Source organism: Onychostoma macrolepis, chromosome 09, assembly GCF_012432095.1.
Source record: "Onychostoma macrolepis isolate SWU-2019 chromosome 09, ASM1243209v1, whole genome shotgun sequence".
Lineage (NCBI taxonomy): Eukaryota > Metazoa > Chordata > Actinopteri > Cypriniformes > Cyprinidae > Onychostoma > Onychostoma macrolepis.
This window is the reverse complement of record NC_081163.1, coordinates 21,283,995-21,428,173: the sequence shown is the minus strand read 5'-3', so window position 1 is coordinate 21,428,173 and position 144,179 is coordinate 21,283,995. Positions and strand designations below refer to the sequence as shown.

The window sequence follows — 144,179 nt, the reverse complement described above, 5'->3', positions numbered from 1 at the left end:
GTATCATCAGCCTTAAACATATTAAAAATCAATACAATAGGCCCACATACAGAAATAGGCTACAATAATGTACACTTATCGATTTGTTTATTCTTGATGTGAGTTTTTAATGGTTTATTGCTTGTAATTATTATGAACACAAATACTTTAACCATTCTTATTTCTTCTGCGAATTCACACACACAATTTTGTTCTGGAAGGGTTTCTCTGTCTTTGTACGAGCATTTTCATCACAGAGTAGAGTACAACGGGGCTAAAGGCCCACCTTAAGAAAAAAATGTGCTATTCACTGCGCGTAAAATTTATAATTGCAGAAAGAATGTATACGTTGTATTGAACATTAATGGAGCAACAGATTTTGTGTGAAAATAAATCATTCCAGTTGTTTATTTTGTTTAAAAATCTTATAAATGTATGAGGTGGCAACAGGGGTAAAAGGCACACGGTATTGATACAAATACTTCAGCTGAAATGTTTTGTTTAATAATGTCTAAGTTAATACTTGTTCAAAACAATCACTTCAGCAAAGTTTGTACTGTTTTCTGCTTAATTTAAAAAAAAAAAATGTGTTCAATAAATACATTGTCATTAAAATATGTTCATATAAAAAATATATTTTAATATACAGAAACAAAATCATTTTAATAAGTAAATATTCTGAAAGTATTGAAGGAGATCAAATAATAATTGAAAATATATTTACAGCAGTAACAACAAAATATATTTTATTATATATGATATGATTAATATCATGTTTTTAAATATGATGGTTTCATTCTAAACATGGTGATTATCTCTAATATGGACACATACATAATATATATTATATTTATAACAACATAATAAATGATATTTACCATCTGAATCTAACCATGTCATGTCAACAAATGGAGAAGTCGGCGATCTATTAATTATCACGTTGTGCGCCTTTAGCCCCAACAGCAGAGCAGGGACGCTTTTTACTCAAAATACCATATTTTTACATATTCTTTCGTTATTTAAAAACTGTTGCTTTAATTATCTTAAACAAAACTGAGAATTGTTAAGAAGACCTTTGTCTCAAAATATATGCATTAATTTTAGCGATTCTCATTTGCTGCTTAAATCTACAACATTTTAAATAACATAAAATATTAGATCAGGTAAGCACAGAATCAACTTTGCAGTGCTGCGCGCGATCGCGTCAAAGATCAGACAAATAAACACCTGCACGTTGAAATGCGAATGTTTTGCAAAGTGCTAAGCCATGTTTTGTGCCATCCATAATAAAAAAAGACACAAAAGAAACTCCATACATCTAGTGGTTTAGATATAAGGTATAAAGGTGTTTTATTTGGTCATCGCAACTTTGATAAAGATGTTAAGGACCAATATTTTTTGACCCTTTTTTTTTTTTTTTTTTCAATCAAATCAATCCTGTCTGGACTCTCTCCACAGAAACTCCAAAGCCCTTCACAATGTCATTCTTAGGTTTTCCTGATTTTGTAACCTGTAATTTAATTTTCAATTACAGGAATTAGTTTTGTATATTCTTTGTTAATAATAATTACTACAAAGCTGGCACGGAGGTATAATTACAAATGTGACTATCTATGACTGTTATTTATTTCTGAAGTAAGCTAGGTGTAGCTACTAGGATAAAAGTATGTGGCAGTTGTTTCTGCAACAGCTCCAGGTCTGTGACGCACCGTGTGTGTAATATGTCAGTGAATTCTTCGCTATATTTTGTTCACTCCTTGTTGATATATTGCACTCAATTTCCATGCACTATGGAAATTAGAGAATCAGTGAACAAGTGAGCGATTTCTGGCACAGCAACAGAGTCGACGAGTGCTGGAGTCAACCCCGACTTCAGGGCTATTTAAAGCATGACATTTCGGTTTGTGGGTGTGAAGAGACTACAGGTTTTGTGCCAGCTTCACAAACTGAATAAAGCCTACATTAAAATGACTATATTTCAAATAATATTGCGAAATAATATCGCTACAATAAACTGAAAAAGGGTGAGAGCTGCAACTATAAGGGTTGTAATGTAGCCTATGAATGGTGTAAAAATACTGGTTTAATTTTATTATGTGCAGAAAAACAATTTCGTCACGCATGCTTTAGTGCTGGGATATTTTTATTGTGTGCTGTAAACAGATCAGAGGAGACACTGTGTGGCCGCAATCAAATATGAAAAATGAAGTGAAATAAAACTCAGATGTCATTAACTGTGAAAGAAGGATTACCTAGACCAACTCTAATCATTTGTCATACATTTCTCATAAAAAAAATTTTAATTGTCAAAACTCCATACACTAATACAATATTAAGTATTACATATAAAGAAATAGAGATGACTACATCAGAAGACTAAACAATGTTTCGAAAGGTCAGTGACAGTAAATCATCTTTCTGAATGGAACACCAACAGATCATTTCATTGACACTTTATGAGACATATTGCAGACATCAATGAAAGTGCATGCTTTGATAAATACAAACCCTGCTTACCATTAATAATAATAAAAAAGATTGTTTTCAGACTATAAATGCAATTGTGTATGCCTTATCAAATTATGATATTTTAAGCTGTGATTGCTCTTGCCATCTTTTCTTTTTGATCTACTCTTTTCAAGGCACTTTCAATTGGCCTATGTATGTTTTATATTGTTGTTGTTTTGCCTTTGCCAAATCTTTAATATCAACTGAATATCAAACTGATTTGAGTGTTCCTCTGTTTTGATATCTCATTATAGGTTCACTACTGTAACAAATAAGTTGTGCGTTAATAATTCACACATATCTGCATCAATGGTAGGTTGATCAAAATATAAAGTATATCATAGGATACCTCATAGAATTCTGTTATTTATTTTACATGTATTTTAGTAAATTTGTAGCATAATAAGATAAATTCTGTAGTCATTTATTGCTAATAAAATTCATAAACCTTAATAAAATCATCACACTTTTTTTTTTCTTTTCATTTATTACTTACTTTTTTTTAAATGATCTTTACTAAGATATGTTTAAGTGCTTTATTGCTTTTTGGCTCAAAAAAAGTGTTTGTTTGGAGTGTTTTGAATTGCAAAAAACAAAAAATTAAATAAATAAAACAATTCTTACAATATGAACCTTATCAGTGTGCAAAACTACCCAGTACTGTCTTGTAAATGTTGCAAAGTTATTTCAGTAGTCCTTCCATCTTCCATTCATCCATCCATCCATCCATTCATCTAAATATATCAACACCCTTTTATTCAGGATTATTTGATCCACCTTATAAAAATCTACATACACTTACAACAACAGTTTCAATGAAACCATATTAAATGCTCTGATACAGATTCTCTCTCTGACTTACACATTCCCATTATCTTCTGATTCATGCTGTTATTTAAGCCTTTCATATCCCAAATAAATGAAATATCCCATATAGTACCAACACACAAGAATACTCATAAACACACAAGCTTGCATACCCCTCGCATCCATATCTCTCATCTTAAGGCTAGTACACACTCCCAGCTTCTTATCCTCCGGGACGGTCCTTTAACCCAAACTACACGGCTAGATCACCTGGTCTGACTCGGTTACTACTAGTACCACTAGTCTTGCTAAGCCGGCGCTTGTCTCTGAAGCAGCCTGGTTGGGAGGATGGTGTGGAGGGGGTGCTGGGTGTCATCTCACCCGGTACTCGAGCCTCAGGGCTCTCGTAGCTCATCTGCAGGAAGTCCACGGTTGGCTCCAGATCATCGTGGCTGTGATGATGCCGCTCGGTGGCCATGTTGACGGAGTTCTGCTGGTGGGCCAGGCGGTTGGTGAAGGGTTGGCAGGTTTGGTGGATGTGATGTAGATGGTGGTGATGAAGATGCGGGGGTGATGTTGGACCTTGGCTTGATGCTAGGCACTGGTTGAAATCTGGGGGTGGGGTGCAGGTTTGGGAGGGATGCGGCTGAGCCATCTCAGGCAGATCCATTGGAATACTTGTCTTGCTGTGTTGGACTACAGAACCAACCTTGGTGTTTTTGCTTTTGACATCATTGGCTTGTTTATCAGCGTATTTTCGAAGGCATTGCTTGCAATGTTTCCATCCAAGGTAGTACAGTTCTAGGACACTTAGTAGCAATGAAACAGCCGCCACCACCAGCATAAACACAATAAAGATGTTCTTCTCAGTTGGACGGGACATGTAACAATTCACACGGTTGGGACAAGGTGACATGTTACAAGGATACAGAGCATGCAGGAAGATTCCATACAACATGTACTGGATAACAATGAAGGTCACTTCCATGACCAAGCGGAGTACAATACTCAGGACGTACGTCTGCAGCAGCGCCCCCTTTAGGTGGATCTTTGTCTTTGCATCTTCGGCTTTCTCTTTCTGTTCCAAATATTGCTTCTCTCCTTTGCCCTCCTCACCTTTCTCCTCCTGCTCCTTCCGTTTCCGCTTCTCCTCCATGCGGACGGTGTGCATGGCATGGCCCATGTAGATGAGGGACGGTGTTGATACGAAGACGATCTGCAGCACCCAGTAGCGGATATGGGCAATGGGGAAAGCTCGGTCATAACAGACGTTGGTGCAACCGGGTTGTAGTGTGTCACACATGAAGTCAGACCGCTCGTCGCCCCATGATGACTCTGCCGCTGTGCCCAGCACCAGGATACGGAAGATGAACAGCACGGTCAACCACACCTTCCCCACTGATGTGGAGTGCTCCTGCACCTCCTCCAGAAAATTACCCAAGAGACTCCAGTCCCCCATCACTCCACGCCAATACTAAGAGAGAGCATAAAAGGAAAAAGGATTATTGGTATTATTGACCCATGAAATGGTGTCAAGGTATGAACATTTGAAGCTGTTTTAAGTGTAAGGATAATTTATGGATAAGTATAAAATATATGACGACAAGGGAGGCTGAGTCAGGGGGGTATTTTAATGACAAATGTCGAGAGCGCATTATTGTAGCGCGAAAGCACTTTAATATAATGCGCGAATCTCTTCCCTCTTACTCGGATTTTCTTTCGCGCAAAACCTGACGCGCGCTCTCAGAAACACGCTGCTCTCGCAGAGAGAAAATAATCACTTCATCCGATGTTTAAGTGAATAAAATAGCCAATTGACAGCCTTACTTACTGGAGTTCCAAAACTATTGAGACTTTGTTCTCTCTCACCGGACTTGTGTGATATAAAAGAGGAAAGCATTTGGACCAAAGCAGAGCTGTGATACGCAGGTATACGCCGTATACCCACTAGGAAAGGTCAAGAATTTGCGTATACTCACTTAAAAAAGCGCGCCGATACGTAACAACATCGTTTTGTGACAGACCTTTCACATGTTCATTCATAAATTCACCCAGTCTGTGTTGCGAAGCACCGTCTTTTTGATAATCACGCCTTGTTTCTATTGAGGACTATTGCTATTGTGCAACTCTGGCGCAGCACTGAGCGCGCAAACTTGAAATGAACTAATGTGAATCACCAAAGGAGATATTAATCGAACTACACCCTTTCAGTGTTTTCGTAAGTCTGCCCCTGAAGCTGCTGCTGCTTCGGGTCACGGGTGACGCTGCAAACACATGCCAGGAACGTTAACATTATAGAAACTACAAAAAATGAGCCATCCTACGCGGTACAGAAAACGAAGCCGATGCTATCGTAACGTTACCTGGTACGTAGTATACGTTATCATTAACGTAACTGTAACAGCAGGGATTGTTGGCATATAAGAACAATGAGTGATTGAACAAAAAGTTAATATTAAGTGACTTACATTGTCTGACTATAACAGTATTGCCTGATTTCGTCAACTAAAATAGTTTCAAACAAACTCACAACTGAGGCGTTGTTTCGTTAGGAATGAATCTGCGTTTTAAACGAATCTAGTGAGTCAATTCAATTACTCGTTCATAAAGACAGTCACTAGTGCCTGAGTCCAAATGTGCACTATCCATTCTAAATTCTATGTGATATTAGTCATTTTCAATACTATTTAGGGCAGACAAGGTGGATAGTATGCACATTGGGACCACTGATCTATATAGATCAGGACGCAGGGAATTGCTTTGTTCCTGAATGAATCAGCCGTTCGAACGAATCAATTGAAGGAATGATTCAGTGATAAAATCAGTAACTTGCCGCCACCTAAAGGCAGTTTTAGTTTCATTTAATGTTTCTATAGGCTATAAAATTTTATATTTAAAACATTAATCTCAACATGAATTTATGATGTTAATTGCACTCATGCCACCTCTGAGCCTCATTAAGGGCCTCATTTACGAAACGAACGTACGACCGAAAATTTATCAATATGGACGTGAGCGGTGGCTACGATCAAATCTCACGTCAGGTCTGAGCTCCTGTATGCAAGTTTTTGAGTTAGCCTGAACTTGCCTGCAGGTGCAGCATAGAGAATTTCGGAGAATTGTATAATGACGGCATTTTGTTCATTTAGATTATTTTCCTAAACCGACAAACAAAGGTTTTTTTTTTTTTTTTTTTTAGCTTTAAAGCTTTAGCTTTATATGCGCAAATAGCAGCATAAACAACAGACCATGAGGAATCACACATGGTAGTAGGCTATCACGCACCTGCAGCGCTTCTGTGAATGTAGAAAAACTGAAATTATAAAAGGAATAAAATAAATAGGGCTACACGAAATATATTTCTCTTAATTAACAGATTAACAAAAGAAGAAGAAAAAAACAGTGCGACAAGTAGGCCACTTTCGTTTTTGTGACACTAATGCATTTTATTTGTTTTCTTTAGGCTATATCTTTATTTTTAAAAATGTAACTGATGGGTGATCACACAGGTGCCTCACACGCACACACATCAGCGTTACTAACTTGACATTTCAGCCATTAATCAAACTAAAATGCAGTCACCCAAACATAAAAGTTGCACTGCACAATTTGGACCAAAAAAGTTCCACTGTAAAATCAGCGTGCAGCGCCGAAACAAACATTTATGTTTGCGCATGTGAAGGATTATGTTTTACGTGGATATTGGAACGCAAGTGAAGTACAAAGCCTTGTTTACATCATAGATAATAGTTTAGCAACCAATTTCGTTCCAAACAGAACGAAATAATAATAATAATTATTATTATTATTATTATTAGCCTATTAGAAAATTTCTTTATTTCTTTTTGTTCATATTTCGATTTGTTGTTAAATCAAACTTCAGTCATTAAAATAAAGAAATATTCCAAGCCCAGAGTGGATATTCAAAAATAGCTGTTTTGATCTGATCGCCTAAATGAGTCATGGGTCTGAGTGCAGTTAATAGCACTATATTGTAGACAGATTGGAGATTAATCCTAATAAACATGCCGCTACAAATTAAAACCATTACATTAAAATACATTTAAAACAGTGTATTTCATAACTTCAGCAGCGTGCAGATTATGTCAGGACAGCACGGACAATCAGCTTGCTCACATATGTAGGCTACCATCTATTATAACGGGAAAATATTTATGACATAATATGTCGTTATTATGAGAAAAAAAGATGTCGTTTTAACGAGAAAAGATGTTTTAACGAGAAAAGATGTCGTTTTAACGAGAAAACATCTCGTTATTACGAGAAAAGATGTTTTAACGAGATAATGTCGTTTTAACGACATAACATCTCGTTTTTACGAGAAAAGATGTCGTTTTAACGAGAAAACATCTCGTTATTACGAGAAAAGATGTCGTTTTAACGAGATAATTATGTCGTTTTAACGAGATAATGTCGTTTTAACGACATAACATCTCGTTTTTACGAGAAAAGATGTCGTTTTAACGAGAAAACATCTCGTTATTACGAGAAAAGATGTCGTTTTAACGAGATAATTATGTCGTTTTAACGAGATAATTATGTCGTTTTAACCAGATAATGTCGTTTTAACGACATAACATCTCGTTTTTAGGAGAAAAGATGTCGTTTTAACGAGAAAACATCTCGTTATTACGAGAAAAGATGTCGTTAAAACGAGAAAAGATGTCGTTAAAACGACATAAGATCTCGTTATTACGACATAATTGAGTGGAAAAAATTATATGTGTGCGGCAGCAATGCGTCACCGTAATATAGTGTTTATAATGTTTGTAAATGTTTCGTTATATTTACTGGTATTTAATATACATATAAATGAATGCCATTATTTGCAATTATTAGGTTAAAAGGTGTTTTTGGAGTAAGAGTTTCTGTTTCATGAGATTACTTACTCTTTTTGGCCGGGTTACGTTTCTCCGTGTTGTAAACTCTAGGGGTGAGGCTTCTAAACCGGGGTGTTTTTAGGGGCGTGATATTCAAACGTCGATTGTTTTCTTCCGCCACATTTATCAACGTACGATCTTTCGTAGGATGGGATTGGCGGCATACGAATGTTTCATAAATCACACGTACGTGCAATATTATCAGTCTGCAATACCGGAGGCTGCACTTTCAGGACCGCAGTTGTAGGACCGCACTTCTAGGACCCTAGTTTTTTTGTGACAGCGCCACCTACCGAGCCGGAGAACCGCCGTCCCAGGAACGCATTTCCAGGACCCTAGTTTTGGAGGACCGAAAAAAGTGCAACTAAGGCAGTATTTCCACCCAGTTTTAACTACATTAGAATTTTAGAGTTTTTTAAAAGTTTTATTACACCCAAATACTACTTTCTTTATTGCAATTAAACCTGGTTCCTAGGAATGTTGAGTAATCATTGGGTCTAAGTAGCATAATATTATAACTCAAATAAAATAAACAAGGAATCATGGTATAGTCAAGGATGACTCTGGGGGTAGATTTAAGATTGTGTATATTTTATAAAATAATATATTACAACAGTTGAACTTGAACACACACAAAAACAAATTTGTTCATGACGTGAACCACATAGAAAGAACTTCATGGACGACGTCTTCACTGACTCCTAAGAGAGAGAAGAGAGAAAAGTGAATGAAATGAGGAACATTTAGTTGAACATGTTCTACTCTCTAATTTTAAATTTCATATTTAAAAGATCTTAGTTACCACAGAGCGCACACACATATACGATACAAAAATAATTAATTAATGTTCATAAGTATTACTGCATACTGTTCAAAGATTTGGAAAAAATTATTTTGATGTTGTGGGAACAAAGGTTCTTGAAACATTCATGTCAATAAAGCCCATCTGAACTGAGAAAAAATAATAGAGAGAGATGCAAGAAATCTGAATAGAAATAACATATTATTGACATGACTTTAAATATTTAAAGCACACGTTGTGATGTATGCAGCAGCACTACCTACCACCTGGATGCTCTCACCTCTTTTCTCAGTTGTTTCTCTAGCACCCTATTCAATTCTTCCACTTCACTGAAACAGTAAATGGAGAACATAATCAGAAATACTGTTAACGCTTAAAAGGGTTTACACATTGTGTAAAACAATTCCAATACTTGACCAATTTTGCAGTGTATTGTGTTGAATACACCCAGACTAAACTCAGGAATAAGCACTGTTGGCCATTCTGGGTTTGTTGGCCACTCTGGGTTAGATTTTGGTTGTCCAGTTAATTATCAAAGAAAGAAAGAGAGACACCTGTGTTAATGGAGTTCGTGATTCAGTTATTGCACAGTATAGAATTAAAGAAAGAAGAACTGCCCACCATTGTCCCGACTTTTATTTGTGTTCTTGAACAAACAACAAATTTATTTATTAATCTTTTGTCATACTATTGCCTGCCCTGATCTGTGTCCTTGAAAGCACTTCATATAGAGTACAGTACACAGTAAATGACAATCTAACACGTGGTATTTTAACAGTCAATTATTATGATGGCCTCTCTGTTATGTCTGACTATTAAAATGTCATATGTCTCAAACAACATTATAAAACCATGTCAAAATGAAGAGACGTACTCATAACATGTATATTGGGGTAACGTTAAACAGGCTGACTGTGAGCATGTGACAGTTAAAACATTAAGATTATTTTAACTTAATTAAAATGGAAAAACAATGAGTAATTAACAAGCTTTCACAACGAACGTGCTACAGTTTATTGTGCTGTCAATAAGTCAACACAGGCTTATCATGCAACAGTTTCGTTAAATTAATGTGCTAACAATTCATTTTACAGCATTAGAGGCTAATATATGACGGCTATGAATTCAAGACTATTTAGCAAATCACGATATCTTCGGCTATGTTAACTTTCCAATGAAATGCATCACAATTGTTTTTAATGTTAAACAAATAAAAATGTATTCACATTTGATACTCACACTCTGACTGTCATCCATCTTCGCTCGCTGGTCCTCTAATTCGGTAGGTGGCGCTGTCACTAAAAACCTAGGGTCCTAGAAATGCGGTCCTGAAAATGCAGCCTCCGGTTTTGCAGGCAGATGCTACTCCGTACGTGTGCCAAAAAACTCTCGCGACGGCAAGGCGGCTGTGTCGGATTGAGCAGTCGCGCGCAGTTGCTCTCCACCGACTGCGCTGATCAAAAGCATGATGGGAAACGCCTGACTGACGACACAGCTTAATGCTCATTGGTTCAGACAACCATGATGCTGCATTCTCTTCTAAAATGTTTTATTTTTTTAATCTGATTTCATGCTATTATGTACGGTATTTAAATTGTGCATGAATATTCCCAAACACTGAATATGTGTACTGCATGTGATCTCTGTGTGAGATAGTGATTGTTGTCATAGTTTCTATAAAAATCTAAAATACATGTTTTAATTAAAATAAAAAATGTATGATAAATACGCCTTTCGTATGGAATTAAATAGCAAGCACTTTGAGAATCTTGTTCATCACATTTATATTCATATAAAAGCAACAGAACTGAAATTATATCATGTTTATCAGCAGCACAGCATATGAGTGAGAATAACGCGATATCTGCCTTTGATCTCGTAGGTATCTGTTCCACTTCGAGAGGTCAGAACTGTCTGTCTTGACTGCGCTTATTTCACTCCTCCCCTCACTGCAGCCGCCTACTCTCGCCTTCATTTCAGGCGAGGCGCATCTCAAACAAGCCTATTGATAAATGAGGCCCTAAATGTCTGTAAATACCTACAAGCCACTTTTGTGTTCTTCTGTGCCACCTCTGTAGTGCAAATTAATTTAGTTAATACTGATTTTATTTGATTGGTAACTTATTCTTCTTATTACATTGTTTTAATTAGACATTTTGAAAAAAGCTTATAAAAATACACTTTTGAATTTGACATAAAAGATAACACTTCGAATAAAGTTAGAAAAAAATGCTCTTGTAAATCACTTTAAAGGAGTCCAATATTACTTTGTAATGGGAAGGCTAACTTTTGTTATTGATCAGAAAGTGCTCTTGATTTTTTTTTTACTGTGCTCCTAATTTCTTTTTTTTTTTTAATAAATGTAAGCGTTGAGTCCTGTTTAGTGAGTGTGGTGGTGTTTATGAGGGGCTGCTCTGGGACGGGTGAGTAGGAGGCTGGAAAGGAAAAATCACAGTATAGGCTACTCACTACAAAAAACTAGACTAGTTAGGGTTAGGGACTTGCACTGTGAGGCAAGGGAGGTGGAGACTCAAAATGTTTCTAAACTTAAAATGCTTTTTTGCCTCGTTTGTGTATAAGCAGTTGAAAAAAACAGTAAGTATAATCTTACCAATCAGAATGGATATTCAAATGACACAATGTCGTTTGCTTCCATCCAAAATGCTACCGAGAAAAGCAGAGGATATAGTGAAATTTGTCTTTTTCCAGGAAATCATGCTTTCTAGTGTTTACAAGTAACGCTATTTTAAATCCTGCCCTCAAAAAAGTTTTTGTATTGTTTGTTTTCCCTGTAGGAAATATATTTATTTATTTTTCTTTTGTTAAAACGGTTTAGACATGGTTAGGCCTATAGCCTATTGCTCGTATATTTGTAATTCACTAAATAAAAAATAATAATTAGTTTCTCTCCACAGCCTAATTAATCAAAGTTAGCGGTAATCATACAGGCCAATCAGCTTTTAGGATAATTGTATTGCGTCATCAAGCCTACTGTGCGTATCAGGTGGAGAGAGATTGTAGTCCGATTTAGTCAAAATGGATGAAGTCCAAATTAATGAGGAATCTGAAACCTTAAGCAAGTGAGACTGAACGACAGGGATGCACATTACCCGCAGTGACTGAGTGGAGAATGGAGTTCTTCAACGCATATGTGAGTAGATGTTTGATGGAATGGGGCTCTCCATTCATGATGTCTAAATATTTAGTCTGTAGATGGCGCTGCTCTGTTGGTTTACGATATTGATAAGTCGTGTTGTTACAGTTTTTAATTGGCTTTGGGCCTATTTTCTGAAGTAAGGTGTAATTTTTCAAAACTCTTAATACAAAAATCCAAACAGATCACACTCGTAACATCGCTATCATTCTTTCAAAATCTGATCTCATAATTTAATTACAATTATAAATATTTTCATCCACTCAATCATTGTTTCAAAACATAAGATTATCGTAATATATATTGAGAACATTTGATTTCATCACCAAAACACAACAGTATGTTCTTCTTTCAATTTAGTACTTTTAACAATCAGTTCATTCAAGAGCAAACAATGCAAGATACATCTTTTAAATCACCTTTGTTGCTGAAATAATTACAGTAATACAGGCAATAATTGCCATGTTAGAAAATATACTTACATTACTTAGCTTGCATAACTTGCATAAAATCCATAATGTTTGTAAAAGTATTCATACATTGTGTTACTGTATCAAAAGGTGTGATGAAGGTATGACATGGCCATAAGGTTTTGTGCTAGAACAGAGTTTACTGTCAATGCAGTATGACATATGAGTGAATCTATACAGTAACTGCACTTTTCAGATGAGTTATAGTAATGTGGCATAATGGCATAATGTAATGTAAAATGCTGTATTTGATGCCATCTCTCTCCCTTCGGTAACACTTTAGAATAATGGTCCGTTGTTAACAAGTAACTATGCAGGAAGTAATAGGTAGTACTACATTAACACTCAACTTAATACTATTAACTAATAGAGAAGTAAGATTAACTAAGCAGTAAGTAACAATTTTAGGACAAAGGTAGTTCCTTATTAGATATGTGATAATTATTAAATAAAAATCTCCTCACTGAGAACTACTTGCGAACTATGACCAATTAATAAAGAATAACCAATTAATTACTAATCACAACAGTAACGTCTTAAAAGTGAGCAATTGGGTTCTTTGTGGAAACTAATTTATGAATATGATATCCCCCAAATAAGTCGGCTACAGTTTGAAATTATGACTTCTACTCTTACCAAAGGATGGATGTTCTCCGTTTATTTCAATCAAAAACAGAATAATAATAAAACGATAATTCACTTAAAAATTTTAATAATTAGGAAGTGATGCTGACAAGCTCATGATTGAATTAGTTCACAATTATGAACTCTGTTTTATGTCATTTCAATATGTATCCCACTCCACATGATCTACTGGTAAAATATCACTAGTGCTTCACACAAATGTATGACTCAGGTGTCAGATATAAAACATTACATAACTTATTAATTTATGTGTGAGTAATTACTGAGGGTTAACGTGTTTTCACTTTAAAATAATGGTCCAGATCACTAGTAGTTCCTTAGTAGCACCTTAGCTTTAAAGTGAAAAATACATTAGCCCCTCTCAAACGTTACCTTGTCAGCCAGCAGGAACTACTAGTGATCTGGACCATTATTTTAAAGTGAAAAACACCTTAACCACTCAGTAATTACTAAGTAATTTAATAAGTTATTTAACACTTTATTTTGATGGTCCCTTTTGAACATTCTGTTGACACTAAGTAATGTTGCAACTACATGTTAACAAACTCTCATAAGAGTATTAGTAGACTGTCTGCATATCTACCAACTCCTTATTGTGTTGGTCTCCCAACAGATAATAACTTTGCAAGAATGTGTCAACTTAATCTAACCCTAACCCTACTAGTCAACTAATACACTACTAACACTCTAATGAGAGTCAGTAGAAATGTAGGTGCAACATTACTTATAGTCAATAGAATGTGTTAAAGGGACCATCAAAATAAAGTGAAACCAAAATATTTAAATCTGACACATAGTGTACATTCATACATTTGTGTGATGCACTAGTAATATTTAAGCAGGCACTGTAATCTGGAATATGCTGTTTTGTGCTTAACACAATATAAATGCAGTCGATGCCTTCATTAAGGATGTAAATTGCTTTTATCAAGAGAACATCATTATTTATATTCAAGAAAAGTCCTCCCCAGCCTACTGTCACTAAAGGTAGGTCTTTTGGAGTCGGAGGCATACTGAACTGACACAAACTAGAGCTCATAATTGTTAACTAATTCAGTCACTTCCTAATTATTAACATTTTTAAATTAATTATTTTTATTATTATTCTGTTTTTGATTGAAATAAACGGAGAACATCCATCCTTTGGTAAGAGTAGAAGTCACAATTTCAAACTGTAGCCAAATTATTTGGGGGATATCATATTCATAAATTAGTTTCCACAAATAACCCAATTGTTCACTTTTAAGACGTTACTGTTGTGATTAGGAATTAATTGGTAATTCTTTATTAATTGGTCATAGTTCACAAGTAGTTCTCAATGAGGAGATTTTTATTTAATAAGTATCAAATATCTAATAAGGAACTACCTTTCTCCTAAATTTGCTATTACTTACTGCTTAGTTAATATTGCTTCTCTATTAGTTAATAGTATTAAGTTGAGTGTTAATGTAGTACTACCTATTACTTCCTGCATAGTTACTTGTTAACAACGGACCATTATTCTAAAGTGTTACCCTCCCTTCTTCTGAAACATCTCTGATGAGTTCATCTCCCTTGTATCCTGCATGTTCATAAATTGCAAAACACAGTTTTACAAATTAGGACGTTCTCAAAGGTTTTGTGTATGTGTGTGTGTGTGTGTGTGTGTGTTTGTGTGTGTGTGTGTGTTACCTGGCAAAATCTCTCTCACACACACACACAGACCGGTATTCCTATCATTATGGTGACATTCCATAGGAGTAATGGGTTTTATCGCATACTGTACAAACCATATATTCTATGCCCCTACACTAACCCTCGTCCTAAACCTACTCTTACAAAAATAGTTTTTTCTCATAGAAAAAAAGTCTCCCACAAGGACAAGGATTTCAGATATTGCCATCTTTGTGGGGACATTTTGTCCCCATAACTTAAGGTTTACCTAAACCACACACACACACACACACACACACACACGTACAAAATAGTGGTTATCATCTAAGGTAAATCACTTATAGTGCAAAAAAAAAAAATTTATTACATTTGATTGTCCCTAAATTGCAAATATGTTCTTTAGAAACTATCTATTGAATCTATATCTATAGATTTCTATAGCTGCACCAAATGATTCACTGATTAACCAAGATGAGTTAGATTAAATAATACACAAATGTATGAAACTGAATGAGAAGACATGCAAATTAAAAGTTTGATAGTAAGAGCGTTATGAAAAACGGTTACTGTGAATGAAACATTTATGTAGATGAAGCAATTATTTTGTCTAGTGAAAAGGATACTTTGTGATTGTGTGTATTGTACTAAAACAATTGAAAATATGCTGAAATGTTTGAAAAAAGTGCACTTTTGACGATCTGTTGTGATATTAGTACTAAGAGTTTTGAAAATTTAACAGTTGCTTGTGAAAATAGTACCAAAGCGAATAAAAAAAAAACTGTAACTGGAGAGATTATAATGCGGCATTCATTAATCAATGCTTTTTTTAATATATCAAAGGGATATCATTTGTGTACATGTGCATCAAAAATAATGCAGTAATGCAATGCAGTCTTCCCTCACAGGTCTACAAGTGTCCCCACAAATTGCTAAACCCAAAACTTACACATTCCATTTCCTTTCTTCAAATGGTAACTGAACTGAAGGCATCTACAAAAGTAGTATTGTTATTATAGCCTACACTCTTAAGAAAAATAGTTCTTAACAGTACCAGAAAAGGGTTCTTCGGCTTGTAACAAAAGCAGAATCCTTTTTAGTGCTAAATGGAATTTTTTTTATTGGGTTCCATATAGAACCATGCATTGAAAATGCTATATAGGACCATATTGGTGTCATAAATAATCTTTTAAAGATAGTTTTTCATTAATATTAGTATGTTAATATCATTAATATTAGTATTATTTGTATACATTCTCCCAACTATGGGTCAAATAGTAGATGTCAACTCGGCAGCAGGAGCATTGGAACGTTTCCTGGTTGGTCTACTACAGCTTCCTCGGTGGGCGGATGATGCTTAGCGGGACAACGGTCAGCGAGTATTAAGCCAAGTTAGTAGGCTACTGCGGGGCGATCCTGCGTTGCTCTTGACTCTCGTGCTTTGCACTCAGTCGGATTTAGTGGTGCAGGACCCAGAGGAAGGCGGTTGTCCTGGGCAAACATCCGTCTTCTGCACTCTGCCCCGGCACTCGGTGCTATACAGCATGCATGGAAAGTCATATACATATTCAGCGACTAGCAAATCAGGAGCCCTTGCACTCAAAGGCTGTCGTTGCTTGGCAGGACACGCGTGCAAGGCAGGCGCGGTCAGGTCGACATTCTGCGACTGCCTCTTCTTCTTCTTCTTTTTTGAAATTGGCGGGCTGGAACATCAGAAGTCTTGGAGTGCACTCCGACCTCAACAGTGCTCCTCGGAAATCAGGCGTCATTGACTGCGAACTATCTCGCCTCAGAGTGGATATTGCTGCTATAAGCGAGACTTGGCTTATAGCAAGGTAGTGGGTAGTGGTTCGGTACGCGAGAGGAACTACACCATTTTCTGGTGTGGTTATCCAGACGACCATCATCCAATGCATGGAGTCGGCTTTGCTGTGCGAAACACCCTGCTGTCCACCGTCTCTCAACCAACTGCTTGCTCTCCACGTCTAATGTCCCTGCGGATGTCACACTCAGCTGGCTTTCTCACTCTCCTCTCTGCCTATGCACCCACTCTTGACGCGACTCCTGAGGACAAGGACGCCTTCTATGCCCACGTTAGCGAGGCCATTCATTCCGTCCCGGCCGGGGACGATCTAGTTCTGCTTGGGGACTTCAACGCCAGAGTTGGAGGGGATGTCACTGCCTGGAGGCCGGTCTTGGGTCATTTTGGGATTGGTAGCATCAATGACAACGGCCAACGTCTCCTCGAGTTGTGCGCTGTTCATGGCCAATGCTTACCGGGTTCCTTTTCATCTGGACCTATCAGATCCAAGGTTACCTGGATGCACCCCCGGTCCAAACATTGGCACCAACTCGATCACATTATTGTCAGGAGGCGCTAACTCAACGCTGTCAAGAGGTACAGGAGCATGCACTCTGCAGACTGTGACAACGACCACGCCCTTGTCCGCTGCACTCTAAAACTCACCCCACAGAAGATTCACAGTGCCACTCCAAAGCTAAACACTAAGCTGATGCGTAAACATAAATACGTGGCAAGATTCTGTGCGGGTATGGAGGGCCTTCACTTCAGAGTTGATGACACTCCTGAAAACACCTGGGCCAAGCTAAGCGGTTCCATGACGGAGGCTGCATCTGAGGTCTTCGGCATTTATAGAAGGAAACAGCCGGATTGGTTCCTTGCAAGCTCTGCTACTCTGCTCCCGGCCCTTGCTGACAAGCGTGCTGCCCGTCTCAGTGTTCTCCAAGATATAAACGATTCCACCATCGCTCACTATCGTAAGGCCAGGAATGATGTCAGGCCTACGAGCAGTACTGGCAGGACCTTAGTGAGAAGGTAGAATGGTGTGCAAATACTGGGGACATACGTGGCATGTACAGCGGCATCAATGAGGCACTGGGTCCTACAGTGAAAAAAACAGCACCTTTGCGAGCCATTGATGGCACCATCGTCAATGACCTCCCAGGCCAGCTTGGTAGATGGGTTGAGCATTACAGCTTGCTGTATGGCACTCCTGTGGACGCCAATTTGAACGCTGTTTCTGCTGCTGTACCACAACTACCTTTCTTTAACGAGCTGGATGCGGAGATCTCAACAATGGAAATCGAGTGTGCGATTGCAGCTATGAAGAATAACAAGTCACTGGGCAGCGATGGAATTCCAGCGGAGCTGCTGAAGTGTGGTGGGACAGTGTTGGTCAGGCGGCTTCACTGCTTGTTTCGATGCTGTTGGCAGAACAAATGCATCCCTAGCGAACTCAAGAATGCCAACATCATCACTCTTTATAAAAACAAGGGTGACAGGCAGGATTGCAACAACTATTGAGGCATCTTGCTCCTTAGCCTTCCGAGAAAACGCCTTGCCCGTGCAATCCTACCAAGACTGCAGCGCGTTGCTGACCAGGTGCTGCCGGAGAGTCAGTGCAGCTTCCGTGCTGGTCGCTCGACCTTGGACATGATTTTCTCGGTATGCCAGCTTCAGGAAAAGTGTGTGGAACAGCAACGCCCATTGTACATGGTGTTTGTCGATCTGACTAAGGCTTTCGATTATGTGAGTCACTCTGGTCTCTTCCACGTTCTGGTTCGGTTGTCCGGCAACTCTTTTGGCAATACTCCAAGGCTTCCATGACAGGATGCGGGCAACCATACAGTTCAACGGTGCCCGCTCAAACGAGTTTGATGCCTGCTGCGGAGTAAAGCAGGGGTGTGTCCTCACTCCCACCTTGTTTGGCATCTATTTCTCGGCTGTGCTGCGACGGGCTTTTCAGGATCCGGGTGGGGTTCTGCTGCACACCAGGTATGATGGCAACAACTTCAGCCTGGCTTGTCTGAGGGCCAGAACCAGGGTGAAGCGTGTCCTTGTGCGTGAGTTGCTCTACGCAGACGATGCTGCCTTCGTGGCTCACACTGAACAAGAAATTCAGGAGATGTGCAATTCTTTTGCCGCTGCCTGCACAGAGTTTGGACTCAGCTTAAGCCTCAGTAAGACAGTGGTGATGGCTCAGAACGTTCCTGCTCCCCCTCACATCACCATCAACGGTACAGTGCTGTCGGTTGTCAAGAAATTGGTCTATCTCGGCTCAACCCTGACAGCAAACAACAGCCAAGATGCTGAATTGAATACAGGGATCGGTCGTGCCTCAACAACCTTTGGGCGACTTCAGTCTCGCATCTGGAACAACAGCCACCTTTCTCTCAAAGTAAAGGTGCGCGTATATGAATCCTGTGTGCTCTCCGTTCTGCTATATGGAAGCGAAATGTGGCCTACATACCGGCGGGAGGAGCACAAGCTTAATGCTTTTCACTTCCGTTGTCTACGACAGATCCTTGGCCTGTCATGGCAGGATCGGGTCCCGAACACCACTGTGCTGAAGCTCACTAACAGCAGTGACATGTACACCGCGGAGAAGGATGTCCGGAGGAGACGTCTCAGATGGATCGACCATGTATGCCGGATGAACGTCTCCCAAAGTCCATCTTCCATGGGGAGTTAGCTGTTGGACACCGCCCTCGTGTCCAACCCAAGCTCTGCTTTAAGGATGTCATCAAGCGGGACATGAATGTCTTTAACATCAACCCTGACAGAAAGACGGCATGTTAGACATCGTTTAGATCAGCGCTTGCGCTGCGAAAGGACTTGATGATGATGATGTATACATCATTTATTAATATTGTTTTTTTTCCCCTTCTATCTGCCTGGTCTTATAATATCTTGAAGTGTCTATTAAGGTTTTGCATAAAATCAACAACGACAACGTGTCAATTAGGTACTGTTTTTTTAATAACATGAAACTGTAGCAAAAATGACAGCGGTCTAACAACAGTTAATAGCAGAATACATTAATGAAGAAATACTTAAAGAAATAAAACAAAATAGAGCATAAAATAGTGTATTGAAGACCAAGCTGCAGTGAAATATCTTCACAATCCTCTTTGATGCCTTTAAGTTAATCATTATCTGTATTTTGGTGTGAATGAATGGCAGTTTCTCTCTGCAGATGATGAGGTTGTAGGATGTGACAGCATCTGAAATGCACAATTGAATTTATATATACAATGTGCCTCCTTTCATTTGTTTATGTGAAAACAATTGTTTATGAAGGCCAAAAGTAGCATGTGAGCACTTCACAATGTTAAAAAGAAAAAGTAATATAAAGTCAAGGGATAGCTGGGTATGTTTATGCATAAACCCTAGTAATAAAAAATATCTAACAAAATGGACCAAAAATTCAATATCTTTGTTACTTACTTAGTGAAGAAGAGGAGAGTATCCTTAACTGAATAGAGCTGGTCACACTTACATGTTCTCTTAAACTAAAAAGAGAAAAGACATAGGAAACCAATTAGCATTTGAAAGTTATCATTTAAAGACATTTTAAGAAAGAAATTATTTACCTGTTGAGAGTGTGTTGACAGTCTGTGTAGTTGGATGGCTGAGCTCCAGAAAATCAGTAATGAGGCATCTTAAGAGTGTAGCCTCGGTTAGGGTTTTACAGTAAAACAACAACAACAGCAGCATGTTGTGTGAATTATGTTTTTATTGACATGCAAAATTGTCAGTGCTCTTAACAACAGTTATTAGTTGAATACATTAATGAATGACAATTGACATTGAACATGAATAAATACATAAAGAAGTAAAACACAACACAAGAACAAAAAATAGATGTGATGAAGACCAAGTTTCAGTGAAACAATCACACTCCAATCCATGATGCCTTTAAGTCCATCATTTTGGTGTGATTAAGTGCCGATTTTTCTCTGCAGATGATGAGGTTGTAGGATGTGATACATTTGAAAAACACAATTGATTTTAGAGTTACAATGTGTCCATGTGTTTATGTAAACACAATTATGTTTATGAAGGCCAAAAGCAAAAATGGACAGTATGTGAGCCCTTCACAATCTTAAAAGAAAAAAACACTTATATGACCAAAAACGAAAAAAAAGATAAGAACATGTTTTGTTTGGAAACCAGTTACAATTTTAAAGTTAAATTTGTATTTACATTTTAAGAATGAAATCATTTACCTGTTGAGAGTGTGTTGACAGTCTGTATAGTTGGATCACTGAACTCCAGAAAATCAGTAATGAGGTGCTTTGATAGTTACAGGTTTGAAAAACAAAAGGGCGGGAATAAAGAACCCTAAACTCTGACACAAAGAACCATTTCAGCATGAAAGGGTTCTTCAGAATGCTATGGTTCTAAATAAAACCATTACTGCATGTAAAGAACCTTTAAAAGAACCATCTTTTTTTAGAGTGTACCTAAAAAAAAAAAGTAAAGAAAGAAAAGAAAATAACTTACTTATAATTATGTATTATTGTTATTCAATATTAGATATTAGCCTATATATATTATAAGTCTTAATTTCAGTTTAAAGGTCTGCAAACGTTGAAAATTATTTTCAAAAGAGTTTGAATCATTTGTAAAAGAGTATTGTGCATGTATGGCTGACCACCTTAATTTTATTTTAATTAAACCTAATAAATTACATCTTATTCCTAATTTATCTGATTTTTTTTTTTTTTTTAAACCATTTGAAAAATGTCTAAATTGTCAGTTCAGATGAAACTATGCTGAACCTTTTCTCATTTTGTAAGCCATTTTTCTAAGTACTTCTAATAATTTGATGTCAATGTGATCTGGTGCTTTATAGCAGAGTAACCCCAGGTGTGGTTTAGTTTAGTTTAGTTTCTTATATAGTACATTTATACTGCCTCAAGAGCAGCCCACAGTGCTGTGCAATCCATTCAAGAAAACCAAACAAAGACAATAACAAACACAACATTTTAAAAAAGGAAACCTAAACACATTTAGCCTACTACGAACATGATCCACAGTCCAAGTTTGACAAAAAGTGTCAAAATGCTTTTTTTGTCTTTCTTTTGAATGATATTATCTATTGGTTTATTATTAAAAACTTAACAAACTTCTTTTTGTGAAAAGTGTGCTTGCTGTCAAATGCAATGACACTGCATCTAGAAAGACTGTTCTTGTGATCCACTTAAACATTTTCAGAGTTTTCACATGCTGTGCGTCATGTATTGTATATTTACAAGGGCCTGAGAGGGGACCACTGTTCTAATTTTAGTCTGGCCTGCCCCATTTTTTTGGGGTAGGATGGGAACAGTGGTCTTGGCAGGGTAGATCAGGGCAAGGTGATGCCAAGGGCCCTGAGAACTGCCACTCTGAATGACCCTGTCCAGGCCTAGATAGGGTGATTATTTTACCACAATACAGATGTCTGCCAACTATATCATGTGTGCCAGCCTTTGTGCTTCTGTTTTTGTTCCTGTGTGAGTGATGAAGCTATTAGGATGCTGCTTGGACTAACTGAACTTCTCAACACAGAGACAAATCAAACGACATGACGGGGTCAGTGTTCCAAATTCAGACAAATGTGGCAGGCTGAGAAACCAGACCAGTTTTTTTTTTTTATGTAAAATTTATTTTTAATATTTAAAATCTGTGTATATATATATATATATATATATATATATACACATATATACTGTATATATCTGTAAATATCTATCTATCTATGCACTATATAATGGGGATAAAAATACTTACATTGTAAGAAAAATACTTCCATTTTATGAAGTTTAATGAATAACAGGGTAGTAACAAGGATAACAATTAGCATTTGGGATGAAAAGCTTAGGCTAAAAGGTATCGAAATCAAAACATCTTCTTTTACCATTTAATTTTTCTTAAGCTATTTTGCACCATTAATTTTTTATAAAAAAAATATTTTTTTGATATTTTGGGAGCACAAAAATAAATACTTTCCTAAAGAGATGCGTTTTATAGTACTGTATATTCTATATTACATAAATGAAGTAAATACTCAGAATAAACTCTGAATAAAAAAAGTTTCCTCTCTGTTTCTCTAAAAGGTGTCAAACATGAGCTCAGGTGTATTAATCTTAGACACTAACATTAACACTGTTCAGTGTTGCTCTGCTTCCCAAAATAACATCTGTGAGCACTGCCTCATTTCTGTAAATGCCAGTCCAGCCACGTCAGTCTCCCTTTAAATAAATCACTCTAAATTCCAGTCATTCCATAAAGCATCTTGTTCATCTCTTAAATGGTTAGTTAATTCTAAATGAAATTGATACAATTGATCTAACAGCTTAAAAGGTGTAAAAACAATGAGAAAGTGTGTTGTGTGTCTTTTGCTCTGACACACACATTGATCTTTTCTTAGGGTGTGCATATGCCTGTTTTAGTTGTTTAATTTAGCACCAGTTAAAGGGATAGTTCACCCAAAAATGAAAATTCTGTCATCATTTACTCACCCTCAAGTAGTTCCAAACCTGTGTGAATGTCTTTGTTCTGCTGAACACAAAGGAAGATATTCTGAAGAATGTGGGAAACCGAGCAGTTCTGGGGCACCATTGACTTCCATAGTATTTTTTTTTCCTACTATGGAAGTCAGTGGTGCCCCAAAACAGCCTGGTTACAAACTTTCTTCAAAATATCTTCCTTTGTGTTCGGCAGAACAAAGAAATTCATACAGGTTTGGAACTACTTGAGGGTGAGTAAATGATGACAGAATTTTCATTTTTGGGTGAACTATCCCTTTAAGGTTACCTTGGAAAGGGCTTTCGATTTAATGCTATTTACAAGATGTTGTCACTCAAATACCCATTAAACCTCAAATGTTTTATGAAGCACAACTGTGGCCACACTAGAGAGTTACCTTTTAAAGTGTATGTGTGTGTATGGGTCTGTGCCTGCCTGTGCTCTCACACCCATCCTGTACCAAACCCTGTTTTGCTAGTACCGGTCTTGCTGATCTCCTGTAGAATGGCCAAATATGGACAGACCGGTTTGAACAGAGGCCCTCCTACTTTCTGAGCAGATGTAAAATAGTCAAAATGTCTAATTAGTATTTAGTGAGACAATTAAAGAAGTGGGCACTAATGAAACAACTTAAGTTTATAGTATAAAGAAGCCTATTTTGTTGCTCTCACTTTAATGTATATGCTGGTTTACTGATTTCTTTTTTTTTTTTTTTACTATCTTTTGGGAAATATATACATAGAAGTTTATATTCCTCAGTAATTTTTTTGTTAAATTGTCCCAAATGTACTTGAGACATGAATTTTAACCTGATAAATGTCCTGTGCATGTCAGGTTCTGGTCTTTAAATGAGCTACTAAAGAAAAGGGCAGTGAGCAGCTGACTGAACCATGAAATCTTACTATGTGTCAAATCTAATTTCGAAAATTTATCGAAAGAGGAAATTCAATTAGCTGTCTTAAAGGGATAGTTCACCCAAAAATGAAAATTATGTCACTAATTACTCACCCTCATGTCGACCTTCATTCATCTTCATAACACAAATTAAGGTATTTTTGATTAAATCTGAGAGCTTTCTAATCCTCCATAGACAGCAAGGGAACTACCACGTTCAAGGCCCAGAAAGGTAGTAAGGACATCTTTAAAATAGTCCATGTGACAGTGGTTCAACCTTAATTTTATGAGGATACGAGAACCGTTTTTGTGTGCAAAGAAAACAAAAATAACAACTTTATTCAACAATTTCTTCTCTTCTCTGTCAGAATTCGACACAAGTTCACGTCAGTATCACACCGCATGCGTGTGCATTCCTCCGCTTGCAAACAAGCCACAGTGCATCTGGGTTCTACGTCAGCAGCACCACACGCATGCATTTGTGTTACTCTTGTGAATGCACAGAGGAAACGGACATGGAAGAAAAGAAATTGTTGAATAAACTAGTATTTTTGTTTTCTTTGCACACAAAAAGTATTCTCGTAGCTTCATAAAATTTCGGTTGAACCACTGATGCCACATGGACTATTTTAACGATGTCTTTCCTTACTGTCTTCAGAGGTGGGTAGTAACGAGTTACATTTACTTCGTTACATTTACTTGAGTAAATTTTTTGGGTAACTAATACTTTTAGAGTATAATTAAAAATGGGTACTTTTACTTTTACTCAAGTACATTTTTAGTGAAAAAACGGTACTTTTACTTCGTTACTGTGGGCGACGCTCCTCTCGTTACTTTATCTTAATGCATACAATTTAAAAATCCTTCAGTTTATTCCAAGCGCGCCATCTACTTTTTTTTCTGGGCAATGAGCGATGCCCGTTCGCGAATGATTCATTCTTTTGAGTCAATTCTGTTCGAAGGCTTGATCAAACCAGTTGGCAGACCAATGAATCGGTTCGCGAATCAGTTTGAATGATTCGTTCAGTTCCCTGCCGCACGCGCTGAGTCGTCTGAAGCGGTTCTCACTCAGAGTTGTAACATCAAGAGCGCTGAAGACGTGGCTCTGGATCAACAGTCAGTTGAAAGCAAATCTGCAAAGGCTATGGTTTGCTAGCTATGAAGATCTTTATTAGATGAACGCGTGTGCTGTCGGTTCCACAGGTATAGATTCGATTACAATACACGATACCACTATGACATTACCAGTTTGTTGTACATGTACCTTACACATTAAATACAATGTATAATTGATTCATTAAATAAGCTGTCACAGAGTATGAAATAAACACCCGCCAAACCCGCGTTAGTTCCAGGAGGAATGCCTTGCCTAGACACAATTAATATGGAAATTTTCACAATATTTACGCTTGCAGAAATAAAGGCTACATTTGTTTACATTTTGCAGAACAGACGGAAGAAGATCCGTCAATGTGCATTTGTTTCGTTATGTTCAGATGTTCTGTAGCGGTCGTGTGAGGAGATTTCACTCTTCTCCGTGTCAGAGGTTAAATACATTTATAATACATAATTAAACTTTAAAATATAATTTAATTTAACTCAGTGATGCAAATCAGAATTTGTATCAGCTGTTACTCCAGTTTTCGGTGTAATATGATCCTTCAGAAATCATTCAAATATATTGTTTTATTACCAGTGTTGTTGAAAAAAAAAAAAAACAGCATATGCTGGTTAGGTATGTTTTGAAGCTGGGATGCTGGTTTGTGCTGGTCATGTGCTGGTCTTGAGCTGGTCGGACCAGCTTAGGACAAGCAAAGGACCAGCTTAAATCAGCTCAAACCAGCATCCCATGCTTCAAAACATACCATACCAGCATATGCTGTTTTTTTCAACAGGGAACAGTTTTGCTGCTTAATATTTTTTGGAACCTGTGACAGTTTGTTCAGGATTCTTTTATGAATAGAAAGCTAAAAAAGAGCAGCATTGATAATAAATCAGGCTGATAAAAATTCTGATTTGCATCACTGAAATAAATTACATTAAAAAAAATTAAAGGTATTTTGAATGGCAGTGTGTGTGTGTATAAAAATGTATCTAAATATCTATATATCTAAATAAAAATAGACTATATTCAGTATATGATCCAAAGTAACTAGTAACTAACTACTTGAGTAGTTTTTTTATCCGACACTTTTTTACTCTTACTCAAGTAACTATTCAGACTATTACTTTTACTTTTACTTGAGTAAATATTTCTTCAAGTACTTTTACTTCTACTTGAGTACAGTTTTTGGGTACTCTACCCACCTCTGACTGTCTTTGTGGGCCTTGTACGTGATAGTTGCGTTGCTGTCTATGGATGGTCAGAAAGCTCTCAGATTTCATCAAAAATATATTAATTTGTGTTCCGAAGATGAACAAAGGTTTGGAACGACATGAGGGTGAGTAATTACAGAATTTTCATTTTTGGGTGTACTATCCCTTTGACTCTATGTGCAGCAAAGCACAGGCTTTATGAATAATACTTTCTTCTGGCAGATAAAGTTCTAGTTTGTCTTACATAATTAGTTTCTTTTATACTAGAACATGCACATTTGTCAAATATGCAGTCTGGTTCCTAAGAAATTCAGCATTTTCTTGTTAATTTATGATGTTGCTAATGCATGCCGTCTCAAAGGTGTTTTTTATGTGGCAGTGGTACAGTCTCACACCAGATGCTTTGGAAGTAACTGTCATTCAGTGGCGGGAACTCAGTAAACTCGTGTGCGTATGTTATGTTGGCAAAGGCTGTTTGGAATGGCATCGGTGGGAACGGAATCTTAGACATTCAAAAAAGAAAAAAAAAAAACAGAATAAGGACGGAAATATCCGTCTGATTCACACTGACTGAGCGATCTCTGTCGCCAATGTGCTCTCTCTTTTTCATTCTGTCTCTCCATTTTCCTTTTTTTTCATCTTCCTTTTCTTCTTCTCTTAGGAAGCAATTTCAAACAATATGATTTCCTCCAGACTTGCTACTTTAAAGGAAACGAGTCTCTTAGGGTCTACAAGTGCAACGGTGTTTTCTTTCCCAAAGACAGCAAAAGAATGACATGAGATAAGAGTTCATTTGTGCTGATTATTTTGCATCTGATTAATGCACAAAATCATAAAACCCCAAAACTCTTATCATGAGGTATTATTTGAGGTCAAAGACCGCTGTATTTCTTGAAGATAGCAAACAATGGGACTTCAGAGCACATACACGGGTTGGTGAGATGAATGACAGACAGGAAGAACTTTCACCTGCTCTCATATGATTTTCTGTTTGTGCAAGGAAAGAGTTGACATTAGTTACTGACCTTGAAGGGCCTTTAATGTATATACTCATACACTATTGTTAGCATGTTAAATTAAGATACATTTACCCCTCAATACACAAAACCAATGTATCTTTAATTTATTATTAATATTTAATATTTAGTTGTTTTTTTTGCTTCTGCTAATTACTTAATTTAATATTTTAATAATACACACATATATATATATATATATATATATATATATATATATATATATATATATATATATATATATATAGAATAAACATACCTATTAAGCTCACGTACCCATTAAGCACACTTCCATTTTTGAGATCAGATTATAAAAAGAAAAAATAATTTATTATCCTACTTGATGTCTTAACCAATTGATGTGTTTGTTACTATATACCTCCTGTAATTTCAAGTCGATCAGATCATTGCACACTGAGATATGAGTGTCCATGTGTTCACACTGTCTGGTGGCCATTTTGAAAGCGGTCTAAAAACTTTCACCAAAAGAGGAGCCCCTTAAATGTGCATTTTTTAGATGTTTAAGCCTTTATTGTGAGTAAGTTTCACTACTTATTTTAAATTAAGAGATTAATGTTCAGACTTTTGCATATTATATCCTGGAACTTGGATGTGGGAAATAATTACAGTTCGATCCAAAAGATAGTTTTAGCAACATAGCGCAGATGCTACAGAACACAGTTAGCTGACTAGCTTTATATTATTGTGTGCTACGCTAACATATTACTTAACAGGCATTACTGGCTTGTACTTTTACATCCATAATATTATAAATTGACAGTTTATTGCTGGTCTGACGTTTTACAGTGCTGTAATTTAAAAAATTCACATTATCTTAAGGTAAGCTTAAAGGGTGCACTACTATGAAAATCACACAGCTTCAGTGTGACATCAATAAGAAAAAGTATTATTTCATATATATTGTTAATAATAGTTGTTCATATTAAAATATGTATGAACTTAATACATGACCTAGAATATTTATTTAGCAAAAATCCTGTCATTTTAATAAATATTACATTAAATTTATTAAAAATTGTTGCTGCTCCAATTAAGCTCAGTATGCTCTCTTTAAGCTCTTCCGCATTGAACGTCTATGTAAATACTTCATAAATAAACTTTAAATATTAACTGATGGTTGTCACTTTAAGTTAATTTAATCGATTTTCTATAGATTCTGTCAACTCAAATCTGCAGACTGGCTCTGATCTTTGGCAACTAGCATCAACTTCTCCAGACTGTAAATCTGTGGAAAATCGGGGCAAAAATCATGTAGTGTATTCCAGCCTTAAGAGAATATAGATAAGATGACATCCGTTTAAAAAGAGGTTTCATAATGAGGCTAGTTTCTGTGTTCATCCCCATGAATGAAATGTTTTACTGGTTTGTTTTATGTGATTTTTGAATGTGTTACTTAGCTGAACATGGACTAGCCTAGATGGTGCAATGTGCTTAAATGACACTTCACTATGAATATATAACTGATCAAATTGAATGCCTTGTTGCTTGATTTTAGTGTTCTGCTTTTTATGTGATTGACTTTGTACCTTAAAAAATATATATTTTTACAATTATTCTTTAAAAACTTCCCTTAAAATAAACAAGAATTTTTAATAAAACATGATGTGAGCTTAATGGGAACTGGGGTATGCTTAAAGGGTACAAAAATTTACCCATTAAGCACAGCCAGACTTTTTTAATTTAATGATGTTTATCTAATTGAAATGCTTTTGTCATTTAAAATAAAATAAAATATTTTTGTGTGAGAGATTGATATTTTATTTTAACATAACTTTTTGTACTGGAACCAATATCTTGTGCACTAAAAATGTCTCAATGTAGATTTTGGTGAGCTTAATAGGTACGTTTACCCTATGTGTGTGTGTATGTATATGTATATATATGTATATATGTATATATATATATATATATATATATATATAAACTGTATGTATGATAGATAGATAGATAGATAGATAGATAGATATTTAATTTATGGATTTAAATGTAAAGCAAGAAAATAGAGACATGATTTAAATCAGTAAATCAGTAGTGACTTGTGTAAAACATTGATTTTCAGGCCCTTTAATAATTTGATTTAGTTCCAGTGAAAAGGTGCTTATCAGGATCTGAGAAACTTTTCAGAACTCTTCTTAAGCTTCTTTTAAATTGTTTGTTAGGAAACATCAGAGCTTCCTTTAGCACTCAAGGATTCTTCGTCTGTTCTTTATTACTGTAAGCCACTGTCAAACATTCAATAACAAAAATAAACTTAGAATAACATGCAGCCTCGCACTCCCATTTGCATCAGTTTAACAACCTGGGAACATTGCCACAACACCTTTGAAACATTCTAGTAGCACTTCACAAAGGTGGCGGTGCCAGGCACTGTTGGCAAGTGATGGCATACTGGTTTTTCTCACAGTGATCATGTTGCTGCGGGCACACTGATACTCACACCATAAGAGGCTCTGCAATGCCCACGCATGAGACTGACCCCTTAACTCTGAATAAATATTTATTTAAGCCCTTTCCCCTCAACCTGATGTCAGGGACTACCAGAATCAGCATGACACCACAGACTGCAGTCACATCTTTGTCCCGATATACCAGAAGTGTAAACTAGGCAAGACACAAAGACAAACACTGTGGTTTATATAGTTATAAGTTTATCCTATGCAGAATCTGCATGATGTTTATCTTTTTTTCTTCTTTTTTTTTTCAAATAAGAGGGATCATAAAAAATTGCACATATGAATGAATGATGAAGCTATTGTCACATAAATTTACAGTTTAAAAGTTTGGGGTCAACAACATTTTTTTGAAAAAATAATACTTTTATTCAGGGACACATGAAATTGCTCAAAAAGGCCAGTAAAACATTCATAAAGTTAAAAAAAGATTTATATTTCAAATAAATGCTGTTCTTTTAAACTTACTATTCATCAAAGAAGCCTGAAAAATCAGCACAACTGTTTTCAACATTAATAATAAGAAATATTTCTTGAGCTCAAACTCAGCATATTGGAATAAGAATTAGAAATAATGATTTCTGAAGGATCATGTGACACTGAAGACTAGAGTAATGGCTCAGCTTTCCATCACAGAAATAAATTACATTTTAAAATATATTAAAACAGAAAACAGTTACTTTTAAATTGTAATAATATTTCATGATATTACTGTTTTTACTATATTTTTGATTAATTAAATGCAAAAACATGAACAATTCTATTGTAACCCTAAACTTTTTAATGGTTTAGCCTAGTCCACAAGACAAAGTATTAAGTAAATTTACACAAAGTAGCATGTATACCCCTGGATATTAATATGCTGTGTTACTTCCTTAAGCATTTTGTCTTAAAGGATCATGTTAATTGTAAATTAATAGAAAATTTTGTCCTGTGAAATATATGTAAACATTCTGTTATGCTGTTTTTTAGCATGGTATTTAATATATATATATATATATATATATATATATAAAATACTTTGTACAGGCCATTATTAATTTGCCTGCATAATACCGACATAATTTGCATTGTAAAATACAGTGTGAATCAATGCAGCGCTTGAATATTACAACCAATGATAACCTGCCTCTGCATTTACCTCATTAAATATTCATGTACACTGTGAAGTCACAATTACTGGACAAAGCAAACTATCATCATTTCCAGTTGAAGTCTAAATATGTATATGCACTTGTGTTACTGGACTTGAACTTGCATACCAACAAAGGACAGAACAACTGTTTAAGCCAGGCATTCCAGGACTAACACAGGCCACTTTAATGGATGGAGAGGTCAAGGATGAGACGCTGAGTTTAGCCATATGAAGTGAGAATACCCCATGCCTGACTCGGCCCAATGCAGAACCACATTATACAAAGACACCCGCACATATTAACACCTGCCATCCAGTAGGATCCCTCATATGGGTCATGAAGGCAATCCTTTCTCTGCTTGTCAGGCTGCTAACAGGGTGATGTCTTTCCTTACATGGTGGTTCCGTTTCTCTCTTTACTATCAAAGCAACTGTACTGGTCTTATTAATCAAGACAGACACCACTTGACATCACATACAGGGCTTTTGCACTTTGCTTTTGGGATATGAAAGATATAGAATATATTTAAAATACAGTGACCCTTAAAATGTATTTGGACACTCAAGCAACACTTGTAGGAATATATGAATGCCACTGCATTAAGAAACAAAACAGCAAACCAATAAGACCAATAGAATTTTCATTTTTAAAGCAAAATATTTCACAAAATAAAAAGAGGTCAAGTTATAAACAAAGATTAGGGAATTAGGTCTGAAAAAAAAAAATCTAGCATCATTTGTTTGTAGTTGCAACTTGTTTTGATATTCAATTTAATCAAACATTAATACATTTGTAGGTGTAGGTTAAGTGGGGCCACTGTATGTAGTTATAAAAGTAAAATTAATACATCAATCACAGCATAGGTGATCTAATTCACTTTTCTACTTAAAATGGTCTAGACAGTCAGTAAGTCACTGAAATAGTCTTTGGCCAAAGAAAAACCATACCATAAAATCATAATCCTTTAGAATGACAAAAGTGATGTCATAATGTGCTAATGTATTAAGATTTGATTCAAAATGATTGTTTGTGACTTTGTAAAAAAATAAAATAAATAAACATAGAAAGTCTGTACATAAAAAAGGAAATATTAAAATGTAAAAAAATATTTATTTCATTAATAAATATTTTGAATATATTTGAAATATTATAAATATATTTAAAAATATTTAAATATTATATAAATAATTAAACTACCAAATCAACTGATTTTATTATTTGAAATGCAGTATTGTACAATGTGCCTCAAAATTATTTATAATAAATAATTTAATATTTGCATATTATATATAAGTATAATTTAATTAATTAATTAAATAAATAATAAAAGTACTAAATCATCTCGTTTATTTTTTAATTACAAAATTCTGCACTAAACCTTGAAAATATGGCAATAAATGAAAGTCTTATTTGACCCACAGATCTCTTAAAAAATTAAACTGATGCATAAAAGTTAATTACCTGTCTGACTTCTGATTTATGAGACTGTCTTTGGTTGAGTCTTCTGTAGTCTTGTCCTCTTCAGATGAATGAGTGGGCTGTTATTCTGTGGCCCGGGGGTCCTGTAGATGTAGCCCAGTTCTGGTGTCTGTATGGCAGTGGGGATATACTGAGAAATGGAGAAAAATGGCAGTGAATCTCTATAGAAAACACTCCAGCAATTTCTGGAGTTCATATACAGCACAGGCCCCCTCGTGCCCGTCCCACTGTGGGAATAGAGCACAAGTGTGGGACACTCTGAGAAGTACTGGGCCATCTCAGGGAGTGTTTCAAACCCCCCTCCACTCTTCCTTTTCCTCCTCCCCCTCTCTTCCTCCTTCCCTCCCTCCCTCCCTCTCTCTCTCTGGTTGCCCCCCCCCCCCCCATCCCAATCTACACCACCCCACCCGCTCCCCCATCAGAATGCACTTGGTGGCACTCTATTTTGGTGAGAAGAATACCACTGTGTAAAGAGAGGAAGTCAGATTGTAATAGAACACAATGGCTGTTCTTCTCAGGCTGTTTGTTGGTGATGTGATGCGTTGTGCTCGTGTCACTATATGTGTTTGTTGAAGTTTGAAGTTTTACCCCCTGCCCTGATCAATAAACCTTTTCATGCGACAACCACACAAACATATCTGCACCATACATGCACTTCCACACATAAACTATGACCTCCATTTTAACAAGTAGTTCTATCTCTCTCTCTCTCTCTCTCTCTCTTTCTCTGTTTCTCTATGTATATATTTATAATTCCATGATGTAATAGCTTTGCAGTGCAGTTTTTATTTAGAATGCAAAGGCACACTAGTTCAAATCAAATTAAATTACAATTATTTTTAATATATAAGGGACATTTCAACTGAACCAGATATCACTGTGTGATATTTTGAACATTTTAAATTTCATATTAAAAAGAGGGGAAAAAACGGTCTTGAGGGTGGGTAAATGGCAACGGGGTTTTTTTTAGATAAAAGCAAATGATCAATTGAATGCTTTATTCTACAAATAACCATGCGAATGGGTGATTTCAATCACAGCGTTGTAAATACAAATACTTTTTTTTTTTTTAACTAAAATCAACTGAAACAGATTATAATTTTATTTTGTTTTGTTGTTGTACGTATTGTGGCAATTCGGCCATTAAATGTTCAGCGAATGGCGCTAAAAGGTTAATACTCTATTGCGTTTGCAAAACAATATACCGTTACCACCTACACTAAGCCCTCCAATAAATCAACCAAAAGTGTCTTTTATCAAGGCGCGTGTTTCACAGGATTCATTCACAAGCACTCCACCGTACCATGTGGGTTACTGAGCAAGTTTACTACATGAGAAAAGTTATACATACGGAGTTGGGTACGTGATGTAAATGTCAAAACATATTGATTTTCAAATCACACAAAAAGTGTTTTGAGGTCATATTATTGTGCAAGGAGCCTCACGAAAAATAAGAGTTTATCAATTGATAATCTGCCCAGTAATCATAATATGTGTGGGAAAGAATAAAATTTGTTGATGTTTTACTGCCACTAGTTGACATTTCAGCTGAAAGTCTGCAGTGAATTGTGTGAACTTTTTGGAGTTGTAGATGTTTTTGGAGGTGTAAAATGTAGGTAGATACCTAGGTTAGCAAATAGTTTTGACAATTAAAGCTGAAGTTTATTGGCACCTAACTCACAAAATGGGCATTGAGTTACATAGCAACACTCTGGCAATTACCACAACATCCTAACATCCTGCTTGTGAGTTTAACACTCACATTATCTGCAGAAAATGTACAAGTGTAGTAGTTTTTTCTTCATGAGCTGAACAATTTGATGCATCAGAATTCAATGTAGCAACAATGTAGGATAATATCAGATATCAGTATATATAGGATAATAAAACCTTGTACCTGATTACATGATCCCTTTCTCTTCTTCATCCAGGTGTCCTTCTCTCTCTTCTTCACACAGTCTTGTTAGGCTACTGTATCCAAGTGAGAATGAAATTTATCCAACTTCACAGAGACTAATTTAAACAGAAGCCTGAGCTATAACCCCTCTCTCTCTTCACTTCTCTTTCATTGCTTCTGCTGCTCATTGGCTGAGAGCCGGAAGATGTATGTCAGCTTTATATAATGCCAATCTTTTAGGTTTCATTCCTCCTTGCTCAAGGGTCTGCGTGTGTTTGTGTGTGTGCGTGCACGTGTCTGTGTGTGTGTGTGGTATTTGAGTACTCCTTGCTGCTGGGTCCATGTGTGTTTGTGTGTGTATATAATATATATATATATATATAGCATAATGTGCACAATGATGCTAATTTGGTGTAAGGGACACCAAAGGTTACTAAGGGCTGATGATGTATTTGTGTCATTAACAGATCACTCACTTGTTAAGAGCCATAGAAAACTAGAAAGCAAGGAAAAACAAGCAAATGGAAAGCTTTCTTGTGAAATCTCTTAACCTATTTTAAGAACTGCTTACTTTAATTAATACCATAGTAACCATCGTTTCCATCAAAATGGAAAATGGATGAAAATTCCCATCAGGCATCTGGTTTACTATCAAATGTACATGTCATTTCTTATTTGGGCTCATCTAACTCTCTCAGTCAATTTGAATATATAATACATTTAAAGTAAATGAACAATAAAAATAATTGCATGTTATGTTTAACATTGTTTTTAATATTATGTTATGCTCTATATTACTTGGAACTTAAAGGAATAATGAAAAAATGAAAACTTGTTCAAAAATTACCTTCTTCTTTGTTGTTCCCAAGAATTTTAGGAACCAGACAAAAATGTATGGGAAATAAACCTTGAGACATTTCTCAAAATATCTTCTTCATAGAACAAGATAAATCATACAGATTTAGAACAACATAACGGTTAGTAAATTATGACAGAATTAAAAAAAATTCACAGTCTCAAATTGCAGACAACCCCAAAAAAGGAAGAGGGACAGTTAACAAAGGACATTAATATAAGGGGGGTACAGAAATTGTCAATAAATTAAAGGGACTGACATATAAAACAGATGCATTAGATGTTGTGTTCTTCATAAAAAGAAAAAATCAGCACGTTTGTGAAATATAACAAATCTATACCATTTTAATGATGCTCACAGAAACTCTCTAGACAACAGTACGACATGCAACAGTTATCATCAGTCTGGTGATGGCAATGAGGATTTGGTTAGTGACACGCCATAGCAATAGGTTCCAAATAGACCATAACATCTTTATTAGGACTCTCATTTCTGACCTTCAACATTGTGAATTTTGTATTTAGTTTATACTATAAAGAATAATAATGTATTTCAGACTATGTCAGCATCCATGTTACAGAATAAACCACATTAGTTATCAATTAAAATAACTTGGAATTTCCTCCCTCATTATTCCAGTCTTCAGTGTCACGTGATCCTCCAGAAATCATTCTAATTTGCTGATTTCGTGCTCAAGAAAAATGTCTCATTATTATCAATGTTGAAAACAGTTTAATAGTATTAACTGTTTAATAGTATAGTGGAAACTGTAATGCATTTTTTTTTTTATGAATAGAAAGTTAAAAAGAACAACATTTATTTGAAATAGAAATAGTTAATAGTTCATAAAAACAGATATTTGACCATATTTTTCACTGATGTCCTCACAGTTTATACTTAAGCTTTGGAAAACTTTTTTATACTGAAATAACTTTGGGGAAAATGCCTGCTTTACAATCTTAAACAAACATTAAACATGCACAGACAGTATTATGAAGAAAAGAGAGTGCCACGGATGCCTTCAATGCCCTGTTTAAATCCCAGAGCCACCTGTCATCTCTTGACTTTTATCTTTTTGCCTAAGCTAGAAAAATTAATCCTGGTTTTACAGTATGTGTGTGAAGAGAGAGGAACAGCCAAAATCAACAACAAAACAACTTAAACATGCATATTATTTGTCTCATAACTGAAAATTGTACAACTGCTGTGAAATTACATAGATTTACACTATTTCCAAATCAAAACAATCATGGATCACATAATTAGAGAACAATTTCCAAAGCATATCTCAGATCTTCTATACCTATTCAGATTTTTTTCATCACCCTTTATTCTGAATATGCTGATTATATGATATGCTGAAACATATAGCTAAGGCAAAGCAAGCATAGATGTACAAAGTACTTTTAAAAGCACATTCCACCCCAACAGAAACACCGCAATCAACACTTTCAAAACCGGCCCAAGAAAGGAGGAGACTGACAGACGTTATTCTAAGAGAAAGGAGGAAGTTGGACGTGTAGATGCTCTGTTTTTCTGCACTGGAGCTGAAACATGGATTTCTGTGGACAGACACGACCATTCAGACAAACACAGGAAAGGAGCCACCCTGAGACAGCGACCCCAGACATGTCTAAAAAATGTGTGTCTGTGTAGACTTTGGCTAATTTCATTGTCAGTTCAGCTAATTTAATCAGAGAGTACTCTACAACTATTCAAGAATGGCACAAACAATGCCAAGGTCACGGGTTCGATGCCTAAGGAGCAAACAGACAGACACAATATATACCCTGAATGCACTGTAAGTCACTTTGCATAAAAGCATCTGCCAAATGCACAAGTGTAAATGTCAAATGAACAGACCCTGCAGTCTAGTTTATCCTGATGATAAACTTTCATTTATAGTCCAATAAAGGTTTTACCTTTTTTAAATTTCTGTTTGTATTTTATTTCTGTAAAACTTAAGCAAAACCATTTAAAGTTGCAACAACTATAAAGACATTTTATGAAAGACAGAGACAGAATGACAGAGCAAGAACAGAAAGGAAGAGTGAGAAAATAAGACAAGAAGTGGAGAGAGAGAGAGAGTGTGTGGGAAATTGAGAGAAAGATGGAGAGTGTTTTTCATGGCATTAGTTTGTCACATCCTCTGATAACATTGTTTTCTGCAGTGGTCCAATGGTGGGATGAAATCATATTTTGAAGCTGAGCATCTAAATGGCAATCAGCCTCTTTTCCTTGTATATCCTCTACTACTCCTTTGACCCTTCTCCATCCGTTCTTTATATTCTCTTTATTAATGGTGCTTGCTAAGACAAACATCACTGTTACTAAAACTCATGTTTAGTATTTGGGGTTTGTTCAAAAAAGCAATAATGACTCCATTCACAATCGCTTCCACACTGGTCTCAGTGGTCACACTGCAACTTCCAGTCCAGCACAGTGAATGAAAGTGTGAGAAAGTTGAGCACAAAATGAAATCTTGAGAAAGTCTCACACATCGGCACAAAGCAAGATTGATGTGATCCACCTTCACACCAAAGCTTCTGGAATAAATCATCACGTTGTGTTTTAATGTGCTTAAATGTTATGATTAAGTTACGTTTAAGTTATGTTTAAATTATGTTTATGTAGGCCTATATATACTTTATCATAATATAATATAATTAGTTGTGATAGACTGTTATTAGAAATATGACAGAAAAAGTTTGTCATTGCTATGAGAAAATACGATGCCAGAAGCTTATGTGCATTGACTTGCATCATATTTACCCACATTCTTTAGAGTATCTTTTGTGCTCAGAAGAAAGAAACTCGGGTTTGTAAGAAGTGGAAGGTGAATAAGTTGACAGAAATTTCATTTTTGGGTGAACAATACCACTAAACCCCCACTAAAAGCCACTTAAACCACAAATGTAAAACTTTCTACAGCTTTTTATGATCTTATGCAGTCAGTGTCTCTATAGTGACTGACAGGTCCACAGTTTTCCCACAGACCCCAACTCCATTATTGATGCCATTCACTACTTTCTCCTGTTTATTCTGTTCCTCATTCACTCCCCTTCTCTACATTTTGTCCCCTCATCTTTTGCTTCATCCATTGTTTTAACAGAATCTCTGCATTGGCTCCCTAGAGTGACCAGTGCTGCGCTTACAGGATGTCCAGCGTCTGCTTCCTGTCAGGTTGAAGAGAACAATCAATCATTTCCTCCTTTGACCTTTACAAATACATTTTGCCAGTTTATATGCTTGCGTGTTTATAGTAGTTTGTACATAACAGGGCTACAGAACATTTACACATGTGAACCAGATTTCTTGACCGACTACAAGTGGCTCTTATTGTACTTGGTGACCACTGTTTCCTTTTTTCCACTGAACAGCAGTCAACACAGATATATAAGTGCACCTCGATAATAAGCAGGGTGATATGTCACGGACTGACTGATAAAGTGTCTTAATTTGGGTAAAAGATAATCATTCGATTTGCCCAAAATCTTTTTTATTAAAATATTAATGTCACGAATCCTGCCCGTGGTCTTACATCTGCTCACCTTTTGATTATATTGACTCTCACACTACATAGACGTCCACGTCACCACGGACTACATTTCCCATGCTGCATTTCACCAATCACACACTCACCTGTAGCCAGTTACACACACTATATAACACCCACTCAGATCCTTCTCAAATCGCTGAGTATTGTTTAGTGTTTATCGCTCTTCTAGTGATAGCTACATTATGGAGCCAGTCTAGTTTCTCCAGTCTTAGTTACCAGTCGTATTTAGTCTTGTTCTTTGCCTAATTTCCCGTGTTTAGATCCTAGCCTGTGTATCTCGAATCTGTGTTTCCCTGCCTACTCTGGATTTCGCTTGTTCTGGGTTACCCCTGTCGTCGCGCCCAGTTTGGATACAGATTACCCCTCGTCTGGACTATAGCCTGTCTGTTGGATTTCCCGTTTGCCTCGCCCTCTGGATTACATTTGCCGTCGACTGACCCACGCCTGTCTCTGGATTACTCTTTGTCTTGCCTGTGCCATGTCTGTTTGCTGGTGTTTGACCCCTGCCTGTCTTGACTATGTCTTTGAATAAAGTTTTGCACTTGGATCCGCACGTCTCTCTCAGTCGCCTCATTACAATTAAATATTATCATTTGTATTATCAATTATCAATTTATTTATATTATTTAATATATAATATATTTGCATTAAGAAATATATTATTTATTATGCCTGTAAAAATTTTTTACTTCTGTAGCACCACAGAAACCATACAAATTGAATCTGAAGTTTTCAGAATATCAGACTAAATTAACAAAAATATGAGAGCCGTAAGACCCACCAAGTACTTTCAAGGTTCTTACACACATATAATCTCTAACAATAAATAATTCAAAAGACATTCAGATATATTATTAAAAAATAAATAAAACAATACTTTTATTGTTTCTCAGTTATTTTGGTAAAACAAAATTAATATGAAAATTAAATTTATTGGTTAAACTAGCAGTTTTAATAGGGTTAAACTCGTGACTGGAAAGACTAAATACCATAACTTAATAAGGAAAAATATTTTAATGGCTATTATGTGTCTCGTTAATGATTGGTTTACCAAACCATATTCACTAAAACAATAGGAGTAAATACTTGGTGTTGTGAGTCATAACTTTCTCAAGAGAACTTTCAGAGAATGGTTTCTCTTGCCTTGATTTGAAAACTGACTCATTTTAACTGACCAATATTAATTTAGCGATATTAATGCAATGTGAATGACTCAAACAACAGAATGCTGAAGCACTGATTTAAATAGTTGGCTCCCACACTTTTCGGCAGTTCGTGCTTTTGAACCCTTTGTGTCACTAACTTCCATAGGAAATCACTTGTTCATTAGAAGTTTCGAATTTCAATTTGAGGAAAGGGAAGCTTGTATCTGCTTGTACGTATGCCTGCCGCAGCTCTGGTTCCCTGCCTTTCATTCTTTCTCATGCGTGGAGTCTGTTTTCCCAATGGAGGTTTCTCACATCGTTCTGGTATTTGTCTCTAGTACATTACTCTAGTAATGAAATAATCAGGGATGGAAAGCTTGTTTACATTTTTTATTTTTTTTTTGCTCTTATTTTATGTTTTGTATTTTATTACAATATTACAGAATGCTGTTGTTCCGCATATCAGCAAGCTGTGAACAACACCAACAGCACAATTGTTAGTGTAATATTGCTTTTAATCAACAGTTAAAATAGAAGTTAAGACAGTATTGAGCAACTTACATTTTTAAACACAATATTGCCATTTATTTTGTCTGTTTTTACTTTGCAAAAAAAAAAAGAAAGAAAATTCCAAAGGAAGTCAAATCGACAGTCCCCTTCTCCAAACAGCAGACAGTAGTGGTGCTTCACTCTTGAATGAATCAATAGCTCCTTTCACACATACAGATTTGACTAGTAAATTACTGGACCATGTGTGCACAGGACCTTTTAAAAAATACCTGTAAATTTGTTCCGGCAATTGAAGTCTTTTGAAGTCAATTGAAGTCGTATGAGAAGTCTTAACATTATCAGTAAATTACCAGTGACCTCTTCTGTGTAAATGCAGAACGAGATTACCAGAATGAGCATGTTCAGAATGCACTGATGTAAGACATCTACTCTGAGCCAATTTAACGGGCTCTGGGCCAATCATAACATTCAGATGCAGAGGACGCATTTACTCTATGCTGTTTAGTTCATTTTGAAGTTGTCTGATACAATATCTCTGGGTCAAAAGCAGCTGCATGACACAAACTGAAAATATCAACAAAAACGCTGACCACGTATACCCCTCCATGTTTTAGAGATCATTTCTGGTTAATGATTTCATAGAATTTACTGGTAATTTGAAAAAGATGTGTGAATAGTTCTTTACCGGGGCTAATGGTGCTTTTTAACGAGGCTAATGTTTTTTGGTGGTTGAGTGAATGATTCACTAACTCACTTATGAAGACAGTGGCTGCATTTGAAATCATATACTCTCATACTATATTTCAGTGGAAGAACAGTAGGACTGTGTGAAATGAGAATGTCCAAATTCTTAATACTCATAAAAGAGTAAGTGAAAAGGTCCCAAATGACCTACTACTTCTGGAGAGATTCTGAAGTACGTGAGAGTGTTTGTGAATAGGTGTGCTTGACTTTAGCTGGGTTTAACCGATCACCGAGAACGTTCACTTGCAGTCAGGGAGGAGTTGAAAAGGGAAGTCATCAAGTCGGACATTTTCTGCTTCCTGTAGTGATGCTCACACGTTTGCTTATTTTATCATAGGTGAACTGGGTTAGATGCAATCAGGGCCGTTTCTAGATTTTTATCAGTACCCATAATAAAAGTGTCCACGTTTTTTAAAATTCTGTTCATATACATATAAATTGTCTTTACCTGCAGCACAGAGTCATAGACAAGCCACAGACAAAGATCTGCTGAAAAACATTAGAATAAATTTCCAAGTTTTGCTTTTTAAAATGGATTGTAGGTAAATATTGACCTCATCAGACACGCATTTTATTTTCTGTCTTAGAAAGTATGTGAGAAAACAAATTAGTGCATGAGTCAACTGTTCAAATGAATCAAACTGAACTACACAAAATTTCAGACCTTTTTGCAAAGGTCTATTTTTTTTTCAAATTAAAGGGTTAGTTCACCCAAAAATGAAAATTAGCCCATGTTTTACTCACCCTCAAAGCATCCTAGGTGTATATGACTTTCTTCTTTCAGACAAATCCAATCGTAGTTATATTAAAAAGTATTCTGGCTCTTCCAAGCATTATATTGGGAGTAGGCGGGTGTTTTTGTTCAACAGTCCAAAAGTAGTCAAATAAAGCGTGCGCATCTGTAATAAAACGTGCCTCACACGGCTCTGGTCGGTGAATAAAGGCCTCCTGTAGCAAACTGATGTGTTTTTGTAAGAAAAATATAAATATTTAAAATGTTATAAACACTTTTTTCTCACTTCTGCTGACTGTCATACATGCAAGCCGTTCTGGCGGATGGCGTAGGACGTACAGAACTGTTCATTTGATCAGTTGACTCGTGCACTGATTTGTTTTCTCACATAATTTATAAGACAGAAAATAAAATGCTTGTCTGATGAGGTCGATATTTACCTACAATCCATTTTAGAAAACAAAACTTGGACATTTATTTGAATGTTTTTCATTTAATTTTTAACCCTTTAACAGCTGATAGAAAACATATGAAATGATTGCTGAAATATTGGGTTTATTTAGGATTCATCAGTGATAAACAGTGATGGGAATAACGGCGTTATAAATAAACGGCGTTACTAACGGCGTTATTTTTTTCAGTAACGAGTAATCAAACGAATTACTGTTTCCCCCGTTACAACGCCGTTACCGTTACTGACAATAAAATGTGGCGTTACTGTATTATATTATTAGAATTAAATTTTTCAGTTCATCTGAATGGATGCGCAGTGTAGCTGTATTTGACATACCATAAACTCGCCGTCGCTTTCTCTCACATACACGCACGCAAAGAAAGATACAGAGCAAGAGAGTCTTTCATAACATGCAGAATTGACGCGCTACATGTAAACGATATTCTTTGTTGTATTTTCCTGTTAAAATAGTTCCTTTGGAATTCTTCAGCTTTTAAGAACTGCTGGGTTCTCTGGTAGTGGGCGGAACTAATGCGCAAATCTCATTGGCTGGCGCTCACCTATTATCGTCCCTGTTTTGACTTCAGCAAATCAATTCAAGCGAACGCGGACAACATGATTAATATTCATGAACCCAGAAGCTCATTAATCCTTAGTGCGTTTTATATTGATGACAAATATGCATTCATACTTGGTTATTCTAATTACTAAAGTTCTATCATCATATAATATTAAATTATCATAATATTATATTATAATGCTTGACTGACTGATACTAAGTGTCAGTAGATAAATAGTGTAGATTAATGTACAATGTTTTATAATAATAATTTATTATTTTTAGCGTCCATTTCATTAATTTAACATAGGCTATTTAATATTGGGGGCATCCAAAGTTATTTGACATTTGAAATTTTTTTAAAAAGTAACGCAATAGTTACTTTCCCTGGTAATTAATTACTTTTATAATGATGTAACTCAGTTACTAACTTAGTTACTATTTGTGAGAAGTAACTAGTAACTATAACTAATTACTTTTTTAAAGTAACGTGCCCAACACTGGTGATAAAATACTGGGGCACAGTAGTATTTCACTGGGGCTCATGCCTGAGTAAAAAGAGTCGCATGAATACCCCCAGATGAAATATTTGTCAAATACACAAATGTTTCAGAAGTTTTCATTAAACAACAGAAACATTTTTCCTTCAATACAAGGCCGTAAATTGCAGGGAGGGTTGAGGGTTGTCTATAGGGTTTTATACTTAAAATAATTGTACAAAACGCAAAAAAAAAAAAGCATTTTAAGTTTAGAAATGTTTTGAGTTGGATTTTTCTATGAGTGATTATAAGGTTAGCTTGTTGGATAGTAAGTCACCCACTACAACTAAAGCCTGGAATACTCTACACAACTTTTAAAGGGGTCATCGGATGCAAAATTCAATTTACAAGTCGTTTGAACATAAATGTGTGTTGGAAGTGTGTGTACACATCCATCCTATAATGATAAAAATCCACCCAGTGTTTTTTTTGTAAATCCCTATTTTAAAATCTTTCTCAAGTCAAGCTGTTCTGAGGCCCTGTTTACACTAGTGCATTTTTGTTTTAAAACGCATAATTTTTGCTACGGTTACACCTATCGTTTACACTACTCCGGCGTTTTCGAGGTTGAAAACGGAGACTTTTGAAAACACTGCAGACCCCGTTTTAGTTTGAAAACTCCGGGGTTGTGTTTCAGTGTAAACAAACCAAAACAGAGACTTTTGAAAAAGATGGCGTGGCTGCCCACATACGCTCTGCGTATCCTTGACGAACGTGTACACAATAACATCATGCTCATTATTGTACCCATAGGTATAGGTAGATTCCCCATTCGACCGCTCCAAGCACGCAGACGTATCCGCCATCTAAATAATAGGGAATCTACCTATACATATCTATGGTTGTACCTGCATGAATGGTCGCGTTCTCGGTTGTGTAGTGTAAACAGAGATCGTTTCTGAAACGCCAGTGTAAACAGGGATCGTTTTCATTCTAAAACGCCGTTTTAAAGCAAAAACGCACTAGTGTAAACGGGGCTGAGATTCCTGTCAGAATTACGTAGTTCTCTACAGGCCGCTCCCATGATAGTTGATTGACAAGGCCGTCTTACCTTAGACCTGCCCTGCAGGGTACTCCGGTGCAGGGGTTCCAATTCCGGTTAAGCAATTGAGGTGTTTTGTTGTTGGATGTAATAATGAACATAGCAGTCTTCATTTACTCCCAACATCTGAGCCGCTGAAGACGCAGAGGATTAACGTTACTTTAGTTTTGAAGGGAATGCGCTGATCTCGATCTGCCTAAATGCATCTGTGTTCGTGCAAATCATTCGTGATCCAGTTTCGTCTACAGAAGTTTTTTATGAATGCAAATTGCCTTTCCTAATAACGTGCTAGTTAGCCAGTTTTGCGGCTAAAGTAAACCGTACTGCTCATCACCCCATGGAAGAGAGGGGAGGGGTCAGCAGAGCTCATTAGCATTTAAAGCAACATGGACTAAAAAATGCTTGCTGAAAACAGAGCTGATTTTGACATGGTAAAAAAGGTGTTTTTTACACTACCATTTTAACCAAAGTATGTTATAGACTTTTCATTAAGACCCTAAAGAATTATATCAACTTGTGGAAAATGGGCATCCGATGACCCCTTTAAAATCTGAACAGATTTTTTAAACACTGGGCATTATACACTTACCGACTTTGTAAATAGTGACAGAGGAAAACTGGCCATCATACACTACACAACTGAGGATGACACACTGGCAGACTTTGAAGTCATTCCGATCACAATAAACTCACTCATAAACCTGCATATTGTTGCTAGGAGACACTTGACAAATGAAAACAATATGTGTTCTAAAATCGGCTGAAAATATTTATGTTTGATATCCTCCGACTGGGTGTAAGGAAAGTCTGAAGCTAAAATGACCAACATACACTACGCAATCTGGGAATCTGTCAACTCTAATTTGCAGACTGGCTCTGACTTTCAGCAACAAGCGTCAACTTCTCCAGACTGTAAATCAGCGGAAAATCAGGGCAAAAATCGTGTATTGTATTCCAGCCTTTACACAGCGATAAGCCTGTGTGTGAACTGATATTAAGCTAATATTGCAGATCTACCGATGTGTTGGGTTTTGCTCAATATGATGTTAAGTGGCAAATCAGTGGGCTTGCTGCGCTTGAATATCTAAATAAGAGACGTCCTTAGTCCCAGACAAAACCTAAAATACTATGTGGAGGACGCAAAATAATTTAATAATTATAATATGACCGCATGGTGAACCTATGAACCAAGCTATTTAAACACGGTCTCCATGCTGTGTACACATATCTATCCTTACAAGTAAAATTTTGGCTGTATTATTTGTGTCCCCTTCAAAAATTGCTCTTGAGAAATATTATGTTTATTGTCCCCCCCTACTGTTAGATGACATTTATGCCCTTGAAGCATTATGTACTGCTTACAGTGCCTTAAAAGTGGTTTGATGGCATAGATCACAGTAATGTAGTGCTGGTGCCTTTTTAAGTCATACAAAATGTCTAATGCATATTGTTGTTGCACGTTTCATATCAGTAGGGTCAGTTAAGCACATTGGTCCGAGAGTCCGGCATATCAGCAGGTCAGCAGAGGTGAGGGTGTGTCAAATCTGCCTAGAGGAAGAACAGAGAAGGCCAGGTCTTTCACCTCCGTCCAAAATCAACATTTGTTCCTGTCGCATACACAATTGCGACTGGGCACCGCCGGCCGTCACACCCATCGAGGTGTTCTTTATGACCACAACCGGTCGACTAGCACAATGACCTCAGTGCAGTTACCTGCTCCATACACCCATAAACACACCACACGTAATCATGTGAACGCACACACTAATCAGGAGTTTAGGTTGGCTCGGACTGATGTCCGCTTGGGTGAGTGAAAAACTCAGTGTGTATAAACTGTGATTGCTGAGAACAGTTTGTGTGTACATGGAGGGAAGTGAAGAGAATGCTTTGTGTATTCAGATAAATTAATTAAACAATCAGTGGAAAGGGTCGAAAATATAATTCCCAGAGGAAGTGAGGCTCAGATCAGGAATAATGAGGAGAAATGAAGAGATGTGCTGGAGGTGTGAACAGGGCTGAGAGTTCATAGGAATGAACGCCCATTATGTTTCAAAACTTTAAGTTTAAAGGTTTAAAAAAATATGTATGATAGGTGCCCTTTTTCCTTAATGTCCAGAAGCATAACAAATATGACCATGGCTATTTGAAGCCTTTCATTTCTGTGGAGAGTTTTAAACAAAATCTTTACTATTTCATTGTGACTTCATCCTCCAGTGTCTTTTTAAATGATAATTCTATTTAAATCATCCTTCCTTAGCACCCACATCCTCTTTAGCAATGAAGAGCTGCTGAAGTCTGCATTCATTGAGCTGTAGGAGATTTGTCATGTTAGACGGAGTAAAAAAATTGCTTTGACTTAAATTCAAATGGTTGTATCTCTGTATGACACATGAATGTTGTTAGGGAAATATAATTTTCAGACTTCATTTAGTAATCTTCAAGCATACTCATTTTTCTCTCTAGGCTGGATTGTGTGTGTGTTATTAGGTACTGTACTGTATCTAAAATGCATTGGTTTCGAATGCATAATTCAACTTTACAGTGCCCCAAAAAAGCATTTGGCACTCAAGTCTCGCTTGTCAAAGATGTATTAATGTAATTAAATACATTCAATAAAACATCCAACAAAGTGTCATTTGCAAACAAATGGTGCCAGACTGCAAAGACTTTTATGACTTTCTGAAGAGTTTATAACTGTTTATTTATTTATTTTAGAAAAGTAAATACATCAAATTGCATTACATCTAAGCATAAATTGGTATTTTAAGGGAGAGCAGGAAATGTATTGTGAGCCGATTAGCATTTGATAGTTGTGTTTTAGCTTCATGAGTGTCTGCTGCATTGGCACAATGTGAGCTCAGGCCTGACTGCACATGCTCCATAGGCTCAATGCTCTAGAATGACATCATGTCTTTCTGTGTCATCCTATCACTATTCATGTGGCTTATCCTGCCAGTGTCCACTATATCAACACACAAACCCCTCTAGGGCACAATTACCAGGGTCCGAAATGCAGGGTATACCATGAAGTCAATGAAATATTATGTAGCATCAGTCTTTTCCAGTTTGACATTAAGACTTTTTGTTTTTAATGAATTAAAAAGATGGGTTAATGTATGTAAAATTAGAATATTATTTTCTTCCTAACGTAAATTACATTATTAATATTGTATTGATATAATTCTAGTTTATTTTTCCTCTATATGCACATCTTTATGAGAGAAACATACCCTTATTTTAGGGCATCTGGGGGTCTGTTAGTTAATGTGTAATACTGCTCATGTTGTGTTTGCTAATACTTTCTCATTAAAAACCTAATTAATTTTTAAGGTACAGTTTTCTTTCCTGTGCTGACATGAAATAATGAATTAAACAGAAAATATATTTCGTTTTAACTGAAGACACTTTTTTGACATGCAACATACTATAATCAACAGCAGATTATGTTTAATAGTGAGAGGGTAACATAGAACAAAACTTGTTAGAAAAGTTACAATTTTGATGACACATTTGGCATCATAATCTCATTAAATGATGACACATTTAAAAGATTTATTTTTATATAGCCTTTCGCACACACACACAACATAAGTGACACAGATTCAGTCTTCTATTAAGCGGTTAGTTAATTATGCTCTTCTCTTTATCTTGATGTTTAGTCCTAATGTACACAGCAACCAGTCAAATGTTTATGAGAGATACTGTGCAGAATGGGGAAATGAATTGTGTAACTTGGAATAAACTCTCCGTCTATGTGGCATAAAACATTGCCCATTGACTGTCAGTCATATTGTTTTCCCTTCGGAAATCGTAGCACAAACTGTTTCCCCTGACAACAATAATTCAACAGTTTAGATAAGTGCTAAACAATCCCAAACTTTAAATAAACCATTCCTGAATCTGATAGGGTTTTGCCAACTGTTGCATGTGCTCTCTTAGGACTGCTACAGCATGGAAAACAGTGATTTAGGGGTCTCTGAGACACATTTTCTGTCTTTTAACTATTGGGTTTTGTGTTATGTTCAAAATCTTGGTGTGAACCAACACTGACAAGAATGTGTCGGCCAATGATTCAGCTGCGCAGGAAATTTTTTAACAGGGTATTGTTGAAGTTTATCCATGTGTGTATGTGTGTTTGAGCTTCCTGGCCGATATCATAAATATGCCACTGCACTGTTGCCCCCTTATCACAAAACCATTAAACCTTATACCTCCAACACCCAGCTTTCCTGCATGTGTGTTTTTGCCCAAATGCTTTATTATCACCATTTCCTAAGGTTGTCTCCCTTGTGAAATATCTCTGTTGTTGTAAGGTCCTTTGGCTCCAATACACCAACAACATTTTGTTGAAGATTTGTGGGTGGATAATTTACTGTGTGTATCCCACTACAGTGAAATGAAAACACTGAAATACCAAATATGCTCCACCTAATATGAGAAGCCATGTCATGAAGTCTATGTCACAGTTTCCCAATTCCCACTGATGTACAACAAATGAATCTTAAAACAGTACCTATTTTATACTGTTTGGGTCAACATTCATTTCACTATATGAAATATATATAGGCCTACTGTACACTTGTAAGAAGTGTCTTATGCTCACTAATGCTACATTTCTTTGATACAATAAAAACCATTCTTGGATATATTCTGGTTGTCAAACTTTGTGGAATGTATCTATTTTAATATTTAAATGATGAAATCAATATATAATATAAAAATTTATTCTATATGTATTTATGTTATCAAAAGAACAGTATGTTTCACAATCACAAATTGGTTTTCATCATCTTATGTATCCTTACAGCATGTCATGATCAAGTAGGCCATTGCTGTGGACCTCATGCCCCAATTTTATTTCACTTTTTTTAAATGTGTACTTTTAGTTCGGGCCTGTGGATGGTGTCCTGTCCCTCTGGCCCCTCTGGCTGCGGGTCTGTTGATCCTATTGTCTTCTGCATCAACACTCGTGGTCTGGTGCATAAAGGGCATCTGGTTAGCAGCTTAGACTCTACAGCAGGCATGAAAAGCAGCCATCATAGCCCATTCGCTCACATCTGCTCAGTGGTGCGACAAGGACGAGGACTGAGTCTGGGCGACTGGGGGACAGGAGTTCAATTCACCCCACAGGCCCCAGGAGCAACGGACTGAACTGGACTGCACTGGACTCGCCACTGTGCAAAGGTGATCATTTAGGCTCAGTTCACTTTGGCTTTCCTTTTAATGCAATAGTTTTTTTTTGTCCAGTTTTGTCTAAGATGGCTTAAATTGTTGAATGTGAGTCTGTTGGTGATATGTTTTTGGCAATGGCATATCTGAGTCTTACAGTTGTTTCCTGGTGCTGTTTGTAAATGGTCAGTTCAGTCTAGTTTTGTTTATCAAGAAGTTTACTGATTAATGAGAAGGTTCATTTGGAAAATATTTTTCTTAATATCTTAGAGATTTCATAATAAAGTTATTGTGTATAAAAAAAACACAACCATAAGGGTATATGATATATCACGTTTATTTAGTAAGTAAAATACTCTTGGATCATCTTGTTTCTTCCTAATTTCCATTTGTCTTTCTTGTACACAGCTAATACACAACCATGGGAGACTGGAGCTTCTTGGGTAATATTTTGGAGGAAGTAAATGAACACTCCACTGTGATTGGCCGTGTTTGGCTCACAGTTCTGTTCATTTTCCGCATTTTAATTCTGGGCACGGCAGCAGAGTTTGTCTGGGGAGATGAGCAGTCTGATTACGTATGTAACACTCAGCAGCCAGGTTGCGAGAATGTGTGTTACGACGAGGCCTTTCCAATCTCACATATCCGTCTATGGGTGTTACAAATCATTTTTGTATCCACACCTTCACTTGTATACGTCGGCCATGCTGTCCATTACATCCACATGGAGGAAAAGCGAAAGGAGCGTGAAGAAGCCGAGGTTAGTCACCAACAGGAAATGGGCGAGGAGCGTCTTTCACATCCAGATCAGGGAAGTGTTCGCACCACCAAGGAAGCCGGCTCAAAAGGTAGCAAAAAGTTCAGACTCGAAGGCACTCTGCTTTTCACCTACATATGCCATATCATCTTCAAAGCTCTTTTTGAAGTAGGCTTCGTAGTTGGACAGTACTTCCTCTATGGCTTCCGCATCCTGCCACTGTACAAGTGCAGTCGTTGGCCGTGCCCCAACACGGTGGACTGCTACGTCTCCCGACCCACCGAAAAGACCATCTTTATCATTTTTATGCTTGCAGTTGCTTGTGTTTCACTGTTCCTTAATTTTGTGGAGATCAGCCACCTCGCCTTGAAGAAGATCCGATTTGTATTCCACCGACCAGCTCCAGCGCAGTTGGAGCCTCTTGGACCACCTGAGAGGAGCTTACCATTTCTTCTGACCACCCCTGTCCAAAAAGCCAAGGGTTACAGGCGCCTTGAAGAGGAGAAGAAAGACGAGGTGGCGCACATATATCCACTAGCTGAGGTCGGTATGGAAGAGGGCCAGTTCTTCTCACCTCAGCTGGAGAAGGAGCAGAAAAGGAGTCAGGAGGCGGTTATGCCAACAGCGCCACCTGTAGAGACAATCATATGCGATGAGACTCAATCCTCCTTCATTCAGGTCACAGAGACACTACCAGAGCTTCCACCAGAAGAACCACTTCAGGAAGGAGATGAGGTAGACAGTATAAAGACTCCGACAGCTTTACCAGAAGTACTGGAGGAGCGTTCAGAAGGGGAAAGTGTGGAGGAAACATATTTAATATCACTTGAAGAGAGTTTGGATATAGATCTAGGAGAACTGGCCTGTAGAGAGGTGACTGAGGAAAAGTCAATGAAGGAGAGTTTAATAGATGCTGAGCAAACACAAGAAGAAAAACTTTCAGGAGCTGAAGAAGAGAAGGAAACCTTACAGGAAATTGGGGAAAAAGAGCATAACACCTTTAAGGTCCAGGAGTTGAGGGAAGAAGGGAGTTTACCTGATGTGGTTGAGGAAGCGACAGCAGTTGAGGTGTCTGATGAAGAGAGGGGACTTTGTGAAATTGAGCCTTTTGTAAATGAGGACATTTTGGAAAAGGTGAAAACTTTAGATGATGGTAAGATTACTGGAGATCTGGACGTGTCTAAAATATCTGAGGGGGAGCAAGACTCTGAGGCTTTAGGGGATGTAGCAGGGTCAAATTTATCTGACATAGAGCCCATTGGGGATGAAGTGGATATGGGAAAGAGCAAAGCTAAGGGGGGTGTAGAAGATATGGAAGGGGATGGAGTTCAACGGGATGTAGTAGACTCAGAAGTGGGCAAAGCTTCAGAGGAAGTAGTAGATAGAGGAAAGGGTGAATCTATAGAGGGTCTAGTGGATGCAGGAAGAAGTTGTGCTTTAGAAGATGTATTACAAACAGGTAAGAATGAAGCTTTAGAAAATCTAAATGAAGTTACACCTTTTGATACTGCAGTCAGTAAAGGTGAGGAGGTTCTAGATAAAGATGTAGGACTTGCTGTTGACACTGAACAGGTGGAAACTTTGGGAAAGGAGGAGGTATCCTTGAAAATAGAGGATCCAGAGGAGGTCCAAGTCTCTAGGGAGTGTGATGGGTCAGGGAAAAAAGAGGATTCTGTAGAAACTGGAGGCCCAGAGGAGGAGGAGTGTTCTGAAGAAATGAAGGCCATGGAGGCCACAGGGGAGATGATGGATGTTTCACTTGTAGCTCTGGAACTAGAGAAAACAGAGGAAACAAGATCATTAAGTCGTCTCAGCAAAGGTAGCAGCAGAGCCAGGTCAGATGATCTTACAATATGACTGAACAACAAGCAGAAACTTGACATAGAAAAATCCGCAAATTTTATTCAGGTGAATCATTGGACAAGCATGTGTTCTTGATCAGGGGTTTTCAAAATGTCATGAAATGCCCAAAGTATGATCATCCCCTTGCAGGAAACCCCCTTACTGAATGTTTATACTTCATGTATAAAGGCCCATTAATACTGTATGAGAAAAAATATTATGAATTTCTTTGTAACCACTTAGGAGTTCTAGACACAAGTTTGAAAACCCCTATTCTAGATGATTTTTTTATTTTATTCTTCTTTTTTTTTTTTACACACAAGTTTATCTAAAAAGAAAGCAAAGGTACAAGAGCAATAAATGATTTGTATAGATAATGAAAATAAAAAATTACAAACAATCTTCTATAAAAAGTAGTAGCTTATTTCTCACAGTGAACATTACTAAGGACATACTTTCAAACATCATTTTAATATCCTTTTTAGTCTTGCTTTTCAAAAAGACCCTTTCTTTATTTATTCAATTTATTATACTGTAAATCCCATGCAAGATAATCACCTCATTCTGAATTTCTATCTGTCTATTGCTTTGACTATTTATGTTAATCTATACATTTGCCTATTATTGTTTTATGATTATCCTGGGCCATAATAATTGTGTTATTGTTTATAAATCTACAATCAATTTGTTTACAACATTTACATTCCTTTTCAGTAACATCTGGACTTCTGATACAAAGTTAATTAAAAAGACAGAATAATGTAAATGAGAAGTGGTAGGGTTTGAATGCAGGTAGCAAGACTAATATTTATATGGACTGTATCACTAAAAAAAAAAAAAAAAAAAAAAGAATTTAATGATGTGTGTAATACCTCTGTTTTTTTTTTTGAAGACCCTAAATAAAGATACCACACTGACTGATGACCAATTGTGCCGTTTGTATTCATATAAATTTTCACCTACCCATAAACAACAACAATATCTGACATCAACATTAAACTGACATTTTTTTAAAGTGTAATAAAATAGTATTTGTGAAAAAGGTATAAAAATACGTTGCGTAGTGAATTTGGACAAATATTACACATGAATGACCTCTAGTGGTCATACACTGAAAGAACAACAACCAAACAGAAAATTAAAGTATAAGGTCAGGGACAGATGTGTGAAGACTCAAAACAACCCTTCTTCAAACCAACATGAAAAAGCATGAAATGTGTCAAAATATTTTTGTTTAGTATCAGTGTGACATTGTGGGTGTTTGCAACTTCTTCAGACACATATTTTGCAACCTTGACACAAACAGGACCATAGTCATACATTTACAAAAACAGTGTCTACAGAGTGTCTGTTCATCTTTGTTTCTGTTCACAAGATATGTTCTGTTCATGCCTCCATGGCCAACATAAAAATGAAAACCACACGGTGTATTTATTTACATAAAACACCCACATACATAATTATTTAAATGTGTGATGGCAGAAGTGCAGTCACAAAAAAGACCAGTGTATTATTCATATCATCATATTTGCATAAATGGATCAAAGTGCTTTTGATACTGTCCAGTACAGTGGCTACATATTGTCATTTTTCTTTCTCTTCTGAGCCTAACACACGGCAAAGACTATTTTCAATTCACTTAATTTTTTCATTCAAACTAATTTTGTCATGTGCCTATATTCTGTGCAGATTTCGCTCTTCACAGACATTCAAAGAAAAGTAAGAATGATAATAATGAGTCTGCCTTGATTTAAAGGTGTTTATTATAATATAAATATTCTTCATAGATAAAAAATAAATAATTTACATCCACTCTGAAATCATCAGTCACACGTCTTTAACACTTTAAATGTTTTCTTTTCTGCCTACAGGTAACGATGTCCAGTGTGAATGTCAAGGATGTCAAGTTTTACGACAGGCAAGTGAATGTCCTGTGTTCTTACCCTTAGCTATAGCAGCTATATTGATTCACTTTGTTATCCGTTGTCTGTGAAGGGTATTTGGTGGCTCATTCATGCTCCTATTCTATGACTGAGAGCTGTCATATTGGTGGTATGGTGATGCCAAGGTGAGGATTTGATAATTAAGTCTTTCAAAAGATGCAGTTCAAATGATGATTGTCAACCTAGAAATGGAAAGAAAATACACTGTCACTGAAAATAACCTTCTACTGCAAATAACTTTTCCTCCTCTATGCTTTCTTTGTTTCTCTTTCCAGATGATGAAATGAATGTGTTTCATGAAAGAATTTCATCTCACACTTTCTTGTAAATGCACAGATTCTTGTGCTTACAAGGCAAGGCAAGGCAAGTTTATTTATATAGCACATTTCATACACAGTGGTAATTCAAAGTGCTTTACAAAAAAGGAAGTGAAATAGTCATTAAAAAAATAATCACAACAATAAAAACAAGGAATTAAAAAAAAATTGTAAAAACAAGGAAATTATATCAAAATTGATTTAAAATTCATTTAAAACAGTTAAGAATAGAAAATGATTATACATAAAATTCAACAAATGCACAGATAAACAGATGAGTTTTGAGTCTGGATTTAAATATGGCTAATGTTTTAGCACATCTGATCTCTTCTGGAAGCTGCGGGCAGCATAATAGGTATTTCTAACTGACTCGATCCTAATGATCTGAGTGGTCTGTTTGGTTTATATTCAGTGAGCATATCTCCAATGTATTTAGGTCCTAGGCCATTGAGTGATTTATAAACGAGTAAAACTACTTTAAAATCAATCCTAAATGTAACTGGAAGCCAGTGTAAGGATCTGAGGACTGGTGTGATATGCTCAGATCTTCTGGTTCTAGTCAGAATCCTGGCAGCAGCGTTCTGGATGAGCTGCAGCTGTCTAATGGTCTTCTTTGGAAGGCCGGTGAGGAGACCATTACAATAATCCACCCTGCTGGTGATAAAGGCATGAGCAAGTTTCTCCAAGTCTTGACTGGAAACAAAACATCTAATCCTTGCAATGTTTTTGAGATGATAGTATGCTGATTTAGTTACTGCTTTAACATGACTACTGAAACTAAGGTCTGTCTCCAGAATCACCCCAAGATTTTTGACTTGATTTTTAGTTGTTTGACCCCTAGAGGCAAGGTATGCATTCACCTTGAGAACTTCATCTTTGTTTCCAAATGCAATGATTTCAGTTTTTCTCCTTGTTTAACTGAAGAAAGTTCTGGCACATCCAACTGTTAATTTCATCAATGCATTGGCAGAGGGAGTCAATGGGGCTGTAGTCATGGAGATAAGGCTAGGTAAATCTGGGTATCATCAGCATAGCTGTGATAGGCAATTTGGTTTCTCCCAAGGTTTTTTTCTCCATTCTGTCACCGATGGAGTTTTGGTTCCTTGCCGCTGTCGCCTCTGGCTTGCTTAGTTGGGGACACTTAATTTCCAGCGATATCGTCAACATGATTACACAGATACTATTTAAACTGAACTGAGCTGGACGATGACATCACTGAATTCAATAATGAAATGCCTTTAACTGAAAATTGAGACATTATTGACACTATTTTCCTATTCTGATATTGGAAAGTAGCTAGCTTTGACACAATCTGTATTGTTAAAAGCGCTATATAAATAAAGGTGACTTGACTTGACTAGTATTATTTCCTGGAATATATTTTTACTTTCACTATATTTTTATAATTAATTGTTTAATTATTGATGGCTGATTACATTTGACAGTGACCATCTTTATGGGTAGCCTATACAGCAGGCTACGCTAACGTCTCTCTCTCTCTCGGTTCGGTGCACGCGCCAGCTTGTGTGTGAGACGCGCAACTCTTCCTACAAAGATATTATTATAATCTATTATTTTACGTAACATTAACATGACAGTAATATGACTGTAGCTATCTCTGTAATAATCTTTAGGCGAATGTATATTGTTTGCGAAGTTGTCGTGTAACAGTTACGTTAACCTGACAGAGCAGAGTTTACCGATGTCTACAGCCATACATTAATGCTTTATGAAACGAGATTTAATAAGGGTGTGTAGCCGAGGTGTTGTATTATGCTATATATATTAACTAAGAAAATTAAAAATCATACCTGATTGAGCAGAGCTGGGCAGTATCAGCACAGTTGCCAACTCTCGCGAGACAAATAAGCAACCGCAGCTTCAAAAACAAGCCCAATTTATTTATTTATTTTTTTTGATGATTTATTATCATCAATATTATTTATTATCAATTATTTATTACCAATAAATGAGCCTGCAACATATTAAACTGAAACCACTCTTTTATCTGAAAAGCAAAAACAGAAGCTATTTTACAAAAAATAGCAAACTGCAACAAAAGTTGGAACAAAACTCATCTCCAATCACCTGTGAGCAGAATAGTATTGGAGAGATGGAAAAGGAGAAAAGCACAAGAGCTTCAAAGGGGAGCTGTAACATAGCCACATATTTATAGCCTAAAATATATAGGGGTCATTCTATGGAAATGTCAATTTTTCTGTCCCTAGCCTTAGAAATAGCCTATTACACTTGAAAACAATGCGACATAAATATTATAGAAAATATATTAAATATTATATTAAATTATAATATATATTATATTAAAAAAGAAAATATTATATAATATTATTAAAAAGATTATAAAAAAGATTTTTAAAAATCATTAAGCTGTCATTTATGTGTAGTCATGAAGTCAAAAGGTAATCTAATAATGTGGTCTAAATTTAAATGTTAAAAAAATAAATACATTTTAAGACATCTTGCCATACCAGGCTATTCGAACCAAATGTATTTACTCAGTATTAGGATATGACTACTTGTTTTTTATTACAGCCCGTGATAATTAATACATTACAAAAACATTATAAAAATTAGGCTAAAAGAAAGTCATCCCACTCCTCTACGTCTACTTCTGTCATCGCTTGGATTACAGCGTCACGCGCCTTCTTATTGAATATGATTTTTCTCCAATGAGGGGGAGGAACATTTGGCAAATTACGCTACAGCACTTATATTATTGCACTGGTTGGCTATTAACTGCGAGCAGACAGAGTGTCAATCAGTGCACTGGAGAATACGGCGAACATAAATAAAGAAACCAAGTTGCTTGCAGGGGAGGTTCTGGGGGGGGCCAGTGCCCCCCTGTCAACAAGTTGCCCCCGGCCCCCCTAAAAATCTGGAATCATATCACAGCAAACAATTTGGGGTGAAATGCCAGTTTGTAAACTATATATATAAAAAGAAAAACATCACCAGCTGCTAAATTCAAATCTGCGTTCACTGGCTGGCACAGAGCCAGAGACAGACGCGCTTTTAAAGCACTGCGCATTATAACCAATCACATACGATTCTGTTGAGCTTATGAATGCAAGGACCAATCAGAAGCATTCAGCCGTGTGCGCTGGCTGACTGAATTCTCTGACTAATTGTCTCATCAGAAACAAGAAAGTGAAGATGTACGAATGTAGTAAGATATTAATTTAACAGTGTAAACAGCTTTAGAGATTATTATGACAGTTTTTGAGAGTGCTTGATCTCGCTGGACTGAAGTGAAAATGTTCTTTGAGGATGTAAACGTTCTTTGCTCTGTTTTGTACAATGAATGTGTTATACTAATTAGTAAATCACGATGTTTTTATTAAATTCACATTCAGTTGTATTAAAAGTATTTTATGGTATGACACCCATATCTGGTACTTAAGTAAAAAGATGGACTTTTATGCATAGTTACAGTATGGCTATACTTTGCCCATCGCCCATTATAGATCAACTAACACATGGTAGCTAATCTATAAAGGTGCAAAATGCATATACTTACACATATTTGAGAATCAAGATATTTCATAATATATTTTGGGGATATATTGAATAAAAAAAATAAAAAAAAAAAAAAAAAAACCCTGCTGAAAACAAACAAACAAACAAAAAAACAATAGACACCATTACAAAATTAGTAAAGGCTTTACTGATTATAATGGGACTTGTATTGGTTTTACTGGAAACTGTAATGGACCCTGTTGGTCTCTGCTGGTAATTGATTGCCTTCTATTGGTGGCTTGTTAAAACCAATAAATCCTAATGGAATATGTCCCAAAACACACTACAGAAAACCATTTTTGAATGGTTAAAAGTTGATGGTTTGTAAAGTTCGTAATGATTTTTGTAGTGGAAACCATTACAATTTTCTGTGATGGTTATATTTTATTTTATTTTTTCTCAGTAGGGACATAAGCCTATATCAGTTATACAGTGGTATTGTGGCTGCTGTGTGTCACATGACAAGCATGAGAGCCCCCCCCCCCCCTTCACTCGTGCCCCCTCAAAAATTATGAGTACATGATGCCCCTGACACTACAATACAAAATGATTTGTCAAATAAATGAAACATGATGAAACATTCATTTTAGTTGAAATTGTTATAGATTACTTCTAGAGATTGCAGTGATACATGACATGGTGAAAAATGACTGAATGAATATTACTAGTAGGTTAATATGAATTTTAAAATTGTGCCCCTAGAATCTCAAGTGCCCCCCCCCCCCCTTTTTTTGTAAAGTTGATTTTTTTCCCACAACTTTACAAAAAAAAGAAAAAGTCAGGTATAATACGCGAACTTGGCAACTGTGAGTATCAGTCGAAGCCGGAATGACAGCTCATTAATGATGCAGAGTTCCAGCAGTTCCAGCTCTCATTGGCTAGAATTAATCACGTGCTGAAGAGCTGACACGTTAATATAATTTATTATAATAATAAATGTATTTTTTCCTTTTAGAAATATTTAATAAATTATTACATCACTAATCAATACCAGCAATAACAATGAATAAATTAACAAATCAGTCAATGATCTGCTTATTCACATGGTTGTATTTTGTCAAATAAATTAATTTGATTTAATAATAGCCTACAATGTATTTATATACAAATATAAATACATTGTATTACAACAAAAACAATGTATACTATTATAATTTATGTATATTGCATAATTTAAATGCATTGACAAATAACACAAATTCATTATATGTATATAGCCTATATACAGTGCCTTACAAAAGTATCCCCCCCCCAAAAAAAAAATACACAAAAAAATGAGGGGGGTTATGTTGTAGCCTTATGTTAAACTGCTTTATGCCATGGTCTGTCTGAATACTCAGTACTCGAAATTGACGTTTAATCACGTTAATACGCTTCCTATAAACATTGGTAACCACAGTTGAATAGTAATACAGACGAAAAAAAAACGTAATTTTTATCGTTCCGGTCAATAACGATTTGAATGCACAATGTGGAGGCGAAGCCGTTGAGTATCCCTTACTTAAATTACTTTTTTCCCAAATAATTCTACACTCCATACACCATAATGGCAAAGCAAAAACAGAACTGTCACAACTATGAAAATGTATAAAACATAAAAAACTGAAATAAGTACATTGCATAAGTAACTTAGTAGGCTACCTAGCTGAAGCACCTTCACAGCTTCAAGTATTTTTGGGTATGATGCGACAAGCTTTGATCATCAGCATTTCACTGTATAATGAATTTGTGTTCTTTGTCAATTATAAATATATACTGTATATATATATATATATATATTCCTGTATAAGGCCTCATTAGCATTTTACTGTATAATTTGTGTTATTTGTCAGCTTTATATATGTGTGTGTTTGTGTGTGTGTATATATATTCTATCCGTTTTATTTATTATATAATTTAAAAAAAATAACCTTGTGTACTGCATTAAACTAACAGAGACTTGTTACTGTACATCACTTGCATTTCACTGCTCTTTTGTTGATTTTGATTACTTCCATTGTCCTCATTTGTAAGTCGCTTTGGATAAAAGCGTCTGCTTAATGACTAAATGTAAATGTAAATATATATAGGGTGTTCTATTGAGGTCTAATTGGGTTTTTGAACTACTGTAATATGGTAAAATATATAATCTGTATGACTTTGTCTGGAAACAGCTGCTATAAACCAACAGGTTTTCTTGTTGACCGTGTGCTGTTTTAGTTAAGTAGCCTATTTGATTGGCTGCTGAATATATGACATTTTTGTTATGGACAATTTATTGTTTACATTTACTGTCATTGTCACAGAAATCAATTTTAGTGCAACATTTGTATGTAGATTAAAAAAAAAAAACACAAACAAGGGGCCCTAGCTGTTTTTTTTTTTTGTTTGTTTTGTTTTGTTTTTTGTGGGAAAGCTGCACAGTCGGTTGCCCACATAAAATCCTCATAGGGCCCCAAATGAGCAAACTGCAATGGGCCCCGCATGGGCTAACCCACAGGGGCCCCGAGTGGGTTTTGTGTGGGCAAGCCCACTGTGGGCTCTGCCCGCACTGTCCCCACAGAAAACCCGCAGTGGGCCCGCGCGGGCATGTTTGCTGGGAAACTAAGTCATTATAACGAGAAACTAAGTCTTTATTACGAGAAACTAAGTCACTATTATGAAAAACTAAGTCATTATTACGAGAAATTGTCTCATTATTATGAGAAACTAAGTCATTATTATGAGAAACTAAGTCATTATTATGAGAAACGAAGTCATTATTACGAGAAACGAAGTCATTATTATGAGAAACTAAGTCGTTATTATGAGAATTTTTCTCATCATTACGATAAAGTTTCTCAATATAACGAGATACTAAGTCATAATTATGGGAAAGTTTCTCATTATTATGAGAAAGTTTCTCAATATAACGAGATACTAAGTCTTAATTATGAGAAAGTATCTCATTATTATGACTTACAGAATTATATTCTTTCTCAAGGTGGCTGAAACGGGCTTGCATAGATAAGCTGCCATGTCTCATAAAAGAAGAAATTCTAAAAATAAATCAATCAATTCTCAAACAATACCTTAAAATATCAGTAATATCTTAGACTTGAGTGGACTGTTAGCAGTCACAACTGGATTACTAAATTACTGATTATGACTGTCATGAAACATATAAGGTGATGGGTCTCCTCGGTGGTCAGCACCAAAATCTTCCTGTGAAGTATTAATTGTAAAAACAACATTTAGTGCAATGAAACAGGCTTTACTGTTACATGAATCGAATGAGTGGGTCTGGAATTTTACTACCAGCCACAAGGTTCATTAAAGAAATCTTCCCAAACAGCTGCAGTTTTATTTTACATGTAATACGTTTTTGCAGCATACTTCTTTATTTTTTTCTCTCAGCTTTGTGTGTGCTAAAGGAAACTGCTTAGAATGAAATGTGAGTCAAATGGCTAATTATCCATGACCATGAGACAGTAAATAATAAGATATAATTTGCCATCTTCCTACTTCCTTATAGGGCAGATTAGGGATTAAAATATATTTATTGTAAAACTGTATGTCTTTATTGCTTTATATCACAAGTATAGATAATCTGTTCCTGATGTCAAGTGCAGTTTCATGCCTTTTAGAAATTACACTGTATATTTTATATTTAGGCAAACACTGTTTCCGAGATGTGAAAGTAAAGTCAAATAGGCTACAAATTTTTAGTAGCCTATAGGTTTTTCTTTTTACATTTAAATGAAAGTACTTGTGCAGGTTATATAATAAAACATAACAAAAAAACTTTCAAGTAAATTTTAATTCTCTTCATGTTAATCTTATCTCAAGGTAATGCAAAGCACTATAGCATCTGAAACTTAATAGCTTTACTCACATATGCTATTCAGAAGTCAGAAGAGAAGGTCTTCATTGAGAAACAAGCAATAATTGTGATTGTAGACAGCTGACCTGTACTGTGAATTGACTCATTATGTTGTAAAACACTAAGTGAATAAACAAAAATTAAGTTGTAACTGCTTTAGTGAACAAACAGAACAATAATGCGACAGAATGCTTGTGTTTAAAATTTGGAAAGAACTGCATTTGAAGAATGGCTTAAGTTTAATATACACTTCAGTGAGTTTGTATATCAGGAGATGATGGCACTATTTGAATGCCATTAACAAGTACTTTGTTACACAGTTCTCAAATTACATGTAATTTTTTTTTTTTTTACATTAGGAAATATATTTATATTACAAAATGTTATTTTGAAGATTGTTAACAAAGGAGTCACTAGACAGTCTTAAGATTTATATATATAACTCCTATTGTAACATTTGGACTTCTCACTAAAACTCACTAAAGTAAGCAAAATACTTCATGTAAAATGTTTAGGATTATTCTACAGTAGTAAGTAGAAGTAAGTGAAATGTGCTTTACCACATATTTTACAATGAAATCACCAACGCTCTGTCTGTCTCAACAGTGCCAAATACTGGGTAAATAATTCCAGTCTCTTTAAAATCAACGTTAAAGGTGTAGATATGTCTTCCTTTCTCTGCATCATAGAAAGAGATGTGGCCCTCTTCTATGTCCAGATACACTCCTATTTTAGAGGGTGTTGGCAGGTCCAGTTTAGTGACCGGTTCAGTCAAAGCCATCAAAGTTCCCAGCTGCAGGCGCAGATTCCAGTACCCTGTTTTTGTGTTCATTGTGATATAGCCATTTCGAGGGGCTGATTCCTTCACAACTCCCACCCGCCACTCACATTTCTTCCTCACATCTACCTCCCAGTAGTGACGACCTGTGCCATAACCCTCTTTAGCTTGAACACACGTCCAACCATTAAATTTAGTTTGCTTCCACTGATACCCATGCCAGTAATCAAGACCTGTATATTCTTTTGCTCTCAATTTTTTTCCATCTTCAGAGACTAGGAGATCTGGGTTGGCTGTGTTTGGATCCAGAATTACATCAGCTTCAAGAACAAAAGGAAAAGGTATTGTATTGAATCTTGAACTCTTTATAGTTCATTTACATTTATATCCCCTGATTATGAAAGCTGCAGTTATATCAGTTGAGCTTTACCTGTTGATTTTGTAATCCAATTCCAAACTGAAAAAACAACAGTAACATTGGATTAAACATGACAGAAAACTGATGCCAAATTCAGCATCGTCATTTACATTTTATTTATTTTTTTATTGATTTGATTGATTTTTGCCATGGTTTTCTGAAAGTCAGTGAGTCTTAAGAAAATACCTTTGTTAGAAATGCGTAATCCAACTACAGATGAGAAAAAAAAGACAAGAAGAAAACATCTTGATATAACCTTTTACACATACATTTAAATGCATATTCTATAATCATTCTCAAAGACAAAAACTTTCACCAGCATGAAATCACTAGGTAAACCATCAAAGGGAGAAACCAAAGCAATCTTCACCTGTGTTTTTGGATCTCTGTTTACTCCTCACCCACTGTCTAGGAACTGAATCCTTTCATTTGAAAGAGAAATAATTTACCACAAGAAAATCCACAAGGAAAGGCTTTGCTCTTTATCCACCTTTTTAAATGTAAGAGCACAGCCATTTGTAACTTGAATATGCAAGGCTTCCAGTGTCATCTGCTTCTAGCTTTTTAATTATGCAGCTTGATATTGCATATTTTAATTTATTAGTGCAATCATGAAAACAATGCTTATCATTTACTGCACTTTGTTATAGTTATTTACCTATAGTGGCTTAATGGAAGCTTTTCTGTTGCAAAATAAGGTGGATACACTGCTGCAAGATATAATTATCCAAATAATAATGAAAGATTTTAATTAAATAAATCTAAAACATATGTATGTATAAACACGTACATTATTCATGACGTTTATCCAAAATTTAAAACATTAGTTTAAATTTCATGCGTAAATTATTTATATCATGTTCAGTTAGAAAGAAATGATTGAAAAGCCATGGCCTACTGTCTCAGTTATACTTATATTCTTTTAATATTGTTATATGATCAACTTTACCTCAGAGTTTTCTAACCGTAGTACAGTCCATACCATCCAGTCCATTACTGGAAGTATGCTGGACTCTCCCTGCTTCCACTGTTTGTGAAGACTCCTCAGTGTTTCTTCACATTCACCTTTCGGACATACTGAGTTCTAGTCAACAGACACAGAGAGATTGATGATAGAGCTGATTTAATCTTGTGCACAACAATAACGTGCTATCCTGCCGATTTCTGGAAACATATGGGCACAAACCTGTTTCATTTCTCTCAGTTTCCAAGACCATTCAGACAAGATTTTCTTTGCTTTTTTAAATTTCATTTCACTGTTTGACAATGGCTCAGAGGGCAGCGGTTTCTACAGCAAACAAAAGAAATGAAAGAAAAAAGTAAACAAATACTATTGACAACTTTGGTATAACATAAGGTCTTGATGTAATTTTCTTTGTAAGTGTTATAACCAGGCTTGTTGTGACTTTGCTCCAGGGTGAACAAGAAGAGACACAATTTTATTGCTTAACGCTTTATGGCTTGACATCATGTCTAGTTAGGAAATGACACGTTATCATAAAAATGATCAGTAAAACAAATCCCTCATAAATAAAGTAAACTCAAACCTCTTGCTTGTCCATTTGTTTTGTCTGTATGTTCTCCACATCTTCAGCCCACTGCAAAATATAATATTCCTGTTCTTCCTCGGTTCCTTTCATTTTAATCTTTCGTGTCACCAAAGACATCTTGGACTGTGGGCGTTATGCAGATCATTTGAAACTTCTGTTAAACTCATATTAAATTCTTATAATAATGCCAAATGTTTACCTGTACCACTCTGTCCAGTTCAGTAGCCAGTTCTCTGATGATGTGCTTTGACTTATCAAGAGATATGTCATCTTCCTGCTGAATACTTTTGGTGGCTGTTATTCTAAACTGCTGCAAGGAATTTTTTTTTTTACATATTTAGTGGATGCTAGTGGCTTAATATCATTAATAATCCTTTATATTGCATGCATATGTTTACCTGGTAACAGACCCTTCTGATTATTTTAACAAAATTCTGTCAAGAAAAACAAGGACATGCCAAAAAATTTGCTCAAAAACAAGCTGAAAATAACAACAATGGATTTTGGTGCAGTTTAAAATTAAAATTAAAAAAGAAAAAACAACAACTTGTATATGATGTTTGTGACATTATACCTGCTGTGACTTAGCACTCAGATAAGGCTTGATGAATGGAAATGATGCAGAAGATCTTGCATTCTTCTTTATTTGTGGCTCCTGGAGACTAACGTCACTTGAGGTAATTCCAGTGCTTTTGTCTTCTGCAACATTTACAAACAGACAGTCTGTGAATTTATCAACCACAGCAGAAAGTGAAACTGTTTTTGCCACAGAACAGAGGTACAGACATTCTCTACAAACAACTTGTGTTGTACAAAACAAGAAGTGTAAATGAGTTATGTTAACAAAGTTGCCATACATTAACACATTAAAACTCATACTTTGAATAGATTTGTTGCACTATTCCAAATTCCTGCCACACAAGAGAATGTCTGCCATACAAGAGGAAATGAAGATGAAGAAACATCTGTGAAGATGTTTTCCCCCTGCACTCCAAATATAAGATGAAAGTTTAACAAAATGCATACCAGCTGATTCAAATTCCATATTTCATGTATAGCATAATCCAGTATGAACTCTTGTGTACACATCCTTGACTGTCACTGCAGTCGAAAGAAGGGGTTGTTGTTGTTGTTGTTGTTGTACAACCTTTATATAGTCTACTTAAACTAGATTTCCCATGGTCTGTATGATTTGTAAAGTGTGCAGTGTTTGTCACATTGTTATGCCCTTCTGCTGTAGGCTATGTGATCTTTGTTATTATCTTTTGTATTGTTCTGTTTTGCATTCATCAGCTAGCTATATTCTGTTGTCACCTATGGATGTAAAAATGTAGAATGATAATACAGGTACATGATTATCTGTACAGAAAAACAAACAAAAAAAACAAAAACAAAGAGTGGACCTCAAAGAACACAATTATTATGCAATATAACAAGTTTATTATTTAAAAACACAAAGTAATTATATGTAACTTTATCATATTCATTTATATTTATAAAACATATTCATTTACTCTAAATAGGCTATAAACCTAGCCACTGATATTTTTACGACTTCCCTGTGTTAATCCAGTTAAATGCAGGCATACCTGTTCTCGATGCTTGAAAGCAGCAAGCAGCACAGAAGCTGCCACAACCGCGGATCTGGTGTCATTTAATCAAATTTTACTTGTTAAGGTTTAAATGTTGCTGTAAGAAACTGTTCCTAGACCAGCGATTTGATTCGTTTTATTCCGAAGCGGAATTCGAAAGCAACATGTAGAGGATCTAGTGATATCGACCATAACGTGTTTATATGGTGGAAGAAACCAAGATACAATCGCATTAACTTACCTTATGCGACATCGCAAAAATACGATTTATGAGACTAAGGCTTAAAGTATTTACCTAAAAGTATTGTTTTATTCTGACAGGAATCAAACTTTTTATCTTTGTCAGGGTAACGTACTGTGTCCTCTAGAGGGCAACACTCACCGTCGCATTAAATTATTTTACCTCATGAAGAAAAAAACACTCCAAAAACCACGGAAGTAGACGTGATGGTCTGCTGTTTCGCTTGTATTTTATTCCAGAAAAAGACTATTTTCATTGCTATGATGGCAGAACATGACGAATTAACAATGGATTTAAAATGTGCTAAAGATGTATCTAGATCAAGCACACATCTTCAACCAGTGTTTATTCATTCGTTGAGGATTCAGTCTCATATGCTAACAGCTAACCTTAGCGATTGACTGGGTGAGTGTTTTAGTATTTTAGTGTAATTCATGTAAATGACACGTAGTGTTAATGTACGTAAAGTGCGTTAAATTCGTAAAACTCAAGATTCTTTCATTCATCCGTTTGCCTATTAAGTCTCCGTCTATTAAATCAAATCACCATAATCCGTAATGGTGGGTGAACGTTTTGAGTGCAGTTAAATGCTGCTAAAGTTTTCAACCACAATATACTGCAATCTATATATAGTATGACTGATAGCAGAAATGTGTGACTGTCTTGTGCAGTTGTGCATCTCCACTTTTGAATGACAGAGCACTGAGGACTTCACAACACCATGGGCCACAGGAAGAGAGGTCACACTCATGCACCTAAAACCCCTTCATCTTTGAACACACACCTCTCTAGCAGCACACTGCGGCACACTGATCATGAGCAGGGCATGAAGCACAGGATATGTATGGTGTCAGACTTCTTCTACCCAAACATGGGTGGTGTGGAGAGTCACATCTACCAGCTCTCACAGTGCCTCATAGAGAAGGGTCATAAGGTTGTGATTGCAACTCATGCGTATGGAGACCGCCGTGGGATTCGCTACCTGACCAATGGACTGAAGGTGTATTATCTACCACTGCAGGTGTGTTTTGCAATATATTACATTAGTTTAAAGTGTCATACATACCACACTTACCACTCACATCCCTATGTGTTTTTCTTTCAAGGTCATGTATAATCAGTCCACAGCGACCACCTGCTTTCACAGTTTGCCGTTACTCCGGTGTGTGTTTGTGCGTGAACGCATCACAATCGTGCACGCCCACAGCTCCTTCTCCGCGATGGCCCATGATGCTCTGTTCCATGCCAAGACTATGGAACTCAACACTGTATTCACAGATCACTCTCTCTTTGGGTTTGCGGACCTGAGCTCTGTACTGACCAATAAGCTGCTGACTGTCTCTCTGTGTGACACCAATCACATTGTGTGTGTGTCGTACACTAGTAAAGAGAACACTGTACTGCGAGCCGCTCTTGACCCTGAGATCGTCTCTGTCATCCCTAATGCTGTCGACCCCACTGACTTCACCCCTGACCCCTGTCGCCGTGACAACAGCAAGCTTACCATTGTGGTTATCAGTCGACTGGTTTACAGGAAAGGTAGGTTGAGGATGGTGTTTTTATTTGCATTACAGAATAATGTATTGATATATGCAAGTTCTGTTTGGGGGTAATGATAATCTTTGGAAAAAAAGTCAATTTCAAGAAAAGTTTCATTGAAAAATTAAAAAAATGTAATATGTCGTCGCTATCAAGTAAATAAATAAAAAAAAGTGAAAACATGTAAGAGTAAATCAAATTAAAAGTAAGGGGGGGGGTCATATTTTTCAAACAAGTAACAAAAAATGTTTTTTTTTTTAATGTCATGCGTTATTAATAAATATATATATTTTTAAAAATAATAGAAGCTAGTGTCAAGCTACTTAAAAAGGTTTTCTTTTCAAGAATTTCTTTTTTAGGAATTTTTAAATTTTGATATCAGGACAGTTCAAAAAATTTAAAGTTTAAAAAAATGTTTTTATTAAATGAATGCTCAATTAACTCTTAAGTATTTAATTAACTATTATGAATTCATTTTAGAAATGAAAAAGGTGTTTATCATTGAAGAGGTGCATTCTATGTATGAATTGCATTTTGAATTTTTTAGGTAAAGAAAAACACATCTGGAAAAAAATAGCATAATTTCATTGACCCTGTAATTTGTTGGCTGGTTGTTTTACAGGGATTGATTTACTAAGTGGAATCATTCCTGAACTATGTGGAAAGTATCCAGATCTCTGCTTTCTGATTGGTGGAGAGGGACCCAAAAGAATCATACTGGAAGAGGTTCGAGAAAAATATCAGCTTCATGACAGGTATGAAAGTCAGTGGGCATGAGAAATTATCTCTAGATTTGAGTTTGTTTATAATTTCTTTACTCTGCCTTATTTTTATGTATATGAAGGGTTCGTCTGCTGGGAGCTCTGGATCATAAAGATGTGAGGGATGTTCTTGTTCAGGGTCATATCTTTCTCAACACTTCTCTCACTGAGGCCTTCTGTATGGCCATAGTGGAGGGAGCCAGCTGTGGACTGCAGGTTTGTGTTTTTTTTTTTTCTGTTTTCTTTTTTCTATTAATATGTATGAATGAAAACACATAATAGAAGTAAAATGGGTTGCAAATATGACTGCAAGTTGTGTGACATTATGCACAATATATGTTAGATGCATACATGTTCTAAATGTACTATTAACTGGTTTCCATGTTGTAAGTTTCTTTAATTTAAAATATCTAAATAGCCTACATGTAATTAGTCTATGACAGGACTGAACCACAAGTACTTTTGGCCCAGAGAGATAAATAAATAAATTTTAATTTTATTTAAATTTTATTTTTTTTATTTTTTTGCTAGAATTGTTGCTATTGTTATTGTTATTGTTATTATTATTATTATTCCTTTTTTTTTTCTTTACAAAAAGAAAAGAATCCCCTGGCCAACATGCCATCCTTATTGTTGAGCCCTGATTTTTGGATGTTCATCAGTGATCAAATCTAAATAACCACTGCACTGTGTGTGTGTGTGTGTGTGTGTGCATGTGCGTGTGTACAGGTGGTGAGCACCCGTGTTGGAGGTATACCTGAAGTCCTGCCTGATGAGTTGGTGACTCTGTGTGAACCATCAGTTCGTTCACTTTGTGATGGCTTGGAAACTGTAATTGCAAGAATACGCACAGGAAACGTGGTGTCGCCTGCCACCATTCACCGCAAGGTCCGAACACTGTACACTTGGAGAAACGTTGCCGAGCGCACAGAAAAGGTGAGTTTTAATACCATGCTTGAATTGGATGCACATTTGTTGGGTAACTTTAAAAAACAATTGGTAAAGTCTTTAATGCTCACCAAGGCCAAAACTGGAAACTGATTCAGATTTTTTCATGAATCATTTAATTGAAATAGGAATCTTTTGCAACATTATAAATTTCTTTACTGTCAACTTTAATCAATGTAATGCGTCCTTACTGTTAAAAGTATACATTTCTTTTAAAAGAAATTAATCTTACTGACCCAAAACTTTTAAAAGGTAGTGTATTTTATTATTAAATGTTATTGGAATAATTGTATAATCTGAGGCCACTCTCTCTCTGTGTTTCAGGTGTATAATCGGGTGTGCAGGGAGCCCGTTTTGCCATTGTCTGAGCGACTGCATAGATTGCGCTCTCACTGTGGTGCTGTGGCAGGCTCCATTTTCTCCTTTTTTGCTGTTATTAACTTCCTCTTCCTGCTTCTCCTGCAGTGGCTCCGCCCAGATCATCTGATTGATGTTGCTATAGACTCATCAGGTCCCCACAGCCGCATGGGGCAGCAGCTTAGTAAGAAGAAAAGTAAAACACCAAACCCAGATGTGTCCTGATTAATGATCTAACATGACCTCACATTAGTCTCATAATGGACTTTATTTAGAAGGGGAAGGATGCAAGTAATGAACTGAACTAAACCTTTCGTACCGGTACGCCAGAGTGTACATCAAAACATGTACTGACTACTGTTTACATTCCTGTATAAAACCGTGACCTCAGGTGAAGAGAAAGCTTTTAAAAGCTATCCTCAGCCACTCCTATAGTCCAGCGCCTGCTTTTGCACATTGAAAGCTGCCTTTAACCGAAACCCTATCAGAAAATAGTCTAAACTTGTTGAAATTATTGCACAAATATGTTTTAATGTTTAGATTTAAGATAAAGGATAAACAGTGCCAGCTTTTCCTGTATCACCTTTACATTTTTCTTCTAACAGTACATGTGTATGGTGTAGATGTGATTTAAACTAAACACGTTTTTTGAGCTCTGTTGGAGCTATGTAATGTAAGATGCATCATATCTGTTGCATATCTGACAGTGCTTGTTTCCCTATAAATCGGTTCTTACTTAAATTGTTTATTTTTATTGTTAGATTTTGAATAATGGTGTAAATGCATTTATTTAAACCCAAACATAAAACATGTACAGTTCACATACAGCACACTTGATTTTAGGCGCAATACTTTTTATACCTGCTTTCTTTGTTGCACCTATTTTATATTGACCTTCTCTGTGAGTATTGCGAACATGATTATAATGCACAAAAGTTCTGACTACCTGAAGGGGGTGTGAATTTGAATTCTTTTTGTTGACACAATCTACAATAAACTTTTTTAACATACCATAAGTGTCCATTCTTAAATTTTTTAATGTTAATATGAATGCATTTGTGGGTGCTATTGGGATTTTGTCCAAGCAATAACATAAAATCTATGTAAAATTCTACTCAAAATGTGTGACTGTTGAGTATAAGTTTGGTACTTTATGGTAAAGTAGTTGTTTTTGTTGTAGGTAACTGTCAGGGTCTCTCTGGATCAGGAATCTTATGCTAACACCCAAACAAAGCAGATAATACACACCCTCACCCATTCAAGGCTAAAACCAGGAGCCGTTAACACACACTTATCACCGTTCTGACTGCTTTCACACACATGCACATTCAATAGCCACCCTATCCAGCTTGGATGGTCCTGTTCCTACATAACACTGCATGTAAATCATGTTTTGCTGGAGTGGCAGATACTGTATCACCAATCACATTTGCAGTTATATTGGCTTAGGTTCATGGCTCATTGTCTTTTTTTAAGTTTTAGCTATTTTGCTTGCTTTATAAGCAAAATCATATCTGTTTTTGAGGTTGTAGATCAAAGTTTTGTACTTGATGAATTCATTGTCTTGACTTTCTGTAACGGACATTTCATTGATTTATTCTCTGAAACTGTTTAAAGCGGTTTTGTATGTGTATGTTTTTGACTCGTTTTGAGGGGATGTGTTTATGCGGGGGATGCTCACCTCTCAAGTTTAGGGAGATGGGGGTGCAAGCACATATCACTGATAACGGTGGGAGGTGCATTCTTGCCGGGGGGGGTTCTTGTTTCTCTGAAGGCCATATAAACTCCTCTGAAGAGTTTCTCTGTGCTCCATTATCTCAATTGTTCTCTTCCTGCGAGGTTTCTGAGTTGGCTTCTTGTGAAATTTAAAAATGGCTGTGGTTCATGCTGAAAAGCCATGGGATTACAGGTTTCATTTGTATGGAGGCCATGTGTGTAATACACTAATGGCAGGTAAGTTTTCATCCTTTATCTCTGTTGTTCTCTCTCTTCCTGAATGTTTTTAGTAGTCAGACTTATGATGTTCACCACAAGGACCAAGGTCTCTTTTCACTTCTTTACATTTTTTGTTGTGATATCCACTGAATTGTCACTACTGGACCTTGGGAAAGATGTACTATGATAGTAAAACCATTCAATTCAATTAGTATACATACTGAAAATAGAAAAAGGAAATTGACTTTGGCTTGAAATTATGGTCTAGATAAGCTTGTTTAACTTGTCTTGGTTCTTCTGGCTTAGGTTTAAATGCTTTTAAGGGATAAATTTATTCTAAAAGAATGGATTGTGTGTAGGTTTATTGGTTATACTTTGCGGATGAAATAGTCTTCCTTATGTTTGCTAATTTGACCTCTTATTGAGGTCAGAGTTGTGACTCGGTGAGCTATGCGCATGGTCAAAACATGTAGGAACCATTGGCTTTCAAATTTAAAATTTTGCCGTGGGACATTTTCCAATTTCAGTCCACCTAACTCACCAATGTTCCTGACTATACTTTACCATATAACAATAACTGAAAGAAAAAATATACTAATACTAATGGAAAAATCCTTAACCTTCCCTTTAATCATTAAAAGATAACAATTATTAATAAACAGAAAGTTTATTTATGCAGCACATTTCATACACAATAGTAATTCAAAAGTGTATACGGCACATCTTCATTTAAATATCCATATGTCTCTGCTTTATTAGATTCCTGGGATGACAGAACACCTCTACATGACGCTGCTTTGCAAGGAAGATTGCTGCCATTGCGAAGACTGCTTTCACAGGTACTGATGGAAGAAACGCTAGCATAACATTTTTCAAACTGAATAGTTCACAACAATATCTGGACACTTAAATATGTATCATAACACTATAACAAAAAATCAGTCCTTAAAATGTAAAAGACTTTGTATGTACATACTCCCTTTTGTGAATGAAGGAAATGAATTGTCTATGTTTGCATGTGTACAGGGGTACAATGTGGGAATGGCTACATTAGATGGAATCACACCACTGCATGAAGCATGTGTTGGAGGCCATTTCACCTGTGCTAAACTTCTCCTGGAACATGGTGCTGATGTATGTATAAACCTTTCCCTTTATTTACAGTATCTGCCTTCATTTTGCTCATTGTTTCTGCATAAACATGCATTAATGGCTGTCATATTGCATTTAGGCCAATGCTGTCTCTTTTGATGGAGCCACTCCTCTCTTCAGTGCATGCTGTAGTGGAAACCCCGCCCTCGTCAGCCTCATTCTGATCTACAGCTCTGTCCACCATCCAGCTCATCTGCAGAGCTCACCTCTCCATGAAGCAGCAAAGAGAGGTTTGAGTGATGATTTGTGTGAATTTGCAATGCACTGAAAACATTGGGATATCTGTAAACTGGATGTCTTTTTGTATATGTTTCAGGTCACACAGCATGTGTTGAACTGCTGCTGTCTCATGGTGTGAATGTGGACATGGAGGTTCCCAGCATAGGAACAGCGCTGTACTGTGCATGTGAATCCAAGGCAACAGAATGTGTACAGAGCCTGCTGATCTCAGGTCAGAATCACACACACACACACACACACACACACACACACACACACACACCACTCTTAATGGGTTAATAAATAAATTTTTGGGGCCATTATGATCATTACAGAAATATAATTTTTGTTTTGGTAATGCATTTTACAGTAATACAGTGTTTAATTTTGCATGTTCTCAAAGGTTCATTACATTCTGTAGTACAATAAAAAAATATCCTATAGAGATCAAGTTTCCTCTTTTTTTAGCTGTAACTAGATTAAATAAACACACACACATACATATATCATTCTTTTTAATAAACTGTTCCAGCATTTATTCATATTTTTATTAGCTTTTTTTTTAATGTTTTTTTTTTAGCTTTTTTCAGTGTACATTTTAATTTTAGTTTTAGTAATTGTATGGTTTCTAGAACATTTGTATTATTTTTAAAAAATATTTACAATGTGTAGCTTTAATTAATTTTAAATTTTAGTTCAGTTTTAGTTTTAGTAAGTTTAGCACTAAACAAACTTAGTCAACAATGTCTATATATTTGTATTTTTTAGGTTTTCATTTAAAATGTTAAAGTTTATATAAATATATATCTATATTGTTTTATTTAAAATTAATTTTAATACCTAAAATGATTTTCAAAAGTTTTTACTGTCATATGTACAGGGTACAGTGTACTAAGTACAATGAAATTCTGAACAGGCAGTGCAGACAAACTACACAGACAGACATGTACAGTATATACAGTGCTGGATGTACATGAATGTATAAGTGTGCATATAATAAATTAAATTATTGAATAGATTATTAAAAGCAGCAAAATAGGAGAGATTATCAAAGCTCTCAAGGTTTTCGTTAATAATACCAAAACTGCTAATAAGAATAAGTGTTTTTCAATACAGTAATACAAATTTGGGTGGAAATTTTAACACTGCTTCTTGCCTCCCTTCAGGTGCTGCTGTACAATGTGGGCGGGGTCTTGACACACCTTTACATGCTGCAACCAGGGTGGGCGGGGCAAAAGAGGTGGAGCTACTGTTAGAGCACGGGGCTGATTGGACCTCAAGGAACTCTGAAGGAAAGAAAGCTCTAGAGTTGACAACAGATCAGAGCATCAAACATCTCTTGAAGACTACAGGTAAATGAAAATATAGGATATCATATGAAAACTCAGTGTGCACCTGTGTGCTGCAATACTGATTTTGGCTTGGTTCTGCAGGTCCGTGCTCCCTGTCTCAGTTGTGCAGATGGTGTATTCGACGTTCCCTGGGACAAAAAGGACTAAACAAAACCAAGATGCTTTGCTTACCACATATCCTGCACAATTATCTTCTCTATCATTAAAACACACATAAACATTCCCTGTCTAGTGTCCGAACATGGTTCACATGGTAATCTTGTTCTTTTTGAATAACATTTTGTACACATTTTTATCTGTAAATAATCTTTGTTTAAAAGTGTATCCTTTTTTGTATTGTAATAAATATTTTTATACATTCAAAGACTTATTAATTTGTTGAAATGAATGTATGACTATATACAAACACATAAACAAACACACACACACACACCTACATGTTGGGCTTCCATGTCTGGAGACATGGAGACATTCCATAGTCATATATTTTTATACTGTATTTTCTATCCCCTTACCCGATCCCTACCCATTAAAAAAAAATCATTCTGTATGTAACAAAACTTTCTATTTCAGAAATCTGAAAAAAAAAAAAAAAAAAGTCTTTAAACACTTATCTATAAGCCTTTTTCCAAATTTTCCTCAATTTCCTCCACACAAGGTCAAAATTTACTGGTATTACTATACTTGTGGGGACATTTGGACCCCATAAAGTAAGGAATACCAGGGTCACACTCACAGACACACACACTTCTACATGCGCACTTGAACGCTGGTTATGCCTAATAATTCAGATGAAAATTAGGGTGAAAACCTGAATAAACTGATTATTAAATGTATTTTTAAATGTCTTTTAACTCTGTAAACATTACCTGAACTAACCAGCAGGAGGCATCTTTGTAACATATTTTATCGATTATGATAAATCACAGACTCTATAAATGGCTTTAAGATTCTTCCTATTCTCATTATTATTCTCCTATGTACATTTTATAAGTGCTTTGTATGCTATTTTTATGCAATATAACGTCAATGCAAAACAACAAATGGTGACTCCGAAAATAGCTAGAGGTTAGTAAAACTATAGGCTAACATATAGGTATTAAATTAAACAAAATTAATGAATATTAAGATATCTATCTATCTATCTGTCTGTCTGTCTGTCTGTCTGTCTGTCTGTGTATCTATCTGTCTGTCTGTCTGTCTGTCTCTATCTGTCTGTCTGTCTGTCTATCTAACTATCTATCTATCTATCTGACTGACTGACAACATATGCTGACAAATATGCTGAGGATATTCCCTCTCCAGTCTCAGAGAGAGATTATGGCACTCATACGATGCAGACGCGTAGAAGGCTCTGTCTCTCTCTCTCTGTGTCTGTCTGTGTCTCTCTCTGTGTGTGTGTGTGTGTGTGTGTGTGTGTGTGTACTCGGTCACGGGGAATCCGTGGGAGCGCAAACTCCGCCCACGCCACGAACATCTCCAGCTGTGAGAGCGTGGGGGGGGTTTGCCTCGCGCTCGGAGCTCGGGTCTGCAATGAACACGCCGCTACAAAGCTGCTCTTGACCATGTAACAGGACTGCAGTTCACGGGATATTCACGAGCGAACGCTGCGGCAGGTAGGACATCAGTTTATATCCTGGTGTGCTTCATGTATGCGGCTTGAGGGAATAAACGCGGCTTTACGGTGAGATGGACGCAGGAACTTCAGTGCTCCCATTCTGTCTCCTCTTCAACTGTCTGTTTCTTCTTTATACATCGGTTACATCATCTTAAAAGAGTCTAAACCCCACAAAAGTCAGTGTCAGAGGATGTTCCCTGACAAACAAGCCTGTTTTAACGCTGTTTTTGGAATTACATATAATGTCGTCTCACCAGGTGTTTGAACAGGTGCAATGCAGCAGAGCGTTTTTCTATTTATCGAGGTAGCCTGAAGTCGTTTTCATATCTTTGTAAAGGCAATTTTTGTGAAAGTTTAAAAGTGTAACCACGGTTCAATCCGTGGTGTTTATTGCACATATGTGAGGCTAGTTGTCCCACTTTTTACTCCAGTGAATATTAATAGGGTAGGTTTATTTTTGAAAGTCAATTTCTGTGTAGATAAATGCCTTAAAGTCTTGGGGACAAAATGTCGTGTCTCATTGTGGTTCTGTTGTGTTCACTTGACTGCCATTGAGAAAATATGATGATACTGACTCTTTTTTTTGTAGCATCAAATTGAATTTAATTTGAATTTAATTACCTAATTTAGTTTTATAACAACATAAAAAAAACTGAAATCAAGCCTTTTTGCAAATATATATGAGGATAACTACCATATGGGATAGGATATTATACATAGCTAAAACGCCTTTGTACAGTAAAGATTTTTGTAGTCCGCAAGATGTTCTTTAACACGATTACACAGCTTTACACACTTGCCAGGCGTGTGCTGTGTTTATTTTTTAGTGTGATTTAGTATCCAGAGCTATTATGACATCATGAATGGCAAACTGGCCCACTAGTAAGTTGTTGCCTGTAAACGTACCTATTAAGCTCACCAAAATCTACATTGAGACATTTTTAGTGCACAAGAGATCAGTTTCAGTACAAAAAGTTATGTTAAAATAAAATATTAATCTCTCACACAATAATATTTAATTTTATTTTAAATGACAAAAGCATGTCAATTAAGATATACATCATTAAATGCAAAAAGTCTGGCTGTGACATTTTTTGTACCCTTTAAGCACACCCCTGTTCCCATTAAGCTCGCATCATGTTTTATTAAAAATTCTTGTTTATTTTAAGCAACCTTTTGTAAAGATTAATTGAAAGTTTTATTTGAAGGTACAAAGTCGATCACAAAAAAATCAACTAAAATCAAGCAACAAAGCACTCAATTTGATCAGTTATAGTATATTCATAAAGTGTCAGTCAAACACATTGCAACATCAAGACTAGTCCACATTCAGCTAAGTAACACATTCAAAAATCTAATAACAAAACAAACCAATAAAATATTTAATTCATGGGGATGTGAGTTTGCTGTTATCGGAATGAATTTAAAGTCTGCTAGTGTGTGATCCTCAGTCGTTTAGTGTATGATGGTCAGTTCTCCTCTGTGACTATTTACAAAGTCAGTATGCCTGGTGTTTTAAAAATCTGTTCAAATTTTAAAAGTCGTGTGGTGTATTCCAGCCTTTAGTCGCTTTTTTCCTGGACAGATATGACAGGTTTCTAATGGCTCCTTCTTTGTACGGACGACATGCCTCTTTCATCTTGGGGCATAAACTATAGTTATGTCTAGATTTTGTTATCTTAAAGCTGTGAAAATAAATTATTAATCATTTTATACAGATTAATTTAAAGTGACAGCCATCAGTTTATATTTAAAGTCTGTTTATGAAGTATTTACATAGACGTTCAATGCGGAAGAGCTTAAAGAAAGCATACTGAGCTTAATTGGAGCAGCAACATTTTTTTTTAAAACTTCATGTATTATTTATTAAAATGACAAGATTTTGCAAAATAAATAATCTAGGCCATGTATTGTTTATCCATATTTTAATATGAACAACTATTATTAACAATATTTATGAAATTATACTTTTTCTTATTGATGTCACACTGAAGCTGTGATTTTCATATTAAGCTCACCTTACAATAATATGAAATCTTTAAAAATGACAGCAGTATAAAACCACAGACCAGCAATAAACTGTAAATTTATAATATTATGGATGTAAAAGTACAAGCCAGTAATGCCTGTGAAGTAATATGTTAGCGTAGCACACGATCATTTAAAGCTAGTCAGCTAACTGTGTTCTGTAGCATCTGCGCTATGTTGCTAAAATTATCTTTTGGATCGAACTGTAATTATTTCCCACATCCAAGTTCCAGGTTGTTATATTATAAACATTAATCTCTTAATTTTACAGTAAATTGTGAAACTTACCCAAAATAAAGGCTTAAACATCCAAAAAATGCACATTTAAGGGGCTCCTCTTTTGGTGAAAGTTTTTAGACCGCTTTCAAAATGGCCACCAGACAGTGTGAACACATGGACACTCATATCTCAGTGTGCAATGATTTGATTGATTTGAAATTACAGGAGATATGTAGTAACAAACACATCAATTTAAGACATCAAGTAGAATAATACATAATATTTTTCTTTTTATAATCTGAGCTCAAAAATGGTAGTGTGCTTAATGGGTACATTTACCCTATCTGTCTAATTTGGTTTACTCCAGCCCTTTAATATTTAGAAACACAATTTTTGTTAAAGCTGTTACAGTGATAATCACATTGAGAACCAGAACAGACGTCCTACTGGTGTACAGATTAAACTCTGTGGCTGCTCACACGGGTGGAAGAATGCTGGTGGAAGTTATACACATGGATCTGAGTCCTAATTATTTGCTTATCACAGTGACACACACAGTGACACACACAGTGACGGAAACACCTCTTAGCATTTTAACCTCTTGTCACATGCTGATAGGTAGGCTAACTGCTTAAGATGTGATGTCATCTTTTGTGTACTATGGGCAACAACCTGTTTTTTACAGTCTATGGCAACAACATACAGTAAATCATTTCTGTTTTCAGCTATTTTCAGCGTTAGCTATTTGTACCAGAGTGAGACATAATCAAGATAAGAGGGAGCTGGAGGAATAGCACATCAGTTTGACTGGCCAGGGGAACATTGCATTGCTCAGATGTTCGTACTCTTTCATAGCTCTGGACATAGCTCTAACATTATGGGCTGTATTATTATATTATTTTTTACATTTTATATATACCGGTGTATATATATATTTATTTTTTATTTTTTTTTAAATAAAAAATGTTTAAGTTTATTGAAATTTCTGTCCTGGCAAACCATAGAGTTTTTGACGTTGTTGCATTTTTATTTATTTTTTTAATTTAACTGGAGATGTTTTAATTTTACATTTGTATTATACATTAATACATGGAGTTTTATTTATTATTTATTAAACCACAAAATAAAAAATAAATAAAAAACATAAAACAAAATTGACACTGTGAACACAGTTTGTGTATTTGAAGTGGAATTTTACCCCCATAAAATCACTGAGTGCCCATAATATTTGTAACAGAGAAACTTGACTATTAACTATACAGACAGGAAACATTAGTGGCAGCTGGACTGTAAGAACTAAATCAATTTCATTAAAAAGACTGAAAGCAAACCCATCAAAATTTTAAGGCCTTTTTGTAATTTTAATGTGCACTGGTCCTGACAAAAAGAGAATGTGGGTTGAAAAGTTTAATCAGCATCACAGATAGAGGGACCAAAATCTGTCATGTTCAGACAGTACGTATAAAGTGCTCTACCATATGATTAACTGCACAGATCATTCTACTGATGTCCTTTTTTAACACTCACAATCATACTCCTCATAACTGGCATTTCGTATTGATTAGTGTGTATGTGTGTTTAAGTAAGATGCATGCATTAAAGATTCAAAGGGGCACAGCTGGAGAGAAGGACAACAGTAAATTACATTGCATGTCGTTAGTCCATTAGTCCATGCTATACTTAAAAACTGGTCTGAATGTGTGTGGAGGGACTCTAGCAACATCATTTCATTTATATCTACCCCTTTACATGCATGTCAAAATATGTGAATCATATATTTGCCATATATGATGATTTTGAAATAGACCATGTTCATTTTGTGATTTAAAAAGTTGTTCCTCTTTGTGTTAGTTTGTATAATATAATGTAATTTTTGACTTATGTTTTTATATATATATATATTTGACTTAATTTAATAAACATGTACGTTGGCATTATATTGACTGTTTTCCACCCTGCTGTCTAGATTTTGATATTTGCCATTTAATACTCAAAATCTCTTATCGGTCGACCACTACTATATCTACTACCCAAGACCCAGTTTTGTCTTGCTAATCTGCATTTCATAGCTTTTTGTCCCTTTTTTATTATGCTAATGCAGCCTCTCTGAAAGGCATAAAACATGTATGAGTCTAATCTCCATTAAGCCAGGTGTTGCTGGTGAATGTGTCTCCATCATTAGAGGAGTAATTACTGAGCTGAGAGCTGGACTGGCAGCTTGTTGACTCGCTCTCTTGAGATTTATGCACTGAACTACATTTCCCATGGTTCTTGCAGCATGCTTGTCATCTTTAATGTTGCTTTCAGGTCATGTTGGGATGATCATATTTACACATGAATGGCATCACAGTGTCTTAATTACCAGAGGGAAAAATCAGGATTGTGAGGTGTCACGATTAAAACATGCTGAAAACTAACTTTCATGCGTTCAACGTACTGTTGATGAGAAATTCAAATAAGGCTTGTCAGAAAATGCTACTTAGCCATTCATGAAGTAACAGGCTTGTGCAACTACATTTCAGCATGAGAAAGATAAAAAGCACAGATAAAGAACCAATTTCAAATCTAATGTGCATCCAGTGCTCTTTATCAGGTTGCATAGTGCGGAAAAGCTTCCTGTGTTTTGTCAATGCGTTTTTCCCCAACCAAAGTCATTTGAACTCGCATCACATCGTAATGATGACTTCTGAGCTAGTAAATAGGAATTTCCCACGAGGACTTGAAGGCAGCGTTATTCCTGTCTGGTGTCTTAATATTCACTAGTGCCTGGGGTAGGCTACCAATGAATTAACAGTGCTGTGGGTGGTGTTGAAATTGGTGTTGTTGTGTCTTTTTAATTAGTCCAGGTATGGCGGTGTGGAATGGATTAGACTATTTTATTGCTATTTAAGGATTTAGTTTTCACATGACAATTTGAATTTGAATAGACGAGCAATTTCTCACCCTCCTGTTATTTAAAATCCTTATGACTGGTCACAAAAGATGGAGGCAGATGCTATTAAGTTTATCACTTTAATTTGAAAAAGAGCAGTGTGACCATTTATCTAAATATCTCCTTTTGTGTTCCATGGATGAAGGAAAGCAATGAAGGTTTGTAACAATGTGAGAGTAAGTAAATGATGACAAAACTATTCATTTAAAGTACACTGCTGTTCAAAGGTTTGAAGTCAGTAAGATGTTTCTTTTAAAGAAATTAATACTTTTATTCAGCAAGGATGCATTAAATTGCTAGTCTATAATCTATTTAAAATTTATTTATTAAAACGATGTCCTTGTTCATTTTATATTCATTAAAGAATCCTGAAAAATGTATCATTGCTTCCACAAAAATATTACGCAGCAAAACATGTTCACCATTGATAATAAGAAATCTTTCTTGAGCAGCAAATCGGCATATTAGAATCATTTCTGCAGAATCATGTGACACTGAAGACAGTAATGGCTGCTGAAATTTCAGCCTTGCATCACAGAAATGCGTTACATTTTAAAATCTATTCAAATAGATAGGAAACCCGTTGCCTTAAAATGATTAAGTAAATAGTAATTAAAAAAAATAAGTTAAGTGAACTGTCAAGGCAACGGGTTTCCTCAGTTTTTTTAAGTTAAGTAAACTTATCACTTTTTACAGTGTAACCTTTTTTAAATTGCAATAATATTTTACAATATTGTTGATTTTACTGTATTTTTGATCAAATACATGCAGCCGTGGTGAGACTTATTTCAAAAACATTAAACGTCGTCCTGGCCCCTGACTTTTGAACAGTACTGTATATTGTTTAACAACATAAGAGAACTGTGTGATGGTGTATGTTTATACAGGGCTTTGTGTACACTAATGTGTGTACTTAGGGTGGGATCCAGTGAGTTACCGCACCTTTTGTAACCCTGTCATTTTTTTATCAAAGCAGCTCAGCAGTATACATCTTGCTCAGGAGTTTATAATGAACACACCAACCTTCAGACTCAAATACATACTAACAACTGCCTGACAATGATAACAGTAAAAGGGAGAAGAGATTTTTATTTTTTAATTAGTGCTGCTAGACATTGCTGGCCCATGCTGTCCTTTTCCTCAGCGGAGAAACTGAAGTTACACTTTTAAAGATCATGGAGTTTGTGTGTATGCGTGCATGTGTGTCCCTGTAAACAGTTCTCGCATGAGAAATTTGAATTAATTTTGCTCCACGTCTTCCTGGTGAGTCATACACGTAATGGAACAAGAACCTCAGTTACACACAAAGGCAGAAACATACACACATTCAGTTCAGCTTAAAGCAATTTTTGTACTGTGACATTACAAATAATTTGTCACCTGTGTGTGACACGTGTGTGGTTGTCCCCGACGGCAGGCACATTTCTAAGTGTAAATGATGGTGTGAAAAACAGCTTTTGAAGGTTCTGATTATATAGGCTGGCCCGTCAGACATGGTGTATCAGATTCTATCAGACAGACAACAGAATATAGGAAAGCGAGTCATGCCCACACACACACACACACACACACACACACACACACACACTGGAATGCATATTTTCTGTCCTTTCCATTTGTCACTCGCTACTGATTTCAAACAAACCTGGAACGAAGAGATGACATGCATGCAGTAACTGCTACATATTAACCCAGATCATGCACACAGACAGTGCTGGGTGTTGGATATGACCCATAAATCAGTGAAATGAAAACATGTAAAACAGGAAATTAAAGTTGTCCACAGATCAAAGCCAGTACAATGCTTCAGTCTCGACAGGGCTTCCAGCAAAGACAACTGAACATGAATGAAATTGTTATAGATCAGAGCTGGCACTTTCTAAGAATACAAATTGGTGTCCCATGATGCTTCTTTAAAGCAATAATTGCGAAATGTTCTTTAGGGAGAGAACCACTAGATACAATATACAAACTTTTGTTTAACAAAATTAACATATGATGGAACCTTTTTAACCCAATCAACCCAATGGTTTTGATTGTCTTGACTGTATTCAACAATTTAAATCATATGGGAATATCAAAATAATGACATGCATAAGCTTATTTTGTAATAATAATAAAACTCAACAGTTTTTTTTTTTTTTTTTATTATTTTTAAAAAAGTTTTTCCTAATTTATTTACACGTTGCAGTGCAATTTACATTTGTAAATTAAAAAATCTTTAATTTACAAAATAGAATACCCATTCTGATGCATTTTTATTTTATTAGAACATAGTTTCATTATTTAATAGACCTCAAGCTCTATTATCTACGCTTTTTTTGTGGAAAGTGTTATAGGTTCAGTCCCAAGTATGCATGATGTACAGTGATTACTGTCCTGTTCTATTACTCTTGTGCTCTCGAACGAGCCACTTCACCCCAGATTGCCGCTGGCACACTGCCACTGCAATTAGTGTATTGTCACTTTAGATAAAAACCTAAATGGTGACTTGTAGCTGTATCGTTTTGGCTCAGCTTTCATACTGACATCTGGACTGTCAGTCTATTCACAAAGTAGATAATAAAGATCATCCTAATCCATAATATAGGCTGTAATGCTGAACTACATAAAAAGTGCTTGATTTTGCCTCTGAATTATTCTTATATATAATTTTGGCTTGCTATACATATGTGATCTATTTAATATAGATACTCATTATGGTTTTAATATTTTCCCCTCTGAGGTTATTTGCTAGTCAAAGTTGTTTTTTTGCATTAAAATAGTAATAGATTTTTCATTCTCATTTTTGACCATCTCTCTCTCCGACCCTTTGGTTTCAATAGAACACTTTTTTTTTTTTCTCCACTGGGAGCATCTTGTTTTATTTCTGAACATTTATTAAACTCTTTTGACTTCAACTAGGTTATAAAGTGAATCATGATTCACTAGTTATACAATAAGTATGAGGCCTAAAATACCCTGATTGATCACTGATGGTTTTTATATGGATGTTATGCTTGCAGGCATTCAGCAGGTGAAAAGGTTAACAATGCACTGACCAAAAGGATCACAAGACCTGCCACAATTGTCAAGAGATGAATGTTATTGTCTGAAGGACCAGGCAGATGACCTTTTTGGGGATGTGAAGATGAACTGAAGCAATCCTTCATTCTGACTGAGAATTCCAGCAGCATTCATGAAGTATAATTGTTATTGGTTTGTGGCCAGTTTAATTGGCTGAGCTTTCCTGGAGCTCTGTGAGCAGTTCTTTGAATGGTCATGGCGAAGACAACCGATTCCCTTAATATGTCCTTCCTCCTGGAGCACGAACGGCAGATGATCTTGAGTGTTCTCCAGAAAGACGAGAAACTCCGCAAACGAGAGGAGAAACGCATCAGGTAGCGTCTTCAACACACATTTCATCACAAGCATATATACACACACATACAAACACACACTTTAGCAATAGTAGTTAGCTACTGTGTAAGAAAAGTTGTTCAAAATAGAACTTTCAAAATAAAGTTGAGTATACTTAGATGATCTTAAGTTGACCTTAAGAAGCACTAAAGGATAATTTTTACTATAGTATGTACAAAATTAGTGCGCAAAAATAGAGCACTTTAAGTACATTATGGAAGTGCACTTGTTTTTCACCTGGGTAACTACATTGAATAATTTCTAATTGAATTGTGCAAAGAATTAGGGTTTATGAATGAATGAACAATTCCAAGAAATGCAACAACAACAAAACTTGAAGACTACCATAAGTCATTTATATAACTGATTTGAACACATAATGGTGAACTAAATATTCAGGTAAAAATGCTTAAAATGTAGTGACTCGAATCCATGAATCTTTTTTAGAATATGTAAATTTACAAGGAGCATCCCAATGAACCAATTCACTAGAATGAATCACTTTCCAGGACTACATACTGTATGTCAGTGAAAGTAACACAAAAATCGCCATGTGGCATTGAAAATGTCTTTTTGAAACAGATGAGCTGTGTTCAAAGCAGCAGACCTGCTGTAGTTAATATATAGGGTGAATACATTTAGTTACTCCCCAACAGTGATGCCAGTTGTTCCTCTACAGGAAACTGAAAAATGAGCTTCTGGAACTGAAGCGAGCCGGGCGGCGTAGTTCAGCGGATCAGCGTGAGTGTGCTGTATGTCTGCGTGCTCTGGGTCTCATCCTGCAGAGGGGTAATGTGTGCACCAACTGTCATCGGCGCATCTGCAACTTCTGCACTGCTACGCCTCCAGACAGCAACTGCAAATGCACCGTGTGTGCGAAGACTGCGTGAGTCACACACAACATCCATACACACTCTGGTCTGTAATGGTGAATAGATTAGACGCCATGAAATTGAGTTTTTTGGATTTTAGTCCATATTCTGCCCCAGCTTTTTGTTTCAATAGGAACTGTGTCAACAGTTCATAGGCTCTTTAATAGGTGAACCAATTAGGCTGTGATTGGCACTTCTATAATTGGTGCACTGCTTACACCGTGTTGTCTGTGTATGACTTGCTGATTTAGGGAGCTGAAGGTGGTTACAGGAGAATGGTTTCTGGAAGAGAGATCCAAGAGGTTTCAACATGCCAGCATTACCAGCTGTGATGAAGTCAAACAGTCAATCCTCAGCAGTCCTTCAGGTGAGACCAAATCATCCATCAAACAGTGCCTGTAAATGTTGCCATACATACATACTGTCAGCCCTGACATAATGGAAAATTTTCCTCTTCTGGCTCTTTTTAAAGGGGTCATGAAATGCCTTTTTCATTTTGTACTTTTCTCTGAGGTCCCCTTATATTGTTATCAAGATTTTTACATCAAAAAATCATTATTTAGAAGTAATGGGCTCTTTTCTGTCCTGTTTTTAACCCCTCTTGTAGACACGTAAACGCCCAATGCTGTGATTGGCTAATAGTTGTGTATGTTTGAAAGCGTACATCCCTCAGAGATGGAAGCTGCTGTGATTTAGGTCAAAACACATAAATACTCAGTACATATCAAATGATCTGTAATAACAGATAAAGCAATAATGACCACATCATAAAAGCAGTTACACTCACTCGTGTTGTGTGACAATCCTGCGTTGAATTGTTCCTTGTTTGTAAACGAATCTGCGGTAAAATGAAGTGAACAAAGGATCAAGTTCTTACTGACGCTGTCTGGAACTTCATTAAAAATAAGTTAATCAACTCTTTCTTAACGTCGGGATCAGAAGCAAGACAATGCAAAGACTGCTTTTCCACAACTTGGCACTGTACAGCATCTTGTTGTATTCAAAGCCATCTTTATTGTTTGGTTTCTGTGAAGACCTGTGTTCACTCTTCTCAATATTTACACTACATGTGTGAATTGGTGGGCGGGGCTAACCCGGCAGTGAAGCAGACATTGATCTTCTGGCACGCGCATGGTGTTTAGTCACACTATTACATTAAAGAGAAGAACATTCAGAAAGCTGTCGTTTTGGCAGACTGGCTTAAAACTAAGCTGTTTTTAGACTAAAGAGAAAGTTTTGAGTTCTGAAACTTGCAGGATGTTTTTATAGTACAATGACCTCTTATATGTCAAAATAAGGGAATTTAGTTTTTTCAGTTCATGACCCCTTTAATGATTTGAACTAGAATAGTTGATATGTTTCAGTATTTACAAAAAATATATTATTGTTTTTGCATGTCCAGTTGCAAAGCAGCATTAAAAATAAAATGTAGAATTCTGATCAGGTTTTGTGTTGATTATATTTATATTGAATAGTCATTTATAGTGAATAGTGAATTAATAGTGAATTCTGGCAACCGAAAATATTAGGACGAAACATTTTCAATTTCAGACGGATGGAATCATTGACCAAAACAGTGACGTTTAATTAGGGCTTCTCCAATAATGTGATTTACTCACCCTCAGGCTATCCAAGAGCTTTGCTTTGTCAAGTTTATTTCTCTATCAGAACAGATTTGAAGAAATTAAGCATTATATATCATCCTCTGCAGTGAATGGGTGCCATCAGAATGAGAGTCCAGACAGATGATAAAAGCTTCACAATAATCCACACGACTCATCCATCAGTTAACGACTTGAGAATTGAAAAACTGCCTGTTTTTAATAAACAAATCCATCAAGACATTTTTAAAACCATTGCTTCAGGCTAAAATATGAGTCTTCTATATATAATATTGTTACCTCCATTTTTGTTTTTTCTCTCACATTTTCTGACATGCTCAAAAGACCATGTGTTTTTAGCTTAAATGGCTTTGATTTACTATTTATTTATTTTTTATTATGAATATCTGTTTTTGTTTATGGAGATGGAGGCTCTGCTCACAGATCATCAGAGATGGAGAGATTGTCCACGCCACAGCCTGAGAGATCAGCTACGCCCCAATCCCAGAAAAGCACAGGGAAGAACAGGAAAGGGTGAGGGGCATCATTTACAGTCCATTGAGTTGGCTATGCTTGAAATCACTTACCGCGATACAGTTCCTGCAGTTAATAGTATTTGCGCTTTTTATGCTTTCTTCTGTATGCCTGGAACATTTACTAAAATGTAACACTGTAACCGCTGTATCCCATAATGCAATGCACTCAACCATTTACAATATGACAAATGAGCCAGGAGTAATAAAAACCATGATTTTGAACATGCCATATATACTTAGTAAGAACAGTATAGCCTTCCGCTGTTTGAAATTAATCCTGTTGCATACTGTTTCACATATTAATTTGTTAAAATGGTAGGCAGTATAAACTTGAATGCAGTAAGCTATTATTTCATTCTGTGCCAGCATGTCTGCTCATTAAGGCTGTCTGTGTTTCACTCTCATTAAGTGTCTGTGTTTTAGGAAGAGAGCAGTTGCAGTGGAATCTTCAGGGTTACCAACAGTACCCAATAACATGAGAGCACAAATGGTGAAAACACCGACCCAGACAGAGGCAAGAAACAGGGTAACACATGATCGCACAATTGCATTCCTGTATACAGATTTGCGTGCATGACAAGAAAGCAGTGTTTAGTGTCTGTGTGCGTGCATGTTTATTCAGCCGGATGGGGCAGAGAGCGTGTCTAGTATACAAAGCAGTGACAGCGTTCCTGAAAAGATGGCAGATGGGCGGAGACAAACGGATTGTAGCACACCCTCTATCGCCGTATCCAGAGCCTCCCTCTCATCAGGTATCACCATGGAAACAACTCGACATATATATACTATTCCTGCCAATGACACCAGTAACTACATTTGCCCTCAAAACTGTCCTTATATCAGTTCACTAATATTAAAAACTTTAAAAAGTCTGAGCCCACATTTGAAAATATATGCTTCAGAATCTAATTAAAACATGGGAATAAACAGTTACATCATGTAAAATAGAAATATATGTAGAAGAAATGGAGTAAACAATGATAAATGTCTGAATTTGTAAACCTATGCTTACCTCAAAAACAGAATGTATTAAAATATATATTTTCTTGAAAAATCTATTAAAAAAATAAAGAATAGAGAAATGCGTATGTGTAGAAATATTTAAGATTCTGCGCTATTCCTCTATTAAGATTTAGCACTTTAGGTCACTAATAAAATAAGCATTTTTTTAGAACAGTGATTCTCAACCTTTTTGACTCTTAAGTCCTCCCATTGTCCATAACAATATTTGAAGACCCCATTATATTTTGAGTTGTTTGTGATTTACTGGATAATGATTATTTTTTTTCTCCTACCAGATAAAATATTTTAGAGCTTGGCATAACTAGATAAATGTATATTTATAAAATGTATGAAAATACCTGTGGAGTTACACTATTTTATTAATTTACAAGACTTTTACAAGTCTAGAAATAACACTCTTTTCACACTAATTGGGCTGCCTCATTTATCCAAGTTTTTCAAGATAGTGAGAACCCTGTTCATTCGAAGAACATATTTTTACTTGTATTAGCTTGTTTTGTCTTATTGTTTATTTGAAGTCTTCTTGAGGCTTCCTTTTAATGTGAACTGCTGTTCTAGGCCATGTAAGCATTATTGTACAGACTGTCAGATGCTCTTGCTTCCACTGAAGCACAATATGCTCTTTTGGATCAAAACATGATTTTTCTCAAATTATGCTGGAGTGGAGAACATGATCATCAGGGTTTATATGAACATACTAAATACTAAACCATTCTGAAATTTGCATTAATATTTCAGTTTCATCTTAAATGATGTTAATATAGTAAAAAAAAAAAAAAGTTTTTTTTTTTTTTTTTTCAATACTGGTCTCAGAATTTTGGACTTCACCGTGTGTCTTTAGAAATATTATAAAATATAAGATAGAAAGATGCTGTTATTAACCAAATTTCTGGCTCTCTTCACAGATCGCAGTCGCTCTGAGGTGGACCTCAGTAATCCCTGTGAAGGGTTCAGTGAAGATCCTCTGATTAGTCGATGCCACTCAGTTCCAGGCCTGAACGATGTGGTAGATTTCAGACACAGTCTCTTAAACCACTTCTCACTTGCAATCACTTTTTCCTGTGTGCAGGATATGATTTCCAGACAGGGAGTTAAATTGATAAGAGACAGCCTTCTGTAATGTGATTTTTCTGATATCATATCACAGAGTGAAGTGATGGTGTAAAGGAAACCAGTGCTGTTTTCAATGTAATATGCGCTGAAGGCAGTGTTTGTGCTTTAGGACTCAGATGAGGACATTGATGCGGTGTTATCAGCACACTATAAAACCAACCGGAGCATCTGCAGCGCGCAATCAATGGTATAATGATTTGCACAGAAACACACACACACACAAAAACACCATAATCACAGGTGCTTTGCTGCAATTTGTGTTTGCTGGCTTTGTGCAGATGTCTGACTGAAACAAAATATGTAGCCTACTTGTTCCTCTTTCTGTGTTTTGCTTGTGTGTACTCTGTTCAGACTTTTATTTGTGTGCCAGGGGAACCAGAAATCCAACTCCTTACCTAGTTTTTCTGATATTAATGTACACCATAAAACTTGTTCCAGCTTCATGCCTTATGGATATTAGCATTTCCTCCTTCTGGCAAAATATCCAGTTACATGAGATCGCTTAATTTGTTGACTCACCTGGCAGACCCACACATTAATTTTTTATCGCCCAATCTCATATACACACAATTTAGCATAGATGAAACACGCAATAACTACTGAAAGTGCATCATTGTCATATTTCTCATTCTTGGCCGCACATACAGATGCAGGTGGTGCATTAAGATACAACAAAGAGAGATAATTCAGGCAAACAAGAAGACAAGTGGCCTCTTTCAAAACAGCTGACATAACTCGTAGCTCACGCACAGTCTCTAATAGCTAGATGAGTCAGATGTGAAGGGTGCGGAATGAAGAAGGAACAAGGAAAAAAAGCAAAAAAACTAGCAACTACACAGTTGTATTTTCACAGAATAAAGGTTCTGTCATTATTTACTCACCCTCATGTCATTAGAAACCTACATTATGTTCTTTTGTTGAACACAAAAGATGACGTTTTGAAGAATGTTAATGCTGCTCTTTGACATACAGTGAAAGTGAATGGCGAATGGGGTGGTCAAGCTCCACATAATGACAAAAAGCACCTTAAATGTGATACACTCTCAGAAATAAAGGTACAAAAGCTGTCACTGGGGCGGTACCTTTTCAAAAGGTACACTTTTGTATCGATTAGGTTCAAATATGTACACTTTAAGTACTAATATGTACCTTTAAGGTACCAAAATGGACCCTTTAGGTACAAACATGTACCTTTTGAAAAGGTACCGCCCCAGTGACAGCTTTTGTACCTTTATTTCTGAGAGTGTATGATCCAGATAACTCTTGTGATATATTCCAAATATAATATATTTCAATGAACAAAAAGATATTATGCAATATTTCCCTAGTGAAAAATGAACATACTAAAATGTATTTAAAATGCATTTATTTCATGCTAAGTATACTACAAGTGCATTTACATATTTATGTACTTAATAAAAAATACCCTGCAATTGTACTTTTAGTTTACTAAACTGTAAACTAGTTATCTGAACAACTAATTCTGTGCTTAATGCACTTTAATTGCGCAGAAGTAGTGCTTAAGTTCAACTAAAGATATACTGAAGTATATTTGATTGTGCTAAAAAGAACTATTACAAGTATACTTCTGGTACACTTTAAAGCTGCAGTCCGTAACTTTTTTGGGGTTAAAAATGATCCAAAATCAATATTTGAGCAAGTACATAACCAGCCAGTGTTCAAAACTATCGCCTTACTTTAGCCCGATTCACAGCGATTAGCTTATAATAATGTTTTCTAATTTGAGTGGTACGGGTAGGTTTTCACGGGAAATTCGAGCATGGCACTGCGTCATTACGTCACATCTGTAAACATAGAAGTTGTCCCAGTAGGGCTGGGCGATATATCGAATGCGATGATCATGCGCATCTCGTCAGTAAAGCCAGTTCCGTGATTAGCGGTAAATCTCCATCACCTGCTTTCAAATGGAGCGCCATTTAATACACAGAGCCGTAGTTCACTGACAAGCTACGCAATATCGTATTCACTATCGCATGCGATATATCTCCCAGCCCTATGTCCCGGCTACTAGATCGCATCGCATGTGACTGAGGATCCTGTAGGTGACAAAACGTTTATAGCCTTTTCTCTCACAGCAGCTAGAATACTTGATGTATCACTTTGATGCTGGATTGTAACCGATCGTTAGATTTAATCAACATTGATAGCGCGATTTATTGTAATGCTTTTCTCCTCAGTTGGTCAGAACAAACGTGGCAGACTTGTTACTTACTTGTTCAGATGGCAATATACGGTGAAAATTCTTATTTGGGTCATATATTCCAAGACATAGGCTAGAATCTGTGATTCCTAAATACAGTAAATATCCACACCGGTGCGGTGACTAACAGACTAACCCATATACTCTTCAAAACATTAGATTCATCCGCGCTGGAGCCGTGCCGGAGCACAACCCCACGCACGGAAGATAATTTCGCACAGAGCTGCAATTCCAGGTTTTCAAATAGAGATGGCGACAAAGAGACAAAACTTACGGACTGCAGCTTTTAAATATCTTGCATTTAAAGACCGATATTATTCAGATGTCATACAATCCTCATCAGTAGTGACATTAAAACAAATTTTAGGCTTAATATTAAGAAATGTGCATTAAAGTATAATTGTAATTTTTAAATCAGTAAGTCTGGAGCGATATGTCAGGAAATATGTTAATAGATTTGAACTATACTTACTATGAAATAAATGTATTTTAAATATATTACTTTTTCACTAGGGTTATTACTTGTTGAAAATCTTGCTCTGTGCCATAGCTCTCAAATATTAGAATCCTTCATGTAAATTCAAATGTGCCTTGTCAAGATGTATTGTGCCAGAACTTGCATCTATTGTATGGCTTCAAAAGACCTATGGACTGCTTATGATGCTTTTTGTCACTTTTGGAGGCATTCAGCTCCAGTTCTCATTTTTTTAACGTAATACTAAAACAGAAATTAAAGCCTTTATTTAGCTGAAAAATTAAAACCGAAGATAATGTTTGGGTAATAAAATTTGAGTTACTGAACTCTATATGAAGTAAATTAAACCATAGCAAATTTCTTTAACAGTGAGTGGCCTCATTTCAGCCAAACAAATTTTAAAACACATTTATCTTCAGAGAAGTGCTAATTAAACACCAGTTCGAAATCATTTTTACCGTTTAAATATTTTCAGTTGTCGAAATTTCAGTGCATCACACAGCCCTGTGAATGTTCTGCTGAAACATTCCCTTTATGGAAGAAAAAAGGTCAGATGGGTTTGAAATTACATAAGGGTAAATGAGTAAATACGACACAGTGTTCATTTTTGGACTGTGACATCTACAAATAATCAAGTGTAAAAAAGCTCCTTCCTGACTTCAGCAATCTGTCTCCTGTCATATTATCTCTGTTTTTCTTATTCTACTTTTCTGCTCTGTTTTTTTTCCTGCTATCAATCTTCTCTTCTCTCTTTCTCTCTTTCTCTCTCATGTCTTATTCTAGTCTTCCACACCTGCCTCGGAGAGAAAGTGGGGTTTCCTTAATGTACCTGACTCAGATGCTGACACTGTGAGTGTTCGGTGTGTGTTTGAGTGCAGATGTGTGTCTGTTGTTTGTTGCTCTGTTGGCTTCAGTTTCTCTCTCTCTTGCCTTTCTGTACCACTGAAGAGTCATGCATACACTCAAACACAAGCTTGTGAAAGATGCACCCCCCAAAGACTCTGCTTATGTGTGCTCTCCAGACCAGCATCAACAGTATGATGAGCGTGTACAGTGAGACGGGGGACTATGGCAACGTGCGGGTTTCCGGGGAGATCCTGCTCAACATCTCTTACAGCTATAAAACAGGGGCACTCAACGTGCTCGTCCGCGAGTGCCGCTGCCTAGCAACCGGGGATGAGAGGAGACAGCGCACGGATGCGTAAGGCCACACACACACTGCTATAGACTTCACTTTGAGCCCTGGCAGAGCATCTCTGCATTGCATGTATTTGGGATGTCAGTATATTAACATTAGATTTATTACAATTAATTATTTTATTAATTTATTTAAAGGTATAGTTCACCCAAAAATGTAAATTCTGTCATTATTTACCACAAGCAGTGTTATCTTAATATTATTTTTATACTATTATAGTAGTATTATTAATAATAATAATGAATTAACTTTTATTTTCATAATTTGTTTTTTATTTTTAAATTTTAGTAATTTAGTTTTAAAATAATTTTATTTAACTTTTATTATATTTTTCTTTTTTAATTTTAGTACATCAACCTAAAGGTATTTTATTTCAGTTAGTTTTAAGTTTAATTTTTCATCAAATAATTATATTATTTCAATTCATGAAGAAAATAAATAAATACAAATTTTAATAGTTGATTTTCAGGATAATTATTGGTAATTTAATAATTTCAATTTCAGTCTGTTCCTCAAAAAGCCAATTGATTTTATTTTCATAATTTTAGTTTTCATTTTTATTTTAAGTTGTAGTAGCTTAGTTATGTGCTAAAAGTTGTCACTTTTAAATAGTTTTTTTGTAATTCTATTTAGTTTTCTTTTTCTTTTCTATTTTGGTTTTATTTTATAGTAATTTTAGTATATCAACTTAAAGGTGCCATAGAATGGAAAACTGTTTTTACCTTGGCGTAGTTGAATAATAAGAGTTCTATACATGGAAATGACATACTGTGAGCCTCAAACACCATTGTTTCCTCCTCCTTATGTAAATCTTGTGAATAAAAAAGACCACTGAAAAATAGACGAATTAGAACATAACACCGACTGTGACGTTACAGTTGGGATCACTAATAGTTACGCCCCTTAACATTTGCATCCATGTTCTAGGCCAGCCGCCAGCTGAACCATCAGAAGTTCTGCAGGTATTGTGAAGAAACAAGCAAGGACAACAGCGAAAATGGCAAATCATGGAAATAAATGTTATGTTCCAGGCTGTGCAGGGGATGTGAAGTGCAGGGATGGGTTGGTGTCCATATTCAGAAAGGCACGGAAAGCAAATAACGCCTTCTAATAAAATAACGCAAGCCACTAAAGGGACATGGTTAGCTTCTTGCTAGTGGTAGACTGTTACATTACAGTACATAAGATTTCACTTACCACATAAACAGTGTAAGGAGAGATGACTGAGGATGATGGTGAATGATTTACAGATCCTGAGCACCACTGACAAGCATCTGTTCTTGTAAAATGTGTGGTAAATACTGCCGCTCCATAGTATAAACAGAGTTCGTGCAATCGCGAATCTCGAAAGTGAAAGTAAAAATCGATCGTGCATTTGAAAGCAGTTTCAGTGCCCAGCATATTAATAGTGGCTCCCTGATGCCCGCATTTTATATACAGTATAATTACCCAACGATATAACTGCGAGAGAAAGTATTGAAAAATATATTTTCCTCCCTGTGTTTCCTTCCTGCTGTGTGAGCTACTGAAATGAGCCGTGCTGTGAAAACAGCCCATCAGAGCAGAGCTCAACATTATTCCTGACCCTTCCAATTATGCCAATTTTTGCCCTTACCTAAGCCACATACCTTCTATGTAGATATCAGAGAATATCAATGCATTGTATGGCACCTTTTAAAGGTATTTTATTTCAGTTAATGACCAAGGTAGCATTTCTAATTTATTCGTTTTTTTATATTTTATTTCAATTAATGAAAAACATTATATTACCAATAATTATAATAAAAATTAACTACTGACTTTATTTTATTTTGAATTTTTGGGTAAACTACTCCTTTAATTTTCATTTGATCAGTGTCCTCCGGAAGCCGCCTTCTACTTTTGTACTTTTGTTTTTTTTAAGTTGTTTTAAATGGTACAGAAATGCACCTCAGTTCAGGATCCATTCATATTCTCATCTAAATAAAAACAAAACAAACAAACAAACAAAAACACTTGTTTTCTTTCATTAAAAAGGAACAAAATGCTTTAACTCAATAACTGATTAATCACTAATTACTGACATTTAATTATTGTAGTCCTTGACTGCTCTAGATTCATGACATAACTTGTATAAAGTTATTTATTTGTTGTATCAATTTAAAATATCGATACAAAGGTGTCAGAGGTTGATATTGTACAAAAGCAAACATTTTGGTATTGTGTGTGTTTGCAGCTATGTTAAAACATATCTCCTGCCAGACAAGTCCCGTCAAAGCAAGAGGAAAACCAGCATCAAAAGCAACACCACTAATCCAGTGTTCAATGAAAACCTGAGGGTAAGAGGACGTTCATGCCTGCCTTACAAAGGTTTTGTATTGAGATCGATGAGATATTGCAAATGAGATATTGATTTAAAGGCTCTCATCTGTCTCTGTCCCTCTGGATAGTACGTGGTCAGTCACTCTCAGCTGGAGACACGCACACTGCAGGTTTCTGTGTGGCATCATGATCGTTTTGGACACAACAACTTCCTGGGGGAGATGGAGCTGACCTTTGACTCCTGGGAGTTTGACACGCAGATAGAGGAGTGGTTCGCTCTACAGCCCAGGGTGAGCTGAGCTGCACACACACACAAACGGAAACAGCGAGAGATAAAGAGAAGTGTGTTAACATGGATAAGTGTGATACTGAAATGTGTGTGTTTTGTGTCAGAATGACTCTTATGTGGACTCAGTGATGCACTACAAAGGAGAACTGACAGTGGTTTTGAAGTACATTCCTGCAGAGAGAAATATCTCCCTGCCTCTGGACCAAGTGCAAGGTATGATATAAAATGTGAAATTATATTATTTCTGTCACGACAACTCTCGGAGGGATTGGCATGGTAATGTACGTGACGATGTTAAAGGGATCCCTGGGTATTAAGACTTGTATGGTTTAATATAATGTAAATTATGTCTCTTACTGAAATATGTAGTAGAAAACCCATTAAAGATGCATGTTATTTTAAAAAAAAATAGCTCTATGAAGACTCTTTAAGCGGGTGCAAGATTCGAGGATGTTTGAATGTGGGTTGGGAGGTTAATCAGGAGATTGTAGATGGAGTATCAATGGTCCATTTGAGAGATAGGTGGCGGTAATGCACTTAAATTTGCAATCCGCTGTAAAACAAGAAGATGATGATGATGATGATATTGAGGGAAATTCGCGCTGAGAAACTCCTCTAGCGTCGGCATGTTTACATCCTTACAGATGGCATCTAGCGTTTCTTGTCTCGTCTGCCGTTTGTAAGCTCTTTCAGTAATTGTGGTCTACTAAAAGACTCAAAGGCATCAGGACTAAAGTGGAGAGAAAAAAAGAACCGGGTCTTTAGGAAGTTTTATTCGTCCACAGGCATCTTCCCATTCATTTCTCCTCTTCTTATCACTAGGAAAGCAGTGAAGTCTTACATTGCTTCTCTTGTTGCCCTTCGACTGAAAATTACAACCAAAAGCCACACAATGTGGTATCTTATCAGTATTTTCTTTTCTGAGTTGTGTTGCGGTAAAAAGCACCAGTAGCTTGAGTGCAACCATTTGACGTGATCGACGCAGAATGTACTGTGCACATAAAATAATGGCGCCCCCCCCATTGTTCAAAATTCTTTTAAATAACATTTTCATGGGTTTTCTACTACATATTTAAATAAGAGACATAATTTACGTTATATTACGCTATACATGTCTTAATACCCAGGGATCCCTTTAATGTATTTGGTAGGGATGTAACGATTACCGGTTTGATGATAAATCATGATAAAATTCACCACGGTAAGTATTACCATTTCATGTTTTAATTGTCATTAAAACCGTATCATCGATTACCGCGATTTGAACATCTCACGATAAATAAATGGCCTACTGTCTAGCATAAAGCACAGTTTTCAGTAACAGTCTTACGTGCGCACAGCAGCAGAGTAACTTAGTTTCGTTTTGAGTGAAAACACGGCGGAAAAGCTGGGAGGTTTTAAAAGAGTGCTTAGGGAATTATACAAATGAATATATGAATTAATTAATTATATGAATGCACCTCTGAAGGTTCTTACTGTCTTCAGAAACGATTCGATGGCATTTTGTTTTCATCTTCGCTCCTTGTAATACCTAAAGGAAGCGTTCTTAATCGCAACACTGCTTTGTCCACGGAATTTACGGGAAACAGCTGTATTCAGCTTTTCCATATAAAGCTCCACCAGTTGTCTTAGAGTGGATTTACAGAGACTTATATTTACATTCAGCTTATGCAAACAAAGTCATTTTATTTGTTGTTTGTTGATTTTTAAATAGAAAACTTGGAGAAGGGATTTATGTGTCTGTGCTTTTTGAACATCTCCAGCACATTTTAATAATACTGTGATAATACTGATAATCGTGATCATTTTTGGTCACTATAATCATGATAAGAAATTTTCATACCGTTACATCCCTAGTATTTGGTCTTGACGGAATAGATCTGCTACGCTGCTGCTGCTGCGGCGGAGCAAGTACTGAGACTTGCTACTGCCAATACATCCACAACATGCTGCTGTGAGCATGTAGGAAATACTGCTGCTGCACATATAACATATGAATAACCCCATTATAGCATACATGAATCACCTCGTAGCGGATCTATACAGGTGGAGCTGGGGAAGGTGGAGGGTTTCTGAAGTGTGCTGCCAAACTGCTACAGCAAACAAAAGCCAGGTATTTGAATATTGAGCAGTGAGCTCATTGGCTACTGATACAGGAGAAAACCAATCAGCTGTGCCATGTGATGATGATGTCATTAGGTCAGATTGAATTAGACTTATTGGACTGCGCTATCTAGAGTTTCATGCCAGAACTCTGTATTTCTGTCATAACAACTCTCGGAGGTACTGGCATTGTAATGTACAAGACAGTGTTAATATATTTGATCTTGGCGGAATAGATCTGCAATGCTGCTGCTACTGCAGCAGAGCAAATACCAAGACTCGCTACTGCCAATACGTCCACAACATGCTGCTGTGAGCATGTAGGAAATACTGCTGCTGCGCATATAACATATGAATAACCCCCCACAAAGCAGGAGACATGGAACACAATACAATACAAGCCAATATATGAATGCCGCTGAATATAAGGATAAACTGCTGCATCAGTGGACATGCATGTATCCACACACATAAAGATGAACAGACAAGCAAAGACAAGACACCCCCCTCAAAGCAGATCTATCGCCAAGACGTATGTACTGCTGCTGCTCCGAAGAGCCATGTGCACCGCATGTATTACTATCTATGTGTGCCTGGGCTACCACACCGACCGGCTTAAGGCTAGTGGCCTATGGCTATGTGAGCCTGGGCTACCACGCCGACCAACTTAACAATAGTGGCCTACTACTATGTGTGCTTTGGCCACCATGCCGACCGGCTTAATAATAGTGGCCTACGACTGTGTGTGCCTGGGCTACCATGCCGACTGGCTTAACTCTAATTAGATGTGCACTGTGTAATGTTAATTTATCAAAATGGATATGTTGCAATCCGATAGATAAGACCCCAACATCCACCTGAGCAAATATCATGATTTAGTCATTTGATATCTGCTATTACTTTCTACACTTCATCAGTCCCAGCGGAAGCGTAACAGCTCGTTAATTCATGTTCATGCAATGATGAGACAAAGTTAGCTGATGCATGCCTTTTACTCTCTAGTGTAGATAAAAATGATCAGGGTTACAGTGCACAAAACTCCTTGAATGAACTGAAATAAAAGCAGAATATAAACGTTCTTTCTCTGTTTTCTGAACTACACAGCACAGCGAGAGCACACGCCAATGTATATGCTGAACCCCAGTTGAAATGCATACACAAGAATGCTTATTTCGTTTAACCTGTTTTCATGTCCGTTACTAGGCGTGTCCTCAGAGCGATTACATGCTCTAAACTGGCTTTGCTCCAGCTGTATAAACATTGATGCCAAATGCTGCTGCTAATAAGCTTAATATTTCGCTGCTGCATGTGATGCAAACTGCTAACATGACACTTAGTTTGAACTTAATTATGGTTGCTCGTTTTTATATTCGATTAGGCAGACCACGCAAATATACACAGCGATATGGATTAAAAGGGCATTCGCTTATCTTAGATGTTGATTCAGCTGTTCTGAAGTGTGCTGCCAAACTGCTACAGCAAACAAAAGCCAGGTATTTGAATATTGAGCTGTGAGCTCATTGGCTACTGATACAGGAGAAAACCAATCAGCTGTGCCATGTGATGATGATGTCGTCATTAGTTCAGATTGAGTTAGAACTATCGGACTGCGCCATCTAGAGTTTCATGCCAGAACTACTGTATGTATTTCTTCACCTTTTCATTGTTATTAAAACACTTGACTTTTATGACAGCGCATTACTGAATATTAATATGGCACTCATTTATTTATGGAGTGGTTTATAATTATGATGTTGCCTATCAGTCATAAACAGCTTACAGTTAGGTTCGTAAACTATTACATGGAAGAATAATTTATTATGATTATTAATAGTAATATATTAATTTTCTTTTTTTTCTTTATTTTAGTTTTTGCTACTTATCACTTTGTTTTAAACATGTTAAATACAATAAAAAGTAGGATATTTATACAGTAAACTTATATAATATACAAAAACAATTTCTGAAAATGTAAATTTAGAAACATTTCATCTATCCATGGTAGGATATCTAATAAAATCTATATCTATCTAATCATTTTCACAACAACAACTTGAGATTACTTTGAAATTTTCAAAGCAATTTTTATTTAGAATTTTCTATTTGAGCTCCTAGAAGCTCTCTGTATATATTACTAGCATTTACTCAAGCTCACTTTTGTTTCTTAGTGAAAAAGGGATTTCTAAAAGGAAAGAAGAAGACCATCACTCTTCCTAAAGGAGGAATGGTGGAGCTGCTGGTTAAGGAGGCAAAAAACCTGACAGCCGTCAAAGGAGGGTCCTCTGACCCGTTTGTTAAAGGGTGAGTTCATTTTTTCTCCATATACAGTACACTTTGTAAACTCCCACTCCTTCTTCTTATACTTCTCAAACTCACATTTACAATCCTTTTCTTCTTGCGTACCAGATACCTGCTGCCTGATGACAAGAAAAGCACAAAGCACAAGACCGCTGTGGTGAAGCGCACCGTAAATCCACGCTGGAATCACACCTTCACATACTGCGGCCTGCAGCACAGCGATCTGGACAGCGTGTGTCTGGAGCTGACTGTGTGGGACAGAGAGCCCTTCGCCAGTAACGTCTTCCTGGGTGGTGTGCGGCTTGGGGCAGGGACAGGTGAGTCTTTCTTTAGCTCAGCCTTTTTCAGTTTATGCTTTAACTTTGGATAAGGTCATTTAGAAATCCAGAGAATGTATTTCAAGCTTTGCATTTTCTGCAAACAAAAATGTCTATATGAACCAACAGAAATCAATATTAAACTGCAATATTATAGATGAAAGCCTTTTCAGTTTTCATTTTAATTTTAGTAAATTTATTTGATCCGTTTTTATTGCTTTTTTATATTTCTATATTACTTTAATTTATTTTAATTTTACTTTTAGTCATTTTTAATTCATCTTCAGCTCATTTATTTCTAGGTTTTTCTTCTGATATTTAGGTTTTGTTTTACCTCAGGTTTATTTCAGTTACCGAAAACATTTTAATAGTTTTGGGGCTAGATTTAATTTCAGCTTTCCCCAACACAAACCCTCTTTTAGCTTTAAAAACTAATGTCAGGATTTTCTAAAGACACACAGTGAAACATTAGAGATGAAAAGGCATGGATACAGTTATTTTTGCAACTGACCTTATTACATATGCATTTTTCAGATGCAAAATTTATGGAGGGAGAGTGTTTAAATTCAGTTACACAAAATTCTCAGGTTCTCTCAGGAATAACTGTCAAGCTTGTTTTTTTTTTTTCATTAGATCATCTGCTTCTTTACCATAGCTTCCTATCCCTGCTGGATTCTGATAATAATATATTTCAAATTATATTTCCCACATTAGTAGGACAGATTTGTATATAATGTTTTTACTGTGAAAACTCTGACTCAAATTAAGATAATAATTCAGTCCCAAATGTTCTTGAATACAATTTCCAAACGTCTCCTTAATCAGTCATCAATGATGCATGAAGCGCTACTTTGTGCAACACATTTTGTATTCACGTTACAATTATGTTTTATTCATATCTTCACTCACTCATGATCAGATCATTTGTTTTCTCATTGATGATTATGTATTAAAGAGGCCAAATTCTATACTTTTGCCGTATTTATAATCAGTTAAAATTAAAATCAGTTTACAAGACTAATTTCCACCCTTTCTGGTCATTTCATAAAACTGTTTTTTCAACTGTACCTTTGTGTTGCAAATGTGTGTGTATATATAGTATATTGACTTCTTGGTCCCACTTTATATTAGGTGACCTTAACTACAATTTACTTGCATTTAAATTAATAATTTGATACAATGCACTTATTGTGTACATGTTTTTACATTGTACTTACATTTTTTAAAATACCTGTAATTAATTTCTGTAATTACTTTTATAATTACTCTGTTGACCCATCCCTTACACCTTAACCCACCCTTAAACCTACCCAAACCACCAAACCTGTCCCTAACCTTACCCATATGCCACCTCGATAGCAGTAAAAGTGTTTTGCAATACAATAAGTACATTGTACTTATTTTTTGATGTAAGTACATAGTAGTTAAGGCCACCTAATATAAAGTGTGACCGACTTCTTTTTTTTATTCTAAATATTTCAATATTTCTAATTCAAATAAATGCTATTCTTTTGACCTTTCCATAAAAATATTAAGCAGCACAACTGTTTTCAACATTGATAATATGATGATATTAAAAATGTTTCAAATCAGGATATTAGAATGATTTCTGAAGGATCATGTGACCCTGAAGACTGGAGTAAATGCTGCTGAAAAATTAGCTTTGCATCACAGGAATAAATTGAATTTTTAAACAGTTATTTTAAGTAGTACAAATATTTAACATAATTAACTGTTTTACTGTATTTTAATCAAATAAACGCAGTCTTTATGAGCATAAGAGACTTCTTTGAAAAACACTAAAAAAAAGTAACTATTGTATTCATTCATTCATTCATTCATTCTTCTATTCATCCATACATCTCCATGTCATCTATCTCCTAAAATGTTTTTAAGGAGAATAGTTGTAAAACCATTGTTTATGCGTATTTTGTTTTTGACAAGAGATTTTTTGTAAAATTGTTTCAAAATAACCTAATGACAGCAATTTTCATTTTGAATATTTCTCTGCGATACACTAAATGGGCTCTTTTGATGTGAATTACAGCCGAACACACACACCTAGCTAACCACAATAAGTATATTTAATTTCTTTAAACGACTGTTTGAAATTTTTCCCCTGTGAGGGTCTGACATATAAGATTTTCTCCTCTTTTTGATCTTGCATACAGAGCAATTAACTGACCTGTTTGTGACCTGCAGGTCTGAGTTATGGGAAGGAAGTAGATTGGAATGATGCCTATGGGGAAGAGCAGCGGCTATGGCAACGCGTGATTGACAACCCTGAGGTCCCGCAAGAGTGCACCCTGATGCTGCGATCCAGCATGGCCAAGAGGAAGACATAGAGAGAAAGATGGAGAGTTTCTCTGGCAATACTCATCAAATCCGATCACCTCTAGACACTTTAAAGTGCTCTTTATATTCTTTGGCAGTACTCACACTACCCAGAGTCTCATTCCAACAGTCATATGCACTCTATTCTCAAAACACTCATTTGTACACACACACATGCACCTCTAAGGTCCTACACTCTAAAAAATGCTGGGTTAAATATGGACAAACCCAGCAATTGGGTTGTTTTCAACCAACGGTTGGGTTATATGTTTAACCCAACCTTCTGGGCAGTAACCCAACCGCTGGATCAAAACAACTCAATTGTATTTAACCCAGCATTTTTTAGAGTGTATTTACACGTGGTATTAAGATCCATCTTGACTGAGACAGATTGGCATTTATACCTGATGTTATCATATTTCTCAAATGTGTCTCTTGTGACCACTTGGGATTGGATTTCAAAGAGAAGAAACTGTGATTTTATGTCTACATACATCTTTTATGTCAGTGCAGTACTGCATGTTGTTAAAGCACAAAAAAAGGGAAGAAGAAAAAAACCTCTCCTAAATATATTTAAATTTTAATCTAAGCACAGACATAAAGAAGCTGCTTTGACAATTATTTTAGTCGAGTTCCTTCAAAAGTGCGTGCTTCAAAAGATGTTGATATCAGGCTTATTGAAGAAATGTTTTAATTGGATGGTTAATTTTAAAGCTGCATGTAACTACTTTTCTGCCGCAGTGGATGACGAGCAGGTGTACACTGTCCTTCACTGACCTGTCTTCATTTAGCACTGAAGAGCTTGTGATTTAACAGCTGAGATGAATCTCATACCAGGTGTAAATTGTGCGACACACTACACTCCAAACCAGGTGCGATTATATTTCAAACCAAACGCTCACTGGCCAGAACTGTGAATAGCACATGAAGACTATTTCAAAAGAGCACAGTGAACATGATCAACAATCAAAGGTCACATTTGTCCTGAAAGAACAAAGCACAAAGCACTTCCTCCAAACACACACACAAAAATAAAAAAATAAATCCAATTTGCACAGATAGCACCTGCATATAACGCTTGCACACATGAGAACAATATACTGGATGTGATCAGTCATGAGCACATTTATATAGACATGCATAAAAGATGTTATGATAATTGTCAGATCTGTCACATACACGTAAATTTGGCTTAAGAGAGACTGATGCTGACTGTTAAATTTCCTAGCTAGTTTTACCACAGTTTTAATGTAAAAAAACAGAATTGTGGTGTAAAAAAAGTATCTTGAGGTCAGTGTGATTCATTACGTTGAACTAGATTTACAGTTCCTCCGAGAAATTCCAATGTTTTCGGTAAAATGATAGTTGTAAACCCAAATGTAGAGTAGATAAAGTAGGAAGATTACATTTATATGAGACTAGTCACAATTCAGCATGCAAATATTAGTAGATATTTCATCTGCCACTGATCTATCACACCCCACTCCAAAGGAAAAAAAAAAAAGGCTATATAATTATAACCAAATCTATAAACATTGAATTTATAGCCGAAAAAAGAGATTGTAATACAGAAAAGGATCACAAAACACACACACATATTGCATAAGCACAATGCCTAAAGCCCCTATATTGAGTTTTGAGGCGAGTTTAATAGTTAATTCCTCAGTTGATCCTATTGAGCCGTCATGTCACTGTGAGGACTCCATGAATAATGTGTGCACCCCTTTATACCTAATACTTTTGTTAGCATCAGTCAAGTGAATAGACCTTATAGACAACTTACTGTTTAATAAATTGAGAGATTTTGTGGCATGTATATGGCTCAATGTTTGACATACAAGTGTTATCATGTCTAATGTTGTCTGAAGCTGTTTGATTCACAGCATGTTTGGTGTGTGTGTGTGCCGTTTCCACTCTCTCATCAGGAAGACAGTATTTAGGACTGTTCTGTACTGTACTTTATCATCTTCAGAAAGAGAATAAACTATTATTAAACAACTGTTGCAGATTCATTTCTCTTTTTTTCCCTCGTCTTAATTATTATTTGCAGTTTTCTATATTTCTCTCTCTTTCTACATATACATACACACACACACACACACACACACACACTGTAAAAAAAAAAAAGATGAGCCAACTTAAAATTTTAAGGCAACCAGCTTCAGCAGATTTTTGAGTTGAGCTCAAAAATCTGCTGAAGCTGGTTGCCTTAAAATTTTAAATACTTTGCCCTCTTAAATAAAGATACGTAAAACAAATATATACTTGTGTGTGTGTGTATATATATATATATATATATATATATATATATATATATATATATAAAATTTCAGTTTTATAGTTTTCACATGGCAACAAAATAGCTTCCACTGACATTTACAAAAGCTTTTAAATATGAATAAATAAAAAGTATACTTAGTATATAATTCTTATAAGAAATTTTAGTAAAACCCTACACCAAAATACTTTCAATAATGTTAGCCTTCTCCCTTTTTTTTTTTTTTTACCACTGTGACATTTAATACGTCATTCCATACATAATAAATTGAAAACATATTTAGCATAACACTGTTGTACTCAATTAAATTTTAGTATATTTATTTAACAAACCAGGGAACGAAGATAAACATGACTGGCATTTTAAGAAAGCCGAGTCCCATGCTCTCAAATGTCAATCATCAAACAGGCCTTTATTGCATTAATATTGCTTTGACAGTATTTCTTAATAAAAGTAGACCGTCCATTCTGACATAAATAGAAACACCAGACAAAAAAAATAGAGTAGAGCATCATAAAAAGATAAACAACAGAGACTCGTATTTAGACGTGTGTGCAATGCATGTATGTACTGTATGTTTTCAATATGTGATAATATGTAGCAGCTCTATCCAGACTCTCTCTTGTAGTTTGGTAGCTTTATAACCAGTAGAAACAGACGTGTAAATGTGTGTACTGTATATATACATCTAGCAGCTCTGTCCAGCCTCTTTCTGTAGTATGGCCTCCTCAGTGCGGAGGGGAAACGTGTCAATGGTGGTAAAGATCTCTGCTGCTGTGATGGGGAAAGTGTAGCGCTGTTTATCCACTCCCTGTTTGTCCAGCAGCACCAAGTTAAATGAGTTCTGAGACAACTGCAGCAGCAACCTGCCCCACACAAACAAAACACACTGTTTACTATTGGGATAAATTCACTACAAGTTGATATACAAAGCAGTGTCGTATATCATTGTAAGTATTATCAAGGCCGTCCTTTGGGTGGTGCAACTGGTGTGGTCGCACCGGGCCCCACGCTTTGAGGGGCAAACAGACTGAGGGGGAACATTATTTTCAGTGACTGAAATATAGTAATGAAGTACCTGAGTTGTACAGCCAGTCCTGGAGGGATGAGTCTGTGTCTGATGCGGCCGATCTGAGCTGGATAAACGCCCACCAACTCAATCACTGTCACATGTCTCAAGTCCAGACCACACTGGGCATGCTGAACCACACACACACACACAATACAGATCATTCCAATTTAGTTGCTTATATATGTATAATCTTACAAAGTACTGTAACATCATTCATCTCTCTCTCTCTCTATTTATATAACAGATGAATCTTACAATCACTCATGTTTTAAAATATACTGTAATCATATATCTTAATATTACAGTGCTGGCCAAAATTATTAGAACACTAGTATTTTCACCAGCTAAAAAATGGTTTTAAGTCAGTTATTTCTATATTTTGCTGTAGTGTGGCAGTATGAAATATCAGTTTATATTTCCAAACATTCATTTTGCCATTAATTGTAATAATCCAGTGAAATTTCTGACAACAGCCAGTGCTCCACACAAAGATCTGATCTGATCATCATCCAGTCTGTCTGGAATGACACGAAAAAACTGAACAAACTGAGACTAAATCCAGAAGAACTGTGGCAACGTCTCCAAGATGCTTCAAGAAACCTATCTGCAAAGCTACAGTACTTTTAAAAGTTTTAAGCAAAATGCTGTAAAATGAGGATACTGTCAAATATAATGTCACAAATAGATTTTCTTTATCAATTAACTTCTATTAACTAAATTAAATCAACATTTGGTGCGTTTAAAGCAGCTTTTGCCCTTGGTGCACTTGCGTGGTAGCTCTGCAGGTAGGTTTCTTGAAGCATCTTGGAGACGTTGCCACAGTTCTTCTGGATTTAGTCTGTCTCAGTTTGACAGACAGACGGACAGATAAGACAGATAAGATAGATAGATATCATGAATCTTACCATAATTTGTGCAAGTTAATATTATATATTTACTAAAAATACTTAAATTAATTTTAAATTTCAATTTTAAAAATGTATATATTGTTAAAAAACTCATAAATCCAAGGCACTCGAATAATGTGAAAAAACACTTTATTCACATGGCTTTAGAATTAAAAAAAACAACACATTTGTGCACCGACGCGCTGCAGCTAACTCGCCTTCATCAGGGTGTCAATTTACAAACACACTCAGAGTTCATTTAAACAATCAGTTCATCACATGACATGTCACATGTCTCCCGAGCAGGTATCAAAACAACAATGAGAGAATTACTTATCAAAATCATAATCAATAAATTCAAATCAATTCAAAACACTGTAACTAATATTATTGTTTAAATGAACTCTGAATGTGTTTGTAAATTGACACCCTTATGAAGGCGAGTTAACGCGCGTCGGTGCACAAATGTGTTGTTTTTTAAATTCTAAAGCCATGTGAATAAAGTCTTTTGAATTTTTTCACACTATTCGAGTGCCTTGGATTTATGAGTTTTTTGACGATACGAAAGAATCCCGCATCCAAAAGCACCAATTAATGGACTTTTTACACCCCAGCAGCACTTTTTTGCATAACTTTGAATATATGTATATATTGTTATTTTTATTTCTTAATTGTACAAATGATTGTAAGATTTATCAAAATTGTCAATAAATTACATACACACACAAATACATGTGATTTTATACATACATATACATATACACACATAAACACACACACAAATAATATATACAGAATAAAAAGGCAGATATTGATCTTGTACCTGTAAATTAGTCATCTGGAATCTGTAGTAGTGATTGGCAGCTGAGGGGGCAGAGATGATCAGAATGCGGCGTTTCTCATAGAACTGGTCCAGTAATGCAGCAGCAGATCGCACACCGACATTAATATTCATGGCTTTTAATAAACAAATGATTACGATGTTATTCACCAGAGGGCAGGACAGGAAGGGCAAAATCATGAATTTTGCATGAATTCTGAGGTTTAATCTCTAAATAATTCTGTCATGAAAATTCTGCCATCGTTTATTCTAACAATCTGCCTTCAATATTAAATTTGAATATTTTATCTGAATCAGCAGCATCATTCTTTCAGGAATGCTATGTAATCTTACAAATAAAGAGGTATAATGCAAGGAATTCCTCTAAGCCGATTGTAGGTGTTAATGTGTTTTTTACGTACGAGCACAGGAAGTCTCCAGGCCAGACCACTCCATGTTAAATTGGCAGACTCTGGCAGCGCTGCCCCTGAGCTCGTAGCCGCCCAGACAGCGGAATTCACATGTGGCCCCGTAATTATCACCAGCACTGTCACATTTCATCCAGCCATTGTCAGGGACAGAGAGAGGAGTACAGCGGCGCACTGCAACATGCACACAACACACACGTTGTGTGTCAATGCCAGCATATTATGCAATGTTCTGCAACTAAATAAACCAATGACATTTTTCAGTAATGTGAGAGTAGTTTACCTCTTCTCAAAACGATTTAGCTTTTTCAGTTGCCTACATTATATAATCTGATAGCTACACTATTGCTCAAAATTTTGAAAGAACCTTACATTCATTTAGCAAGGATGCATAAAACTGACACATTAAAGTCACAGTAAATACATTTATAATGTTACAAAAAATGCTGTTCTCTTGAACGGTTTATTTTTCAAAGAATCTTGAAAATAATTTATCTCAGTTTCCACTAAAATATTAAGCCGCATAACTGTTTTCAAAATTGAGAAAACATTTTGTTTTGTGCAGCAAATCAGCATAATGAGAAACATTTCTGAAAAATCATGTTAAACACAAGGCTGGAGTAATGACTGCTAAAAATTCAGCTCTGCCATCACAAGAATAAATTATATGTTCAAATATATTAAAATAGAAACAGTAATTTTAAAGTGTATTATTTCAAAACATTACTGTTCGACTCAAACCAAGTGAAATAAAAGTGAGTATAAGAGATTTCTTTCAAAAGCGTTACCGGCGTCATCTTACCTGTACCTTAGTGTATATTTAAACAGATGTTGCCACATTTAAAAAGCTTCAGCCAACAGTAGCTAATATTTCTTAGATGCTTATAGTTTAGCAAAGCACAAGAATTGCTTGACTGTATTTTGACGTCTTAAAACACGAGTAACTGGTGGCTTAGAAAGCTACAGTTTCAAAAGAACTCACCTCTCACTCGAACACTGAACCTGCAGGTCGCCTTGTTCTCAGCACGGTCAAACACAGTGTATGATAATTTATGATTCCCCTCAGGAAAGTGTGAGCCTGATGGCTTTCCTTTCAGTATAACACTACAACACAAACAAACAGTCTCATTCTCACAACAAGAATCTGGATTAGATTTATTAGATTGGTTAGATTTAAATGTGAATTGACTCAATTCTCAATTGTGGCCTTGAGCGGTCAAATATTTTAGCATAAAGAACCGGATTTGCCCATTGCCATGGTTACTTTCATATATGTTGAGGATAAAACTGCTACACTGACTCTGTCAGGATGCCGTCTGCCGTGTCTTTGCCCTCTGGTGTGTCCCACGTCACTTTGGCGGTGAGTTTTCCTGGTTCTGCGGTCTTCTCCTTTATATTAGGACACTTAATAACTGGGGGATCCACATCTGAAACAGAAAACACCTTTACATGCCTCACAGTCTAAATACTATGTCATGGATTCATATCTGTAAATAAATATTGAGTGTTCAATGACTATTTAACCCACCCACGCACACACTGTTGCCGCCGCTCCACGTTCTGCTGCTTTGGCAGGTGGCGCTGTGGTCTCCTCGAAGCGTGTACCCTGGTGAGCAGAAAAACTGGCAGCGGGAATTGAAGTAAGATCCGTCTGAACACTTATAACCTCCGTTAGATGGCATGGCCAGTTTAGGGCAGCGGACCTCTGTAAACATAATTCATGCCCTGGTGAAAATTGATTATCAATGGCCAATCACTGCTGTCAATCCAAATCAATCCATGTGTCATACAGCTGTTGTGTCTTGAGATGCCTTCAAGTTTGAGGGTCCAACTGTGACACTTAATAATCATTTGAGGAATTGATAAATTAAGAAATAAAAAACTAAAATCAACTGAGAATCAGTAAATTAATTGATAAAAATCAATAAAGCAATCAAACTTTCAGCACATGGCTAAACAAATTAATGAAACTGGAATTTGCTAATCAAAATAATCAATAATAAAAATGTATATAATAAAGCAAACTGAAAAACAATTTTAAGTTTACCGATTACTAATATAGAAATCATAATAAAAAAAAAAAATACACTACTGTTCAAAAGTTTGGGGTCTTTTTAAGTATTTTTAATTTTTTTAATAAAATACTTTTATTCAACAAGAATGCATTAAACTGATCAACAGTTAGTAAAGTCAAATAGTTGTGTTCATTTGAACTTTCTATTCATCAAAGAATCCAGAAAATTAATCAAAGAATCACAGTTTCCACAAAAATATTATGCATCAATAGTTAGAAATGTTTCGTGAGCTCCAAATCAGCATATTAGAATGATTTCTGAAGGATCATGTGACACTGAAGACTGGAGTAATGGCTGCTGCAAATTTGTTTTTGCAATCTAAAGAATCAATTACATTTTAAAATATATTCATAGAAAACTGTTATTTGAAATTAAATTATTTTAAATTCACAATATTACTGTTTTTACAGTAACAAATACAGCCTTGGTGTGCATAAGAGACTTATTTTTAAAACATTCAAATATGTTACCAAGCCCAAACTTTTAAATGGTAGTGTAAATGAACAAACAATAAAAAGTCAATAAAAATCACAAAAAATGTGTGATTATGTAATGTTTGCAAAATGATTACAATAAAATATAGAACTGAATATGCACTAATTCATCTTAAACATTGAAGTGAGTCAGCATTCATATGCAATATGATCTTATAATTAAGCTATGTGAATGTCAACGTCAGACCTCTGCAAGCGTAGTTTCCTGACCACTGTTTGTTGGCCATACAGAGGATCTCGCTGCTGCCGTGCATCTCATAGCCCGTCTTACAGCGGATCTTGCAACGAGTTCCCAGAACATTCTTATAACGTTCTCCGCGTGGTGTCTGGCAGCTGACTTGACCATGTTTGACTTTCACTGGAGCACACCATGGAACGCCTAGAAAGAGACACGTTATCACAAACGTATGCAAATACACCGAGTCATACCAAAACACACATAAAACACGGTCTTATAAACTTACCTTAATAACTGGCATCATCCAGACATGCATGGAGAAACATGAACACAGATAAAGTAGCACAGCCACAGAAGAAAAGGAAGCAATCAAAGGCATGAGGCCTAAGCAGGCAGTCAGAGATGTAGTGTCCTCTGTGTTGTGAATGTATGTGTTCTGACAGCAGCGCTCATGTGTTATGATGTGGTAAGAGTGTTTTAGAGAAGATGGGTTTAAGTTCTGTGTAATGGGCTTTTGAGATCAAAATGTGCATTTAATGTAGTATGTCCTTGCGTGTGTTCACCTGTGTATCGCACATCTTCATCATCAGTGTATGGCCAGTATCCAGAGCCTGCAAAACAGTTTAGGACAGCAAAAGCAAGAAAGAGTAGGCATTACCGCAGAATTTCAGATTCAGCTCAGCTAGAATCATTTGTATTGTGAGTGGATGCATTAGAACAAAGCAAACCACAGTTTGGTTTTTGTTGTAATATCCTGTTGTATTATTTTTAAGTTCAGTTTGCTAACATATGGAAACCTCAGAATATAAATGTGTAATTGTATACACTACCGTTCAAAAGTCTGTTTTCAGGAATGATAACAGGCACGTGCAGAAGGGGTGGCTTTGGGGGCTCGAGCCCCTGCCCTTTTTCAAAATTATTCAAAACTGCCCCTCTCAGACAAATAGCAATGATATTGTGGTCAATAAAACGAAATGCATTTGAATTATAATTAACATATCAATGTGTACAAAACGGTAACTAATCGCTCAAAATCGGAAAATTCATGTTTATTTTTATATATCTGTCAATCAAACCAAACAATAATCAAAGCTATAGTGTGTCGATTTAATAAAAAATCCATATATTATATATGTTAGAATATTACATAATTCATCAATGCCCGCTATAATACATCAACCAATCATGATCTGGCACAAGTTCAAATTTCATTGGACAATAATGTGGAGGGGTCAATTTCCGTTCTTATTTATAAATCGGTTGAAAATTACGTGGGACAGACGAGCTTATTTGTGGAGCGATCTGGATCTGCGGTTTGGCTCATTTTATAAATCAAATTACATCGCTGAGAAAATGCTAAATGACTACAAAAGCACTGCACAAAACCTTGCAGCGCCAAAAGTCGCAATGATGGTAATCAGTATTCAAATCACTTATATTTATGTATGAATTTATGTATGATACACCGTTACTAGTTCATGAAACTCTCATAGTTAATGAAGCCGAAGTGCCACCTACAGGCCCGTTATGTGAAGTGTAGGCTGGCGGAATGGTGACATGAAAGGACTTTATTATATTACCATTTTTGATAATTATGCAGCATTATGTCTTATGCTCATCAAGCCTGCATTTATCTGATCATAAATAGCCTACAGAAAAAAACTGCAATATTGTGAAATATTATTACAATTTTCTTCTATTTTTAATATACTTTAAAATATAATTTATTCCTGTGATCAAAGCTGTATTTTTAGCATCATTACTCCGGTCTTCAGTGCATGATCCTTCAGAAATCATTCTAATATGCTGATTTATTATCAATGTTGGAAACAGTTGTGCTGCTTATTTTTATTTATTTATTTATTTATTTTATTTTATTTATTTATTTTTTAATTTGGAACCTGTGATAGGTACTTTTCTGGGGTTCATTGATAAATAAAAGGTTTTTAAAAAACAGCATTTATTCAACCATTTTCTAACAATATCAATCTTTACTATCACTGTTTCTATCAATTTAACAAATTCTTGTTGAATAAAAATAATAATAATAATAAAAATACTGACCTCAAGCTTTTGAACGGTAGTGTATATTGTTACAAAAGTTATATTTTAAATAAATGTTGTTCTTTTTTTAACTTTTTATTCATCAAAGAATCCTGAAAAAAAGTATCACAGGTTTCCGACATTGATAATAAATCAGCATTGCATAAAATGCATTTTAAAGTATATTACAATTTTGATCAAAATAAATACAGTCTTGATATATCAAAAGTTTGGATACATTACTATTTTATATTTTTGCAAGAAGTTACTTATGGTCATCAAGACTGCATTTATTTTGATCAAAATTGTAATATACTTTAAAATGCATTTTTTTTTTTTTTTTTTTTACATTTTACATTGCCCCTATTTTACATTTGAGCCCCTGCCCCTGAGGAACTCTCTGCACGTCCCTGATTGATAATAATAAGAAATGTTATTTGAACACCAAATTAGCATATTAGAATGATTTCTGAAGGATCATGTGACACTGAAGACTGGAGCAATGGCTGCTGAAAATTCAGCTTTCCATCCCAGGAATAAATTACATTTTAAATAGAAAAGAGTTCATTTAAATTGTAATAATATTTTACAATATTAATATTTTTGAGTAATATTTTAAAATATTTATTTTTATATATTAAAATATTTCCTTTAATCTCACTGACCCGTTTGTATTTATTTATCATTTTGTAACTTTATATCTCACTTCTCTTTTTGAACTTTATCTTTAGCAGCGTGACCTTTTTAACTTTATAAATGTGACTATATTTCCTTTGCAAAGCTTTTTTGCAATTATATTTGTATTAGTATTATTTTTTTTTTTGCTTTTACTCTGAGGCTTACATCGCTAACATCTGAAATCTGGTTTGCATTTATGCATTTATGTATTTATGCATTGCATTTATGGCATGGCATGAAATACAACAATGACCCCTGCAGGTAATGTAGTGAATTACAGTGTGTCACAGGGCAATGCAGTGAAAATGGCAGCCACATAAAATAACATATGACACTATATTAGAATATCATGCTTTGCATGGAAGGACTAGATGGAATAGATGTTGGCATGGCTTCATTCAGAGGTCAGACTAGTAGCTGCTAATTTTACATTGCATATTTACTTTGAATGTCATGACAGAAGCTCTTTTACAACAGTCAACGTGTAATTTCAACTTCCATCAACCATGCAGCAGAAAAGAAAAAAAAAACATTAATGTTCTCCAACAGAAATAGGTTTCGGTGTTCTGTTCCATCTAATTCTGTGACTTGTACTTACTGCAATCTGAAAGCAAGTGATCCAGAAACTTAAAACAAGGCCAGCTTCAAAAAACATGGAAAACTCCATTACCCACAGATCGCCCTCTTAGACTGGGATCAAACACAAAAAACAAGAGCCTGCATTCAGTGCATATAAATTGATGCTGATTCGCTTTTTTATTCCCTCTAGTTCTGTTCTTTTGTCTCTTGTGTGTGTGTAAGTGTGTGGATGGCAGATCACACAGCAAGTTAGATCAAAGCTCCCTCTGATGCAGTAACAAACTCAAGAGACTCAGCAGCACGCACACACACACACACACACACACACACAATGTTAATGCAGAGCTAGAGGCGAATCATGACAGGACCACAGTTTTCCAACTTCTATCATGGAAAACACTCCACAGGGATCATGTGTGTAGGTGTGTGTGTGTGTTTGCTCCATTTGGCAGATGAGTTTTCCTGTTCCATTCTGTTAAGCTCAGCAGAATGTTGTGTAACCCAGAATACTCACTGACTTGGTTCAGTTTCTCTCTCTCTCTCTCTCTCTCTCTCTCTCTCACACACACACACACACACACACACACACACATATAAATAGGGAGTTTCCACTTAAGAAAACTCTATGGTAACTAAACCATATAGCTTCTTCTGCACCTTCTGTTTTACACCAGTCCTGAGGTTCACAAAAGATTTCACAACTTCTACAATGTTTAGCTTAAAAATGGCTCACTCTTAGATGGACGTTCTGCAGTCATTAGTCATCAGAAAGTAAGATCCCTCAGGCTCCCTATGTTCAGTGTCTGCAACAGTTCCAGCCTCACAGATTCACGACTCCTATGTGTGTGGAAGTTAACCTCATTCTACAGTCTCACAGTCAGGTACAGACTAATTATGTTCATCTCCAACTATCAGCCACTGCACAACAGCCTATCCATCGTCCAGAACATCTTAGCACAATATCAGTTTGTCTTGATGAATTTTCCATTTCTATTTTGAAACTATTGTTTTATAAATGTTTAAATTAAGTCACAACAACAGGGTCAAATTCTAACTTATGATCTTTTTCTCTCATAAGCAACAAGCTAGTTCACTGATTTATCACATTAGTCAAAACAATTAGTTCTGACCGTTTGAATAATTCACATTTGAAAATGTGGGTATTTTACAACTACATGAAATTGACTGATATTAGTTCTCAAGTCAGGACAGTGTCTTAATCTTGTAACATGTGTTCATGTTTTAGCCGGTATGAGTCTGTGTTTGTGTTCACAAGGCCATAAAATACACAAACACAAATAGCCACCCAGTCTTTGTGAATAAACAATGTACAGCATTTGAGGTAATTCACCGAAACATTGTAAAATGTCATTTATTTTACTGACGTTTACTTTACACATGCAAATAAAGCCAATGTGCGAGTCTGACGATCTGTTGTACTCGTAAATTGGACCTCCAGTGCATATACAAATTGACGTCTGGACCACAACCACAGCCTAAAACCCAACGACATGAGCCACAACCTCACACAGTCAACATTTTACTGAATTACATTTCCAGTCGTGATTAACTCTAACGGTCCTCCAAATGAAGATTAATTGGTCATTTAGTAATTAGTTCTACCGCCACAACACATGCATCTCTGCAGCTTCTTGAATTGTGTTTTCAGCAGCACAGGAAATTCACATGTCTGAGCGAGTCCAAACAAGGCTCTTTGCTTTTTAAATCAATTCTCTAAACAAAAAAATCTTGGACAGAGAAACCAAGGTTTGAAGGGATTTATTCTGCTTCTGCTGGAATATAAACAATGTTTTCTGGAAGCAAAGTGTACTTTCTGTTCTTACTAATATACACAAAATACTCCAAAAAGAGCCCCCTTACCAGCCAACCAGCCTGATACAAACATAATCCAGATTAAAATGCCACAAACATTTTAATTTTAAGTTTTTGCTCTTTGTTTTTAAAGCTTTACATGGTTGTGCTCCCCAGTATATGTGTAATCTCCTCATTCCGCATTCCACCTCTAGATCTCTTCGGTCATCGAGTCAATTTCTTCTCTCAGTCCCTCGTTCACATTTTAAAATTAAAGGTGACCGGGCTTTTGCCGTGGCAGCTCCTAGGCTCTGGAACAGTCTTCCCCTTCTATTTCTTTGTTAAAATCCTCTTTGAAAACCCATTTTTATTCTGTATGTTTTAATTCTATTTGAGGGTGTAAAATTTCATTTGTCCCTTTGTTTGTCTTGATTGGGTATGTTTTTTACTTTGTTTTATATTTGCTGTACAGCACTTTGGTTGCAACTCCTGTTGTTTTTAAATGTGCTTTATAAATAAATAAACTAACTAACTAAAAGATAAAAGATCTTATGATTTAGCTGAATATGTGACATGAGGCTGCATACACATCAGGCATCAAGCAACCATATCTGGCAACGGAAATGTGGACAGAGCCTCCAGCTCTGAACACAAAAAGATGTTTTTTTCCCCCTAAAATGTGAAAAATATCAAAACACCAGAGTCATATTTCCAAAAATCTGATCCAGACCCCATGCTAACTGAAGATGAAAAAATTAAAATCATTCTGGCAGAGGCAGTGTGTCAAAGCCTGAGGGACAGCACAACACCAGCATATTAATACATGCCTAATGATTTATTATTAGTTGATCCAGATTTTGCATGCGGAATTTCTTTAATGTAAATCCAACGTCAAATTTTGATGATTAATATTTTATTCTGTTGACTTGAGACTTAAGTAAGCTATTTATTTGGGATGCGAGATTTGACTCAACAACACAATCAAGAAGAAATATTATCCTCTTGAATAGGCACTTTTCAAAATTATTATTTGTACAGTCCATATCTTGCTAACTTAGAGGATAATGAGGACACATAATTTATGATCAAAATAATAATTTATGAATGTGTAAGGTATTAAAAGATCAAAATGATCTAAATGATTACTCACTCTACACACACACACACACACACACAATTAATTGTCCAAATTACAAACCCAAAAAGACTGGACGTGTCTGCTTCTTTGGAAATATTGCAAATTCTGACAGTCATCCCAGCGCTTTGATGACTCTGCAGACACCCTGCTGACCCACTTCCAGAAGACGTTACATTATTTATGTCACTAATCACAGACACTTTAAAGACGATGCATTCAAAAGATGTGTCAGACTCATCAGCATTGAGGAGCAGATCGTCCGGGAGCGCAGTGTCCTAGTGGTGACAAGTCATCAGTCCCTTTTCATATGAAAGGGTTCAGTGTATTTTCCCTGGATTTAGGGAACTTACCCCCTTCGTTCCCCCCCAAACAGCCCCAAAAGCGTCCACGTAAACACTCTGAGCTCTGTTGTAATATACTGTGCCTAAACAGGAAAGCTAGCAGAAACAGCATGGGAAAACTCATAGACGCACAAACACTTTATTCATTCTGATGTTTGCTTAACTCCGCATTAGTTTAATCAGTCTTGCTCAACAAACACATTTTGACTTATCAAAGCTTACAGCGCGGGACTCAACAGAAACTGTTTGGATGGGTCTCTTACCGTCATACGCGAAACTCCCGGACAGCTGAAGTCCCACTATCATATACACACACATCCAGGTGTCCATCTTTAGGAAGTCCAGGAGCTGCTGGGACACCTCGGGTGCATTCCTAGGCGAGAATCAAGAGCACAAGCCCGATCCCGCCTCCTCTTCAGAAATACGAGAGCTCTTCATCCAGCGCGAGCGAGCGCGCGCACGGTGCGGCGCGTGGACAGCTGGCTCTACATGGATAAACTGTGTATGGCACTGTTATGAGTGTTTATTACAGCGACACCGAAAAGTAGGCTAAAAGTGGGACACTCAAGTCACAGCTAAATTACCTTTTTATTATTCATGATTCATTATTGGAGATCAATTCAGAATTCTTCTTAAAGGAGTTTTTGGTTCAAATTATGATAGAAATTCCAACAGGATTTCTTTAGAATTTGAGATTATGGTAGCTAGTGTGTAGTAGGTTTAATTAATGTAAGAGCCTTGTATACAGCTAAACACCTCGAAATTCAGAGTGAGAGAACATTGTACTTCATAATTTCTTCACTAAAGAAACCAACACACTTTTTCTTTTCTTTAGCAACAGCTCTTGAGAGCAAAATCTTATTAACTTTACAGTTAAATCATAGTATGTAGGTGCGTGACTGTCTGTTCTCTTGCACTTTTAAATTGCAGTAATCATTTACAGTAAGTCTGGTATGCTGTTAATGACAGACCAGGTCTTGGAAAAGGAATGTCAATAGAACAGTAACATAAAAAAAATTCACCAAAGCAGTGGTTTATTTTACTTTGTGTACACAGAAATAAATACTTCACGCATTTGCACTTGAAAATTAACATTTATATAAACACTATGACAAAATATAACTGAATATGATTGGAATAATTTCAGTCAAGGCACTTGATATTCAAGAATCCCCATAAAGACATAAGTAACAACCAGCGCTTTAAGAGATGTATATTATACTAAATCAGAATACAAACCATAATACGTTAACTTCTCCAACATCCATCAACCACATTTTATGCTTCCTTGTTTAAAGAACTGATCAACAGCACTTTTAAAATGTCGAGGCCTGTGAACTCTCCATATACAGGTTCAGTGTGGTCTCTGTGTTTGTAGTGCACTGCACACTTTGGGTTCATTTAAGGTTTAGATACTGTGGTAGGACATTGTTCCAGAACTGAGGGTCCTGAGCACCGCTATCTGTTTGCTTCTTCGCTTTAACATTCTGTTGATGTCTTTGTCTAGTCTTCTGTCTGTCTCTCTGTGCATCTGTCTGTCTGCGTGGAGGTAACACATCTGGTTTGGCTCTCTGCTTTGGTACTTTGGGCTTTTCTTCCTCTTCCTCTTCCTCTTCCTCTTCTTCCTCGCCTTCTTCTTCCTCCTCCCCTTCATGTTCTTCCTCCTCTTCCTCAGTCTCTTCTTCCAGTTCGTCCTCCTCTTCACTGGTTTCTCTCCATTTCCTCTCATTTTTCTCGGCTCTCTGCTTGGGTACTTTGGTCTTTTCTTCCTCTTCCTCTTCCTCTTCCTCTTCTTCCTGTTCTTCTTCCTCATTGCTTTCATGTTTATCTTTTTTATTATTCTTTTCTTTATGCTCTGTTTCTTCCTCCTCCTCTTCCTCTTCATCACCTTCACTCTGTTCTTCTTCCTCTTCACTAGTTTCTATTTTTATATTATTTTCTTTCTGCTCTATTTCCTCCTCCTCCTGTTCCTCAGTCTCTTCTTCCTGTTCTTCTTCCTCTTCACTAGATTCTCTCTGTTTCCTCCCGTTTTTCTCTGTTTTTATATTCTTTTCTTCCTGCTCGGATTCTTCCTCCTCTTCCTCACTCTCTTCTTCTTCTTCTTCTTCCTCTTCACTAGTTTCTCTCGGTTTCCTCCTGTTTTTCTCTGTTTTTATATTCTTTTCTTCCTGCTCGGATTCTTCCTCCTCTTCCGCACTCTCTTCTTCTTCTTCCTCTTCACTAGATTCTCTCTGTTTCCTCCCGTTTTTCTCTGTTTTTATATTCTTTTCTTCCTCCTCTTCCTCACTCTCTTCTTCCTGTTCTTCCTCCTCTTCACTAGATTCTCTCGGTTTCCTCCTGTTTTTCTCTGTTTTTATATTCTTTTCTTCCTGCTCGGATTCTTCCTCCTCTTCCGCACTCTCTTCTTCTTCTTCCTCTTCACTAGTTTCTCTCGGTTTCCTCCTGTTTTTCTCTGTTTTTATATTCTTTTCTTCCTGCTCAGTTTCTTCCTCCTCTTCCTCACTCTCTTCTTCCTGTTCTTCTTTCTCCTCACTAGTTTCTCTCTGATTCTTTGTTTTTATATTCTTATTTTTCTGCTCTGTTTCTTCCTCCTCCTCTTCTTCTACTTCTTCACCTCCCTCCTCTTCTTCCTCATTAGTTTCTCTCTGTTTCCTCTGTCTTCTCTCTGTTGTTTTATTCTCTTCCTTGTGGTCTATTTCTTCCTCTTCTGCTTCTTCCTCATGTCCACTTTCTTCCTCATTATTTCCTTCCTCCATTTCATTCAGTTTGTCTGTCTCATCATCTTCATCTCCTCTCTCTGTTTCCTGTGTCTCTAAAATGTCAGGATTCTCTTCTTCTCTAAACTTCTCTTCGCCTGTATCCATTTCCTCTTCTTTTTTGTCCTCTTCCTCAGTCTGTTCTTTCCCTTCTTGTTTTTCTTTGTCTTCATCTCCATCTGTCGCTGACATTTTTTCCTCATCTTCAGCTTCCACCTCATTCTCTTCTTTTTCTCTCACACTCTCCTCTTCTTCACTCTTGTTTGTGACTCCATCTTTCTTGTCTTTCAGTTCTTCATTATTTTCCTCTTCATCCACCTCCTCTTCCTTGTCTTCTTCTTCCTCTTCCTCTTCTTTTGTCTGATATCTGCCTTCCTCCTCTTCATGATCACTCTCTTCTTCTTGATTTTCCTCCTCATCTTCATTTCCTACCTCCTCCTCTTCCTCCCTCTCTTCTTCCCCCTTTTCTTCCTGTTCTCCCTCTCCTTCCACTGTCTCATTCTCTTCCTCCTCTTCCTCACTCTCATCCTTTTCTTCACTCTCTCCTTCCTCTTCATCTGATCTCTCATTCTTTTTATCATTGTCGCTTTCAGATTGTTCATCTGTTTTCTCCTCATTACTGCTCTCTCCTTCCTGCTCCTCCTCTGCATATGTTTTCTCCTCGTCTTCCACTTCTCTCTCACTCCCCTCATCCCAGCTCTCCCTCTCCTCTTCCTTGTCTTCACCACCACTCTCTTCATCTTCTTCCTCCTTTTCATCAATTTCTCCTTCCTCAGTCTCCTCTTTCTCTTGTCCCTCACTCTGCTCTCCTTCTTCTCTATCAGTCTCATCTCCACTTTCTTCTTCTTTAGTCACCTCTCCCTCACTTTTGCTGCTCCGTCCGCTATTGCTGTCATTCTCTTCCTCTCCAGCTGCCTCACTTCCCTCTTCTTCTGCCTCCTCCTCCTCACTTTCCTCCTCTCCCTGTTGAGTACTCTCTCCTCTATCTTCATAATTCTCGCTCTCTCTTTCGTCTTCATCTTCAACAGCACTGTTCTCCTCCTCCTGCCCAACCCTCTCAAGTTCATCTTCTTCCTCAGCGAGACTCTCTTCTTCACCTACCTCTTCCTTTCTCTCTGTCTCACTATCCTTCACATGCTCCTCTTCCTCTATTTTTCCATCACCACTCATCCACATTTTATTTTCTTTTGAAACTAGCTCATTTTGTTCATCTTGTGCACTCTGCTGTTTTATTATGCTGTCATCCATTTCCTCGATTGCTGATACATCCTGAACTGTGCTGTCCTGTTCCACTTCCTGTTCTAACAGGATATTGCTTTCTGTTGTTTCCTTGGACACTGATGGATGTGAGGACATCTCAATGCTTGGTTCTGGGTGAGTTTCAGAAAGAACTTCAGCTGCTTTTATCAGTAGTGGTGCAGCACTTGCTATAGCCATGGCTGGTAGTGATGAAACTACACTACCCACAATGCTCTGCTCAGCCTGTGGCTTTCTGTCTGGCTCTTCAGGTTCAACAGTTTTTCTGGCAAAATTATTTTCTTTTAGTGGTGACTGCTTGTATTGTGGTGATGAACTTGATGGACTTAATAATTTACCAGATGATGATTCGGTTTCTTTGGTGGCAGAAGATTTATTGGTTGCTGATCGGTTATTGGACCATAAACTGGAAAATGAGTGGCCTCTTTCTGGAGCTAAGCTTTTAATAAATGGAAATTCATGTTTCTGTTCAGTAAGCACTTTATCAGTGGGCAACTGACTATTTTTTTGATTGGACTGCAAGTTGGAAACTGATTGGCTTTTTTCTGCAGTTCCTTCTGATTTTTGGTTCTTTATTGGGGGAAATGATATATCAGACTTCTGAGGTATTTTACTACCATTTTCCATTTTGATTTCTATTTTTTCTTGTGCTGGTATTGCATGTTTAAGCTGGAAGTTTGGGTTCTTAGTCTCCACAGGTTTTCCCTTTTTTGCTTTAGATGTTTGTGTGGGTATAGAAACTGATAGAGGACTGGGTGTTTTGGATGCAGTTTCTGGCATCGGGGCTCTTTCCACATCTGATCTCTTCTTTTTTGCTTTCTTTGGTGTACGTTCACTTGGGCTTTCTCCTGTGTCAACATCATCCTTTTCTTTTCCTTTTTTTAGGGTGCTTTGCATTTTAGCTGGAATCTTGACTGGTGTTGAGTTTCCCTGTTCTTGTGTGTTGATCAGTGTTGATCTTACCTCTTGAGTATTTCTAAGGGATGGCTTGATGTCTCTTTGAGCATCTGCCTGAGGTGTTGATTCAACTTTGTTAACCTCTATGGCGTCCGAGGGCACATTTTGAACCTTTACTGGCGACTTGACCCTTTTTGTAGCTTCTACTGGAATACCCATCTCTTTAATTTTGGGAGATTTCGCCTCTTGAACTTTTTTGGCCGTTGTTCTAACTTGTTCAACTTCCTGAACTGAAGAACTGGAGAAAGTCTTTTGAATTTCAATTGGACTTGATTTGGTCTTCTTCTCCATCTCAGCAAGAGCAGTGACCTTTTGACCTCTGGAATCTGCATGTTGAACTTTACTATATTTGTCTGCTTTTGAAATTTTGTCCCTTGGATCAAAATTTGTACCGCATGTATCACTGCTTCCCTCCTTTTCCTTAGCTGAAATTCTATCTGAAGATAATCTGACCTCTACTGCTTGACTTTTAGATTTATTCTTTGTACTCTGGGTAGGTTTTTTGTATGTTTTGGATTGCATTTTGCTTCGTGATGCTGTAACAGAAGAATTTTGCTCTGCCATGGCAGGGTTCTTTGGATCTCTGGACCTGGGCTTCTTGTTTTTTAGGTTGCTTGATGGTGGAGATTCTGTCACTGATGAATGAGAAACAGAACCAGCCTGTACTTTGGTGGGTGGAGCCTGTTGAGGTATATTCTCCACCATCCAAGAATGCTTATTCTCTTCATGTGTCTGTCAAATCAAACATTACACCATTTAATTATACAATATAGGCCTACATTAAACTCAATTATACATATTATAAACAGTTTTTAAAAAATTAATTTTGTCATCTTGAGCACAGTGACACAGCTTTTGTGCACCTTGTCCGATATGCCATTTTCAGATGTTCCAACACTATGGCAGTCCTCTTCATTCTTTGTGATCTGTGTGACTGTATTCAAAAGAAAGACAGCTGTTCATTACTGACAATCATCTTTTTACTGGTGTTTTGGGTCATTTACAACTATATTTAGTGAATACATAATTGCGGTAAGCAATATTTGAATCATAGATAGATAATAAATGGATAAAGAGAGGCCTTGGGAGAACATACAAAATTGGAAAATAAGAAAATATTTACTGGTCCTGGCAGGCAGTGTGATTGAGGTAGAAGCAGATTCCACAAAGGCTTCAGTTTTAAACGTTTAGGAGTGTCTGTTGGAGATCTGGGTTGTAAGATGTTGCCTGTCAGGGCTAGTGCAGTAAAGCCAGTTGTAGGAGGAGGAAGATTGCAAAATTCTGGGCCAAACTGTGCAGATGAGCTCTCCTGAAACGCACACACACAACATATTTTCACACTCTCATTAGTTAATTTTCTATTCAGAATGTCACACCAATTCTATAATATTTTCATAATATTAATAATTTAAATATACAGCTTGATTTGAAATGACACATAAACGTGTTCTGTATTTACCTTGATGTTTCTTTGTTTTCATTACACATCATATGTCTCATTTCATCATGCTCCTTGGTAAAGTACACTAACTATATTAAAATAACTTTATTTTCAACTTTATATCTATATATTGTAAATTTTAACTTTATATATATATATATATATATATATATATATATATATATATACACACACACACACACACACACATCATTTTCACACAATAAAATATTACATTTATGTTATTTCACTCTTTGTTTAGATGATCATACTTTTAAAAATGATTTTTTACAATAATATAATTTTATAATAATTTATTTTTATAATGGAGTATTCTTATTTTAAGATTGAAAATCTGGATCAGGGAAAGGATAAAAGAATAAAATATATTCATGTATGCATAGAATGTTTCCAAGCTAGTTTTAATGTGACCCTCATATAACAAAGAGAAAGTGTAGAGATCTGTTAATTTTAGTAATAATCAACCCGTTACATACCCAAAGCTAAAGAAATGCCCTTATAAGTCTCCCTTGTGCAGTGTATAGATGGCCATAGAACCTACATAGAACACAAGAAGTCTAACACCTACAGTTATGGTACCCCAATTCTGTCAGAAAATGCAACACTTCTCTCAGAAAATTGTTCCAATTGCAAATGTTTTGGTATTCACGTGCTTATTTTTTTTTTGTTTGCACTGCAACAACACAAAAAAAAACAGAGAAGAAAAGTTGGTAAAATTTCACACAGAACTCAAAAATGGACTAGACAAAATTATTGGCACCTTGTCAAAATTGTAAGAAATCATTGCTTTTCAAGCATGTGATGCTCCTGTAATTTGTATTTAGACACACCTGTGGCAAGTAACAGGTGTGGGCAATATAGTAATCACACTTTCAACCTTTTTTTTCAACCTCACACTTTTTTTAATGTTCCTGTGTCCACTGTGTGCGCAATATCATCAAGAGGTTTACAGCCCATGGCACTGTAGCTAACCTCCCTGGATGTGGACGGAAGAGCAAAATTAATGAAAAATTACAACGAAGGATTGTTCGAATGGTGGAATAAAGAACCCACCATTCGAACCCACCACCATAACTTCCAAACAAATTGAAGCTGATCTGCAGACACAGGGTACAACAGTGTCAGCTCGCACTATCTCTCGCCATCTGAATGAAAAGGGATGCTATGGTAGGAGACCCAGGAGGACACCACTGCTGACACAAAGGCATAAAAAAGCAAGACTGGAGTTTGCCAAAACTTATGTGACAAAACCACAATCCTTCTGGGAGAACATACCGTGGACAGATGAGATAAAAGTAGAGCTTTTTGGTAAAGGACATCATGGCACTGTTTGCAGAAAAAGAAAAGAACACAGTCCCTACAGTCAAACATGGTGGAGGTTCAAAGATGTTTTGGGGTTGCTTTGCTGCTTCTGGCACTGGATTCCTTGATTGTGTGAACGGTATCATGAAATCTGATGATTACCAAAGAATTTTGGGCCCAGCGTAGTGGCCAGTGTCAGAAAGCGGCGTCTCCACCAGAGGTCATGGGTCTTCCAGCAGGACAATGACCCAAAACACGCTTCAAAAAGCACTCAGAAATGGTTACAAACAAAGTGCTGGAGAGTTATGAAATGGCAGCAATGAGTCCAGATCTGAATCCCATAGAACACCTGTGGAGAGATCTCAAAACAGGGAGAAGGCATCCTTCAAATCTGAATGACCTGGAGCAGTTCGCAAAAGAAGAATGGTCCAAAATTCCAGTAGAGAGGTATAAGAAACTCATTAATGGTTACAGGAAGCGATTGATTTCAGTTATTTTTTTCCAAAGGGGGTGCTACCAAATATTAATTTAAGGGTGCCAATAATTTTGTCCAGTGCATTTTTTGGGTTCTGTGTGGAATTGTATCAGATTTGACTTTTCTTCAGTTTTTTTGTGTTGTTCCAATGCAAACAAAAAAAATAAACATGTGAGTACCAAAACATTTGCAACTGCAACAATTTTCTGAGAGAAGGGTTGCATTTTCTGACAGAATTGTAAGGGTGCCGATATTTTTGGCCATGACTGTAACTTGTTTAACTCAAGCAGTCAGTTTCTTACTCTCTGTCTTCGTCTGGCACGTGTTGATAGGCTCCAGCGGTGAGAAGTTGGAAGAGATGAGGGGAGAAAGGTCTGTGACGAGACTAAAGCAGGTGCTGGGTTTGGAATATGCTCTAAAGGTTGCCCCTGTAACATTGAGGTGTAACACCTGTCCAGGTAAGTGTAGGTAACATCTTCATCCTCTAAACAAAATTCTTCACTCTCCTGTTGCCGTGGCCGTGCGAACACCAGCATGTGACTGGAACCACATGCCACCTACAGCACATATGCACAAATATGATAAGCACAGCACTTAGTAAATACAAAAATACACAGTTTCATGTAATAATTATAATGTAATGTAAATGATAATTCCTTAGGTCAACATGCATAGGAAAGCATGAACATGATAAAGGAAGTATCAGAAAACTTACAGTCATGACAGTGTAATCAAAGAACCTCTGGCACACAGTTGGACTGAACTGATTGGTGAAGTTCTCATCTCCAAGGCCCAACATGCCATGACGGCCATCTCCAAATGTGTAGAGAAGACCACTGTCTTAAGCAAAAAACAGAGAATGCGTGCATTTAAATACTATATAACTATATAATGCATAAATGTGTGTGTGTGTGTGTGTGTGTGTGTGTGTGTGTATATAACCTATATAAACTATGTTAATTTTTTTGGAAATGTTAAATGTGAACTAAAATAATGGAATGTGTATGAAATGGCTACAAAAGGAGGAAAGGTGATGAAAGGAGGAGCTGGGGATGTAAAAGGGTAATTCGCTCCTGAGAAAGCGATAAAGCTGCTGAATAATATTGAATAGACCTTATATAGGAATTACAAGATAGGCATTGTGGATCAGTTGAGAGTCAGTCGATGCAAGCTTGACTCACGTGACCAGCTGGAACTAGCACTATTCTTGATTTATTTGCATACCACTTACACTTACAACGTACCACTTATTAAAAACTGATTGCACCACATTTTAAAATGTATGACAATATATTTAGATGCAAATTTAAGTAAATATTATACTTTAGGTTAATCACTTCAACAAAAAAATTTACTGATAATCACAGTTAATTATTTTAATCCTCTGACAGCTCTAATTTAACAGTGTGTATATTTTACCTGTTATTAGTGCACTGTGGTTTTCACCACATGTGACATGAGTGACCCTGCCTTTCCTGAAGTAGCCAACAGCAACAGGTGTGTCTGCTAAAAACATAAGTGTCCCCAACCCCAACTGCCCAAACTCCCCACGGCCAAAAGAATATAACTCACCCTCTACAGGAAAGAGAGTTAAAAACATAATTAACATCAAAACAAACAATGAGAGAAAAAAGGGAAAGAAAGGCAATTGTAAGTGTATTATATGATATGAAAGTCTATATATATATAGTATTTGGAAACTTATTTGCATTTGTCACTGCATTAGATAACAACATATCAAGGTTTTGATTTCAGTTTTAAATGCCACTTGGTTTGATATTTTGTTATCTAGTGGATAATAAAATGTATTTACAGTTTTTCTCAGTCGCATTGGTGCATTTCTCGATCCCCAATGTTGGTGCGATAGCACCGAAAACACAGCGGTGGTCTCTTACATCAACCACTGAGGAGGTCTGCGTTCACGCCCCCTGTACAGGCTGGCGTACCAGATCAAAATATGTGCATTTCTCAAAACAATTTGTACAAACAGCACCACACAATGGATTTCCTGCAAAAGCCTGTAACTTACTCAAAATCTTTAGTTCATCTCTCAAAAGTAAGTATTTATGTCAATGAACATATCAGTGCCATCAGAATGAAAAGTCCTTGTTTCATTGTTCACAAACAAGATAGTCAAAATGCTTAGTCATGTTGTCAATATAACAGTGCACTCAGTTAGTATTACCTGCTGTAATACTATGACAAGAGTTTGGATGAGAGTTACTGTACTGAAGTGCAGAAGGCTGTGCTTCTTATGTATGCCATATATCCATTTCAAAAGTACAAATTTAAACATTACTGTATGTGGGATATGTTTTGAAATGTTTGAATTATCGAGGATATGGTCAATCTCCCAATATTTAGCTGCACCTTTCAGGCATTGTAAGGCCATGATTGACAACATGGTCCACAATAGTGGCCTTTATTTCATCTACTGTAATATGCGCCTCTGTCCTTGGCCTCTTCTGCCTCTTCCTCTGTTTTGCCTCTGTACCCTTCCACCAAGCATCCTTACTCTTCTTCCTCTCGGCTGTTGACCCTGATCGTTTTCTGGATGTTCATATATCGTCAGAATTTGTAACTCTTGTGTTGTCCTCTGTCTATATATGCTTTCCAATTGAAGGTTCATATGTACCTTTGAGCTATTTCAGAGAACTGGTTTATAATTGGTTGATCTATATTCTCTTCGTTAGTGAAAGTCAAGATTCACTTTCACATTCAAATTTACAAAAAGTCTAATAGAAATGTGTAGAAAATATGTTTGACAGTTTATGACAACTAGATCAACCATTCTGCATTTAATGACTTATAGGATGAACTAATTACTAGATGTTTTGAGGGGTAAGACTATAGCACAGAGAACTGTATAATACATTTTGAGCAACATGATATTAGCAATTGAAAATGTAGGAAACCGCAGACAAATGTACATAATCAGTTGCATGAATGTACCAAAGCAATCGCAACTTGTTCAAAAGAATGAGAAACTGCTTTTATGATGTGCACAAGTGACTAGATGATGTGGAGGTTGAACAAGTAGTTTTGAAAAATTCATTTCTGATCTGAGAAATGCACCAAAGCGACAGAGAAAAATGGTAATGATTGAAATTCATGCAGCTGAAGTGTGCAAATGTTTGTAGAACACTGTTGTGTATATTTCCATCACCTGTAAGGGCTAGTGTGTGCTTGCCTCCACATGCCACCTGCAGAACACCGTGCAGAGATTCAACTTGCTGAGGGTGACTGTGGTTGGTCAGCTGATGAGCAGAAAGACCCAGTCGTCCGTCTGCACTCTCTCCGAAAGTAAAAACATCCCCATTATCTGAAACATACCAAATTCCCCACAATTTATTTATCCAGGTGCTAAAGTACTTCCTCAAAAATAAGTAACAGCATGGTTTTCATGTTCATGATTAATTTGTGAATAGTGTTGATTGACAAACGCTCACCTGTGACCAGAGCTGAGTGTCTATATCCACATGAGACCCACTGAATGGACTGTCCCAGTTTCAGCTCTTTTGGCAATAAGGCATGACTGTCATCCCCCAAACCAAGCTGACCAACAGAGTTATCACCCCACAGAAACAGCCTGCCATCCTCTAAAAATGTACAGATTTATTATTTAAATCAATATCGATTATCAATGCATTTGTATTTACAATAGAAGGTTTATATCTAGTATAGAAAGAATCAGTTACATATCATTGTTACCTGTAAGTGCAGCAGAGGTGTGGCCACCTGCAGAGAGCAATTTGATTGGAGCATAGTCACAAAAGGGATGGAGCCGCTGGAAAGAAATGCTGTCGTTACAGTGGCCCAGTCCCAGCTGTCCATCACTGTTTCCTCCAGCTGCAAAAATGTCCCCTTGTGCTGGAGAAACCCCACAGATATATTCACTTACCTACTTCATCTTACTCACAATTCTGTGATAAATAATAATAATAATAATTTTATTCGGCAAGTACTCATTAAATTGATTAAAAGTGACAGAGACATTTATAATGTTACAAAAGTGTTGTACTCCGTAGTGTTGTTTGCCTCTGAATAAAAAGCTATACATACAGGTGCTTACGAGTGTGTGATCAGTCCCACAGGCAACAAACTGAGCTCTCTCCCCTTTAAGAACTGTGTAGACAAATAAAAAGGTGAATAAGAAAACCGAGTGTGATCTTTATAAAATACCACGCATGCATGTCTGTGTCTCACCTTTAATACAGGTTGGTTTATTCACCGGTCCTTTGATTTGAAGACCAAGCTGACCTCTGTTATTATTTCCAAACACAAACAAACGGCCCTGCTCTGAAAAGAGATAATTAAAGAGACTTGTATTACAAAATATAGCTACAGTTACAAAATTACAAGGTGAGTATAGAAAGATTACAACCTGTTACAAAGGCAGAGTGTGACTGTCCACATGAGATGTGCACAGGTATATCATCCTTTAGCCATAACCTGCTGGGTACATTGTTTGCTATTTTACTCTTTCCAAAGGTGAATACAGCACCTGTTTCTGCAATAAGGAAACATAGAAGTTCAGTACAACATATACCCTCAGTAACAGTTGTTCACATGGAGCAAAGAGCAAACCTCCACACGCTCAGCAAGATGGTCCGTTTAAATCCTTAGAAAGCTTCCAGCTTCCCAGAATAGCCTGTGTGGGTAATGCTCTAGGAGCTCAAAGACATGATTATGGTGTCACATACTGTGAGTCTTACAAGCATGTGCTTGTAAAATACACATACCTAAATAGATAGATAGATAACTAGACAGACAGACAGACAGAGAGAGACTGATAGACAGACAGACAGACAGACAGACAGACTGATAGACAGACAGAGAGAGAGACAAACAGACAGACAGACAGACAGACAGACAGACAGACAGACAGATAGATAGATAGATAGATAGATAGATAGATAGATAGATAGATAGATAGATAGATCACTAAAGGTGGAGTTTACCTGGTATTTCTGTGTCTGTTTCTCCTGTCATCACCTCCTACACCTCTGTTCTCAGATGACATTCCTGAACTGTCAGCTGTTCCCTGCTGAAGAGTTACAGCTGAACCGGAAGTAAACGTTACCCTGGCAACCGAAAAAAGAAAGAAAACCCTAATCAGGGTTTTCTCTTTGTTGTAACTTTACAGTTATTTGATTTATGAAGAAAAGAAACATATATTATAGTAATGGAATATTGTAAAGAAGGTGTAGAGAGAGAGAGAGAGTTTTTCACACGATGGCAGGGTCTGTGGAATCGGGTGTGATAAAAGAGTACGTGCACGAGAGCTGTCGCTCATCACACACACTTACTTGTCCCGCTCCCTTTCCGTCCCGTTAGCCACGCCCCTAATGTTGCATGGCAGGGAGCGCGTGGAAATGATTTGATATGGCTGTGCCACTTTGAGCTCTGCATGTATGTCAGTAAAATGTCTGCTTTCAAAAACAGAATATATTTTAGTCTGAAATCTGCTAAATGTTGCCAAAGCAGGAATTTTAGGTGAGTCGGTAATTTTGCTGCTGTCTAAAATTTTGAGTGGCATTGTATAATAACATTAATTAATAATATTAATTATTGCATTGCATAATGCTTAACAGAGAATTAATTAATTACACAGCCATGGATGTAATGAAAGGTACAAGCTGATCGGTTAAGCATAAAAAATTGACATTGAAAAATAAAAGACTTTTGATGGATACATTTTAATTAATAAAAGAGTAGTTGGCTAATAACATAGCCCTTTTAAATACATAACGTATTCTTTTTTTCTTTTTTTACCCATTTAAGTTTTTAATCATTTTAAATAATCTTTGTGCTTGGAAAATATTTTTGAATATATAAATAAACTATTCCTTCAATTTATGAAGTCATAAAATCTGCTTTTATAAGATTTTAAAAATGTTGTTTATAAGGTTATTTTATTGACTATTTTTATAAAGTATATTTGAGTAGTTTTTTTAAGCTCAAGTAATTTTCCATCTGTATCATGTGTATTTCATGTCCACAGAGTGGGAAAAGCAGCTCTGGACAGCGTTAACCTGAAGGGTCGCAGCTTTCTAACACTGAAGGATTTTAATGCAGAGGGAATTAAACATATCCTGTGGGTTTCCGCTGACCTTAAACATCGAATAAAACACAGGGGCGAGGTACTGCAAAATATATTGCAACTAGTAAAGTTACTGATCAATAATATTCCCATTCTCAGGACTGATATAATAAACAATGTTCATTTATTCATCTTTTTATGTACAGTATGTCCCATTACTTCAAGGCAAATCCATTGCCATGATATTTGAGAAGAGGAGCACTAGGACCCGCATGTCCACTGAAACAGGTGCCATTCAAAGTTTGAGCCTGTGAAAGGGCTTAAATTTATTAGTGCGGTCTCTGAACAAAATGAATGAATAGAGACGGGTACGGAACAAAAGAATTGACACATAGACAGTTTCTCTCTCTCTTTCTCTCTTAGGGTTTTCTCTGTTGGGTGGCCATCCGTGTTTTCTCACACCCCAGGATATTCATCTAGGAGTCAATGAGAGCACCACAGACACGGCCAGGTCTGAATTCACACACATTGTAAACACTATGTAGACACAATTCCCTGAGTCCTTAACATGGTCTGATATGTGGGTGTGTTTGTATGGCAGGGTGCTCTCTGGTTTGGCAGATGTTGTGTTAGCTCGGGTGTATAGTCACTCATCTCTGGAGCACCTGGATAAAGACGCTTCTATACCAATCATCAATGGCCTGTCTGACCTCTACCACCCTATACAGGTTCTGGCTGACCTATTGACCCTACAGGTACTCACTCACTGATACATACACACACATTCACTCAAGTACATGCACTCACGTGTTCTTTTTCACTCTTACAGGAGCACTATGGCTCATTAAAAGGCCTCACTTTGGCTTGGATAGGAGATGGAAACAATGTTCTTCACTCCTTTATGATGTCATTGGCTAAACTAGGGGTCAATCTAAAAGTGGCCACACCCAAGGTCTGCCTTCTTCAGATCTGTTTTATGCATGCATATATTTTTTTTTAAATTTAACACTTTTAATTAACCTTTTGTCTTTAGGGTTATGAGCCAGATGCTAACGTCACTCAAGAGGCTCAGCTTCTGTCTAAGCAGGTATAGACTGAGAAGTCATGATCAGATTTACTCATAAGATCTACAATGTAATTAAGCATCTTTTTTTATAATGTTTGCTTTATCTACCATGCATTTGCATTATGTGTTTGACTGTGTATGTGAAATGATTATTTGTCTTTAATAATTCTCTTCAAAAACACAATAAATCTTGATATTGTATGATGTTTTTTATGATCCCTAGCTCATTTACAGTATGCAATTACAGTACGTTTACCTAATTGTGATATTCATGCTGTAGTTTGGTACCAAGTTGCAATTCCTGATGGATCCAATGGAGGCAGCACGGGACAGTAGTGTGCTGGTTACTGACACTTGGGTGAGCATGGGCCAAGAGGAGGAGAAGAAGAAGAGACTAAAAGATTTCCATGGTTACCAGATTACCATGCAGGTAGAGAAATGTCCATCAACTTCATCTGGTCTGATCTAGTCTATTTTTGTTAACAGACAGACTTTTGATTCGATTTTGGTAGTTTTTATGTTTATGTTGATTGGTTGACAGACAGGGAGTGTGGCTGCACCAGACTGGACATTTTTGCACTGTCTCCCACGTAAAGCAGAGGAAGTAGACGATGAAGTTTTCTACTCACCACGTTCCCTTGTGTTTACAGAGGCTGAGAACCGCAAGTGGACCATTATGGTAAATTGTATATGTAAAAATGTCAGTATTATTAATGCATTTGTGTATAAAACTAATAGTTTCTATTTTATTTTTTATTTTTTTCCAGGGGTTGATGGTGTGCATCCTGACAGACTATACGCCACAAATTCCCAAACTCAAATTTTAAAAAATATGTGGGTGGAAAAAAAAACACTAAAAACAGAATACTGTCATCTGTCTGTCATCTATAATTATAAATTATAATATTTATCATTCTTGACCAATGGGGGGTTTAAGAAAGAAGGAAGAAATAAACAATTGTTTTAAATGATTAAATCCTTTTATTTAATGTGTGAAAAATACTTTTAAAAAAATTAAATTATTTAAAAATTTCAGTGATGCAAATACCTTTAAGACCTATAGAGGGTGCTGTGACATTGTGAGAAATACTAGTATGCGTTATCACATTTGTGACCCTGGACCACAAAACCAGTCTTAACTGTCAATTTTTCGAAATTGAGATTTATTCATCATCTGAAAGCTGAATAAATAAGCTTTCCATTGATGTATGGTTTGTTAGGATCGGACAATATTTGCCTGAGATAAAACTATTTGAAAATCTGAAATCTGAGGGTGCAAAAAAATCCAAATATTGAGAAAATCGCCTTTAAAGTTGTCCAAATTAAGTTCTTTGCAATGCATATTACTAATCAAAAATTAAGTTTTGATATATTTACGGTAACAAATTTACAAAATATCTTCATGGAACATGATCTTTACTTAATATCCTAATGATTTTTGGCATAAAAGAAAAATTGATAATTTTGACCCATACAATGTATTTTTGGCTATCGCTACAAATATACCCCAGCGACTTAAGACTGGTTTTGTGGTCCAGGGTCACATTTGATATGCACTCCTGAACAAAATCTTAAGACCGATGGAAACATTTCACACTGGTGGATCGTAACCAGGTTGTAAGTACTGCTTCAAAATGCCAAAAGAAGAAACAGAAGCAAGAGACAAAAATAGAGAATAGGCTCAAACAGGCTGTTCATCAGCTGATCAAAAGTTTAAGACCATAGCCTTAAAAAGTTAAAATCTGCGCAAAAATATGGCTTTCATGTCATTGTCCTTCAGGCAGTCACACTGTCATGATCACCTTCACCGTGCCGGAGAATCCGACGGGCTGTCTGTGAAGACACAGGTCGATCCTCTTCCCAAATTAAGGCCCTTACTGATGCTGACTGCAGCCCAATAACCATAAGACAGCATCTGCGAGAGAAGGGCTTAAAGAAAAAAAAATGTCTTCAAAGGCCACGTCTCCTCCCATGCCATAAACTTGCCCGTTTGTAATTTGCAAGGGAGCACCAAACATGGGACATTGAAAGGTGGAAGAAAGTTTTATTCTCTAACGAGAAAAAAATTAACCTGGACAGTCCCGATGGCTTCCAACGTGACTGGCATGACAAGGAGATCCCAATGGAGATGTTTTCTACACGGCACAGCCTTCAGTGGGAAAATGGAGCTTCAGGTTGTGCCGGGGCTTCAAACGGCGGCTGGCTAAGTGGACATGTTGCAGCGGGCATCCCTCTTGACTGAGGGCCCTTGTCTGTGTGGTAATGACTGAGTCTTTCAACAGGACAACGCTGCAGTTCACAACACCCATCTGTCGTCGCTCTTTTGGACCATACTGCGTGTTCCCCTGATCTTTTTTGGGTCTACCACTTTACTTTTTTGTCCCATAACTCTCAGGATCTTTTAAGAAATTTAAAAGACTGTCTTACTGCATCCAACCTCGGCAGCGATGGTGCGTTGCGTGCACCCTTGCTTGTGCGGCTCAACAGTCCTGCCACGTTCAAAGACAGAAAGCCTTTTTGCCTTTGCCATCAGGAGATCATGACAGTGTGACTGCCTGAAGGAGAATGATATGGAAGCCATATTTTGGCGCAGATTTGAACTTTTTAAGGCTATGGTCTTAAACTTTTGATCAGCTGATGAACAGCCTGTTTGAGTTTAAATACGGTTTTCAATAAATTGCCTATTCTCTATTTGTTTGTCTCTTGCTCCTGTTTCTTCTTTTGGCATTTTGAAGCTGTACTTACAACCTGGTTACGATCCACCAGCGTGAAATGTGAACACTTGTAATGTTTCCACCGGTCTTAAGATTTTGTTCAGGAGTATATTCAGATTTCTTTAAATTACAAGGGGTTGGATGGACACTGCAATTAACTTTTTTTTTTTTACAAAAGAAAGGGGTTGCAAAATGCACTGAGCGAAAAACAATAATACAATTCATATTCAGTCTCTATAAGACTTTCATTGTGTCTCCTTAGGTTTCTATGTAATTATGGGATTTGGCACTGATGTCACCTTAAATCACTTAGAAACATTTCACATAACGGATACACTCTTTTAGGTCATCCCTTGCATGTCTAACTCTGCAGGGCAAAAATAGAGTCCAGCAGTGCAACGTGATTTAAAGTAAATAGGTGGTTATGTGTGGGTGTGCATTTAAAGCCGCTATGGAATTTTCATGTTATGGCTAGGCTACTGATCATTTCATTATAAGATATGCATGTGTTTTAGCATGAATGTCAGCATGCTTTAATTGTTTTAGTTTCACTGTGACCTTTCTCTGTCTTGACTGCTGCTTTGGAGGCAGTATCAGATCAGAATGAGATCAGACTGATATGCATTACAGTCAAAGGATTTTTAGGCTAGGACGTTTTTAGACTGAGTGAAACTATCAACTATTGAATTAGGTGAAGGCACCCAGCAAGAAAAAAAGACAATGTTAATGTACTAAGAAATCACTTCTCCAGTGCGTACATTTAAATGGTAAAAGAGAACAAGTGATTCTCAGGGTGAGGCAGAAAAGAACCTAGAACAAGGGTGGAGATTAGAGGCAGAGCAGAAAAACAGGTTTCTAAATCATCCGAGACATTCTTGTCATTGCAAAGGTGTTTCAGCTTCCTTTCTATGACTTGGTATGTACAGTTATTTAAACTGAAACCTTGCTGTGATTTTATCTCATCTAAACATTGTTTAACCCTCTTCAGCTGTGGCCTTAAAAGGCCTGTGTGTGTGTGTTTTCATTTTTGTATACTGAATTGGGTTTCAGACATGACTGCAAGATAGAAAGACAAATAAGAAATAAAACGTTGTAATTTGTTTTTAACTATCACATTAACAGTAGATAATTGGGTTCCTAATTGTTTGAATTTGCATCTGAATACGTATTAGGGTCCTCTTGTGTTAATTTGTAGAGCTGGACAACAAACCAAATCCCCTCTAGGCATTCAGATTAATTCAACAAGCCAGAAGGGACAGTTTCAGAGCATTTTACATAAGCATTTTAAAAGATTTGAGTAAAAGACATAAGTCCATTAAAGAGAGGAGAGAAGCATGCCCCTAAAACCCATTTTAAGGAACAAAAATCTAGTGAACTGTTTTAAATTTGCACATAAGTTTGGCCCTCAGATCACTGAGTTAATGAAAATATATACACAGATTTTCAAGAGGAATTGTCTTTTTTACAGGAGACTTAATTGAGTTCTCAGTTAAGTATCAGCTTTTAAATGTTACTTCTTACACATATGAAGCAATCTTTGACAGAAAAAGAGCATAAAAATATCAAATGCATGTGGATTTTGGCATAGCTCTGGACATGTTTGAAAAGTTCATTCTGAAATCTTTTCATGTTTAGACTTCAGATTATCTGAGCAAAGCTTGAGATGTTCTTCATCAGGAGAAAACTGTAACAAGCCAAAGAGTTAAACAAAAGTCTAATTTTTCTCTCTATTTGATCTCATTGTCACCTGCACAAACAACTGTGATATAATCTCATATCTCATGTGTCTTTCCTGTTGGGTTCATACATATTTTGCTTATGTGGCATGATAATGACTTTAAACATTAATTGGCCTATTCATAGCTCAAGCATGTAACTTTTGGCCTCAATGTTACTAATCAGAAAAGCATTGAAAGATTAGATTTTGTTAACAAGAAACAAATGTTATTTGCTCAAGTCAAAATAATTGACCCTTTTAACCCTTATTAATATTGTTAGCCTTTGACCTACACTTCATTTATATAGCCATAACCAGTGTTGGGCAGTAACTAATTATGCTACTAGTAACTTAGTTACTGTAATAATATTACTTTTTGCAGTAACTAGTAGTGTAACTAATTACTAATAAGATTTCAGTAATAATATTACAGTTACTATCCATAAAACAGCTTAGTTACAAATTCAACAGCTTGATTTAAAATTCAACAATCAAATAATTCCTAGATTTATTTTCATAATTTTCATGACTCGCACATACATGTGATGTCCCCAGTGCAGCAGGCAAGCTTGGAATATGGAAAAGCTTACATTCAGCAGATACAAATATTGCATTATATTGATTTTGTCAGGGAAAAAAAGATGATCTGAACACTGTTGTGCAAATTGTGGCTTTACTTTACTCTAGCATTACATCCCACCCACATCCCTCTGATCAGCATGTGGTACATTATATTACTAAAAATCTTTTTGAAAAATCAAAGAGTTTCTTACAAATTCATGTGATTTGATAAAATACATAATGAAATATAATCGTATATGGGTAACGGAGAAATTACAATTAGCTTCAAGCTACACGTGACAATTAATGAGATTAATACAACACTTCTACTTGAATGTCGCCCTTCAATCACTATTGAGTGTTGGTAATAACTTCTGACTGCGATCCGATGTGGATTTTGGTCAAATGATGAGGTAGAAATATGTTGTTAGTAACATTCTAGAAGACTTTTATGTGGAAGATACACAGTTACAACTTCTGTGGGGCGTGAAGAAAAAGTAATGTAACTAGTAGTGTAACTAATTACTGTTGCCAGAAAGTAATAAGTGAAGTAACAATATTACTTTTGAAAGGAGTAACTAGTAATGAGTAATATATTACATTCTTTGAGTAACTAGCCCAACACTGGCCATAACACATCTAGGCCTATAAGCAGTAGCTATTGTTTTTCGTCATGTGTGAAAATGATTTAAAAATCAAAGTGGTATGTGGAGCTTTTCACATGTTTTCAGTTGTTTTTTGTTTTGTTTTTTTGGATTAAGTTTCTATGTAAATTATTATGCAACTAATCGATCGATGCACTTTCGTGCCGCTCCCTATGTGTCTGTGGGCCGTGCGGAGGTTGGTGTCTTGCAGTTGGAATCTGGTTTTGGCCGATACGACATCCCAGACCGGACCAACAGGTTTCGGTGACGCCCATGAGCAAAAACAGTCAGGTATAAATTAAACGTAAGGAATGCAGACCTTCAGAAACAACTAAGCGCACGAGAGACAAACATTACTACTCTCGCATTAATCCTCATAAACCAGCAAAATGCAGATGTCCGAGCCCCTCAGTAAGAAGAACGCTCTGTTCACCGCCATGAACCGCTTCATCGGCGCCGTCAACAACATGGATCAGACAGTCATGGTGCCGAGTCTGCTGAGAGATGTGCCGCTGGACCAAGAGGAAGAGCAGCAGAAGCTAACCAACGACCCTGGTAGCTATCTGCGGAATGCTGAGGCCGACATGTACAGCTATTACAGCCAGCTCAAGTCCATCCGGAACAACATCGAGTGGGGCGTCATGCGCGCAGAGGAGCAGAGGCGCATGAAAGACACGACAGCGCCGGAGCCAGTGCGCGCAGAGCCGGAGAGCGACGTGGATCTGGAGCAGCTCCTGCAGTACCATCTGAGGGGCTTGCATGGGGTGCTGTCCAAACTTACAAGCCAAGCCAACAACCTGACCAACCGATACAAGCAGGAGATTGGCATCGCTGGCTGGGGACAGTGAACGGTGAACTGCATCATGATCTATTGGGAGATGATGAACTATTCTGATCTAATAGGATCTATTTTGCCTTTGTGGAGGAGCCTACCAAAGGGACTGACCAAACAGAAGTTAAACTGTCAAAAGTTAAATGCAAGGCAAACCGAGAAGGGAAAGTGGGTTTGTTGTAGTATTGGTTTTGGTGTTGATCACTGACGTATTGTAAGGGCTGCTTCTTGTCTTATGGCATTTTATTTGCACTGACAGTTTTTCCTTTTTTAAAAACAAAAAACAAAATCTCCGTTCAAATGGCTGGTTGCCACGCCTTATCTTGATATTTAAATCTATTTATGTGTTATGTATAATTGAAAACGTTTATTTTTCCATTCTTTTTCATTTTTTGAGAGGAAGGTTGTTGTCCTATGAAGTTGCTGTGTGTTCCAGAGGACTGATGACTTGAAGAACTGAGAGTATGATAGTTTGTATAGTGAGAACTCCTACTGATGGAGCAGAAACCCTGTAGAAATGACCTGAAACTATCCCTGAATTATCCTGTGAGTCTATGACGTGGATGGCTCTGAAAATCACCGTGTGTGTGTGTCATGATGAGCTCCATGAGATTCTGTGTTAAATTGTGCCTAAAGGCCAGTATGATTGTTAAAAACATTTGCTGTATTTTGTACTGAATTGTTTTTACTCCACAATAAATTTTTGTAATTTGAAAACATCTAATGTGTTGTTGTTTATTCGTAATCATGCTCAACCATGCATAATCAATAGGCTTACACACACCCTGTGCCTGTTTTAAATTAGCCTCACACATACTCCTCATTCCTTAGTGCTTATAAAAGTTCATAATTTAAATAACTTTCATTTCTGAGACTGCTGATGGATTAGACATTAGACATAATGGCATGAAATAATCAGTTCTAATCTAACATTCTGTAATCTATTCAATTCCCATTTATCCATTATCCGATTTAGTATGTGCATACAAGTAAGTGAGACAATGAAACAGATCTCTTTACTTTTATACACAAAGGTTATTTATTTTTTAGAATAAAAAATATACAAAGGGGCCATAAATAGGCTACTTGTGCCCATGTGAACAGACATGAGAAAGAAAAAGAAAAACAGTTATTGTACAAGATAAGTTGGTTTTGTGGTAGTTTACCATAAATTGTGGGGTTCTAATCTGTGAAAGATGCCAGTCCATTGGAGTCTCCAAATTTAGACGTGTGAATAAAAGTGATCAAAATTTATTTCCACAACACATTCATTAGAAAAATAGAAATAATATTTATATTCATATTTACATTTATGTAAACAGTAGACATTATTATTGCACAATGCCTTCTAGGATACCAAAGATTCTTCTTTTTTGGACCTAAACCTAAATAAACATTTTGACAAAAGGCGTGAACTGTCACATCATGTTCCTTGAATTAATCTAAATCACCTCGCCTTCATGTTTCTTACCATATTATGAAAATTCAAGCAACACATAACAGTACATAAAAAAAAAAGAAATCAGTAAACACATCAGAACATGCGTGATCAAATAATGCTGAGCAGTTTCATCCGTTCATTTTAATTACTACATCCCCATTGACTCCCTCTACCAATGCATTGATGAAATTACACTGTTAGACATTTCTGTAATTTCCAGTTATTTACTGTATATCACCCAGTGTAATACTGCAAATTCCCTTTACAGTAAATAACTGTAATACCATTTGTATCATGGGAATTTTCTGTGACGTCAGACCCCACATACAGAGACTTACTGTATTTTTTAAAATTGCTGTATACTACTGTAATGGTCTCTTTGGCGCCATTATACTGAGGTCGTTTTATTTTCCTAATTTCTTACATTTGGATTGACACAATTTGTCCTGCACCGTGTCTATAACGCCACAACAGCTTGGGACTGACTACTGGATGTGCATCGCTTCTAATGATTGGAAAATCTGTTTGTACTTAGTGTCAGAAACAGCGCGAGCGCTTGGAGTACATCTGTACATCAGAAATATACCGGGGCATCACATTACTGTCCGCATACACTGTATATAGTATATATAATGGGTTCTATATTGTTTTTTTATCGAGTCGCGCCTCGCCGCGCCACTGGAGTAGAGACACCCCTCGCTGCAGACTGTAGCGCGGTGACGTCAGGTACCTACGTCAGGTATGTGTTTACCGCGCATGCGCAAAGTGAAGTATGGTATGTCTATGACACGCATGCGCATTGCGTGTGTAATTTGCATTACGTGGTGACGGTAGGTGTTTTCGCGTCGTGCGTGACGTAACACGTCATAAAAACGCATGCGCATACTTAACAGAATACTCTACTAAAATGTAAAAGTATTAAGAATGCTAAGGTGGAAAAAAAATAAAACAATAAAATGTAATACAGCACATATACATGATTTTAACCATGTCTCATCTCAGGTAAAATGATACGGAATTACAGAGTTTATTCTGTGTAGTATATTTATTAACATTCTGTTGCACTTTACTTCACTGTGTTTATTGTAATATTACCCTTTAACGGCACCTTATATATTTCTTATTAGGCTAGTCAAGATTACAAAAGATAATTTCAGTTGTCAGCCCTAGTGGCGCAGCTGGTAAAACGCGTGGATTTCACATTTTGACGCGATCGATCCAGGTTCGAATCCGCCTTTTAGCAAAGTTTTTTCTCCCTTTTCAAATTTCAAATCACATCAAAAAAGCATTTATTTTCAATAAAAATTAAGGAAATAATCAAAAAGCTGTGAGGGAGGGCTTTATTGTCCCAATAAGGTGATATCCATTTAATAATTTGAATTAAAATTATAATTTACACTCAATAAGTTATTATTGCATACTGCTTTATATTGTAGTACAATACTGAGGTGCAGATAATTACCACTGTTTGCAATAAGTAGTTTAAATAGCAGAAAATCCTGCTATCACTTTAAATAGCTGCTGCCTTTCTTATTTTAATCTGTCCTCTGTCATGGTTCTTGTTTATTTATTTATTTAGTATAATTTTGGACATTTTTCTTTTGCTTTGGCAATTCTGCATGTGAAATATTTAAGCCAATAAAGTAGTTTTAAATTCAATTGACTACATACAGTATATTTTCAGTGTCTGCATCCTATTTTATGCATGGTGCCTCCAAAAAACCAAACTGATAACAGTGATCTTTTTTTTAAATTATTATTTCAAAGAACAAAACAGAAAATATAATTGTATATACAAATATAGATTAAGACCATAGACTATAAACATGACACATGAGAAAGAAAAAAAAAATTGCATCTACTCATTCTGAAATTCACCTCCATCACAATCAACAATCAACCGAGCAGTAGCCCTCAAATTCTTTGAATGAATAAAACCCACACAGGACTCCCCTCCTGCCATTCTCGACATACCTAGGTGTGCAGTTTTTAAATACAGTATCTCACTGCACCGTAGGCACTGGTCTGTGAATACGGCACCCGGCACTCCTGTCTGTATTGTGCAGAAAATGCACTCTAGTTCACGACACCTAATTTACATAAAAGAACAAACAATATTAAATCATTTTGAGGAAAGGCAAAAGAGCCATACAAGGAAAATATTTTAAATGTATTTTTAAATATTATAGGATGGTGTTAGAAAAAGAGTGTTGTTTGCTTTGTCTGTAAAGTACCTAAGAGATTTAATTTATAATCATCATTAACCAACTAAATTAAAAAAGTTTGTCAAGTCAAAATTTAGGTTGGCTTGGCTTGAGAAAGCATAGCCTGGAACAATTTGAAAGTTTTACAGTTGAGGGCAATACAGTCTATCAGGAAAAAACAAACAAAACAAAAAACAGATAGTTGAGATGAGACAGACAG

At 36.3% G+C, this 144,179-nt stretch overlaps 10 protein-coding genes and 1 long non-coding RNA gene across 18 annotated transcripts; 6 read left to right on the top strand and 5 right to left on the bottom strand.

Annotated features, from left to right (window-relative positions):
• Nucleotides 1-435: 435 nt before the first annotated feature.
• gja5a (gap junction protein, alpha 5a) lies at nucleotides 436-32,797 on the bottom strand. Of its 3 annotated transcripts, XM_058786364.1 has the most exons (4): nucleotides 10,237-10,367; nucleotides 9,278-9,326; nucleotides 8,830-8,896; nucleotides 436-4,768 (listed from the first exon to the last, which is right to left on the bottom strand). In XM_058786364.1, the coding sequence occupies exons 3-4, from the start codon at nucleotides 8,845-8,847 to the stop codon at nucleotides 3,548-3,550; spliced, it is 1,239 nt and encodes a 412-aa protein (XP_058642347.1). In that variant the 5' UTR covers nucleotides 8,848-8,896; nucleotides 9,278-9,326; nucleotides 10,237-10,367; the 3' UTR covers nucleotides 436-3,547. The 3 variants fall into 3 exon arrangements, with proteins under 3 accessions (XP_058642347.1, XP_058642348.1, XP_058642349.1); XM_058786365.1 differs by lacking the exons at nucleotides 8,830-8,896; nucleotides 9,278-9,326; nucleotides 10,237-10,367 and adding an exon at nucleotides 32,525-32,797; XM_058786366.1 differs by lacking the exons at nucleotides 8,830-8,896; nucleotides 9,278-9,326; nucleotides 10,237-10,367 and adding an exon at nucleotides 8,205-8,797.
• On the top strand, nucleotides 12,043-53,134 carry gja8a (gap junction protein alpha 8 paralog a). The gene is made up of 3 exons (XM_058786363.1): nucleotides 12,043-12,148; nucleotides 49,467-49,764; nucleotides 50,158-53,134. The coding sequence occupies exon 3, from the start codon at nucleotides 50,171-50,173 to the stop codon at nucleotides 52,361-52,363; it is 2,193 nt and encodes a 730-aa protein (XP_058642346.1). The 5' UTR covers nucleotides 12,043-12,148; nucleotides 49,467-49,764; nucleotides 50,158-50,170; the 3' UTR covers nucleotides 52,364-53,134.
• LOC131546638 (uncharacterized) lies at nucleotides 52,139-56,474 on the bottom strand. Its single transcript, XR_009272759.1, has 3 exons — nucleotides 56,420-56,474; nucleotides 54,292-54,473; nucleotides 52,139-52,279 (listed from the first exon to the last, which is right to left on the bottom strand). It is a non-coding gene; the product is annotated as an uncharacterized LOC131546638 (long non-coding RNA).
• Nucleotides 56,475-61,920: 5,446 nt separating this feature from the next.
• Nucleotides 61,921-66,680, bottom strand: si:dkey-18p12.4 (SPRY_PRY_C-I_1 domain-containing protein). 4 transcript variants are annotated; one of them, XM_058788073.1, is made up of 12 exons: nucleotides 66,566-66,680; nucleotides 65,759-65,833; nucleotides 65,307-65,431; nucleotides 65,131-65,166; nucleotides 64,932-65,042; nucleotides 64,730-64,855; nucleotides 64,369-64,470; nucleotides 64,132-64,266; nucleotides 63,553-63,604; nucleotides 63,369-63,392; nucleotides 63,195-63,221; nucleotides 61,921-63,084 (listed from the first exon to the last, which is right to left on the bottom strand). In XM_058788073.1, exons 2-12 carry the CDS (start codon nucleotides 65,775-65,777, stop codon nucleotides 62,555-62,557), a joined length of 1,287 nt encoding a protein of 428 aa, XP_058644056.1. In that variant the 5' UTR covers nucleotides 65,778-65,833; nucleotides 66,566-66,680; the 3' UTR covers nucleotides 61,921-62,554. The 4 variants fall into 4 exon arrangements, with proteins under 4 accessions (XP_058644056.1, XP_058644057.1, XP_058644055.1 ...); XM_058788074.1 differs by having other exon boundaries at nucleotides 66,620-66,679; XM_058788072.1 differs by lacking the exon at nucleotides 66,566-66,680 and adding an exon at nucleotides 66,322-66,555.
• A 64-nt stretch (nucleotides 66,681-66,744) lies between these two features.
• Nucleotides 66,745-71,180, top strand: piga (phosphatidylinositol glycan anchor biosynthesis, class A). Its single transcript, XM_058788071.1, has 7 exons — nucleotides 66,745-66,970; nucleotides 67,237-67,586; nucleotides 67,672-68,104; nucleotides 68,727-68,859; nucleotides 68,949-69,081; nucleotides 69,595-69,801; nucleotides 70,138-71,180. Exons 2-7 carry the CDS (start codon nucleotides 67,287-67,289, stop codon nucleotides 70,393-70,395), a joined length of 1,464 nt encoding a protein of 487 aa, XP_058644054.1. The 5' UTR covers nucleotides 66,745-66,970; nucleotides 67,237-67,286; the 3' UTR covers nucleotides 70,396-71,180.
• An 805-nt stretch (nucleotides 71,181-71,985) lies between these two features.
• On the top strand, nucleotides 71,986-75,065 carry asb11 (ankyrin repeat and SOCS box containing 11). The gene is made up of 7 exons (XM_058787810.1): nucleotides 71,986-72,123; nucleotides 72,865-72,944; nucleotides 73,132-73,239; nucleotides 73,337-73,487; nucleotides 73,574-73,708; nucleotides 74,643-74,828; nucleotides 74,910-75,065. The coding sequence occupies exons 1-7, from the start codon at nucleotides 72,042-72,044 to the stop codon at nucleotides 75,032-75,034; spliced, it is 867 nt and encodes a 288-aa protein (XP_058643793.1). The 5' UTR covers nucleotides 71,986-72,041; the 3' UTR covers nucleotides 75,035-75,065.
• Nucleotides 75,066-76,263: 1,198 nt separating this feature from the next.
• Nucleotides 76,264-104,725, top strand: sytl5 (synaptotagmin-like 5). 3 transcript variants are annotated; one of them, XM_058788176.1, is made up of 16 exons: nucleotides 76,264-76,444; nucleotides 84,631-85,005; nucleotides 85,704-85,910; nucleotides 86,148-86,263; nucleotides 87,923-88,031; nucleotides 88,457-88,559; nucleotides 88,629-88,785; nucleotides 89,962-90,062; nucleotides 90,279-90,356; nucleotides 93,888-94,066; nucleotides 96,279-96,381; nucleotides 96,493-96,654; nucleotides 96,758-96,866; nucleotides 100,925-101,057; nucleotides 101,163-101,371; nucleotides 103,574-104,725. In XM_058788176.1, the coding sequence occupies exons 2-16, from the start codon at nucleotides 84,881-84,883 to the stop codon at nucleotides 103,714-103,716; spliced, it is 2,034 nt and encodes a 677-aa protein (XP_058644159.1). In that variant the 5' UTR covers nucleotides 76,264-76,444; nucleotides 84,631-84,880; the 3' UTR covers nucleotides 103,717-104,725. The 3 variants fall into 3 exon arrangements, with proteins under 3 accessions (XP_058644159.1, XP_058644160.1, XP_058644161.1); XM_058788177.1 differs by having other exon boundaries at nucleotides 76,264-76,512; XM_058788178.1 differs by having other exon boundaries at nucleotides 76,266-76,444; nucleotides 88,656-88,785.
• A 1,561-nt stretch (nucleotides 104,726-106,286) lies between these two features.
• srpx (sushi-repeat containing protein X-linked) lies at nucleotides 106,287-118,995 on the bottom strand. Its single transcript, XM_058788150.1, has 10 exons — nucleotides 118,792-118,995; nucleotides 112,501-112,548; nucleotides 111,947-112,138; nucleotides 110,719-110,895; nucleotides 110,491-110,617; nucleotides 110,173-110,294; nucleotides 109,185-109,364; nucleotides 108,766-108,899; nucleotides 107,062-107,183; nucleotides 106,287-106,849 (listed from the first exon to the last, which is right to left on the bottom strand). The coding sequence occupies exons 1-10, from the start codon at nucleotides 118,856-118,858 to the stop codon at nucleotides 106,672-106,674; spliced, it is 1,347 nt and encodes a 448-aa protein (XP_058644133.1). The 5' UTR covers nucleotides 118,859-118,995; the 3' UTR covers nucleotides 106,287-106,671.
• A 566-nt stretch (nucleotides 118,996-119,561) lies between these two features.
• rpgra (retinitis pigmentosa GTPase regulator a) lies at nucleotides 119,562-131,926 on the bottom strand. Its single transcript, XM_058788179.1, is given in 13 exon segments — nucleotides 119,562-124,230; nucleotides 124,362-124,474; nucleotides 124,684-124,807; nucleotides 127,040-127,294; nucleotides 127,453-127,577; nucleotides 128,157-128,312; nucleotides 129,904-130,059; nucleotides 130,187-130,336; nucleotides 130,449-130,607; nucleotides 130,800-130,862; nucleotides 130,944-131,036; nucleotides 131,122-131,247; nucleotides 131,699-131,926. Coding segments are annotated over 13 exon segments (5,856 nt in total). The 5' UTR covers nucleotides 131,730-131,926; the 3' UTR covers nucleotides 119,562-119,925.
• Nucleotides 131,927-132,112: 186 nt separating this feature from the next.
• Nucleotides 132,113-134,789, top strand: otc (ornithine transcarbamylase). The gene is made up of 10 exons (XM_058787597.1): nucleotides 132,113-132,233; nucleotides 132,742-132,880; nucleotides 132,987-133,068; nucleotides 133,204-133,291; nucleotides 133,382-133,535; nucleotides 133,610-133,732; nucleotides 133,814-133,867; nucleotides 134,127-134,276; nucleotides 134,388-134,525; nucleotides 134,614-134,789. The coding sequence occupies exons 1-10, from the start codon at nucleotides 132,148-132,150 to the stop codon at nucleotides 134,671-134,673; spliced, it is 1,074 nt and encodes a 357-aa protein (XP_058643580.1). The 5' UTR covers nucleotides 132,113-132,147; the 3' UTR covers nucleotides 134,674-134,789.
• A 4,921-nt stretch (nucleotides 134,790-139,710) lies between these two features.
• mid1ip1a (MID1 interacting protein 1a) lies at nucleotides 139,711-141,033 on the top strand. The gene has a single exon (XM_058787401.1). The coding sequence runs from the start codon at nucleotides 139,872-139,874 to the stop codon at nucleotides 140,328-140,330; it is 459 nt and encodes a 152-aa protein (XP_058643384.1). The 5' UTR covers nucleotides 139,711-139,871; the 3' UTR covers nucleotides 140,331-141,033.
• The last annotated feature ends 3,146 nt before the right edge of the window (nucleotides 141,034-144,179 follow it).

Coding starts and splice junctions, on each gene's coding strand:
- gja8a (XM_058786363.1), top strand. CDS start 50,171: ATGGGAGACTGGAGCTTCTTGGGTAATATTTTGGAGGAAGTAAATGAA.
- si:dkey-18p12.4 (XM_058788073.1), bottom strand. Junction 63,605..64,131: donor TACGGTTAGAAAACTCTGAG/GTAAAGTTGATC, acceptor TTCAAATGAAAG/GATTCAGTTCCTAGACAGTG. Junction 63,393..63,552: donor ACAGAGATCCAAAAACACAG/GTGAAGATTGCT, acceptor TCTCATCTGTAG/TTGGATTACGCATTTCTAAC.
- piga (XM_058788071.1), top strand. CDS start 67,287: ATGGGCCACAGGAAGAGAGGTCACACTCATGCACCTAAAACCCCTTCA. Junction 67,587..67,671: donor TGTATTATCTACCACTGCAG/GTGTGTTTTGCA, acceptor TTTTCTTTCAAG/GTCATGTATAATCAGTCCAC. Junction 69,802..70,137: donor TTGCCGAGCGCACAGAAAAG/GTGAGTTTTAAT, acceptor TCTGTGTTTCAG/GTGTATAATCGGGTGTGCAG.
- asb11 (XM_058787810.1), top strand. CDS start 72,042: ATGGCTGTGGTTCATGCTGAAAAGCCATGGGATTACAGGTTTCATTTG. Junction 72,124..72,864: donor GTGTAATACACTAATGGCAG/GTAAGTTTTCAT, acceptor CTGCTTTATTAG/ATTCCTGGGATGACAGAACA. Junction 73,488..73,573: donor CCATGAAGCAGCAAAGAGAG/GTTTGAGTGATG, acceptor TATATGTTTCAG/GTCACACAGCATGTGTTGAA.
- sytl5 (XM_058788176.1), top strand. CDS start 84,881: ATGGTCATGGCGAAGACAACCGATTCCCTTAATATGTCCTTCCTCCTG. Junction 88,786..89,961: donor CAGAGCCTCCCTCTCATCAG/GTATCACCATGG, acceptor CTCTCTTCACAG/ATCGCAGTCGCTCTGAGGTG. Junction 94,067..96,278: donor AGGAGACAGCGCACGGATGC/GTAAGGCCACAC, acceptor GTGTGTTTGCAG/CTATGTTAAAACATATCTCC.
- srpx (XM_058788150.1), bottom strand. CDS start 118,858: ATGGACACCTGGATGTGTGTGTATATGATAGTGGGACTTCAGCTGTCC. Junction 110,896..111,946: donor AGGAAACTACGCTTGCAGAG/GTCTGACGTTGA, acceptor TTATGTTTACAG/AGGTCCGCTGCCCTAAACTG. Junction 107,184..108,765: donor TCCAGATGACTAATTTACAG/GTACAAGATCAA, acceptor TGTGTGGTTCAG/CATGCCCAGTGTGGTCTGGA.
- otc (XM_058787597.1), top strand. CDS start 132,148: ATGTATGTCAGTAAAATGTCTGCTTTCAAAAACAGAATATATTTTAGT. Junction 132,234..132,741: donor TGCCAAAGCAGGAATTTTAG/GTGAGTCGGTAA, acceptor TCATGTCCACAG/AGTGGGAAAAGCAGCTCTGG. Junction 133,536..133,609: donor CTGACCTATTGACCCTACAG/GTACTCACTCAC, acceptor TCACTCTTACAG/GAGCACTATGGCTCATTAAA.
- mid1ip1a (XM_058787401.1), top strand. CDS start 139,872: ATGCAGATGTCCGAGCCCCTCAGTAAGAAGAACGCTCTGTTCACCGCC.